This window comes from Leptodactylus fuscus, chromosome 7, assembly GCF_031893055.1.
Source record: "Leptodactylus fuscus isolate aLepFus1 chromosome 7, aLepFus1.hap2, whole genome shotgun sequence".
NCBI classification, from domain to species: domain Eukaryota; kingdom Metazoa; phylum Chordata; class Amphibia; order Anura; family Leptodactylidae; genus Leptodactylus; species Leptodactylus fuscus.
In genome coordinates, this window is record NC_134271.1 from 128778237 (window position 1) to 128922415 (window position 144179).

At 44.5% G+C, this 144179-nt stretch overlaps 2 protein-coding genes across 3 annotated transcripts; one reads left to right on the forward strand and one right to left on the reverse strand.

Annotated features, from left to right (window-relative positions):
• Window positions 1-12603: 12603 nt before the first annotated feature.
• On the reverse strand, window positions 12604-41840 carry TEDC1 (tubulin epsilon and delta complex 1). Its single transcript, XM_075281637.1, has 8 exons — window positions 41721-41840; window positions 39226-39322; window positions 36746-36948; window positions 26488-26643; window positions 22696-22794; window positions 19646-19732; window positions 19164-19364; window positions 12604-12942 (listed from the first exon to the last, which is right to left on the reverse strand). Exons 1-8 carry the CDS (start codon window positions 41838-41840, stop codon window positions 12604-12606), a joined length of 1302 nt encoding a protein of 433 aa, XP_075137738.1.
• Window positions 41841-69194: 27354 nt separating this feature from the next.
• Window positions 69195-84692, forward strand: CRIP1 (cysteine rich protein 1). Of its 2 annotated transcripts, none has more exons than XM_075283096.1 (5): window positions 69195-69321; window positions 82769-82863; window positions 84002-84059; window positions 84147-84204; window positions 84424-84692. In XM_075283096.1, the coding sequence occupies exons 1-4, from the start codon at window positions 69282-69284 to the stop codon at window positions 84185-84187; spliced, it is 234 nt and encodes a 77-aa protein (XP_075139197.1). In that variant the 5' UTR covers window positions 69195-69281; the 3' UTR covers window positions 84188-84204; window positions 84424-84692. The 2 variants fall into 2 exon arrangements, with proteins under 2 accessions (XP_075139197.1, XP_075139196.1); XM_075283095.1 differs by having other exon boundaries at window positions 84147-84191; window positions 84399-84692.
• The last annotated feature ends 59487 nt before the right edge of the window (window positions 84693-144179 follow it).

Below are 144179 nucleotides of genomic sequence, written 5' to 3' on the forward strand. Positions count from 1 at the left end.
AGGTGTTTAGGGTCAATAGAAGAGCCACTGGCCCCAGAAACATCTAATATATCTAGTGTATACCAAGTCCTAAATGGCATGGAGTTTCTTTCATGGATTGAGGTGGCTCAAGTCCAGTAGAGTGTAGTCTCGGCTCTAGGACATACTTGGCGCACAAGGCAATCCCATAGATTAGTACGAGCATTGTAGAACACGTCCAAGAGGCAAATGAGAGCTGAAGCAAGGTAATATGAGCGACAGCCAGGCAGATTGACCCCCACCAGCCTCTTTTGGCCATGTGAGAATCTCTATGGATCCTCAGTTGTGTGGTTCTTTTCTTTAATGGAGTCAGCAACTCTAGATAAACCAGGAAACATCAGCTCCGACTGAGGTGTGAAGTCTATGCACCGCTGTTACCAGCGTCTGATCAGCTCGTGTTGTTTCGCTTTGCTGTGCTGACTGCTACAGGATAACACTGAGACAGTCTGTGTGTACTCTCAGTCGCCCACTATGGCTGCTCTGGGAGAAGATGGCAGCTATCCATTTTTATATAAGGCTTGTGTTCTTTGGCTCGGCTCATCATGACTGTGCGTGAGACAAGTCAGGAAAGAGACAAAAAAAATAAGCTGTGAAGCAACAGCGTTCTGCATACTAAAATAGAGCTCATTACGGTATGCGCTGCGCTTGTAACAGAATAAAATCACCCACAGCTTGCCAAATCAAGCAAAATAGCATTTTCAGTAAAGTCTAAGTGGCGGCTTTTAAAGTGTCTATTGGTTGTAATTCTTCCGGATGATCTATATATTCTAATGGGCGCCAGAAAGTTCCTAGACCATGTGGAATTTTCTTAGAGTCTGTCAGCAGAATCCAGCCCCGCAGATACATAGGTTAGGGTCACCTGCATCAAATGGTGAATCGGTGCCCCATTTGCCAAGACTCCACCTTTATTGTCAACATGCAAATGAGCTATTCGGAGCAATGAGGGTGTTGCCATCACTCCAAAGAGTTAAGCGCCGACTCCCTCGTTACTCCAAAGAGCTCATATACATATTATATTAATAAAAATATTGATATTATGGAAACAGAAGCATTCTTTGTCCTTATTGTTGCACAATATCACCAGGGTTCGGAATCATTCCCATAGAGATTTTTTATTTTTTTTAACGTAGATTGTGAGCCCCATATAGGGATCACAATGTACTTAGTTTCTTTTCCCTATCAGTATGTCTTTGGAGTATGGGAGGAAAGCCACACAAACACGAGGAAAACATACAAACTCCTTGCAGATGTTGTCCTTTGCAGGATTTGAACCCAGGACTCCAGTGCTGCAGTGCTAACCACTGAGCCACCGTGTTCCCCCATGTAGAGATTCTTGACAATGTTGACTTGGTCTTTCCTGAAGAGCTTCTTGGGCTCATAGTTGAATGAAACGTGAATGTAACATTATGGAATAGACTCTTCTCTTCCCTCATCTCATCCTTCTGATCGCCCCAGCCATTTCTCTCATCCACAAGGACAGTATATCTGCAGCACAGACTCCAGTGTTTCCCAAGCACCACCGTTGTGATCCTTGTTCACACCTATCTGTTTTGGTGTATTTATCAATGTGCACTTGTTCACATCTAGTAGTATGTAATAGTCAAACTAAAGGCCCTATTATTGAGTCCGAGGTTCAGGGCAATTATTGGGAACAAGCATTACTAAGAATGCTCAAGGAACTAGGTAGATGCAAATGTACGCAGATTTAAAGGGATCCTATCACTGGATCCCCTTTTTTTCTGACAAACACGTAGAAATAGCCTCAAGAAAGGCTATTCTTCTCCTACCTTTAGATGTCTTCACCGCGCCACCGTTTGGTAAAAATCCGGGTTTATCTTCGGTATGCAAATCAGTTCTCTCGCAGAACTGAGGGCGGTCCTCAGCGCTCAAGCAGCACTGGGGGTGTCCCCAATGCTGCAAGAGAACTCTCCAGCAACGCCTCCATCTTCTTCTTCAAGGACACCCTCTCCCTGTGTCTTCTTCCATCCTGGGTTTCAATCTCCTAGGCCTTGGGCCTCACCGACTGCGCATGCCTGGACCACAAGAAAATGGCCGCTCACACCGCTTACTGAGTAAGCAGCCATTTTCTTGTGGTCCGGGCATGGGCAGTCGGCTCTGCCCAAGACCTAGAAGTTTGAAACCCAGGACGGAAGAAGACACAGCGAGAGGGGGTTCCAGAAGAAAATAGCGGCGTTGATGGAGATTTCTTTCACAGCATTGGAGACACCCAGTGCTGTTTGAGGGCTGGGGACGACCCCCAGTGCTGCGAGAGAACTAATTTGCATACTGAAGAAAACCTGGATTTCTACCGAACGGCGGTGCGGAGAAGACATCTAAAGGTAGGAGAAGAATAGACTTTCTTACGACTATTCCTACGTGTTAGTCAGAAAAAAAGGGTATCCAATGGTAGGATCCCTTTAAGACAACTTGTCTTTCTAGACCTTGGTCTTTCCTGTGCAGCTTATAAAGTCTATGTGGGTCACATGGCAATGCCACATTTCTGTCCCATTAAAATGAATAGGACTGAGCTGTAGCATAGCCATATGACCAATGAACATGACGTCACTTTCTGAAGTCTTACACAACCCTCGTAACCTCCAATCTGGACGCCTTTACTCTATGCTCCTACTAGACCTTTCCTTTGACACTGTATGCCACCTGGCTCTGTTACACATTCTGTCATCCTTTGGCATCCCATATTTGGCCCACTCATGGATCTCTCTATACCTCACCAACCATACTTTTAGAGTCTATCATTTCCATTTGTGCCTGCCTTGTGCCAGTCTTTATCGATTACATACAAGGCCATCCACACATGTTCCCTCCATACTAATCTCTCCCCACACAGAATCCTCGCTCCTCTCCACGTCCTGATTTTCCACTCATTCCAACACTGCTTGCTTTACATGGCAAGTTATCACTAGATTTACCTGCGCATAGAGATATTGCTAAAGACACTTATCTAGCTCTGATCAGTGCAGAGAAAGAGAAGAGACTATAGATGGCGAGGAGATATCAGCCCAACCTGTGATCAGGTCTGGAAGCTAGACAACCAGCTTTAAACAATGAAGACAGAAATTTGGCTGTATCTGGCACACGGAGCAGGATAGATAAAGCAACATATCGAGTAAAACATCAGAGAGCTGGAGCTAAAAGTGTGAATATGATCCTCGAGAAGGGAACAGCAGACACATGGACAGAGGTTTTTTCAGTTCTCTCATCTTTCAAGATTGCCCATTATGATCAAAGTCTCTGTGAAACCCACATCTGATATCTCATTTCGTTAAATAGGCATGGTCGTTTCAACAAACTGCATAAAACAGTAGTACAGGGAATTCACATTTTACAGCATTCACCGTGCGCTAAAAATTAAACTTTATTCTGCAGGTTTATAGGATTATAGCGATACCAAATTTACAATGTTAGGTTTTAATACTATTCTAAAAATAGAAAACTTCGATTTGCGATATTGGTCTCAAAAAATGACCAAATCCCAGCTGAGATCACAGATATTTAACCTCTTAGGCTTGGTTCACACCTGCGCTCGGGGGTTGTCAAATTTTAATCAACATAAAAAAACGGTTACCTTAAAGGGGTTGTCCCATCACAAGGATCCTATCTATACTGCTTGTTAATGTGGATGTAAGACTTTTCCTAAATGCACTGCTTCAGCAAAACAGCTTTGTTTGTCCACTATCTTACTTTATTCAATTTTTTGTGGCCACAGCCCTGACCTAGCTGCTCCTGAGTCAAATGATGCATCTGCTGCTCTCAGGGGGGAGGGAGGAGGGGCTAAGTGCAGGGAGCGAGCCTGTGTATCTAGCTATTCCTGTGTCTACACCATGTGACCTAGGTCCTGCACTCAGATAGAGGAGCTGCTTTCATTTATTCTGTTCTCCCAGTTATCAGGCTAGCTAATTCAGTTGTGTTCATTATGGCAGAGACAGGCAGTCTCTGTATGTAACACAGAATGGAGTTGCTGCTGCCTGTACTTCTTAGTCCAATGTGGGTGGGCGGAGCTACACGTGAATTTGGGGGCAGGGCTAAACGGCAGGTTGCCTGTGAAACCCCGCCCACCAAATGATGCAAGAAACCAGGAAGAAAGAAGATTTTACAAGAGTGAAGACTGCTGAGTATGTGAGGTGGGAATACCCCTTTAAGAAACACATGGACCCCATAGAGTATAATGGGGTCTGCTTGGTTTCTGTTCGGTTTAGGTCCAAAAAAGGCAGAAAATACAGAGAGAAAAGCAGTGTACGGAGACCGGGCGCAGATGTGAACCGAGCTTAAAGGGGTATTCCCACGTCGCATACTCACCAGTCTTCACTGCTGTAAAATCTTCTTTCTTCCTGGTTTCTTGCATCATTTGGTGGGAGGGGTTTCACATGCAACCTGCCATTTAGCTCCGCCCACCCATATTGGACTACGAAGTACAGGCAAGAGCAACTCCATTCTGTGTTACATACAGAGACTGCCTGTCTCTGCCATAATGAACACAATTGAATTAGCTAGCCTGATAACTGGGAGAACAGAAGAAATGAAAGCAGCTCCTCTCCTCTATCTGAGAGCAGGAAGGTCACGTGGTGTAGACACAGGAATAGCTAGATACACAGGCTCGCTCCAGTGCACTTAGCCCCTCCTCCCTCCCCCCTCAGAGCAGCAGATACATCACTTGACTTTTGAGCAGATAAGTCAAGGGCTGTGTCAACAATGAATTGAATAAAGTAAGATAGTGGACAAACAAAGCAGTTTAAGATAAGATAAGATAATCCTTTAATAGTCCCACAGTGGGGAAATTTCAGTATGTTTCAGCTGCATAGTAATACAGATACATGATAATACACAGTAAATATTACAGAAGTAGTAGACACACATATGCTGAGAAAGATATACTAGGAGTCCTAAGGAACAGAGCAGCTACGGAACAGAGAAGAAAGAAGGAGGACATTCATAATCATTAGTTCTCTGTGCGGAGTGTCTCCGCTTGGTCTGATGTAGATTATACAGCCTGGTCGCGGTTGGAAAGAAGGACTTGCGATAGCGCTCCTTCTCACACTTGGGGTGAAGCAGACGGTCACTTACAGTGCTACCAAGTGCCATCAAGGTCCCATACATGGGGTGGGATTTGTTCTCCCGCATGGAGGTCACCACAGACAGTAACCTTCTGTCACCCACCACCTGTACTGGGTCCAAGGGGCTCCCCAGGACAGAGCTGGCCCTCCTGATCAGCCTGTCAAGTCTATTTCTGTCCCTGGTTGATATACTGCTCCCCCAGCAGGCCACACCGAAAAAGATGGCTGAGGCAACCACAGAGTTGAAGAAGGCCCTAAGAAGTGTCCCCTGGACTCTGAAGGCCCTCAGCCTCCTGAGCAGGTAGAGTCTGCTGTGGCCCTTTCTGTGCAGCGCCTCCAGGTGGTCAGCCCAGTCTAGTTTATTGTTGAGGAGCACACCCAGATACTTATAGGTCCTGACTATCTCAATGCATGTTCCTTGGATCTCCACCGGGGTCAGAGCACTCCTCCGTTTCCCAAAGTCCACCACCATCTCCTTGGTCTTCCCAGCATTAATCCTGAGATGGTTCTGCTGGCACCATTCAACAAAATCCCGGTTTAAGTCTCTGTATTCCCTATCGTCGCCATCAGTGATAAGGCCTACTATAGCAGAGTCATCGGAGTACTTCTGTAAGTAACAGCTGGATGAGTTGTGTCTAAAGTCAGCAGTGTACAGTGTGAAGAGAAATGGGGCAAGAACTGTACCTTGTGGTGCCCCCGTACTACAGATCACAGTGTCAGACACACAGTCCTGGGCTCTCACATACTGAGGGCGGTTAGTCAGGTAGTCTAGTATCCAGTTGGACAGGTGATGGTCCACTCCACCAAGGTTCAGCTTCTCCCTCAGTAGCTCTGGCTGAATGGTGTTGAACGCACTGGAGAAATCAAAGAACATTATTCTCACAGTGTTCCTGGGTTTCTCCAGGTGAGAGAGAGCTCTATGAAGAAGGTGGATGATGGCGTCATCTACCCCAATGCCCGGCCGGTAGGCAAACTGGAGGGGGTCCAGAGTGGAGCTCACTAGGGGGCGTAGGTGTGTCAGGACCAGTCTCTCTAGGACCTTCATCAGGTGGGATGTCAGTGCTACAGGTCGGTAGTCATTGTAGTCCATCGGGTTGGGTTTCTTTGGGACTGGTACCACACAAGATGTTTTCCACAGTTGAGGTACCACTCCCAGCTTCAGGCTCATATTGTACATGTGCGTAATAATACCACACAGCTGGTCACTGCACATTTTAAGAACTCTTGCGCTTATCCCATCGGGTCCGCCGGCCTTGTCTGCCTTAATCCTCTTGATTTGCCGACACACCAGAGACTCCTTGAGGATCAGACATTCGGATTGCAATTTACTGCCAGTCGGTGGGGGTTGGGTCTTGATGTGTGAGGGGAGGGGGGTTGCTTGTGAGGGGGGAGTTGGTTTGGAGTCGAATCTATTGAAGAATAGATTAAGCTCATTAAGCCACTTCCTGTCTCCTCCTATCTGATGAGCTGCCTTTTGTTTGTGTCCTGATATCACCTTCAGGCTGTCCCAGACCTTTGAGACTCTACCCTCCCCCATCTGTAGCTCCATCTTCCGCCTGTAGTTGGCTTTCCCTTCTCTGATCAATTGTCTTAGCTGTTTCTGCACCGCCCCCAGGCCATTTTTGTCCCCAGACCTAAAAATTTGCTTTTTCTCCTTAAGAAGAGTTTTAATCTCAGAGTTGATCCATGGTTTGTTATTGGAGAAACACCTCACCTTCCTAGTTGGTACCGTACTGTCCACACAGAAATTAATGTAGTCTGTTATGCAGTGTGTGAGTCCCTCAATGTCCTCTGGAAATGAGTCTTGAAACACTTCCCATAGAGTTATATTAAAACAGTCCTTTAGAGACTCGACACTTCCCTCTGACCAAATCTTCACTGTACGGGTAACCGCCGGTTCTCTGCGCACCAGTGGAGTGTATGTGGGTCGCAGATGTACCAGGTTGTGATCTGATCTGCCTAGGGGTGGTAGGGCAGATGAGTTATATGCATCCCTTACATTGGCAAAGAGCAAGTCCAGCGCTTTGCTGTCTCTTGTATGGCAGGTTACATACTGTGTGAAGCCTGGTAGAGTGGATGCTGGGGAGACGTGGTTGAAGTCTCCAGACACTAGGAGCAGAGCATGGGGGTGAGATGATTGCAGCTCGCTCACAACCGCATGGAGGACTTCACAGGCAGCATCAGCTTTAGCAGAGGGGGGGACACATGCAGCTAGTACGATAACATGTGATAGTTCCCTTGGCAGGTAGAAAGGTCTCATGCTCACGGCTAGTAGTTCATTGCTGAAGCAATGTATTTAGGAAAAGTCTTACATCCACATTAACAAGCAGTATAGATAGGATCCTTGTGATGGGACAACCCCTTTAAGATGCTGTGGACAGTTACAACAACATCTGACCACCGAGACCCCTGGCGGATGTGTAAAAAAAGACATTAGAACCAGGTGCAAACTAGCACATCCAAATGGACAGAACACCTTTAGGCTGAGGCCCCACGGTGCAGAAACACAGCTTTTTTTTGTTGCAGATTTTGTTGCGGTTGCCAAAGCCAAAAATGGCTACAGAGGAAATGGAGAATATATAAGAAGTTTTTATACTTCTCCCTTCTGCTCAATCCACTCCTGGGTTCGACTCAAAAAACTGCAACAAAATCTATGTTTCCACACCATGGGGCCTCAGCCTTAAGGTATAAATAAGATCTTCTCTAAAGCGTATCTCCAATTATAAGACAGCAGGAGTCAGCTGCTGCAAAAAGGCACCCAAATAACTGCAACTCCATCAGATCTCTACGGACTCTGCTGTATTTTCAAGATAAGACTACCACTGTCCAGAAGGCGGCAAGAAAACAGGCTCCTCCTTTCTTCTCCATAGACTTCTGTGTGTGGGGTGAGAGACAGATTCCATACAAACAGACTGGGCGAAGAGAAGCAGAAGAACAGCTTAGTAAGTCGAGAAGGAAATGAAAATCCTTAGGATATATTACAAAGTTTCTTATATTCACTACATTTTTTTTTTTTAGGCGCCGCCCCCTGAGAGGCTGGCTGCCTTGATGCAGTGCTCCAAGCTGGGAGCAAACTTTTCTTTCCTTTTTCACTCTTTTTCTCTGTATCTTCAAGAATCCGGTAACCAAGCAATCTAGCACTATGAATTTAGCAACTATAAATCGAATGGAAGACTGGTTTCTTGAACATGACAATGAGTTCACTGTACTCCAATGGCCTCCACAGTCACCAGATCTCAATCCAATAGAGCATCTTTGGGATGTGGTGGAACGGGAGATTCGCATCATGGATGTGCAGCCGACAAATCTGCGGCAACTGTGTGATGCCATCATGTCAATATGGACCAAAATCTCTGAGGAATGCTTCCAGCACCTTGTTGAATCTATGCCACGAAGAATTGAGGCAGTTCTGAAGGCAAAAGGGGGTCCAACCCGTTACTAGCATGGTGTACCTAATAAAGTGGCCGGTGAGTGTAAATTAGATGGACAAGTTTGCTGGCCAATGTTTAATCTTGCCATACACAATGTCAGTAACAGGGCTGGAGTTTCTGCAGTGCTGTGCGGAGGCTGCCGGCCCTCTCCTGTCTGCGTTCTTAAATCCCCTGCTTCCAGGTCTCAGGAGGTACCCGGAACCTCTGCAGTGTTGGGTAGGGGTTGCTGGTCTCCTCCTGAGCCAGACGGGCGACTTCCAGTTTTTGGCCTAGCAACAGGACGGAGCCTATTTAAGCAGGGCTTTGGCTCCAGACCACTACTGACTATTCAGTTGTACCCCATGACCTGGTAGTAAGCTTTTCTCCTGTTACCTGATCACTTGTTTCTGACCCTTTGACCTGCCTCCTGATTTTGTACTGTGCCTGCTCCTGTTTATGATGCCGGCTTGCCTTTAGTCCTCTGCTTCCTGAACAATGCTTTGTACTGCTCTTCCGCTTCTGTTACCGACTGGGCCTGCCTGACATTTCCTTTGGATTTCCCACTGTACTGCATTGCCCTGCCCTCTTGTCGACGACCGTATGACTAGGCTTTTACTCTCTGCTGCCACCTGCCTCAACCTTCTGTATCTTTAAACCAACACTGCTACCCGAAACATCTGCTGGTAAGAGATCTCAGTGTCTGGTTTGCCATGATTGGTGATGCGCTGTGTGTTTGGCCTTTCCCGACCCATACCGCTCTGTCCAGCAGTGCCGCCAAGTCCATCCCCACCATGTGTGTCTCTGGTGAACACCATTGTGGAGTTGGTGCGGCCAGGGGATTGTTAGACACACAGCACCATGTTAACCAGTTTGATCACTGTAGCTAGTACTGGTTCTCACTTTTTGCTTAGATCTGCATCTTTTTCCCCTAACCCATAAGATGTGTATTGGCTGGACCCTCCAATTTTGACAAGTACGCCGAGCTCTTGTCCTGACGACTCAGGACAGGGCAGTTTATTTTGTTTTTGGGTCAATAAGCCATAGCCAGATGAGTCTCCCCTCTCCCAGTTGAGCATTGGCCAAGATGGTTGACCAGTCCAAAGTATATAGCTGGTTAAACATCCAGGTTTAGGAGACTTGAACACTGTGATGCCTCTGTCATCAGAAAATTATTGCTCATTTCCAAGCAGGAAATCTTGATGTGTTTGGCCAACTTAATTATACGCTGAATTTTAATATAAGAAAGCAGTGGCGCTGAGCGCAAGTACTCAATTCTACAGATAATTTTGCAATGTAATTGTTCTTTTGATAGAAAAAAAGAAAAGAAAAACAATCCGAAAAAGCAAATTACAAGATGGCAAAAACAAAAAAAAACAAACAACTGGCTATAAGGCAAGGCGCATTGTGCATAAAACAAATACACTGCATATATGTTGCAGATACTCATTCATTATTTATACATGCTAATTCCAGAGCTGAATATTTATGCAATGCGGGGACGCTGTACTCACTTGCCCAGTTTTTTTTTTTCCTATTTCTTTTGTAAGATCAAAGCCATCCATCAGAAAAGATGTACGACCAGCAGCCATTGATGAAGCTACCTATAAAATCCTATTCCCATCACATATTGTTATTGAAGATGAGGATATTGTCGGAACCCTTTGGTGCCGCAGACGGTTTTGGCCTTCATGACATGGCAAGTATTTTTGTTTTCACATCCCCGATTTCTTCTTCTATTCATGTAGCTGTATTAGGGCTTGTTTTTTGTGGAATTAGTTTTATTAGTACCATTTGGGATACCTATAATGTACGCAAAATAATCCCCATATAGGGATCACAATGTACATTTTTTCTCCTATCAGTTTGTCTTTATAGAATGGGAGGAAATCCGCACAAACACGACGAGAACATACAAACTCCTTTCAGATTTTGTCCCTGGCAGGATTCGAACCCAGGACTCCAGCGTTGCAAGGCTGCAGTGCTAACCACTGAGCCACTGCGTTGCCCCAAATTCTTCAATTTTTTGAGAGCGTTTGCTGTTTTTACTTTCTCTCGAGGGTCAATCAATTACCATGATAGTAAAGTTATTCTTTTTGCTTTACTAATTTTACAGAATACTAACTTTTTTTGAAATGACTTGTCTTTGGGTGACAGTTTTCATGTCCCCCAACCTTTGTGAATGTTGGCTGTTGTATGTTTCTTTCTTGCTATATACTACTGTACCTTCCATGATACTGTATCACTGAAATCCCCAATCCCCAATGTGGGACTATTAAAGAATTATCTTAATGCAACTCCATTAAAACTTCAGTAAAACTCAATTTCTTGCCCCTAACACGTAGGAATAGCCTTAAGAAAGTCAATTCTGCTGCTACCTTTAGATGTCTTCTCCACGCCACCTTTCGGTAGAAATCTGGGTTGTCTTCTGTATGCAAATGAGTTCTCTCACAGCACTGGGGGTGTCCCCAATGCTGCGAGAGAACTCTGCAGCGACACCTCTCCCTGCGTCTTCTTCCATCCTGGGTTTCAATGTTCTAACCAACTGCGCATGCCCGGGCCACAAGAAAATGTCCGCTTACAGCAGCTTAATTTGTAAGCGGCCGCAAAAAAGTGTCTGCTTACACCAGCTTACTGTGTAAGCGGCCATTCTCTTGTGGCCTGGGCATGCGCAGTCGGCTCTACCTGAGGCCTAGAAGATTGAAAACCAGGACGGAAGAAGACACAGGAAGAGGGCGTTCCAGAAGAAAATGGAGGCGGCGCTGGAGAGTTCCCTTGCAGCATTGGGGACACGCCCAGTGCTGCAAGAGAACTCATGCAAACCAAAGAAAAGACAGAGGTGCGGAGAAGACATCTAAAGGTAGGAGAAGAATAGCCTTTCTTAAAGGCGTTGTCCCATAAAAAGCATCCTATCTATACTTCTAGTTTAAGTGGATTTAAGACTTTTTCTAAATGCATTGCTTTATCAAAACTGCTTTGTTTGGCCGCTATCTTAATTTATTCACTTCATTGTTTACATACGTTTCTAGGACCACAGGCTTATCTGCTCAGTCCCTCAGTGATGTAGCTGCCTGCTCTCAGGGAGGGAGGGAGTGGCTGAGCGCTGGGAGCAGCTCTGAGCTGTGTATGTCTGACAAGTAACTGAGCTCCTCAGATAGGGGAGAGCTCCGAGATTTTTGAAATTTTTATCTCCTGCTCTTCCACTTATCAGTCGGTTTAATTGAATTTGACTGATAAGGGCTGAGATAGGGAGTCCGGTACCTCTGTATGTATTACAAACTGACTCAAATCCAGCTCTGCTACCTCAGCTTCATACTGTGGTAATGCATTTACAACCAATTCCTCATTACTGACTGCAAACATAGCAAATAGCAGAGCAAGTGAAACCCCGCCCACCAATGTGCTGAGAAAACCAGGAAGTGAAGAGAGCACACAGCCGGCAGGTTGGTGAACAAGGGTTATGGGAATACCCCTTTAAGACTATTCTTACATATTAGTCAGAAAAAAAGGTATCCAATGATAGGATTACTTTAACTTACACTTGTGAGATAACTCCTTCAACTTATTTTGGCGTTCCAAAAACTGTAAGTGTGCTTGGCTGTTTACAGAGCTCTCATGACAATCCATGGAGAGAGACGCACATGGGTGGCCAACTCTCCACTTATGGTTGCAGCAAAATAGGATGCAAGTCTATTAGACCGAAAACAACCCTAATCTACAACAGGGGTGAACCTGACCTTTTCACCGCCCGAGGCGAACGACAGAAAGCCGCGCCCCCCTTCCCCCGGGAGGAGGAGGCGGAGCAGAAGGGGCGTGGTGCCGCAAATGGGGCAGGGCTTAGCGGTGTTCGCAGGCAGGGAGAGGACCTGCTCTCTGCCTGAGCATGAGGGGAGGCCGCTGGAGCAGCGCTGCTCCAGCACCCATCCCCCCCCCCCCTTGTCCTGGACTGGCTTAGGTAAGCAAAAATGCCGCCCTCCCTGGGGCCCTGGCATAGCGCCGCTTGAAGCAGTCGCTTCGGGTCGCCTCATGGGAGGTGCGGCGCTGATCTACAAATCCAAAAATCCAGAGAATTAGTTTTTATAATATTTTATTGTAAAAAAAAAAAATCAATCCTTTGCTGGAGGAATACAGATAATTCCTTCGAGCTCTTCAATAATGTCATCCAACCTTTTCCTGCACTGATCTTGTAACTCTTGGTACACGGCTTCCATTTCCCGTATGGCGGACTGTAAACATTTTGTGACCTCGGTGACGTGAAGGTCACTGACAGAACAATCCTTATTCGCAGACCTTTGAAGCTTGCGTTCTTTAAGAAGGAGTCGATACGAGCCATGGATATCTTTGGCGTCTACACCTTGAGGTTTACGTTGCGCCACTTTCTTTTTTACCTCTTGCTTTATTTTTATCAGCTCCTTTTCACTAAATTGAGATTCCGTTTCTTTAATCTGTCGAGTGTAACGCAAAGACAATATAAAATAGCGAGTGAAAAGTAATTATAAAATAAAAGATGAAAACGGGAAAAAAAAGTGTTATTTTATTATGAGCTTTACAGGATGAAAGCGACACTTAGTATAATGGCAAACCTGCGAACACTACAATGGGAAAGGATTAGTCAGAAAGATTAGTCGCTTGATAAACAAAACATCCAGAATGTAAAGTCACTTCCCGGCAGACAGACAGGCGGCGCCTGAAATTTGGGTTCACGTAACCATTCCTACTGGAGTACCAAGAAATATCAAGTCTTTGTACCTGTATATGAATAGCTATTCTGCACTGACCTGCGGGATCTTCAGAATAACAAATTTATTTTTCCTATTTTTGTTCTTAAAGGGATCCTATCATTGGATACCCTTTTTTTCTGACTAACACGTAGGAATAGCTTTAAGAAAGTCTACTCTTCTCCTACCTTTAGATGTCTTCAAAGCGCCGCCGTTTGGTAGAAATCTGGGTTTTCTTCAGTAAGCAAATGAGTTCTCTCACAGCACTGGGGGCGGGCCCAATGCTGCGGGAGAAATCTCCAACGACGCCTCTATCTTCTTCTGGAACGGCCTCTCCCTGTGTCGTCTTCTGTCCTGGGTTTCAATTTTCCAGGCCTTGGGCCTCAGGCAGAGCCGACTGAGCATGCCGGCGGCCACAAGAAAATGGCCGCTTACACAACTTACTGAGGCCCAATGGCAGAGCCGACTGCGCATGCCTAGAAGATTGAAACCCAGGACGGAAGAAGACATAAGGAGAGGGTGTTCCAGAAGAAGAGTTCTCTCACAGCATTGGGGACGCCCTTGGTACTGTTTGAGTGCTGGGAACCGCCCCCAGTGCTGCGAGAGAACTGATTTGCATACCGAAGAAAGCCCGGATTTCTACCGAATAGCAGCGCAGAGAAGACATATAAAGGTAGGAGAAGAATAGCCCTTCTTAAAGAGGACCTTTCATCAGATTGGGCACAGGCAGTTTTATATACTGCTGGAAAGCCGACAGTGCGCTGAATTCAGCGTACTATCGGCTTTCCCGATCTGTGCCCCGGGTAAAACGCTATCGTCCCGGTACCGTAGCGCTTTAGTGTCAGAAGGGCATTTCTGACAGTTAGCCAGGAACGTCCTTCTGCCCAGCAGCGCCTATCGCGCTGTACAGTGTGAGCGGGGAGGAACGCCCCCTCCCCTCCTGATAATACTCGTCTATGGACGAGCTGTGTGAGCAGAGGGAGGGGGCTTTCCTCCTCGCTCACACTCTACAGCGCGATAGGCGCTGCTGGGCAGAAGGGCGTCCCTGGCTAACTGTCAGAAACGCCCTTCTGGCTGTAAAGCGTTACGGTACCGGGACCGATAGCGCTTTACACCGGGCACAGATCGGGAAAGCCGATAGTGCACTGAATTCAGCGCACTGTCAGATTTCCAGCAGTATATAAAACTGCATGTGCCCGATCTCATGAAAGGTCCTCTTTAAGGCTATTCCTACGGGTCAGTCAGAATAAAAGGGTATCCAATGATAGGTTTCCTATAAACACTTCAGTACCGGCCTATTTCCCCTGCTTCAGAACAGGATGCTTTTTTTTTTTTTTTTTTTTTTCAGTTTTTTTTTAGTACACGGTGTTTTGAGGGTTATAACGATTTTATTCCTTTGGGTTATTCAAATAGTTTATTTCCCACCATGATTTTTTTTTTCTTTATTTTAATATTCAAGAAAATGTAAGATAAGATAAGATAATGTAAGATGGCTGGAGGTGGAGGTTGCAGTAGACCTTGGGTAAGGTCTCGTTCACATCTGTGGTGGTATTCCATCCAGGGGAGTCCGCATGAGGACCCCCCCAAACGGAATACCGAACGCAACTGAAAGCGGTGTGCCAGTGAACGCACACAGACCCCTTATACTATAATGGGGTCCGTGTGCTTGCCACCAGATCTCCGTAGAGATCATGTGGACAGGAAAGTAGTTCACAATCTACTTTCCTCTCCACATGATTCGTGCGGGCAGCGCGCGGCAAGCACACGGACCCCATTATAGTCTATTGGGTCCATGTGCTTTTACTGAACAGCGCTAGCAATTGCGTTCGGTATTCCGTTCAGGGAGGGGGGGGGTCCCATACAGACTCCCACGGATGGAATACGAAAGCAGATGTGATCGAGGGGTAAGTGTCCATTTTGTGACCTCATGTACATTTAAAGGGGCTCTATCACTGAGAAAAGTCATTTTTAACTAATCACATCCTTGCATAGGCTTTAGAGAGTCTATTCCACACTTACCTTTAGTATGTAGATTGCCTCAGTGGTTTCTGAATAAGTCTGTTTTTATTCATATGTTAATTAGACTGGTGCCGATACATCGTGCACTCCTCTCCTATTGTTTCCTATGGGAGGCTGCTGATGACTCAGCTTCCTCTTTGCACACACACATAGGAGTGAATAGCAGAGACGAGTGCTGCTGGGAACTTCCTGTGCTGGCTGGAAGCTCATTAGCATATGAATAAAAACTGACTTATTCAGAAACCACTGAGACAATCTACATACTAAAGGTAGATGTGGAATAGCATTTGTAAAGCCTGTGCAAGCGTGTGTTTATTAGATAAAAATGACTTTTCCCAGTGATAGAGCCCCTTTAATGTGGAGATCTGCGGTGTATGATTTCAGGATGATATACAGGGTGTTTTTATGCCTGCAGTTCTTCTGATATCCATGGTGGTACCGTATAACACTCTGGTACTAGACTACTTTCCACATATCTAGTATCTTATTTCACCCCCTGTATTTATAGCCGTGTGGTGATCATTCTGACCATAATATCAGTGTTTTTATCGGCCCATTCTCACTTGATCATTGCCATTTGTCTACAATGTATGTATAGCAAGATATAAAAAAAATTGACATATTGCTCATATATTATATATGAAATATTGAATTGATTTTTAGTACCATCTTACATGAATTATATGAATGAATTGTGGTAAATTATCATGTGATTGTTATTCCTTGGTATTGATTACGTATCATACATTCTATATGAAGTTTTGCATTGATATTCAGTACTGTGTGTCCCCTGGTATGCTGTGACCTGTGCCCTATTGTTATGTTTTTAATGTAATTTATTTGCCAATAAATACACTTGTTCTATTGATATAGCTTTATTGCATTTTCCTTGTATCAAGATTATAGTGGGTTAGGCTTTTGTTGGAGTTACACAATAGAGAATTGTTAGCTAAGCCCTGACTATTTCAGTGGGACCGACTGACCATCTATATGTTTATGGGGGGGGGCACAAAGTGGCAGATTAAAAAGACAACAATGGATTTCAACTAACCGAACCTTGTGTTTGTGGGGAGATCGGTCGCTGCCAGAGTTGTCTTACTCCCAACTCAATAGGTGACGGTTATAATCATGTAATGCATGAAAAACATTGTTATCCTTAAAAGCTGAACGCTAGATATAGTTGCTTATGCTTGAAACTGGTATAATGTTATTTGATAAGATGGCGCCTGTTAAAAAAAACCAAATGCTTGGCTTGCTGCCAGAAGACAGCTCCCCAAGGTTACCACGCAGGACCGGGAGTAGTACTTTTTCTGTTTGATTGAGATGTCCCATACCAATCAGGGAGGAATATGAGACTTACGTTGTTGTTATCTCTGCTAATACTTAACCCCCGTGGTCTTAAATAAAAGTGCATCAGTATTTCCTCCTTGGTCGAGAGAGGAACGAATACCAACATTGTGTGTCTGGTGTCATTTCCTTACTGCTGGCGCTCAGCCTAATTAATTAGGACGACGACAGTTACCCAGGATTATTGGTCAATTAGTCATAAACACAGCTTTGACCTTATCAAATACATGTTACTCAAGCCAAGCATGAATGTGGGGAATCGGGAGAGATAACTTGTTTGGCCAACAGATGTATTCTGTGACTAACCAGCCTTACTATTATACAGTAATGTCATGAAAGATCTGGTTCATTCCATTCTACCCCAAATAGTTGTTCCTTTATCCTATTTCTCTACACACTTGTAACAACTAAGCTATGTATGGTTTAGAATGGCTTCTAGCTTACTTAGATATAGGAGATACAATGTAAAATGATACATACTGTCAGGGTCTGGGGTTGCTAGGTGGGGTGGCATAGACACACACGTCCAGTTTGTTTAGTCCAAAACAAAAGTAGAGTTTTATTTTCACTCACAAAAGGTAGTGCAGCAACAAAAGGAAACAATACAAAAAAAAAATACCTGCCCGGCTGGGCACTAACTAAACATAGAATAGGTTACCTCACCTAGATTAACATAAATCAAAAGCTAGTAGAATCATTCAGGACACAGCTCCAAAAATATGACCTCTCTCTTTGGCTCTCCAGCCCAGCTCTGCCCAAGTGTTGCTGCTGGAGCTGGCTTCTTAAGCCTCCTTGACAAGGAGATTCTCTGCAGCTGAGTCGCTGCCGGAACATCCCCAAAGTGTGGACTGGAGGGGGGTGGAATGACAGGTCCCACTACCAATCCTACCTGCCATTCCTAAAAATCCAGCCCAGTACTGAGCATTTACCAAAACATTCCTGGAGATTTCTCATCTCACCCACCTGAGTAGTCTGGGCGAGGTGTACACCCCCCTCCATTACCTGACCAATAGTCTATGAAATCCAATACAAATCTGACTTAATGGAATCTACCCAAGTTTGCCCCTTCATTCTTCTCTTTGCAACTCCAATTCATTCTACCTTTTCTTTATACGACCCCTAAAAGTTCATGCAGCATGTAGGGACTGTCTGCAGAACCTGAAAGGAAGTTTGTTAATTTTCCTATAAATGAGTCTGATTTCGGCAATGAATTACAGGGGTTATTTTTAGTAGGTCGGGTTATTTGTGAGCGCTGCAGGTGTAAATCTGATTCTAACTCCACAACCAATCAGACGTATTTATCACTGATGTGCCAAATGCTAATATTAACTATAATTGTCCCACAGGCGCAAAGTGCAGCACAAATAACTCTCGCACAAGTTCCATTTTACCAATACCAAAATGTTAACACATTAAGGGCCGGGTCAATTTTGTTGGTATTTATTTGCTTTCAGCTTTTCATCTAAAAACTATATATTTTTTGTGCCAAATGTAAAACTTATCATCGAACTACAAGATAGATTAGTCTTTTATCTGTGGTTCGGATTGTTGGGACGCTGTCGGATTATGTGAACAGGGATCCTTTGAGCATGGGCTGGTGCTTATGCATGCACTGAGGAGTCTTCATTCATCTCTGTAAGACTGCTAAAGAAATTGTGTAGCATTGGTCATTTCTGACACCAGGGGCCATAGGTGTACTTACACTGCCTGCATTTGGCGTTACCATACAGCCATCGCTGCATTCTGTACTCCTCTTCATAGGGTGCACACGTGTTCCTTGCTCAGCTCTTGAAATACCAGTAAGTGCACTCTGGAAACAGTCCCCAGCCTATCACTTGTGTTCCTACGTTATACAAGGTTCCTTCCCTTAGAGAAGTTGCCTGAACAATAAGGTTTCTAGTTCACTAGCAATATTGCTAAAGTCAGTTCCATTAACCTGTGTCCTACTTTCTACCTGTATACCCGACTCTGAACCTGATCAACCTGCCCTGACCCCTGCCTGAAAATTGTATTGACTCAACCCTGCCAGCCCTGATTTTTGCTCATACACCATGATGATCAAACTCTGCATGTCCTGACCTCAGTCAATGCACTACCTACCACCGTGCTTGTCCCTTTAATGCCATGTAGACGTATCATCTGACCGGTGTGTGTGAGGCATCATTATACTAAGGTGGTGGTGTGGGTCAGCCATGACTATAGTAAGGTGGTGGCCTGGGTACAGAGACCCCAGATAAAACAAAAGATAGAAGTGTTTAGCTGAGAGTTGTGCCTCTTTGGTTGTGTTTGGTTCTACGTGGAGACGCAACCAGATTGGTGTACAAACTCATACATGCTATGAGTCCTTACACCATTAAGCCGGCCTCTCCAAGGATCAGCCTATACAACCCCTTGGCACTTCTGACCCTTTGCCTTTCTCAGCAGCCAGATCCTCATCATCAGGGAGTCACTGCACCCATAACCCAATTACAACCATCTTCTTACATATCCCTACACCATGTTAAAAACAGATTTTTTATACTGTATAAAACCATAAATAAATTGTAAACTGGTTTCACACCATATGGAATATAATCTCCTACCTGTTCCTGTAATGAGGGGTTTCGGAGTACAACCAGCTTGTGGAGTTGATCTTGTGTATCACGTACGCACTTGCGTAACACGTTTATATCAGTAGGCATATACAGTGGTTGTGCGCTACTTGGGACAAATGTGCAGACTGAGCTCCAAGTTGCAGTAGGGCAGCTATGGTCATCTTCATATGCAGACTCCAAGACCGTGTCCTATGAAGTGTGAAAATGAAAAAAAAATAAAAAATCACTTATTAGGGGGGGTTCTTCCCTAGGTGTTAGAGCTGCAGGACCTGTGCCGCCCAAGGTGTCGATACAATGCCAATAGGACCAAAGGACTATGATCACCGCGCTTCACCTTATATTGATAAATGTGATCATAGTCCTTTGGTCCTATTGGCATTTAACACATTGATGTCCTACTTTATGCTACTGCACTCTCTTAAGGAAAGATCATCATGTGTAAGAAGCAGAATAAAGGTAAGACACCTCACCATCCATTGCCAGTATACAGATTCTAGATGTTTCCACTCCATGTAGGCTTCTAAGCAGGACATCTCAGACTCCATTGCTTGCAGGAACTGTAGAAAGAAGATCATGTATTTCCAGTATCATTTATAACATGTGGCTATAGTTCTCCTAAAAATATTACTGACAAAAAGATAATATACAGGGGTTATTTCACCATTACACAACATATCCACTGTATAGATCATAACAAGTGATACAAAAACATTCCAGGAAAGACTTCTGACGTTTAAAGGGATCCTAACATTGGATCCCCTTTTTTTATCTAACACGTAGGAATAGCCTTAAGAAAGGCGATTCTTCTCCTACCTTTAGATGTCTTCTGCGCGCCGCCGTTCAGTAGAAATCCGGGTTTTTCTTTGGTATGCAAATTAGTTCTCTCACAGCACTGGGGGCGGTCCTCAGTGTTCAAACAGCACTATGGTCATCCCCAATGCTGCGAGACAAATCTCCAGTGATGCCTCCATCTTCTTCTGGAACACCCTCTCCCTGTGTCTTCTTCCGTCTTGGGTTTCAATCTTCTAGGCCTCAGGCCGAGCTGACTGTGCATGCCTGGGCTACAAGAAAAAGGCCACTTACCCCAGCGTACTGTGTAAGTGGTCATGGGCATGTGCAGTCAGCTCTGCCCGAGGCCCGATGGCAGAGTCGATTGCGCATGCCTAGAAGATTGAAACCCATGACGGAAGAAGACGCAGGGAGAGGGCGTTCCAAAAGAAGATGGAGGCGATGCTGGAGAGTTCTTTCGCAGCATTGACAACACCCCCAGTGCTGCGAGAGAACTCATTTGCATACCGAAGAAAACCCGGATTTCTACCAAATGGCAGCATGGAGAAGACATCTAAAGGTAGGAGAAGAAAAGCCCCATCACAGATTTTACAGTGGGGCCAGGAGCTTCAAGTTACGCCTTTGCTCCATCTACAGAAGAAGTAAGAATGGACTGTCTTGACAGCTGCCAGAGGGTGAACCGGAACGATTTTGCTAGCAGTCCGTTCCAGCTATATACCAAGAGGGACAACAAGTAAGAAGAAAATGGTAAATAGGGTATTTTTCTTCCAGAATCATTGCAAAGTACTAAAAAAACAGCTACAAACAGCGTTTCAGGGCTTTCCGCATGAAGATGATTGATGGGATAAAATAGCAGCAAATAACTTGTCTTTCTTTGGAGGCCATTTCATCATTTTGTATCACTCAACACAATTACTCTTCTTTCTTGTACTTTCTCCGAGCGCTACTTATAGTGAAGAACACTTTGTGCTGAAGGTACGACCGCTCCATTATCCATCGAAAACGGTTTCCTCCAATTGTTCCCAATCTTCTTTCCCACCTTACTTAGAATCCCTCTAGGGCTCTCTTTTTTGTGATTTTACAGCATTTACCTTTGTCATTTTTGGATAAATCGGTCGGAAAACCCCTTTAAGTAGCCGCTAAATAGAGCCGGAGCCTCGCTGTGTCCGAAAGCTGCCCGTACGCATGAAATGATATGGGACAATTTTGGTTATATTTACCGACCATTGTTTGAAAACTTATCCAAGCAAATGTTCACCATGACCTCGGTGCGGGGAAGGATTGAAACCAGGATTAAAAGGGAATGTATCGTCATTTTATTTACTAAAACCAGATCGTAAAAGATCATTTTTTTTCTTATATGTTTTAATTTTCTGACTGTAGTTTTTTTTATTTTTTACTATATTTTCTGTATATTATTATGGGGCTGCCATTCTTTGCTCTATTACCAGTATTCAGGCCCCATGCACAGAATTGAGAGTGCTGTTCGATGTAGGGCCGAGTTTGCAGTAGGATACACTCAGATGACCCCCGAGTGCATTCAGGGATGTACTTCCCTCTATGGGGGCTTCCGATCCATTCTGTTCCAATGACACGGAATAGGATAGGACTTGCTTTACGTTCTGCGGAATAGACCCCTCGGAGAAGCCTCAGCCTGCATACTCGGTCACGTGCATTAGGCCTTATTGATATGCTTTACATCAGTCTCATGGCCATAGCAATACTCCAGAGCTGACTGATTGAAGCTGATTGCTACAAAGAAAACCCCTACAGAACTAGTAATTATCAGTCTATAATTAGGTTTAGTAGCCAGAGTGAAAATGGCCAGATTTAGTAAATGTAGATCATGACATAGAAAATTTAAAAAATATATATAATCAAAAACCAATACAAACAAAATTCATACAAAATATAAAAACTTGGTTTAAAATAAAACAAAAAAAATCCCTGCTGAACAGACATTTTCCCCTTGTGACAACCTCTTGAAACAGAAGATGTCTGGAGATTCATGGCGCCTTAACCAGGGGCAGTATAAATTCCCCAGAAGCTCCCCACCACTACTTGCAATCGATCCCAGTTGCCCAGGGATTTGTTTCGGGCCAAGCTAGTGTTTAAAATATTTTCTAAAAAAAAAACATAGTAGCTTTGGGATTTTTTTTTAATGTAGATTGTTAGCCCCATATAGGGATCACAATGTATATTTTTTTTCCTATCCGTATGTCTTTGTAGAATGGGAAGAAATCCACACAAACACAGGGAGAACATACAAACTCCTTGCAGATGTTGTTCCCGGTGGGATTCAAACTCAGGACTCAAGCGCTGCAAGGCTGCAGTACTAACCACTGAGCCACTGTGTTGCCCCCAGTTGCTTTGGGATTTCACGCTACCCATGGTCCTGGCCTGTCCTAACAGATTCATTTACTACTGGAAATTGTACGATTTGTGTAGAACATTTTGGATCCCATGCAGCTGCCGTGGGAGTCTGATCGCAGCATCGCACCGTATTGGCAGAGTCCTGGGGCAGCCATTAGGAACGAAGATTGTATTTTACTGTCCCATTAGCTTTTTAGAGAGGGACAATGCAGGGCGAGCCATTGTGCTCTTCCTTGCTCTTGGCAGCACTTATAAATCCATTACCTCCCCTCTCTTACATAATGCTTTGTGAATTGGCTTTGCTAGTCTTCACGTTGCGGCACGGCTTTGTTAGTACAGCTCCGTTTACCTTGCTTACCTTATCACAGCTTTTAGGTTGGTGAATGAGCTCTGTTTCCATGACAGACAAATGACCAGCAGCTTTGTCAATGTGGCAACCTTGGGTGTACGAATGGACCTAAAGGACAAAATTATATATATAAAAAAAAAAAGAATAGTTACGGTATATTCATCAAAGGAGTTTACCAGGGTAGTAAAAAGATTCCTACAATGGCTGAGTATGGATGGCCTACCACAACAAAACGTGGCCATGTCCCAGATATGGCAGGATCCCCGCGGCTCTCCACTTCCTGGCGTCCGACACACATACAGTCCCTGACAAAAGTTCTGTCGCTTTTCCATGTTGTGGAATCAGAAGCTTATAACCTGACTTTAAATTCATCTATTGGTTTAAGAAATGACTCCTATGAAAGCTGAAAACCTCCCAAATGTGATTTTTATTAAGAAAATAAATTGGATGGAGTGATGAAGGAAGGGGCAGAGTGAGGAAGGAAGGGGCAGAGTGAGGAAGGAAGGAAGGAAGGGAGGGACGGAGTGAGGAAGGAAGGGAGAGAGTGAGGAAGGAAGGGAGAGAGTGAGGAAGGAAGGGACGGAGTGAGGAAGGAAGGGACGGAGTGAGGAAGGGAGGGACGGAGTGAGGAAGGAAAGGAAGGCGTGAGGAAGGAAGGGAAGGAGTGAGGAAGGGAGGGACGGAGTGAGGAAGGAAGGGACGGAGTGAGGAAGGAAAGGAAGGCGTGAGGAAGGAAGGGAAGGAGTGAGGAAGGGAGGGAAGGAGTGAGGAAGGAAGGGAAGGCGTGAGGAAGGAAGGGACGGAGTGAGGAAGGAAGGGAAGGAGTGAGGAAGGGAGGGAAGGAGTGAGGAAGGGAGGGAAGGAGTGAGGAAGGGAGGGAAGGAGTGAGGAAGGAAGGGAGAGAGTGAGGAAGGAAGGGAGAGAGTGAGGAAGGAAGGGACGGAGTGAGGAAGGAAGGGACGGAGTGAGGAAGGGAGGGACGGAGTGAGGAAGGAAAGGAAGGCGTGAGGAAGGAAGGGAAGGAGTGAGGAAGGGAGGGACGGAGTGAGGAAGGAAGGGACGGAGTGAGGAAGGAAAGGAAGGCGTGAGGAAGGAAGGGAAGGAGTGAGGAAGGGAGGGAAGGAGTGAGGAAGGAAGGGACGGAGTGAGGAAGGAAGGGACGGAGTGAGGAAGGAAGGAAGGAAGGGACCGAGTGAGGAAGGAAGGGACGGAGCGAGGTGAGAGGGGTTAGTGTGGAAGTTTAATAGCAGGAAGCTGAACCAAGTAAACAAATGCAGGAGCTCCCAGAGACACCCAGAAAAGACTCAAAACACGGCTAAAGGTATATGGGTGCATTTATCAACCCATTAATAGCACTAATAGATTTTTTTATTTTTTTTTAAACATTTTTTTACGCTCATGCGATGGACTCCCCCACATAAGTATGCACCGCATTCATTCCTGCAGGCTACGGTTTGCATCTAAAGTTCCCTGACAAAGGCGAGTAATAATTCGGGATCTATACCTGGCAGAGTATTCTATACACACAGCATATTCTGTGACCAGGAGGTCGGAGGTTAGAGTACAGGTTTACAAGCCTCTTAGCTGATTTAATGTGACATGTAAAGTAACTTCCATACTTAAAATTCATCTGAACAATAGATACTCAAATTGCTTAAGTGCTCTAAGGGAATGAAGACGCTACAATCATTTGGAGTCCTATAGACAGAATAAGAAAGCCTTTTACACATGAGTTTGACTCTCCTTGGATGCCGCAAGCCAGCATTTATAGCTGCTCCAGTTCTCCCGCGGCTTATATGCCACTTCAAAGCACTTCTTCATTTATAAGCATGAACAGCTGTGTTCAGCTGATAGCCTGGAACTAAAATAGGTTAAAATCACCATAGTCGGAGGAACAAATTAGGGACCGACATTATTAGTGATTCCCTACTAAAGTTATTACTGGTAGCAGGAGCATTCCAGTAACCATGAGGTAATACAGGGGATTCTGCATCCTATGGGGTTCACCCACAACTCCATACATCCCAAGTCTGGCCGATTTGGAGGTTTAAAGGGAGATGGGTATCAACCCATCCCCACAGATAGATAGGTTAGGGTCTCCTGAATCAAACAGAGGTTTCCCTTTGTGAATCGCTCCCTCCATTGCCCAGATAACAACCTTTTTGTCAATGTGTGACATCTATGCTGAATGCAGTCTTGATCCAACCAAGACGGACTGCATCTTACAGGGCTATCATATTACAACCCTTCATCAAAGTTTATGTAAAGGGGAGGAGCCAAGTGAGAGTGATTTTGGCTTTTTAGTGTCAAAATGCAAATGAGCTCTCGGCAGCAATTATGTTGATGTCCAAAGAGGTAAGCGGCAGCACCAAAATTGATCCAAAGAGCCCATTTTCATATTAACCCCCCCCCCCCCCCCCCCCAAAAAAAAAAAAAAAAAAAAAAAAGAAGAAAAAAAAAATCTCGGTAATGCTTGCTTGCATTTTGACAAAAAAGGCAGGATCACTCTCATTTGGCTCCTCCTCTCAACATGAACTTCAATGAAGTGCTGTGATATAACTCTGTAAGATGCAGTCCGTCTTGGTTGGATCAAGACTGCATAAGGCATAAATTTTGCACATTTAAGGTGTTATCTGGGCAATGGAGGGAGCGATTCACAAGGAGAAAACACTGTTTGATCCAGGTAACCCTAACCTATTTATTTGTGGGGCTGGGTTCTTGTGACAGGAAGTCTTCAACTTATTTGCTGTTGTAGAAGCGATTCTGGTTTAAAAGAGATTTTGTTAAAGGGATCCTTTCATTGGATACCCTTTTTTTCTCCCTAAAACGTAGGAATAGCCTTAAAGGCTATTCCTCTCCTACCTTTAGATGTCTTGTCCGTGCCGTCATTCGGTAGAAATCCCGGTGTTCTTCAGTATGCAAATGAGTTCTCTCGCAGCACTGGGGGCGTCCCCAATGCTGCGAGAGAGCTCTCCAGCACCACCTCTAACTTTGCCTGGAATGCCCTCTCCCTGTGTCTTCTTCCGTCCTGGGTTTCAATCTTCTAGGCCTTGGGCCGAGCCAACTGCGCATGCCTGGGCCACAAGAAAATGGCCGATAACACCAGCTTACTGTGTAAGCAGCCACAAGAAAATGGCCGCTTACACCAGCTTACTGTGTAAGCAGCCATTTTCATGTGGCCTGGGCATGCGCAGTCGGCTCTGCCCGAGGCCTAGAAGATAGAAACCCAGGACGGAAGACGACGCGCAGAGAGGCCATTCCAGAAGACAAAGGCGGCGCTGGAGAGTTCTCTCTCAGCATTGGGGATGCCCCCAGTGCTATTTGAGTGCTGGGGAACGCCCCAAGTGCTGCAAGAGAACTCATTTGCATACTGAAGAAAGCCCAGATTCTACTAAACAGCAGAGCAGAGAAGACATCTGTCTATCTTTCTGTCTTATCTTCACTCTCACTTGGTTCCTGCTTCCCCTCCCCTATCCAAAAATTTCAATGAAGTGCTGTAATAAGATAGCTCTGTAAGCCAAGTCCGTCTTGGCAAGACCAAGACAGTATTTAGCAGAGCTTTCTGAATGTTACTTGAGTAGGAGAGTGACAGAGTAGCCAAATACGTGGAGAGTGAGGCATTTCTGTCTGATAACATTTTATAACATTTCTTAAATTGATGTTTACTAATGATTTATGCAAAGTTGGTTGAAATAGGAGTGACCATTTAAAGGAACACCTACAAATTATTTTTTTTTTGTAAAATAAGAAGTCTCCTAAGAAGTACCTTAAAAATATTGTAAGTGAATAATCCTTCAGTACCTTGTGCAAAATTGCGCATTCCTCTAGCCGAGCGGCGTACAGCGTCCTCCAGCAAAATTGTAGCTTTCCATTCATCCACTGGAGGAATCGAACGTCCACGTCTTTTTTAGTAGAAGAAACGTCTTTAGATTTTTGGATCAATGCATCATGAGGACACTAGAGGAAGGAAAAGTAAAAGAATAAAAACCTCTTTTTTCATTTCTTTCAGGCTTGAAGCATGTCACATATTTCCATCATCAGATTTACACTATTCATATTCACGATAACAAACCCATGTAATATAACGTAACACGCCACAAGACTGATCTTTTGTACAGCTCATAAAATAGAGCCTTGAAGCGTCTTCTCCCTATGGCCGCTCTTGGGAAAAAAAGAAAATAATTTCCCTTGCGGCCACTCTTATAGTTACTTCTGGCCATATAATGTGGATTTTCCTATACAGCAGATAATAGAAAGCATTCCTGGTGCTACAGTGAAAGCTACAATACTTAGGCATGTTGATGACCCCTCATCTGCCAAATCAGACAGCGGCTAGTCCTTGTAGTCTGTGTACCTGTATAAAGCTATCCTCAAGGGGATTGATTTTTCACAATCATGGAGGCCGCACATTGTTATATAGGGCCGGTCGCCTCTCCAGACCTGTAACCATTTGTATTCCTCATGAAATAAGCGAAGCATCTTTTCATGTAACGCTGCCTTAGGCTATTCCTCTGTTACTCCTCCTGGAAATGTAAGAATAAACTACAAAGTGTGTAACCAATGTTGTCTTAAAGGGATCCTATCACTGGATACCTTTATTTCTGACTAACACATAGGAATAGCCTTAAGAAAGTCTATTCTTCTCCTACCTTTAGATGTCTTCTCTGCGCCGCTATTCATTATAAATCCTGGTTTTCTTTGGTATGCAAATGAATTCTCTCGCAGCACTGAGGGCGTCCCCAATGCGGCAAGAGAACCCTCCAGCGACACCTCCATCTTCTTCTGGAATGCCCTCTCGCTGTGTCTTCTTCCGTCCTGGGTTTCAATCTTCTAGGCCTCAGTTAGAGCCGACTGCGCATGTTCTTGTGGCCCCTTACACAGCTTACTGAGTAAGCGGCCACTTTCTTGTGGCCCAGGCATGTGCAGTCGGCTCTGCCCGAGGCTTAGAAGATTGAAACCCAGGACGGAGGAAGACACAGGGAGAGGCCGTTCCAGAAGAAGATGGAGGCGGCGCTGGAGAGTTCTTTCGCAGCATTGGGGACGCCCCCAATGCTGTTTTGAGCGCTGAGGCCCTCCCCCAGTGCTGCAAGATAACTCATTTGCATACTGAAGAAAACCGTGATTTCTACCGAATGGTGGCGTGGAGAAGACATCTAAAGGTAGGAAAAGAATAGCCTTTCTTAAGGCTATTCCTACGTATTAGTCAGAAAAAAAGGGTATCCAATGATAGGATCCCCATAAATAGTTTGTTTCCCTACTAAATCTATTTGGACAGTATCAGACTGTGTAGGACAGGGGTATCAAACGAATTTTAATTGAACTCTACATTAGCCTTAAGCCCCACATTGTGGAAATGCAGCTTTTTTTTTGCAGATTTTGCTGCGTTTTATGAGCCACAGCCAAGAATGGCTACAGAAGGAATAGGAAGTTCTTATACTTATCCGGAAGAATATTAAAAGAGGTGCCCAGCCGGGCGCCATATCAGCGCTTTGCAGGGAAAAGAGGTAAATATTATATTCCCTATACCTTCAGAAAGTAGAGTGGTGAGGGGAACTATGAGGTTTAAGGGCCTGGTCACAAGGGTGACGAGTGTGACCCCTATAGCTGTTTGTTCTGTCTTTGGCCAGTACTGAGGACCTTCTGGCTGAAGACAGAACAAAGTAATGTCATGTAATGTGGCTTACAACACATAATATAGCCCCATTTTATTGGCCACAGTATATGACTACTCATCTATTCACGCTCCTGTCCAGGTCCGCCATCAGGGCAAGCTGTACCAAATATGAAGAACACCAGGACGTAACATTCCAGCGTTCTTCAGCGTTGTGACGCAACATCCAGTAGGATCTAGAGGCAGCAGAAACCAGTGTGGAAAGGAGTAGAGGTCTAAATTATTGACCACTACCTATTGCAATAATATACCGTATTTTTCGGACTATAAGACGCACCTAGGTTTTAGAGGAGGAAAATAGGGAAAAAAAATTTGAAGCAAAAAACTGGTAAAATATTTAATATATGGGAGTTGTAGTTTTGCAACAGCTGCAAGGCCACATTGACAGGTGACCCTGCAGCTGTACGGGGATGCATAGAGTGTTTTTTTTTGCGGGGCCAGATGTACTTTTTAGTTATACCATTTTGGGGAATGTCTATTTCTTAGATCACCTTGTATTGAAAAAAAACCCGGTGGTTTAGCACTTGTGATATTGACGTTCACCGTACAGGAAAACTATTAGTAGACCGGGCATTTTCGGACACAGGGATACCTAATGTGTATGTGTTTGACATATGATTTTCTACTTTTATATGTATTCTAGGGAAAGGAGGTGATTTAGAACTTTAGAACTTTTATTTATTTCATATTTTTATTATATATTTTTAAAGCTTTTTTTTTTTTTTTACTATTTTATTCCCCCCCGGGGGCTTGTACCTGCAGTCACTTGATTGCAAGTCCCATAGACGGCAATACAACTGTATTGCCGTCTATGGGACATTCTGTGTATTAGTATTACGGCTGGTCATAGAGACCAGCCGCAATACTAATATAGCCGTGACAGGCCGGGGAGCCTCATTAGGCTCCCGGCTGTCACCCGAACAGGTCGGCTCCTGCGTTATCGCCGCGCAGGAGCCGGCCTGCAACTTCACAGGTATGGGGCCGGTAGGGACCGGCCCCGGGGGAGAAGGGGCCGCCGATACTGACCCGGCATCCGCTGTACTAGAGAGGCGGATGCCGGCGAGGGATAGACGCCGGCACAGGTGCCGGGCCTGAGACATCGCTGCGCTCCTCTGCCCTGCATGAAGCCAGCGGCGGGGGGACGGAGGAGCGGAATAGCATCACTCCTCCCGCTGCTGGCTTCATGCAGGGCAGAGGAGCGCAGCGATGTCTCAGGCCCCGGCACCTGTAATGGCGTCTATCCCTCGCCGGCATCCGACATCTACACATTCGGACTATAAGACGTGCCCTTCTTTTCCCCAAAAATTTTTTTGCGTCTTATAGTCCGAAAAATACGTAGGAAGTGGCCTAAAAAGAACCCCCTACAGTCCCCAGTTCATCCTATGAGGCGCTGTCTGAGGCTATCGCCTCAGGTCGCCTCAAAGCAGATAGAGCTGTGACGTGGAAAACCGTGAGCTAGAAAACACAATGCCGTGGTCTGGATTTGAATATATTATATACAGGGTGTAGATACTGTAAGAGAAAAGAGCCGAGAGCAACGTTTTGGCTGTGAGAACCCATCCTCGGGCAATTCGAATCTATATAAGTCGTGCTGGAGGCCGCATATCTAGCACAAATCAGTTTCTTGTAGCGCCCAGGAGAAGTGATCCTGGTAAGGAACCCTAGGATGGGGGAGATGTAAGTCTTCCCTTAGGCTGAGATCACATGGAGTTTTTTGGTCAGGAATTTGGTCAGGAATCCGCCTCCAAAAAAAGCCTAAAAAGATTAAAAAAAAAATCTGTAATTACCCATATTCCTGGAGCGGTCATGTGACCAGCCCAGGGACACTTTCTGATAATCCGGTGACGTTCCGCTTCCGAAACGTCACGTCACCTCCTCCCCTATCCCCATCAATTCTTACCAAGCCTTCTTGTGACCAGGGAACGGCTCCACCCCCTCTTCCTGTCTTGTAGCAGTGGGCGGAACAGGTTAGCTAGGGAGACGGGGGAGGGGCTAGTTATGGGCCAGATTGCTACTCTTCGTGAAACAGGGAGGGTGGGAGGGGCTAGGCTTAGTGAGTCAGGATGGGTAGGAGGGGCTAGGCTTAGTGAGTTAGGATGGGTAGGAGGGGTGAGGCTACTGAGACAGTGAGGATGGGAGGGGCTAGGCTTAGTGAGAGAGGTTGGGTGGGAGGGGCTAGGCTAGTGAGGATGGGAGGGGCTAGGCTTAGTGAGACAGGGAGAGTGGGAGGGGCTAGGCTATTATTAATGTTTATTTATATATAGCACCATTAATTCCATGGTGCTTTACATTTGGGGGTTTACATACAATACACAAAATATACAGGTGGATATAATACTAACAGTGATCGGCTGGCACAGTGGGGTAGAGGGTTCTGCACGCGAGGGCTTACCATCTATGAGGAAAGGGGGGTAGAGACAGAAGGAGAGGGGGAGACTTCAGGCTATTGAGGCAGGGAGGGTTAGGCTCAGTGAGACAGGGAGGGTTTTTTTTGTAACAGTGAGAGAGGAAGGGGGCAGAGTTAGTGGTAGCAGCTACACAAGAAGCTAACACCTTGTAAACAAAAGCAGGGGGTGCAGCAGCAACCAGAGACACTCAGAAATCACTCCAAACACTGCTAAATATATGGGTGTACTAATTAACCCATTACTAGCACTAACACACCTTTCTTTATTAAAAAATAAATAAATAAATTCTGCCCGGAAAACCCCTTTAATGTCACTGATTCCTCACCACAGACTCAAGATCTATAAGTAATATTCCTACTTCTGAAATGCAAAACCATCAACGACAATACCTTTTTGGGTTGGAATGATGATAATAAGAATGTAAAGAATCAGTTATAAGACAGGTAAGCTCGGATATACAACGCAATACTAACTGCGAAGTGTGTTGCCAAGTAACAGGGACGTTACGGTTACTTTAGATTGCTAGAAAGGAAGAAAAAGCAATATCAATATGGTAAAATGGATACAGTTCAGACTCCAGTGGATATGTCAGAGTAGAAACATACAATCTGAAACCATTAATGGGGAGGCGCAGTTATGTGAATGGATATGATACACTGCAAGACGAGGCCAATAGAAAAGTATTAGATTACGCTCAGACTCCATGTACGTGCGCTGTCTAGGTAGTGTCTCCGCTTAGACAAGCATCCTCGCAACACCCATATATACACACACTAGGTGCTGGCTAGTTATTGGGGGTCCACAATGATACAAAGGCTGTATTATAGATGTAAAAACTGTTCCAGGATTGTAAAACTGTTTGGGTTTAAAGACACCGCAGTCTCTTCACCGAGTACCAAACACAACCCTATACACGTCGTAGAAGCTGTGCTTGGTAAGGCAGTTCAGTGCTATTTACTTGATTGGGACTGGGCTGCTGCTGTACCGAGTGACTAATGAACGTGAGGCAACTGGCACAGGGAAGAGGCCATAGTGCACCACGGTCTCTTCACGCAAGGGTCCCAGGTGTCATACCCCAACCTATATTATTTTGATGACCTATCCTAAGTGTAGGTCATCAATATACAATTTCCAGAAAAACCCTTTTAAAGCCATTTATATACAGCTTAAGGGCAGTGGTTCAAAACTGGGGTGCCGTAGAGACCCTACAGGGGTGTCGCAACAATCCAGAGGAGAAAGGACCTTGTGTATGTTTCTTTTCAACTACACTGCATCCATAGGATGTCAATATAGTTTAGTAGAACGATGGAGCAGGAAGCCTTTAGCTTCTTGCTTTACCACTCAGGCATCTGCTAGTGATGTCTGGTGCTGCACAAAAGAGCAGCAACTCTCCGGGGGAACACAGAAGTGTTACCTGCCTGAGACCATTGGGGAATATTATACTGAGTTTGGCCACTGGGGAGCAATATTAGATGTCTGAGGGCCATTGGGGAGCATTAGGCTGAGTTCAGATGGGGTTTTTTTGGTAGGATTTTGACGCGGAATTTGCATCAAAATCCTGACCAAAAAAAACGTCTCCCATTAAAATCAATGGGTACCGGTCATTTCCATTTTCCGCAAGCGGTTTGCTCCCGCTCATGGAAAAAAGAAGCAACATGCCCTTTCTTCAGGCGGTTTTGGCGGCCGGTTCAGCCGCGGATGTCCGCTTGCAGACACTCCCTCCCAACTAGGCCCATTCATTTGGGCCTAATCCGGAGCGGAGTGCCACGACTGGATGTTAGTGCACTGCACCAGCATCCAGTCGCGGCTACCGGTTTTTTGGTCCGGAACCTGAGGCAGCCTCCGTGTCAAATTCTGGACCAAAAATCCCCATTTGAACTCAGCCTTATACTGTGTTTAGCCACTAGGGAGCATTATTACCTGTCTGAGGGCCACTGTAGAGCATTATACTGTGTTTGGCCACTGGTGGCATTATTAGGTGCTTGGGGAAGCATTATAAAGTGGGGGCAACCGGACAGTATTAGACTGTGTTGGGCCACTGGGAATCATGATAGGAGCCACTAAGGGAGCCTAGTGATGGTAAAAGGTGAATCTTTATATGTGCTGGATGGAAAGATGCATTCACACGGCGCAGTTGTGTGATGCAGAAAAAAATACATGCAGTTTTTTAATTTTTTTTCCTTTTCCTATCAGTATGTCTTTGTATGTTCTCCTTGTGTTTACGTGGATTTCCTCCCAATCTACAAACTCCTTGCAGATATTGTTCCTGGCGGGATTGGAACCAAGGACTTCAGCGCTGCAAGGCTGCAGTGCTAACCACTGAGCCACCGTGTTGCCCCAAATACATGCAGTTTTGAGGTGATTTTTGGTGAACTTTTCGGTGAAACAAATTTATGTGCCAGTTGTAAATGCAAAAACTGCACTAAAAAAAACACAACAACAAAAAAAAAACCCATAAAATGTTGTTTTTGTTAAAAATGATTTGGTAAGGGGAAAAAAAAAAAATTTGAATCTGAAAAGGTTTGGTCTACGGTCTTCAAATACTCTAGAGAAGACAGATCTGCTTTCCCAAAATGGCCCTTCTAGTTACTTCCGGGTTCACTATAACACGGCTAAAATGGTAAGAGCTGAATTCTTGGCTTCTTGTACGACTACCTCAGAAAGCCGCGCAGATGACTTTTTCTTCCGGCATTGAAGCGTCTGATTAACATTTTCCAGCTCTACTTATTGGCACACATATGCACTTAAAGCCGCATGGAGTCATTTATATAAAGCGGGACTTTATACAATAATAATGTGAGCCGGTGGTGAAAAACAGCGAGTTGTAAAAATAGAATAGCGGCGGTATAATTATGTCAAATCGCTTATGTACAGCATGTACGTTCCGTAATACTGCCCCTGTACCAACGAAAATCTGGAGAAAACAACCTTTCACGCACCCACTCTCCTCGCACAGCGGGAACGTGCCTGAACCTTTAGTGGTTTCTATAGAAATGGTTTATAATGAAGATCAATAGGGAGTCCGTTTTGTCACAAAAAGAAAGGCTTTTCGCCTTAAATACTGCAGCGATGACATCTGACAAACCAAATTCCTTTTAATAAATTATAGACCAATTATCTGCATTACAGTCTAATGATCAACACGGCATTATTAAAAATCGTCTCGCGGGTTCAGCTATTCCCCCCCTCCCCTATACATGTACTAAACTGCTGGTGACACCCAGGGCTACTCCATGAACAAGGGATTGGGAGCTAAAATTCAGCACATCCAGTCCTTCTTACCCCTGACACCATCTGTCCCCATACATATAGTCAGTGACTGCCAATGAGATCGGCAGATTCCGTCCATGTCGTCCTAATATGTATGCGGCCCTTCAAATGCGGCATCTGCTATTACATCCATGGAGTCACATGATCTGGTCCGAATTTCTAGATTGTCTGAACAAATGTTCGGAGGTTTATATATTTATGACCCCTCCTTCCGACACCCTGGACTATTGCTGATCAGCTGGTGGAAGAGGTTACAGAATTTGGATGAGCACTGAAGCCTGAAGCACAGCGCTGTACATATTGTAGAGGCCGTGCATGGTATTGCAATCCAGCTCCATTCACTTGATGCTGTGTCATGTGACCGATGACGTCATCGGCACAAGAAAGAGGCTGCAGTGTTTGCAAGTTGTCCATTAGAGGTCCCAGGTGTCGGCCACCTACCACCATATGTGACCTATTCTAGGTTAGGTCATCAATATACAATCCCTAGTAAAGCCCTTTAAAGGGGTTGTCCCACAATGGACGTTTATCACCTACCTACAGAGCAGGCTCCATCAGTCCCATAGACCAGTGGTCCCCAACCAAGCCAGACCATTTTCAAGGCTCCGCCGTGTGGACTCTAGGGGGCAGGTGGCCATGACACGAGCATCTGAGCAGACACAGAGGCTGGATACTTCGTGCAAGGTCACATTGCTATGGTAATGTGTCAAATATTGGGTAGTGCTTAGCATCTACAGGACACCGCGCTACCCGATAGATTACACATTACCATAATAACGTGGCCTAGCACGAAGTATCCAGCTCAGACAGAGGCCAACCCTCTGCAAAAAAGCCCTCACTGACCCAGTCCTGGTCCACAGACTGCCATAGATGATGACCCCTAATAATTGATGGGCGTCCCACCTACCCAGGAGCTGAGGATACATTTTCATTCCTTTAAAGGAACGCTGTAGTTTTCCATAAATAGATAACAAATTAGTCCTATGCACATATATTGGGGGATGTGGCTGCAGGGGTAGGGGGCACAGTTTTCCTGAAATATGTAGTCTGCTCTATGGACATGAAACATCCATTAAGAGCTGTTTATTTATGTGCATATGGCAGTCTCCATGGACTAAGCTGAGCATCTTCGGTGGCGTTCCCCATAATCAGGTCACTGATTATAAGATCCGACAGGCGGCTGCAATCTGATTGGTCATTGTGGGCCGCACCACATCTATTTAAAAGCATCCGATTCTGAAGGGATTAGCAAATGCACTTGTGTGTAGTTGTCAGAATGACAGGCGGTAAAGAAGGAACATTAGGACTAATCTTATCAAACAGAGTTCATTAGAGATATCTGTCATAGAAAATCTCCCAATTCTGTATAATACGAGTTCTCTGAGAACTTCTGCAGGTGCTCGTAACATTCAAAAGCCACTCCGGCATTTTATTTATAGATATGCAAAGAAATCATTGAAGTCGATTCAGAATCTTTGTCGCCCACATCCATTTCCTGCATCTGCAAAGTACTGCATGGTTCATCCTAAAATACAGCAAAGGATGATGTCACCAAAGGTCCTGGAAGCAGCACCAACTGCTGTTGGTAGTGCTGGAGAAGGTAATGGGGTCACGGTGACCTGACTGTGAGACGAGCAGTATGTAAGAGATGAGGGGCTGCAGGGAGTAGATGGAGACCCCCCTGAAAGGAATACAACGCAATTGCAAGCTCTGTGCTGTAAAAGCACACGGACCCCATAGACTATGACGGGGTCCGTGTGCTTGCCATGCACTGCCCGCACAAATCATGTCCGCATATCAACAAGGATATCTGAAGAGGATTTGTCTTTGATGAAACAACCTGTTTAAAGGGATTCCTTAAAGGGGTTGTCCCATCACAAGGATCCTATCTATACTGCTAGTTTATGTGGATTTAAGACTTTTCCTAAATGCATTGCTTTATCAAAACTGCTTTGTTTGGCCGCTATCTTAATTTATTCACTTCATTGTTTACACTCCGTTTCTATGGCACTTGGAATTATCTACTCATTTGTCAAGTGATGTAGCTGCCTGCTCTCAGGGGGAGAGGGAGGGGCTGGGAGCAGCTCTGAGCTGTTTGTGTCTGATAAGTAGCGGAGCTTTTCAGATAGGGGAGGTGAGAGCTCCGGGATTTCTGAGCTCTTATCAGTCGGTTTAATTGAATTTGGCTGATAAGGGCTGAGATAGGGAGTCCGTTACCTCTGTATGTAATGCAAACTGACTCAAATCCAGCTCTGCTACATCAGCTTCACACTGTGGTGATTCATTTACAACCAATCCTGTGCAATTGAAACCCCGCCCACCAATGTGCCGAGAAAAGCAGGAAGTGAAGGCAGCACAACAGCCTGCAGGTTAGTGAACAAGCGTCATGGGAATACCCCTTTAAAGGGGTATTCCTACGAACTTAACCAATTCTATATTTGTAGATAATTAAACGTTGAACATTTTTGAACATATAAGTAACTAAACATCTGGGAATACCCCTTTAAGACTTGATATTGATGGTCCATCCTTAGTAAAAGTCATCAATATCAGATTGTTGGGGGTCCAACACCAGACAGTTGTTCTCAGCACATTGTGAAGAACCAGGAACAATACGTCTCACCTTTAAATCAAACCTATAAGGTTGGTGTCATCAAATAACCCAATTCGGGACAAGCACATTAGTACATATCTACTATGCACTACCTACCAAGCAAATTGTGACGTGGTCTCCTACTTTAACTCTTTTCTTTGCCAAAAGGATTTCAAGTATTTTCACCCTGTGCAAGAGCCAGGAAAAGGCTAAGAGGATTTCCCTGCTGCCCTCTCCACCGTCATCCGGGAGACTGTAAAATCCTGGCCTGCCGTAGCCCTGAATCTGAAGAACGCTCTTCACGTATCTTACTCGATCAGCTGTAAAACAAAGCAGAATGGCACGTGAGCGCCGATCACATCTACATACAGTAACAGATGACCCTCCCGTATACGGCACTCCGCAACATCGCCCGTATAAGGGAGACCCCTTGGCTTAACCTCTTAATGACCAGTGTTTCAGTCCCAAATGACCAAACACTTGCTTTTTTGCAAATGTTTAGTAGTTGAATAAACCCTACTGTGGGTTTTTTTTATGACAAGTAGAACTGATACACTTTAAGATAAAACTATATATCCCTCTTAATAAGCAATATAGATAATTTGCTGTACACCTACGATCGGGGCCTCCGGTGGGCAGTCATTAAAGGGATCCTATCATTGGATACCTTTTTTTTTCTGACTAACACATAGGAATAACCTTAACCACTTCAGTACCGGGCAAATTTGTGGTCCAGGACCAGACACATTTTCGGTTTATTTTGTATGTGCGGTTTTGAGGGCTGTAACATTTTTCTCGTACGTCTCATTCATCTTTTTTTCAGGGACACATAGGGCTTTTTTATGTTGTGTTTATTTTTGAATGTGTTTTAATTTTTTTTTTATATACCGGTATATCTGGGAAAATATAAACAAGATAGGAGGAAAATTGTGTCTGGTTTTCACTTTTTTTAAAAAAAATTTACAAACACAAAGTGCTGCTGAAAAACTTTATAAAATAGTTTTTACTCTCCGTTACGGTAATTTTTATTTTGTATGGTGTTGTCAAGGTGGGGCTATATAACCTTTAATAACAGCATTTTATTAGTGTATTATTTTACTTATTTTTTTAAATTATTATTTAATTTTTTTTAAAAAAACCTTTTTATTAATTTTTTTAAATATTTTTTTTCAGATGTTGTTTCAGAGGTTATAAGAGACCTTTGGGGACATCTGATCACTTTTTTTCTTTGTTAAGGAGGCTGATTTCTCCTATAACTGGGGCTGGTACATTTAACCTCAGTTGCAGAAGGAATCCAGCCTCCTGCACATTGTATACACAGTATACAGAGCTGATCTGGGTCCTGTAGGACCCAGCAGCTCTTGTAAGACACTGAGCCCGGCGGATTACGTGACCGCCAGGTCAGGGGACGGCCCCATCATGGCGGCACCCATAGCCGTGTATACAGCGCTCATTGAGCGCTGTATACACAGCGATCGAGAAGGCAGGGATGGGAATAAACCTTCCCTGCCTTCTCTCTGGGAGCTCCGGCTGAAGTTACAGCCGGCTCCCAGCTTCAGTAGCTGCACGATCTCCGTGCAGCTGCTGTGTTCTGACTGGACGTACTGGCACGTCCTGTCAGAACAAAGAAACCACTATCCGGACGTTTATAGTCTATGGGCGGTCCGGAAGTGGTTAAGAAAGACTATTTTTCTCCTACCTTTAGATGTCTTCTCAGTGCCGCCATTCGGTATATAATCCACTTTTCTTCGGTATGCAAATGAGTTTTCTCACAGCACTGGGGGCGGTCCTAAGTGCTCAAACAGCACTGGAGGCGTCCACAATGCTGAGAGAACTCATTTGCATAAAGACAGAAAACGGAAAATCTACAGCACAGCGGCGAGGAGAAGACATCTAAAGGTAGGATAAGAATAGCCTTTCTTAAGGCTATTCCTACGCATTAGAAAAAAAATGGATTGTAATCATAGTATCCCTTTAATGGGACAACCCCTTTAAGGGTATGTTCACACAGAGTTTTTTGCAGGCGGATTTTGACGCGGAATCAGCCTATAAAAAAGGCTCTCATTGACTTCAATGGGAGCCGCTCGCTTTCGTTTTTTTTCGCTAGCTAGTAGTGGAAAAAAGAAGCAATATGCCCTATCTGGACGCGAATTCCGCAGCTCAAGACACGCTCCTGTTTAGGCCCATTCATTTGGGCCTAATCAGGGGCAGGATGCCGGGATGGAATGGCTACCCCAGTGTGGGTAGCCGTGCCAAAAAACAACACAGCGGAAAACTTTGTGTACTAGCCCTAACATATTCAAAATAGTCTTGCAATCTACAAAAGTTGTATCTATAGTCTCATGGTGGGCCACAGTGCAACCAGGTGTCTCCAAAGCATCTCCTACAGAACGTATGTATATGCACTTGACAGGATTTGTAGGAATTGCAGAAACAACTGAGCACCGTATTAGTTAGTGTCCATCAAAACCAAGGCAAAGCGAGGAGCTGGCAGAAAGCTTCTAAGATTATTGAATAGTTGCTGAAGTATCGGTCTGGCCATTAAAGATACATTTCCTTCTATTCATAAATCACGAAGCGCTTCAGTTGTGACATACCCATGGTTATCTCTTCATGAGCTGAAGGTGATGAATCACGTCTGCCTGTAAAGATGTGCTTCAACAAGCAATACAGCAGCGTCCAAAACTCCGAAGCCTGAAAAGCAATAGAAATGAACAAAAAATATTAATCTGTATACAGAAACTCAATAGTTGTATTGTAATTGAGAATCTTAGATGACAGATATATAGTCACGGTGTACATAAAACACCAGTGAGAAATGCCACGGCTGATTTATGGGAATATTCATGTGTGTATGACTAGTAAGCGGCTATCCAGGACTGTTACTATCAGATTCACACTAGCCAGTTAGTTCTTCTGGCCCATCGAATGGCCAAAAAAACAGACAAATGGACCACTAAAAACACCCAAAACTGCACAATCTACAATGTGTGGCCTCAGCCTCAATTAGCACTGTTACCAATAGTTTCATGGGCTTAAAGGGGTTGTTCTATTAAAGGCACTTATCCCATATCCACAATTGTCACATAGGGGTCTGACCACTGCCCCATTCACAAAGAGGAGGCATGGGGAACTTTATGTCCTCCTTTCTTCTGATCACTGGCGGTCAGACACTTATTCCCTATTGCATCCCATTAGCACCAGGTGTCCGTTGTTTTGGTCCATTGAAGGGCCAGAAAACCACCCAAAGGATATCAACGGAGCACAAGAGGCCCCATAAACTAGAAGGGGGTCCTGGCACAATAATAATTCTATTAGGCAGGTATAACTATAATTCTGTGTTAATCTTACTGTACGAGCTCTATCCTTTGGTCTAGAGGTCCTCATGATGGTTCCATACTGTAGCTACAATGTGTGGACGTCCAGCTGGGAACACTACTAGTCACCAGCTCAGGACAACAAAACTGTCTTGAGGTTATAAGTAGGATTAAGGTTGAGTGGAGTGGTCATGGTAATAAGTATGGAGGACACTATGGCTACCCACTGCCTACTCCTTCCTCTTCCCCAGGGTCAAACCTGAAATGAGCTGGGAGCGGGGGATGGTATGAATGGTGTGCGACTGGAGGTTACTTTTGTTTTATGGTTGATGCTGCAGTCACTGTCCGTCAGCTCCTTATATATTATTGTATCCTTATATATCATGGCGGATTGCCCTATATTTACCCTGTTGTCTTCCCATATCTACTACTGCAGCTGTTATTGTATTAAGATTATTGAAAAATTGAAATAAAACCTTCAAACCTAGCAATGATCCCTAAGGAGGCATTCACACGATGTAACGAAGCGTTGATTCTGACACGTAAACTCTAGAGATGAGCGAGTACTGTTCGGATCAGCCGATCCGAACAGCACGCTCGCATAGAAATGAATGGACGTAGCCGGCATGTGGGGGGTTAAGCGGCCGGCCACCGTCAAAGCGGAAGTACCAGGTGCATCCATTCATTTCTATGGAGCGTGCTGTTCGGATCAGCTGATCCGAACAGTACTCGCTCATCTCTAGTAAACTTGTGTCAGAATCAGTGCTGCAAAACAGAATCCCATTGACCTCGATGGGTTCCGTTTAGCGTGCGTAACACATTGAAATCAATGGGATTCTGTTTTGTAGCACTGATTCTGACACGAGTTTACTAGAGATGAGCGAGTTTACGTGTCAGAATCAACGCCGCATTACATCGTGTGAATGCCCCCTAAGTCTGCTATATGAGGCTAGAGCTACACAGTGACTTTGGCTGCAACTCCCTTCTGTGACCAAAGATCGCTGGGTCCCCCCCTGTGACTTGTATACAAATGTTAGTGAATGGAGACACACTGTGACCAGTACGGTATCCTGGCCGCGACTACTAGTCACACAGGGATCGAACACTGCTCTATCTTTTTATGACTAGAGGTCACAGTCGTAGCGCCTTAGGGGGTCGCAATGGGACTCCATTCACTGACAGTACTGAAGGAGTGGCCGGGCAACCAGACAATATTTGTTCGCAGCCAAAGTTGAACAGACCCTATGACTGCAGGATCAAGTCCCTAGTACAATTAGAAAAAAAAAAAAAAAATAATAGTAAAATATTTTTAACATATATTATAGAAAGGAACAATGTGTAAAGTGTATAAAAAAAATTCCCATTAAAAGTATTTATTGATTCAACCCTGAAATGGTGTCATACGAAAATACAAAACGTCCCCCCCCCCCCCAAAAAAAAAAAAAAAAAAGTAAAAAAAAAAAATATGGCTAAAAAAAGGTGCAGAACAATAATAATAACTCCACAAAGACAAGATCCTGCTGGATGTAATGCCAAGAGGTTACATAGACTTAGCCTGTTCATTATTCCCAGAACATAACAAGCATGGCAGCAGATTCATGTGTGAATACGGCCCAATACATGACATACTGTACAGTCACCCAGTGCACATACAATCTGCAGCAGACACCTATCAGCCAATCAGATGACACCTCTCATTACACTGATACGCGCCGCAAAATGAAAGAAGTGATGAGATTGGCTGCCCTCATGGGCCCATACTACACGTCTCTCACCGCCTCTGGCCGGTTAAATTTAGACTTCCGGATAACTTCAGGACCCCAGTAAGAACCGGAGGCCGATAAGACGCGGCACAGGGCGCACAGAGCCTCCTTCAGGCTGTTCACCCGCTTCATCTTGTTCCTTCGTAGGGCATTGAATTGAATTACCGCCACTGTCACCGGTTGCCAGGCAACGCCGTACAAGGCGGAAGGACGCCGGAAGTGAACGCAAGGAGTGGGCAGCCGTGGCGGACATCTTTACTTCTGGCACGTCTTCCGTGTCACATATTGAATTGATGGATAAAAGCTAAATGCTATACTGGGTAAGGACCTTCTGACGTCATACGCTCACATGACGAAGACTTGTATCCCGTGCTCCATGTTCTCCTAACAACCTTAGACTTGTAGACTTGTGGGCTCCTGTCTCCAAAACTGTATTAAGCTGCACCGATGCTCTGGAATGCTTTACCCAGGACAGTCAGATTATTACCCAACTACATACCTAGCAACTTTTGAAAAACATAAAGAGGGACAAAATGTGTGGCAGATTTGGCTCCGCCCACTTTTATGTTGACTCCGCCCATTCTAATTCATTTTCCATGTGCCCCCACACAGTATAATCCTACAGTCACCCGTACACTATGTCCCCACATTATAATGTCCCGTTCCAACTGTCCCACAGTATTTAAGACCTTCTCCTGGTGCCCCAGTTTAAACTGGGGGAAACTAGAGGGGACACGAAACTGGAGCAGCTGGAGGGGGATATTAAACAGTGGGGGTAGTTGAAGGATAAATAAATTAATGGCAGCTGGAGCTGGACATGAAACTGGGGGTTCCACCGCGCCGTTCCTTAGAAATACCGGGTTTTACCAGTATGCAAATTAGTTCTCTCGCAGCGATGGGGGCGTCCCCACTGCTGTTCGAAAACAGGCTCCTGCGCCGCCTCTATCTTCTGCTGGATCCTCCCCTTCTTTCTTTGGCGTCACATCCGACACCTGCGCAGTTGGCTCTTCCAGTGAGACATTAGTAGAGCCGACTGCCCAATGCCGGCCAGCGGCTATAGTTCCGAGGCCGCAATTGCGTGCATGCGCATGCGTAAAAACCAGTATTGCTAAGGAACGTCGTGGCAGAGATCACATCTAAAGGTTAACAGATGAATAGCCTTTCTAAAGGCTATTCTGACGTCTTATCTACAAAAAAAAGGGTTTTAATGGTAGAATCCCTTTAATGGTAGAATCCCTTTAATGGTAGAATTCCTTTAATTGATGTGGTTTATTAGGTTAGAAGTCTGTGTAGTGCGTGGCTCTGTGCTTTCATTCACTATTAGAGATGAGCGAACACTGTTCGGATCAGCCGATCCGAACAGCACGCTCCCATAGAAATGAATGGAAGCACCTGTGACGCTGACTTTGCCGACGGCCGGCATCACAGGTGCTTCCATTCATTTCTATGGGAGCGTGCTGTTCGGATCGGCTGATCCGAAGAGTGTTCGCTCATCTCTATTCACTATGTAATGTAATGGCAGTAGTCACAGTGTGGAGGTCGTGTACTATCTGGGCCTTGTATAGAGGTTCTCCCCAGTATAGCGGTACACACACAGCAGTTTCACAACTATTTATAGTGTTACAATTTTTTTTGTATTCCTGATCTTTTGAGACTATATTATCTATGCTGCTGGAAGTGCCGCACTGACTTCTGAAATGACAGTATGTTGGTGTTCAATGCTGGAACGGCTTCCCAAAAATGGGCGCCGGCCGGCATTCGCACGCGGCTTTGTTGGTATCTCACTGTGTGAGCCAACTGCGCAGGCGTCAGAGGTGACACAGGAGGAAGACGACAGAGAAGGGGAGGATCTAGCCAGATAGAGGCATCACAGGATCATGTTCTCGAGCAGCAGTGAGGACGCCCCCATCGCATTTTCAGCGCTAGGGCCCGCCCCCATTGCTGCCAGAGAACTAATTTACATACCGGTAAAAAAAAAAAACGGTATTTCTAAGGAACGGCGCAGCGGAGATCACATCTAAAGGTAAGAGACGAATAGCCTTTCTAAAGGTTATTCCGACGTCTTATCCACAAAAAAAGAGGTTTTAATGGTAGAATCCCTTTAAATAAACTCACTTTTCTTCTTTATCTTCAGCCTTCTCATGGAGCACAGACGGCGTATACTTTCACCACAGAGCACAGCCAGGTCATCCTGGTCCCACCTATGTACCATTATGCGCTATCCTCTTCTTTTTTCTAAACCTTCCCCCAAACTTCATGCTAGTGTTGTCACTAGCATTCCAGCGCCGCTCTGACCGCCTCTTTGCTCCAAATCCCGCGTGTGTACAGTACGCATGACCACTTCGGGTCCGACCCATGTGAACGGCACATAGGGATCTTCCTTCCAATAGGTTGCACTAAGAGCAAATCCCAGAGAAGTTTTATTCTACATCCCTTTTTTTTCTACAGCATCAGAAGTTTACATTTTCTTTTACCACAAGAGGGCGACAGAGGTTTATAAGAAATATTGGCATATTTTGCAAAAATATTCTAAACGACTGTATTTAGAGTGTACCGCACAGAATGTTACTAGTATACAGACAAGGATTCTGAGAATGTCATCTTGTAAAACTGAGATCTATAGCAAAACGGAGTATATAAATTAAAGGGAATGTGTTAGAGTGATTTGGGCCCTTATGGGATGGGGGTTTAGTGTCCCAGATCTCCCTGTAATAAAGCCATTTGTCCCCACAATAAAAAAAAAAAAAAAGATTTATCCTCCCCGCGCCGCACAGTAAACTGTTGTAAGCGGCCATTTTCTTGTGGCCCGGGCATGTGCAGTCGGCCCTGCCCGAGGCCTAGAAGATTGAAACCCAGGACAGAAGAAGACACAGGGAGAGTCCATTCCAGAACAAGATGGAGGCGGCGCTGGAGAGTTCTCTCACAGCATTGGGGACGCCTCCTGTGCTGTTTGAGCGCTGTGGCCCGCCCCTAGTGCTGCAAGAGAACTAATTTACATACCGAAGAACACCCGATTTTCTACCGAAGGGCAGCACGGAGAAGAATTCTAAAGGTAGGAGAAGAATAGCCTTTCTTAAGGCTATTCCTACGTGTTAGTCAGAAAAAAGGGTAACAATGATAGGATCCCTTTAAGGTGGCAATGTGTGTGTGTGAATTTACAAAAGTTTTCACCATTGTTAGGATGTAAATGTACAGTAAGTTGATTTTATAAATTCAATATTTTATATTTAAGGCTAGAATCACATGGCTATAAGACATGGATTCTAGAAAATACATACTTACAGAGGATGTACCATAAAGAATATTTATCCTCTATCCCAGTGGCGTAACTACCACCATCGCAGCGGTAGCAGCTGCCACAGGGCCCGGGACATTAGGGGCCCGGTGACAGCTGCTACCGCTGCTATCATTATGCTCGGAGGTCTTTTCGGACCCCTGAGTATAATGATCGGGGCCCCCTGTTGGTGGAATACTTTCCACCAACAGGGGGCCCCGAAGCTGCAGCAGCGGCTGAGACACAGGAGCTGCATGAAGGTCTGGCTCCTGTCAGCGCTGCAGGACGCTCTCCCTGTCTCCCCCCTCCCTTTCTCTGCTGTCCTCTGCCCACCAATGAGAGGAGGAGGCGGGGCTTAGAGAAGAGGAAGAAGCTGCTCCAGGAAAATGAAACTGAAGCTACACAGGTACGTACTGGGGTTACTTATTACTATCAGGCATTTGGGGGGATTACTTGTGTTTTAGTAACTCCATGTGCCTCATATTAATAGCAGTTAACCCCATCATCTCCCTCACATTAACCCCTGTTTGCCTCACCATAAGAGTTACTGATATGTGAGACATTTGGGGGTAATAGTAATGAAGATACTTTATTATTACCTCCATGTCTCTCACATATCAGTAACTCTTATGGTGAGGCAGACAGGGGTTAATGTGAGGGAGATGATAGGGTTAACTGCTATTAATATGAGGCACATGGAGTTACTAAATTGTAATGCACATGACCAGATTTTTTTTTATCCACAATTTGTCCTGGTATAGCGGTCAGCGGTGACAGTATTTAGTCCTGTAGGGGCCACTAAGGGACATAATACTGTGTGCAGGGGCCACTAAGGGACATAATACTGTGTGCAGGGGCCACTATTGGGTATAATACTGTGTGCAGGGGCCACTATTGGGTATAATACTGTGTGCAGGGGCCACTATTGGGTATAATACTGTGTGCAGGGGCCACTATGGGACATAATAGAGCGCGCAGGAATGCGTAGGAGGGACTCGGTCAAGATCTTCGGTGTCGGGGGGGCCCCATGTCAAAAGTTCGCCACGGGGCCCCGCCATTCCTAGTTACGCCACTGCTCTATCCTATAGCTGACATAGGGGTCTAGCCACTGAGCCCCACACTGAATACATTATAATAGTAAAGCAAGCCTCCCATTAAAAATATCTTTGGGGGTATATATTCCTATTAACATAGCTGAACCTATGAGTATTTGCTGGTTTTTGTGCCTACACGTTCCAAAAATGAGTAGATTTTCATTATAATTTTCCAATAGACTTTTATATACCGTGTATACTCGAGTATAAGCCGACCCGAATATAAGCCGAGGCCCCTAATTTTACCACAAAAAACTGGGAAAACGTATTGACTCGAGTATAAGTCGAGGGGGGGAAATGCAGCAGCTACTGGAAAATTTCAAAAATTAAAAAGGGGGGTGTTTTGGTTGTCTATCTGCCCCTTTCCTGAGCTTGAGGACTGTTTTTTTTTTTTCCCCCCACTTGGAATTCAGTCTGGCTGAATATAGGGGATCTGTAGTGCTCCTATTAACCCCTCCCTGACGGAACAGGAGCACTGCAGATCCCCTGTATTCAATAGACCAGGCGCTGTCAGACACAGGGAGACCTGTATAATGTGTTTCGCAGTAATTTTCTACTTTTGTATGTATTCTAGGGAAAGGAGTGATATAGAACTTTTATTTTATGGGAGATTCTATACATTGACATTGTGGCTGGTCATAGACACCTCCCCTCCTAAAAAAAAAAAAAAAATATATATTTTTTTTTTTTGCTGACTCGAGTATAAGCCGAGGGGGGCTTTTTCAGCACAAAAACTGGGTTGAAAAATTCGGCTTATATTCGAGTATATACGGTAATACAATACTTAGTAACTGAAGACCATTCACTCCTCCTTATTGTCCTATCTGCCTGTTCTCAAAGCTAACATCTGGTCAGTTTAGTGTCTTTTAATAGCTGATCATTATGTGGCTTGTGTTAATGGAGCTTTAGTGCATACACTGCATTGTAGAATAAGTAGGCACCTCCATTAGTGACATCACTTCAGACAAAGAAAACCCTTCAAGAACAGAGTATTGTGGGCAGAACAGAATTTACTTACGTTAATCCAACACAGGTATTGAGGTCTACTCATATGACCAGCGCCCTTATCAGCACACTCCAGACAAAGCTGATGTATTATACGCGGGCTAAGAGGGGTGAGCGCTGCAACAATAACAGGGCCCCCTATAGTGGAAACACCACAATTTTGCCATGACGTTTTACAGTACCTGCAAAATGAATTGTATTCTGGCTAATCCCATCCATACATTGCAGAAAAATATCTGCTGCGATTTCAAAAAAAGTTGCATTTTTGGAAATCGCAACATGTCAGTTATGCCTATGGAAATGCTAGTGTTTTCTGTATAGGTATAATAGAGATGAAAATTCCTTAGAGGAAAACTCTGTGGAGTTTCTGAGAAAATCGCTGTGGGGAAAATTGCAATGTGATTCCGCCACGTTTTTCCTGCATCACTTATTCACTGCAGCACTTTATGTGGGGCCCTATCTTAAAGGGGCTCTATCAGCAAAATCATACTGATAGAGCCCCACATATGCGTGAATAGCCTTTAAAAAGGCTATTCAGGCACCGTAAAAGTTATATTAAACTACCCCCCCACCCGTTTTAAAATAAAACCCTAAAACAGAATGTGATAAACTTACCGAACGTGCACCGTGGGCGGGCATTCGGGGTGCGCCGTCTTCTTCATCCACGCCTCCTCTTCCTCCGATGTCCTCGGGTCCCGTCCTCCTCCGGCGCTCGCGAACTTGCATTGCTTAAAAAAATGGCCTGGGCGCATACGCAGTAGCATGCTGCTTCTACTACGGCTACTGCGCATGCGCCCAGGCCATTTTTTTAAAGCAACATCAGTTTGCAAACGTCGGAGGAGTACGGAACCCGAGGAGGAAGAGGAGGCGTGGATGAGGAAGATGGCGCACCCTGAATGCCCGCCCACGGTGCACGTTCTGTAAGTTTATCACATTCTGTTTTAGGGTTTTATTTTAAAACGGGGGGTAGTTTAATATAACATTTACGGTGCCTGAATAGCCTTTTTAAAGGCTATTCACGCATATGTGGGGCTCTATCAGCATGATTTTGCTGATAGAGCCCCTTTAAGTGTGCCTGGATTTGCAGCTTGAAGCCACAGCAAGTATGGGACCACATTAGCCATAATCCAAGTATAGTTATCTTAGGTGGGTTGTATTATGTTATAGCACCCTAATACTGTTAATAGAGCCACAAGGTGCAGATTTTACACTCTACAGCGGTGCACAATCTTGCAGTGCTGGAGTCCTGGGTTTGAATCCTGCCAAGGACAACATCTGTAAGGAATTTGCACGTTCTCTCTGTGTTTGTGTGGGTTTCCTCCGGGTACTCTGGTTTCCTCCCACACTCCAAGGACATACTGATAGGGAATTTGCATTATGAGCCCTATATGGGACAGTGACTGACAGTGTCTGTAAAGCGCTGCGGGATATGTTGGCATCATATATGTAAACAAATTAAAAATTAATAATAATATCTCCATCCTGATTGAACAAGTGTTTGTCGAACATGTTCATTCTTGGCTTTTGGTCGGGTGGAGCTAAATGTATGGGAAAATCATAGTTAATAGAGGTCACCCCAGGTCATCTTCATTCCCACAAAAACAAAGCTTACTACTAGCAATCCCATGCACCCTGATACAACTGCACAGTCCAGTCCAGCCCCAGTAACTGAGCTGCAGTACCTCATGCAGCCAGATCCTTATGTATGACACTGCCAATGGACCAAGGTTCTGCAGCCAACTCTGCTTTTGTCTTGCTCAGTCCCATACACTTGAATGGGATTGATATGCATTTTTATGCAGTGACTGGATGAGTGCAGTATTGTGCAGAGAAAATGGTGAAAGGGGCTTGTGATTGATGGACCCCCACATAAAACCATAGGTCGGTTGGTAAACTACATTATCTGTTATTGATATCTCCCAAGATATACCTTATACACTTTCCAGTCCCATTAATGTGACCACCTGTATAATCCAGAATAACCACCTTTGGCAGAGCGGACGCTGTGAGACGTGCAGGAAGAGAGGGGATGTTGTGATGATGTCACTCGGATGTTGAGCCATGCCGACTCCAGTGCCGTGGCCATCTGCGCTAAGTTACGTGGTTGAGCATCCGTGGCACCAACAACCCGATCGAGGTGGTCCCACAGATTCTCGATTGGGTTCAAGTCTGGGGAATTTGCATCATGTGCAGTTGCCTTTCCTTGGATTGGGCACCAAGTATGGGATTAGACAGGCACGCTCTGGGTACCAAGACCATGGAGACCAACAGTGCCCTCTTACCAGTCATAAATCCACATGGATGGTCCTGATGTCCATAGTTGGATTGCCCTTAGCAGCACATTTGGGTCTTACATATGGCTCACAACTTCTCATCTCCATCACAGTTTCAGTTCCATATTTTTTTTGATGTGACTGATGGTATACAATGTACTAAAAGAATGACAGGCGTATGTGACATCACCACCAATGGAAGAAAGAAGTGCCCCGTGACCACGAGACTGCATACTGAAGCAGCTGAACACGGGCAAAACAGTAACGTGACTATGTTTCATAGTGTGTGATAAGATTTCATTAAAGGGGTTGTCCCATCACAAGGATCCTATCTATACTGCTTGTTAATGTGAATGTAAGACTTTTCCTAAATACACTGCTTCAGCAAAACTGCTTTGTTTGTCCACTATCTTACTTTATTCAATTCTTTGTGGCCACAGCCCTGACCTAGCTGCTCATGAGTCAAGTGATGTATCTGCTGCTCTCAGGGGGGAGGGAGGAGGGGCTAAGTGCACGGGAGCGAGCCTGTGTATCTAGCTATTCCTGTGTCTACACCATGTGACCTAGATCCTGCACTCAGATAGGGGAGAGGAGCTGCTTTCTTCTGTTCTCCCAGTTATCAGGCTAGCTAATTCAATTGTGTTCATTATGGCAGAGACAGGCAGTGTCTGTATGTAACACAGAATGGAGTTGCTGCTGCCTGTACTTCATAGTCCAATATGGGTGGGCGGAGCTAAACGGCAGGTTGCATGTGAAACTCCACCCACCAAATGATGCAAGAAACCAGGAAGAAAGAAGATTTTACAGCAGTGAAGACTGGTGAGTATGTGAGGTATGAATACCCCTTTAAATCTCACCCACTTTGCTGCAGCTGGAATTATCTCACCCACAAATCCAGAAGAAATGTTTCATTTAAGTGGTCACTAAACTTTTCAGACAACTTACCCTTGGTTCACATCTGCGTTTCGTAATCCATTCAGGGAGTCCACATGGGGACCCCCCGAACGCGCTGGCAAGCGGTGTGCAGTGAAAGCACACGGACCCCATAGACTGTAATCCCATCATGTATGAAGGCTTATACAGTCATAGAACAGACTGCCAAGCAAGAGCCTGGACATATTTCAACTTTTTAAGAAAACTCAGATATCCTTTAACCTTTTGAATGCCGGCATCCATACGGATCACCCTATTTAAAGGATTAGACAGAGGGGGAGAAGTTGTGTTACAAGAAATCAGTGTTACGTGATGGAGGCCCCAGCCCAGGGTCTATTGACAGACCCCTGGGCTCACTGGACGTACTCCAAACTCTAGCAGAATTTTTGTCTAAAATAAAAGCTATGGTATATGTACCAAAATGTCATATACATAAACTAAAACTCATCCTGCAAAAAACAAAAGCCTAACACAGCTGCATAAAAAAAAAGTGATGACTGTGCAAAAATTAAATGCGAAAATTAGTAAATTGGCCCAGTCCTCAAGGGGCCTACTGTTACTATTGAACCCTACATTGCGTCATCCAGGTCTGCAGCCATTCCGTCATCTAGTAGTAATTGCCGATCACCACCTATGTGATTTGGGGTAATTGTCAGATTGCGTTATAACACGGGACAATGTGTTTAATCCTTTAGCATTGCACGCTCCTTAACCTGATAGAACTGTCATAAATACAGCATTACCCCAGTAAACCTGACAAGACCTGTCAGACAATGCTGCACACATGCGTCTCCCTTGTATGTTTTATATCTCTGGCCGGAGATTTCTTGGACGTGTTGGGTGAGCATCTGGTATGAAAATTGGAACAATCTTTCTCTCTTTCAACTAATAGCGTCCATATTGGGGTCTGATCTAAAGGTCTGGAAACATTTGGCTTCGGTACCATGTATTAGCCTCCCTAGGTATTTACACGTGCATGGTCTTTTATTACATGTTTTGATGACCATTTTGTGTTAATTTATAGTTGAGGGGAGTCCAGCGAGTACATCAATAGGTATATTTCCAGACACAGACGTGTAGATAAATCAACAGTATAATGGTACATCTGTTCCAATGCAATGCAGGTTTACAGCGTACGGATCCTAAGTCGGGATATTTATTGGATTTTTTTGTTAGTAAGTAGATTTTTTAAGCCACAAATAGTCATTATGATATATTACACCTTGAATATTATATGATTTATTATTTGGACCAGCTCATGGTTGCTTTTCTAATGTGATGAATGCTGCCCATACATCCTATTAATATTATAAATGTGAAAGTTTGTGAGTTTGGATGTTTGTGGGTTTGTGTGTTTGGATGTTTGTTCCTCAATCACGCAAAACCCGCTCGACCGATTTGGCTGAAAGTTTCCACAAACATAGTTAATACACTCGATTGCGCAATAGGCTACTTTTCGTCACAACAGCGCACATACGTTTGTGCCAGGACCCCCACAATATCCAAACTCACACCACCATCTCTGCAATATCACACACTTTAGACCATAGCAAGCCACAAAATTCATATTGCCCTCTACAGCCTAGCCCCTAACCCCACACAATCACATTCACATATACTTTACCACTTTGCCCCTCCCCTTAACGATACTCCAGGAGGTTCTCTTTAACGCTCAGGAGCAGCCATGTTTGCCGACCCCCACCGCTCTGACAATCCGCGACACCGCCCACCCATGTCAATACCCCTAGGAAGTCTCATAAATGCAAAAAAAAAGTTTAAAAAAAAGTAAAAAAAATATAAAAACAAATAAAAAGGATTAAAAATTCAAATCACCCCCCTTTCCCTAGAACACATATAAAAGTAGTTAAAAACTGTGAAACACATACATGTTAGGTATCCCCGCGTCCGAAATCGCCCGCTCTACAAATCTATACAAATATTTTTCCTGTTCGGTAAACGCCGTAGCGGGAAAAATGGTCAAAAGTGCCAAACCGCCGTTTTTTCACTCTTTTGATTCTGATAAAAATTTGAATAAAAAGTGATCAAAGCAATAACATTTCCCGAAAATGTTAGAATTAAAAAGTACACCCAACCCCGCAAAAAAAGACGCCCTATACATCCCCGTACACGCACGTATAAAAAAGTTACGGCTGTCAGAATATGAAAACCAAAATCAAAAAATGCCATCGACGGGAAGGGGTTAACTTCAAATACCTCTGTCCCAAAGTCACTATGTAAAGTTTCTCACAACACCGTATATATAGCAGCTCAAATACAAAGTAACTTCGACACAAAAGTCTCACGTATTCTCTGAATTACAGCAAAAACAAGATACAAAGTTACATTTCATATCCCATACCTTATACACAGTACGAAAACCTTACCCACACCTGTATATACCCACTTCTACAATCACCGCAGACGAAGTCGCGGGTACCAGCTAGTATTAGATATTGGTTGATCATTGACAGCTACCCCCCTCCACAACCTAGCTCATATGCATGCACATTAGACTAAACTGAGACTGCATGTGTTCTCAGATGGCCACCTTTAGTAAAGTGGTATTTGATTCAGTCTGCCTTCAAGTAGACCTAAAGGTGGCAATGAGTTGGGCTATTGGGAAGGATTCATGATGGGTGCTTTAAAGAGGCACTGTGACCAGGGGGCCCTAGAAGACGAGACCCACTTTCTGCTACACTGCACCAAATACTCAGCTGTGAGGGCCATCTACTACCAAAGACTCTCTGCCCACATCGCAGACTTCATATCTGCAGACGAGAAGAGGAAACTCTACATCCTACTGGGAGAAGAAGAGGCCACTGTGGAGATCGCTGCCCAATACATGTCCAGCTGTCACCAAACAAGAGGAAGATGAGACTCCACGGACTGTTATACCCCAAACCACCCACCCCACCTCCCCATATAGCGGTCACCAACTAAGAGGAAGATGAGACTCCACGGACTATTATACCCCAAATCACCCCCCCACCTCCGCATATAGCGGTCACCAACTAAGAGGAAGATGAGACTCCACGGACTGTTATACCCCAAACCACCCCCCCCCCACCACCCCACCTCCCCATATAGCGGTCGCCAACTAAGAGGAAGACGAGACTCCACGGACTGTTATACCCCAAACCACCCACCCCACCCCACCCATACTCTCCCCCTCGACTCCAATTCCCCCCCCCCACACACACACACACACACTTTACTAGCTTTGGCAATGCCAAATATCTATTCGGACGTGCCAATAAAGCCGATTTGATTTGAAGAGGAGCTTTCACCTCCTTTGCCTTGTCCAGGTTTTGCATCATTTAATAAGTGATGCTCTACTGATTCTGGCACAGTTGGAATTTTTTCTCTAGCCCCCACCACTCCCGAGCAACAAGTGCTGTTAGTTTTGGTGCTTTCAATACTATTCTACTTTCAGGAAGGCGGTGTCAGGCAGGAGCAGACAAGGGGTGTGATTCTGAGCTTTGACACTGGCCGCCTCTGATTGGAGATCTAAACCACGCCCCCCCCTTCCTGACACCACCCTCCTGACAGTACAAGACCATAAGCAGCATATCAGACACCAAAACTAACTGCATTAACTGCTCAGGAATGGTGGAGGCTAAAGAGAAAATCTCAACTGCACTAGAATTAGTGGAGTGGTGCCTAATAACAGATTCAAAGAACTAGAGGTGGTGAAAGATACCATATCATGTTGCTCATCTCTTTATTGTATTGAAAAGTGGATATAAAGCTTATATCAAGGTTGATATATCAATGGTCAACTTTTCACTTTGCCTTGATTGAACTGGCATGTCTACCACACCTCATCAACATTCCTGTAACATTCCTGTATTTGCCCAGGAGGAATGTCAGTCAAGAAATACTGGTGTGGGCAGGAGCTAGAGGATTAAATAATAACCTCCTATGCCTCCCCTGCTACCTTGTATATAACCCCTCCAGTGGTGTAACTAGGAATGGCGGGGCCCCGTGGCGAACTTTTGACATGCCCCCCCCCCCCCAACTGACACCGACGACCTCGACCGATCCCCTCCTACGCATTTCTACGCGTTCTATTATGCCCCATAGTGGCTCCTGCACACAGTATTATGTCCCTTAGTGGCCCCTACACACAGTATTATCCCCAATAGTGGCCCCTCCATACAGTATTATCCCCCATAGTGGCCCCTGCACACAGTATTCTCCCCCATAGTGGCCCCTGCACACAGTATTATCCCCCATAGTGGCCCCTACACACAGTATTATCCCCCATAGTGGCCCCTGCACACAGTATTATCCCCCATAGTGACCCCTGCACACAGCATTATGTCCCTTAGTGGCCCCTACACACAGTATTATCCCTAATAGTGGCCCCTCCATACAGTATTATCCCCCATAGTGGCCCCTGCACACAGTATTATCCCCCATAGTGGCCCCTGCACACAGTATTATCCCCCATAGTGGCCCCTGCACACAGTATTATCCCCCATAGTGGCTCCTGCACACAGTATTATCCCCCATAGTGGCCTCTGCACACAGTATTATCCCCCATAGTGGCCCCTACACACAGTATTATCCCTAATAGTGGCCCCTCCATACAGTATTATCCCCCATAGTGGCCCCTGCACACAGTATTATCCCCCATAGTGGCCCCTGCACACAGTATTATCCCCCATAGTGGCCCCTGCACACAGTATTATCCCCCATAGTGGCCCCTGCACACAGCATTATGTCCCTTAGTGGCCCCTGCACACAGTATTATCCCCCATAGTGGCCCCTGCACACAGCATTATGTCCCTTAGTGGCCCCTACACACAGTATTATCCCCCATAGTGGCCCCTGCACACAGTATTATGTCCCTCAGTGGCCCCTGCACACAGTATTATTCCAATAATGGCCCCTGCACACAGTATTATCCCCCATAGTGGCCCCTGCACACAGTATTATCCCCCATAGTGGCCCCTGCACACAGTATTATCCCCCATAGTGGCCCCTGCACACAGTATTATGCCCCATAGTGGCCCCTGCACACAGTATTATCCCCCATAGTGACCCCTGCACACAGTATTATCCCCCATAGTGACCCCTGCACACAGTATTATCCACAATAGTGGCCCCTGCACACAGTATTATCCCCCATAGTGACCCCTGCACACAGTATTATCCCCCATAGTGGCCCCTGCACACAGTATTATGTCCCACTGTGGACACCCATAAACAATTATTATACTCTGGGATCTTTTCAGACCCCAGAGTATAATAACCGGAGACCCGGGGGAATAAAAACATAAAAAACTACTGTTACTTACCTGTCCCCGGCTCCTACGTGATCTTCTCCGCTGCCTTCTCCGCTGCTGTCCTTGTTCAATGACGTCGGACGTCACATGACCCGAGACGGAGGCCGGGTTCATGTGACGTCAGAGACGTCAGGAAGGTGGCCTGGCAGGATCGTGGAGAGGTAAGTAACATGTTTTTTATGTCTCTTACCTCTCCCGGTCCGCCAATCATTATACTCAGGGGTGAGAAAAGACCCCCGAGTATAATGATAGCAGCGGTGGCGGCTGTCACCAATGTCCCGGGCCCTGTGGCAGCTGCCTCCGCTGCTATGGCGGTAGTTACGCCACTGAACCCCTCTATTTCATAGATTGTAAGCTCTTGTGATCCATTGTATGAATTGACTATTACTCTATAAGGTCTCTTTTAGTCTGTACTTGAACCCTACAATTTGTAAAGTGCTGCAGAATATGTTAGCGCTTCATAAAAATTTTTTAATATATGTGATATATATGTATATGAGAGAGAGAGAGAGTATATACTTGTAAGTTTATATAGTAACATGCTGTCAGGGTCCATTCACATGGAGGAAAATAGTGAGGAATTTGGTGTGGAATTTCATCACTGACTTCAATGGGAGGCTTTTTTTCCAGAGCTGAATCTGAGCGGATTCCACACCAAATTCAGCACCATTTTCCTCCGTTTGAATGGACCCTAAGAAGGTAAGTAGTTGCTAGGTTATGCTACTCAAATACCCTTTATTAGTTGATCCTGATCATTTCTGACCACCCCCAAAAAAGCGACATTTTGGAAGTTTTAGTGCATAAAGTTGTCGGTTAACACAATGCCAAGGAGGAAAGACATCAGCAATGATCTAAGAGAAACAATTTTTGCTGTCTATCAGTTTGGGAAAGGTTGTAAATCCAGTTTTGCTACAATCATTCAGCCTGTGGTCCCAGGCCTAAGGGTAAGTTCACGTTGGGTTTTTTGGTCAGGGTTTTGAGGCCATAATCGCCTCAAAACCCTGACCTACAAGACAGTTCCCATTGAAATCAATGGGAGCCACTCATGAAAAAAGAAGCGACATGCTCATTCTTCAGGGCAAGTCACCTCACGATTCGGCCTCAAGACACTTCCTCCTCTGGACTAGGCCCATTCATTGGGCCTAAACCGGAGCGGAGTGCGCGGCTGGATGCCGATGCCATGCACCGACTTTCAGTCACAGCTACCCAGTTTTTGGATCGGAACCTGAGGCAGCCTCCGTCTCAAGTTCCAATCCAAAAAACCCTGTGTTAACTTACCCTAATAAATAATACCTGCAGAATTTCTTAATTTTTGTTTTCCATGCATTGGAGGAATTTACAACCCTTTATACTGGACTAAGACGCTGTCTGTGACCAGTGAGTATGTTTTGTGAGTAAGGAGACTGATTTTTTTTTCTTTTTACATCGTGCACAGTAGAAGTTGATGATCTGTTATACAATGTGATCCAGGTCATGTTTTTTCTATAAATATATATAGCTTTTTCTATCACTTGCCAAACCCAGCGCAGCCTGTATGATTTCTATGAGCTGCAGCTGGTGACGCTGAGGTGTAAAGGCAGCGGTTTTGTTGCTGGAAGCCATTTTATTGCTAATGATAATGTCATTGCATTTATATGAGTTTATAAGTCATTTCAGTTCCCAAGGCCATGTTGTCCATGTTATGTCCCTGTCATTTCACGCCTCGGTATTCCAGTCTTTGTTTACTAGCCGCATTTCCTTGGTAGGGGCCTGACATTTCCAGTCACTGCTTTGTTATAAGGGTTTGTTCACCTGGAGGAATCTGATGAGCAGTGGCGGATCCAGGCTTTGCGGGGCCTTGGGCAATTGACTTTGGCGGGGCCCTATTTACCGGGGGGGGGGGGGGGTCTGGTGGTCCCCCCCCCCCCCCCAGGATTGTTTGAAAAAATTAGCTCTAAAAATGCATTTTAAGGCGTTTTTTTTTAACTAGTGACGCTAGATTCACACCTGCGTTCATGTCTCCGTTCTATGGTTTCCGTCTTCTGCATGGCAGAAGACGGAAACCATAGACCGGGTCCGGCCGTGAGCGGCGGTGAGCGTTTTAGGCTCTCCGCCGTGAAACCGGATTTTTTAATCCGGACACAGAGTAGTGCATGTCCGACTCTGTGTCCGGATTATAAAACCCGGTTTCGCGGCGGAGAGCGCAAAACGCTCACTGCCGCTCACAGCCGGACAGCTTTCTCACCCATTCAAATGAATGGGTGAGAAAGTCTCCTGCAGGTTTCCATCTCCTGCATCTGTTTTATGCAGGAAACGGAAACCTGCAATAAGGACAGATGAACGCTGATGTGAACGAGCCCTTAGCTGTGTTTGACCAACTTATAAAACTGACCTTATTTGTGTACTATTAGCTGCATTGGGAGCGTGCACGCAAGGCCAGCGGCATAGAAGCGACGTCGTCTCGCTGCTGGCTTTGCATATGAAACCACGCCCACCAATTGACGCAAGAAAACCAGAAAGAAAGAAGAGTTTACAACAGTGAAGACTGGTGAGTAAGGGGCATGGGAATACCCCTTTAAGAGCCTCGCGCTTCTAACCCATACCTCCCAACTTTTGAAGATTAGAAAGAGGGACAAAATGTCCTCCTACAATCACCCGTAAATTATATGTCCCCCCTCCATCTCTCCCCCAGTTTCATATACACCCTTCATCTGCCCCTAGTTTCATGTCCCCCCCTCCATCTCTGTTCCCACTTTCATGTCCCCCCAGTTTCATATCCCCCCTTTTCTGCCCAGTTTCATGCCATTCTCCCCCCATTCATCTGCCCCAGTGTCATGCCGTTCTCCCCCCCTTCATCTGCCCCAGTGTCATGCCGTTCTCCCCTTCATCTGCCCCAGTGTCATGCCGTTCTCCCCCCCTTCATCTGCCCAGTTTCATGTCCCCCCTTTCTCTGCCCCAATGTCATGCCGTTCTCCCCCCCCTTCATTTTCCCCAGTGTCATGCCATTCCCCCCCTTCATCTGCCCCAGTGTCATGCCGTTCTCCCCCTCTTCATCTGCCCCAGTGTCATGCCGTTCTCCCCCCCTTATTCTGCCCCAGTGTCATGCCGTTCTCCCCCTCTTCATCTGCCCCAGTGTCATGCCGTTCTCCCCCCCTTCATCTGCCCAGTGTCATGACGTTCTCCCCCCCTTTATCTGCCCAAGTGTCATGCCGTTCTTCCGCCTTCATCTGCCCCAGTGTCATGCCATTCTCCCCCCTTTCATCTGCCCCAGTGTCATGCCATTCTCCCCCCCCCCCTTCATCTGCCCCAGTGTCATGTCATTCTCTCCCCCACTTCATCTGCCCCCAGTTTCATGGGCCCCCTTCATTATGTTCCACCTTAATGTTTAACACAAAAAAAAACACACTCACCTTCCATCTCTCCCCCACCGCTCTCTCGCGGTCTCACTCGCTCACATAGTTGACGCCAATGAGCTGAAATCGGGACATGCTGACCGGGACCGTTTTGTTAGGTCCGGGACACGCTGCGGGGCCCCGCTGAGCCCTGGATCCGCCCCTGCTGATGAGATGAGAAAATTTTGAGGAAGAGTTCTCCTTGAGGCTAAGGCCCCATAGGGCGTCCCATAACAAAAATGTGCTGCGGGAAAAACCATGCATCAGGGTTTTTTCTCCAGTGCTTTAGACTGAAAGTTCACAGAGGTTTCCTCTGCGGACTTTCCATATATTATACCCATTGGGGAACTGGCAGCATTTCCATAGGGATAATTGACATGCTACGATTTCCAAAAACGTGCCAGGTTTGCAAATCGTGGCGTGTCCTCAGACTGCAGCTTTTACCACAAAGTGGGCATGGGATTCGCTATAATCCCATTCAATTTGCCTTGACATATAAAACGATGTGATTTTTCCGCCGCGGGCAGGTCACGGCATTTACCTCCTGTGAGACCCTGGCCTCAGGGTGGGGGCCCCACATGGCGTAAAAAGCGCCATGTGACAAAACGCATTGCAATGCTGCCATGGTTTTCCCGCAGCACTTTTTTGTTGTTGTCTGCAGGTACATTGCAGAAAAATATCCGCAGCAGAAATCATGCAATTTCAAAAACTGTTGGTTTTTTTATAGATATAATAGAGGCAAAAAGGCCAATGAGGAAAACTTTTTGCAGACTTTTTGCAAAAAACAAATGTAATGCATTTCTGCCACAGTCTTTTCTGCAGTGCTTTTTGGTAGGGATTCGCTGGGTGGGGTCATAGCCTAAGATAAGCTTCTAAAATATGCTTCAAATTACTGAAGAAGACTTGTTGTACCTGGGGGTTAGTTCACACAGGGTAATTTGGAGCTAATTTTGAGGTGGATTCTGCGGCGGAAAGCTGGAAAACTGGAAAGTGGAGAAGAATCTGAGACAGACGTCTGACTCAAATACCTCTTCTCTTTCCACCGTGCGAATGACCCCTGACCAAATTCAGTACAAACATACCCTAAGGGTAATAGATCACCGTAGGCCGATATTTATCTTTATTGAAGAGGATCACGGCCTAGTAAAACAGAACTTTTACTTCACAATATTAAAAAACAAAATACAAAAAAATAACCAATGGAGTCCCATAGTGGCCACTGATAACCAAACTGAAAAGACCCCAGAGTATAATGATAGCAGTGGTTGTGGGGTTCGCCGGGTCCGCAGCTTCATTTTGCAATCCCGGCTCCTGCTCACAGCCACCTCTGCAGAAGGGTTAGTGTCGGCGGCCATGAGCAGGAGTGAGGATCGGTAAGTAAATGGGGCCTGTTACCTGCTGAGAGCAAACCAGAGATATCAGTGGTGTAACTAGGAATGGCGGGGCCCCAAGGCGAACTTTTGACATGGGCCCACCCCCCCAACTGACACCGAAGACCTCGACCGACTCCCTCCTACGCATTCCTGCGCGCTCTATTATGCCCCATAGTGGCCCCTGCACACAGTATTATCCCCCATAGTGGCCCCTGCACACAGTATTATCCCCAATAGTGGCCCCTGCACACAGTATTATGCCCCATAGTGGCCCCTGCACACAGTATTATGCCCCATAGTGGCCCCTGCACACAGTATTATCCCCCATAGTGGCCCCTGCACACAGTATTATCCCCAATAGTGGCCCCTGCACACAGTATTATGCCCTATAGTGGCCCCTGCACACAGTATTATGTCCCACTGTGGACACCCATAAACAATTATTATACTCTGGGGTCTTTTCAGACCCCAGAGTATAATATTCGGAGACCCAGGGGGAGAAAAACATAAAAAAACCTCTGTTACTCACCTATCTCCCGTCTCTTACGCTGTCGGCCTCCGAAGTAATCCATCTTCAATGACGTGAGACGTCACATGACCCGGGACGCAGGCCGGGGTCATGAGACAACAGACGACTAGGCCGAAGTCTGCACGGATCGTGGAGAGGTAAGTAACAGTGTTTTTTATGTTTCTTACCTCTCCCGGTCCGCCAATCATTATACTCAGGGGTCCGAAAAGACCCCTAAGTATAATGATAGCAGTGGTAGCAGTTGTCACCGGGCCCCTAATGTCCCGGGCCCTGTGGCAGCTGCCTCTGCTGCTATGGCGGTAGTTACTAGAGATGAGCGAACAGTGTTCTATCGAACACATGTTCGATCAGATATCAGGGTGTTCGCCATGTTCGAATCGAATCGAACACCGCGTGGTAAAGTGCGCCAAAATTTGATTCCCCTCCCACCTTCCCTGGCGCCTTTTTTGCACCAATAACAGCGCAGGGGAGGTGGGACAGGAACTACGACACCGGGGGCATTGAAAAAAATTGGAAAAAGTCATTGGCTGCCGAAATCAGGTGACCTCCATTTTAGACGAATAGTGGATTTCAAATCCGGGTCATATGAGAATGTGAACTTTGTGACTATGAGACAGGGATAGCTGTACAGGCAGGGATAGCTAGGGATAACCTTTATTTAGGGGGGAATGTTATTAAAAATAACTTTTTGGGGCTCTATCGGGTGTGTAATTGTGATTTTTGTGAGATAAACTTTTTCCCATAGGGATGCATTGGCCAGCGCTGATTGGCCGAATTCCGTACTCTGGCCAATCAGCGCTGGCCAATGCATTCTATTAGCTTGATGAAGCAGAGTGTGCACAAGGGTTCAAGCGCACCCTCGGCTCTGATGTAGCAGAGCCGAGGCTGCACAAGGGTTCAAGCGCACCCTCGGCTCTGATGTAGGCGAGCCGAGGGTGCACTTGAACCCTTGTGCACACACTGCTTCATCAAGCTAATAGAATGCATTGGCCAGCGCTGATTGGCCAATGCATTCTATTAGCCCGATGAAGTAGAGCTGAATGTGTGTGCTAAGCACACACATTCAGCTCTACTTCATCGGGCTAATAGAATGCATTGGCCAGCGCTGATTGGCCAGAGTACGGAATTCGGCCAATCAGCGCTGGCTCTGCTGGAGGAGGCGGAGTCTAAGATCGCTCCACACCAGTCTCCATTCAGGTCCGACCTTAGACTCCGCCTCCTCCAGCAGAGCCAGCGCTGATTGGCCGAATTCCGTACTCTGGCCAATCAGCACTGGCTAATGCATTGTATTGGCGTGATGAAGCAGTGCTGAATGAGTGTGCTTAGCACACACATTCAGCTCTACTTCATCGGGCTAATAGAATGCATTGGCCAGCTCTGATTGGCCAGAGTACGGAATTCGGCCAATCAGCGCTGGCTCTGCTGGAGGAGGCGGAGTCTAAGATCGCTCCACACCAGTCTCCATTCAGGTCCGACCTTAGACTCCGCCTCCTCCAGCAGAGCCAGCGCTGATTGGCCGAATTCCGTACTCTGGCCAATCAGCACTGGCTAATGCATTGTATTGGCGTGATGAAGCAGTGCTGAATGAGTGTGCTTAGCACACACATTCAGCTCTACTTCATCGGGCTAATAGAATGCATTGGCCAATCAGCGCTGGCCAATGCATTCTATTAGCGTGAACTGAGTTTGCACAGGGGTTCTAGTGCACCCTCGGCTCTGCTACATCAGATTGCTACATCTGATGTAGCAGTGCCGAGTGTGCATCAGATGTGTAGTTGAGCAAAACTGACTCAGCACTGCTAAGTCTCTGCATTCGCATAGGAATGCATTGGCCAGCCTTTGGCCAATCAGCGCTGGCTCTGCCGGAGGAGGCGGAGTCTAAGGTCGGACCTGAATGGAGACTGGTGTGGAGCGATCTTAGACTCCGCCTCCTCCAGCAGAGCCAGCGCTGATTGGTCGAGTTCCGTACTCTGGCCAATCAGCACTGGCCAATGCATTTCTATGGGGAAAAGTTAGCTTGCAAAAATCGCAAACTGACAGGGATTTCCATGAAATAAAGTGACTTTTATGCCCCCAGACATGCTTCCCCTGCTGTCCCAGTGTCATTCCAGGGTGTTGGTATCATTTCCTGGGGTGTCATAGTGGACTTGGTGACCCTCCAGACACGAATTTGGGTTTCCCCCTTAACGAGTTTATGTTCCCCATAGACTATAATGGGGTTCGAAACCCATTCGAACACTCGAACAGTGAGCGGCTGTTCGAATCGAATTTCGAACCTCGAACATTTTAGTGTTCGCTCATCTCTAGTAGTTACGCCACTGAAAGACATCATCTATAGACGACTGCTTTGTTGTTCTTGCTCCTCATCTGAACAGAGTAGGATAGTTGTTGGCTAGGTGACATGCCATTTCTAGCCTTATATATTAGTCAGAGAGAAAATTATACCCTGCGGTGACGCTTTATGGCAAGAGACTCTGTGATCAACAACAGGAGATTCTTCTGAGATGACAGAACTTTGACCAAAGGAATTTTCCAACCTTTGAAATGTATGGCATATTGACAGGACCCGGGACATGCATGTGTATTGAGAGCAGGGCTTGGAGATCTGTGCCCATGGAAGGGTGACTACTAACATGCTATCTTCATTCACTTGTATGGGAGTTAAAAAAAGGGCTGCCCAAATGTTTTTGGAACTCCCATAGAAGTCAATGGAGAGAGCAGTTCATGCCCCACAACCTCTCACATCACAGTGATCACCAGGCAGTGACCAACGTGCTCCTGATAGGCGCGTGTCCCTGTTCCCATGAATATGCCATAAATGTCTGAGATGAGAAACCTCCTTAATTATTTAGTGTTCTACATGACTGGCGGAGTATGAGGATGGTGAAATAGGGCCATAAATCCGACCAGTATATAGCCCTGCCTTACCCAAGGTAGTCTACTGACGACAGTCACCGGTTTATCTGCTAATATATCGGGGATGTTCTCGAGTAATAAAAGATAAGACGTCTTCTCCACACAGAGTGAAGTGACTATCCATGTGCAGGTAACATTGCCGCCTGTGATTTTATAGTATAAGTGATCACATTGGCTTGCGTTGTTGACATTGGAATTTTTTAGTACATTTTCTTTTTCACCATTTTTAAGTAAATTCCAACATTTTACAAACCTATTTTCTGATCCTGATCTCCAAATCCCCTGCAAAAACATAGAGATAAGGCCGGGTTCATACAGGTTTTTTGGGGTCGGATTTTGACGCGGAATCCGCGTCAGAATCCGGCTCAAAAAACTGCCTCCCATTGATATCAGTGGGAGCCAGTCATTCGCCTTTTCCACGAGCAGTTTGTTCCCGCTCGCCGAAAAAAGAAGCAACACGACCTTTCTTCAGGCGGATTCCACGGCCACTTCAGTCGCAGACGTCCGCCTCATAACACTCCCTCCCAACTAGGCCCATTCATTTGGGCGTAATCCGGAGCGGAATGCCGCGACTGGAGGCCGGTGTACTGTATGCACTGCATTGGTATCCAGTCGCGACTAGCCATTTTTTGAACCGGAAACTGAGGCAGCCTCCGCGTCAAATTCCGGTCCAAAAAACCCTGTATGAACTCTGCCTCAAAGATAACATACTTCCTGGTAATTAGGAATGTACTAAGTAATATGCTAAACCCCTACTTAACCCCTTAGGGTAAGTTCACATGGGGAGCCGTACGGCAGATTTTGGCGCCGAGAGTGACGTGGGGAGCCGCGTCACTCTCGGGTCAAAACCCACCTGCCACGACAGTTGCGGCTTCCCCCTCCGGAGCAGGCTCAAATGAATGGGCCGACTCTAGAGGTTGCTGCCTCCAGGCGGACACCGCGTCTCAACGAGCCGCAGAATCCGCCTGAAGAAAGGGCAGCCCGCTTCTTTTTTCCGTTAGTGGCATGTAGCCTGGCGGTTTCCATAGACCACCATTGTGAGGGGGCAGATTATGACGTGGATTACGTGCCATAATCCGCCCCCTTAGTGCCCGTGTGAACGAGCCCTTAGTGACCACCAAGTTAACATTTTTGACTTTTCCTTTTTTACAACATGTATTCCGAAAACTATAACTTTTTATCTTTTCTATAGCGTTGAAGAGGACTTTGTTTTTGCGGGACAAATTTTACTTGTAAAACCCACCCGAAAAATTTCAGAACTGGTAAATAAAAACCCCGTATTATGTGATTTTATTGTGGGTTTCGTTTTTACAGTAGTGATAGTGGGATGATAATAACATGTTACATATAGAGATGAGCGAGTACTGTTCGGATCAGCCGATCCGAACAGCACGCTCCATAGAAATGAATGGATACCTGGTACTTATATTTTCAATACCATTAAAAAAAAAATTATATTCTTGTTTTGCCATGTTGTAACCCCTGTAACTTTTTTTTATATTCTCATGTATGGGGATTTGTTTTGTGTAGCAGATCAATATCATTTTGGGGAATGTGTGATTTTTTTTTATTTTTTTTTATGGGAGATGAAACAGCAAAAAACATGTTTATTCAGCCATTATGGGGTTTTTTCTTCCTGCTATGGCGTTCACTATATGGGATAAATATTTTTATATTTATGGGTATTTTCAGACATGGCGATGTCTATTGAGTTTATGTTTATTTTTGTTATTTGTAGTTGAATGATTTTATTCCTTTTTCTTTTTTAAAGGGTTAAAAAAAAGTTTTAACTTTTTTTTTTAGCTACCCTAGGGAGCTTCAACCTGTAATCATTAGATCACTTGTACCATAGACTGCAATACTATGGTACCGCAGTGTATGGTAGAACTCCTGTGCTACTATTGAGCCCTGCCAGAGGCAAGCCTCAATAGTTATATTGCTATGGTAGGTGCTTGGCTGCCATAGCTCCTGCCATCTTGCAGCACGGGAAGATAAAAGTGAACAGAACCTGTCCGATGCTATGCTCGCATTTGACCACAGTATCAGGGGGGATATAGGTCTTCCTTAATAAAGGAAGGAAACCTTGGGGCAGTACGGTGGCTCAGTGGTTAGCACTACAGCCTTGCAGCACTGGAGTCCTGGGTTCAATTCCCGCCAGGAACAACATCTGCAAGGAGTTTGTATGTTCTCCCCATGTTTGCGTGGATTTCCTCCCGTTCTCCAAAGACATACTGATAGGAGAAAAAAGTACATTGTGATCCCTATATGGGGCTTACAATCTACATAAAAAAGGAAGAAAAACGCAAAATGCTTTGTAGTGTTTTTTCTTTAAAAGGATTCTCCTGTCAGAAAAGGGTATTTTTGTAAAATCAGTATTGATGGAAAGTTTGGTTTTTTTTCCAGAATTTTTGGCGGCCACTCACAGGAGCTGTCAGCAGAAACCACTTCTCCTGGGCAGACCGGAGACTATACAGTGTGAGCTGTGACCGTTGTCATGGGGCCTCTTGTTTGGGGACTAAACAGTTTTATTGGGCACTATGATGGGACGTATAAGAGCACTGCAATGTATTATTACAATGGGTGCTCAGCAACGTTCAGCAGTAATGTAGTCTAACCACTTCCCCCCCCCGGCCGCACATAAAGGGTAATGTCCCTGTGTCAGAATCCTGTAAATTCCCTTGTATTTGGCTGCACCATCTGCCTCTGCACATACAATACGAACTGAAATAATCCGTTCCCTGTTAGTAAAAGCCTCCGAACACAGTGAACATATTGAACACCATCCAATTATACCTATAAAGAAAATGCCGGCGTTTCCGTAGGTATAATTGACATGCTGCGATTTACCAAATTTTTTGAAATCGCAGCATTTCTGTTTCAGATATTTTTCGGCAATGTGAGGATGGGATTAGCCAGACTGGCATTTATATATTGATGACCTATCTATAAAATATGGGATGGTGAGTGTCCGACATCTGGAACTAATGCTGATCAGCTGTTTGACACTCATATTAACTGTGGCTTCTTTCCTGTGTCGTGTTCATTGGTCACATGGTGCAGTAGAAGCTCAGTCCCATTTAAGTGAATGGGGCTGAGCTGCAATGCTAAGCGTAGCCTATGTGCTTGGCATTTAAAGAGTACTGTGTGTAGCGCTATATTGTGAGGAGGTGTTCCTTATCGCCCAGAGATGACGCTGAGCAGTGAGGAACACTCGCCCACTCCTAACTGTACTTGTCTATAGACTAGTACTGGGGGGGGGGGGGTTCCTTACTGCTCAGAGTTGGGTGGTAAGGAACACCCCTCTGACAATATAGCGCTACACACAGTACTGTCAGGAGGGGTGTCCCCAGCTAGACTGTCAGGAACGCCCTTCTAACAATGAAGAGCTATCGGTAAATGCACCGATATCTCTTCCCCCAGTTCACATAATGCGAAAGCCGACAGTGCGCTTAATTGAGCACACTGTTGACTTTCTAGCGGAATATAAAACCGCATGTGCCTGAGGACATGAAAGCTCCTCTTTAATGAAGAGACCGCAGAACTCACCTAAAACACTGCAGCTTTTTCAACCATCTGATCTGTGGGGGTCCTGGGTGTTGGATAGATCTTCAATATGCAGTGGTGTAACTTGAAATGGCGGGGCTCTGTGGCGAACTTTTGACCGACCCCTCTCCCCCTCCCACATTCTTGCGCATACTATTATGCCTCATAGTGGCCCTTGCACACAGCATTGTGCCCCATAGTGACCCCTGCACATAGTATTATGCCCCATAGTGGCCCCTGCACACAGTATTATGCCCCATAGTGGCCCCTGCACACGGTATTATGCCCCATAGTGGCCCCTGCACACAGTATTATCCCCCATAGTGGCCCCTGCACACAGTATTATGCCCCATAGTGGCCCCTGCACACAGTATTATGCCCCATAGTGGCCCCTGCACACAGTATTATGCCCCATAGTGGCCCCTGCACACGGTATTATGCCCCATAGTGGCCCCTGCACACAGTATTATGCCTCATAGTTGCCCTTGCACACAGTATTATGCCCCACTATGGACACCCATGAACAATTACTCAGGGGTCTTTTCAGACCCCAGAGTATAATAGTCAGAGGCCAAGGGGGATACAAGCATAAAAACCACTGTTACTTACCTCTCCCTAGCTCGGCTGCACTCCTTGGTGGCCCTGGTCATGTGATGTCAGGGACGTCACACAAGTAGGCCCGAAGCCTGTCTGGAACCCAGAGAGGTAAGTAACACTACTGTCTTTTATGTTCCCTCACCTCTCCTGTGCCTCCAATCATTATACCCGGGGGTCACTTACTGATGCCGACGCCTGCCAGGATTGGTAAATAAATAGGGCCTGTTACTGTCTGGAGTAACTCCAGCCGATAACGGCCTATTAAAAAAAACCAAAACAGCGGTAGTGGCTATCGCCGGGACCCTAATGTCCCGGGCCTTGTGACAGCCGCTACCCTGGTAGTTACGCCCCTGTCAATATGTATGTCTTGAAAATCCATTTAGTTACTGTTATCAGTGATCTGTATAAGAGGACAAGAAACACGAACTGTAACTGTAGATAATGGGGGCAATTTATCAAGACTGGCCTTTCATATGTCAGCCTTAGTACATGCCTGCCCCAACTGGTACTAGCCATGTAGGAATAGTTAAGATGCTTCGGCCTTCAAACTGCCTTGAGCTAAAATTGAGATCCATGGACAGTCGGAACTCATGTAGATTTCTGTTATATTAAGTGGGGCTGAGGCATCCCGGCATGGCGTGCTTTTGTGTCTGTCCCATTCCTCCCACTTTGGTAAATAAAAAGGATCATAAAAAAATAGCTTTCGGCTGCATTCACACAACAGTGATATGTAGCCGTGTGATGCCCGTTTTTGTAACGTTACGGTAACGTTAAATTCAACATGAATGGGGGCCATTCACATAACATGTAACAGACTAGCAAAATATAGATCATGTCCAACTTTTGTCTGTTGTCATAGACCCTCCATACACTCAAATGTATGGGAATCCGTGATACCGGTGGGTGGAAGATGTCCGTGAAAAATGGACGTTTTTCATGTCCGTTTTGTACCTCGGTCGTGTGACTCTAGCCTTAGGTTCCACGCCTTACAATAACTGATACAAATTACTGTCTACAATGTGCAAATCTGAATAAGGCCGTGGTCAGGCTTTATATATCATCTGATGATAAAATAAATTTTATTGAATACATATATTATGTACGACTGGTGAATAGTCCTTGACGTGTACTGTACAGATAAGTCTGTGTGCACTTATAATAACACCTTCTTAAACTTCAGGTCCCAAGTACGTTCCAGCTACATCCGTGATGCCTCTGATCTTATCTTACAACCTTTAAGAGTTAACCTCACTGCTAAAAGCCGTGTGCAAAGTAGCTAACACTCCCATCGGAGTCCCTCCCAATGCTGAGTTATAACATGGGCTGAGCTGCTGTGCTAGTCATTCTACATTTGGTCACAGCATCAGCATCACCATGCCTAAGTGTCCTAAGTGTCAGAAAGAAGTCTACTTTGGTAAGTATGGCGCGACCACGCCTGACTATTAGTCTTCACTACAAGTAGAGCTCAAAAGTAAACTTTTTACTAACCTATAACTTGTGGCACTACTAGGACATAGATAACTAGTGCATATACTACTAGTACATAGACTACTAGTGCACAGTCTACTGGTACATGGACTATTAGTACGCAGACTACTAGTGCATAGATAACTAGTGCATAGACTTCTAGTACATATACATAGAGTACTAGTGCACAGACTACTGGTACATGGACTATTAGTTCACAGACTACAAGTGCATAGACTACTAGTACACAGACTACTGGTGCATAGACTACTAGTACACAGACTACTGGTACATGGACTATTAGTACACAGACTACTGCTACATGGACTACTAGTACACAGACTACTGCTACATGGACTACTAGTACACAGACTACTGGTACATGGACTACTAGTACACAGACTACTGGTACATGGACTACTAGTACACAGACTATTGGTACATGGACTACTAGTACACAGACTACTGCTACATGGACTACTAGTACACAGACTACTGGTACATGGACTACTAGTACACAGACTATTGGTACATGGACTACTAGTACACAGACTACTGGTACATGGACTACTAGTACCCAGACTACTGGTACATGGACTACTAGTGCATAGAATACTGGTACATGGACTACTAGTGCACAGACTACTAGTACATGGACTACTAGTGCATAGACTACTAGTACATGGACTACTAGTACACAGACTACTAGTGCACAGACTACTAGTGCATAGACTACTAGTACACAACCTACTGGTACATGGACTACTAGTGCATAGAATACTGGTACATGGACTACTAGTGCACAGACTACTAGTACATGGACTACTAGTGCATAGACTACTAGTACATAGACTACTAGTACATATACATAGACTACTAGTGAATAGACTACTAGTGCACAGACTACTGGAACATGGACTATTAGTACAGAGACTACTGGAACATGGACTATTAGTACAGAGACTACTAGTACACAGACTACTAGTACACAGACTACTGGTACATGGACTGCTAGTGCATAGACTGTCTAGTTCTGCAATACAGTCATTGTACGGTGTACTGTCTCTGTTTTACATCTTACTATTACCTCCAGGTTTCTTATATTACGCTCCTTCCTTATAACGTCCATGACACCTTACTATGTCTTCTGTAAAGGTGGCGAGACTTGGGGTTTACGTGTAGATCAGATGTCATGCAGAGGCGGTTGTTGAAAAGGAAATGAAGACTGACTCCTTGCAGTCTACTGTATTTTTCTCGCTGTGAAAGGATGTCTTGAAGACATCTTAAGACTCCAATAATGGTCCATTATATCACTTATATAATGAATATATAACTTTATTGCTCTGTGCTGTATGTATTTTATGTATCCCGACCCCAATAAAATAACATCCGTGTTACTGAGAGAGGTCGCTAGAAATAGTCTTTTTTTCTCTAGTAACACTGCCACATTTGTCCAATGGCACTGTCTGGTATTGCAACTGAACTCCAATCAAGTAATTGAAGCTGAGCTGCAATGCCAGACACAGCCCATAGACCATAGGGGCGCTGTTTCTGAGAACAAAAGATCTTTTACTGTTTTATAATCCTTTGCACTAGAAAACATGCTAATAGTCAATTAGATGTTTCTTAGGCTTTGTTCATATCTGCGTTGCAGACTAGACGCTGTGGTAGATTTAATGAAACATACTGGATAACATAGCACGCTCTGACAGAACCTTGGCTGACCTATTATAGTCAATGGGTTCTGTGGGGCGTTGTCAGTGTTTGACATGAAACAGATCTGGGGTTTCCATTGTTTTTGTTGTGCTGCCGATATAATGGATCAGAACAATGGGAATACTAGGGCAGATGTGAATGGAGCTTAAGGTTATAAGTATACAGTCACGATTACATGCAGAAAATCCACACTGTAATTCCAATTTTATTTCTCATGCACATGATGAAGATTTTTTTAGTGCGGATTTTGACCTATGGAGCGGATTTAAAATTTTAATTTATTTCTTTATTCTGGTTTGGATTTCAAAAAATGTCTTCAAAATTTGCACCAAAATCCACATACACTTGTGTGAAAATCTGCACCAAAATCCGCAGGCACTTGTGTGAAAAGCTGCACCAAAATCCGCAGGCACTTGTGTGAAAATCTGCACCAAAATCCGCATGCACTTGTGTGAAAATATGCACCAAAATCTGCATGTACTTGTGTGAAAATCTGCACCAAAATCCACACGCACTTGTGTGAAAATCTGCACCAAAATCTGCATGCACTTGTGTGAAAATCCGCACCAAAATCCACATGCACTTGTGTGAAAATCCGCACCAAAATCGGCATGCACTTGTGTGAAAATCCGCACCAAAATCCACATGCACTTGTGTGAAAATCCGCACCAAAATCGGCATGCGCTTGTGTGAAAATCCGCACCAAAATCCACATGCACTTGTGTGAAAATCTGCACCAAAATCCGCATGCACTTGTGTGAAAATCTGCACCAAAATCCGCATGCACTTGTGTGAAAATATGCACCAAAATCTGCATGCACTTGTGTGAAAATCCGCACCAAAATCCGCATGCACTTGTGTGAAAATCTGCATCAAAATCCGCATGCACTTGTTTGAAAATCTGCACTAAAATTCACACCAGTCGGTACAGATTTTCTATGTGGATTACTGATCAGATTTGGTGCAAATTATCTATCTGTAAATCCTGATCGTGTGCTTGTACCCTAAATCCAGGGCTCCATTTTGCGGAAACTCAGCTTCTTTTGTTGCAGATTTTGTTGCGTTTTTCTGAGCCAAAGCCAAAAGAAATGGGGAATATAGGAAGGTCTTATACTTCTAACTTTTGCTCAATCCACCCCTGGCATTGGCTTAAAAAACGGCAACAAAATCTGCAACAAAAAAAACCTGCGTTTCCGTAACATGGGGCTTTAGTCTAAGATCATTGCCAGATCTAACTTATTATAGTTGGATCTGCTGTGTGTATGGTCGGCATAGACATCAGATTCTTGGCAGATTTCACCAGATTTAGCTGGACCTGCCATAGGTCTGTAAGTAAATATCTTACGTATAAGGTCACTGTACACATAGCAGACCATATAATGTGCAGTATACTGTGCGCAACATTTGCAGGAACAAGGGGAACACAATTTTAAACCATGCCGCCATTCTTTGAAGCTACTGTATAGGTGAATGAGTCTTGCTGAGGTTTCTGTTTGTGAACTTGCGATATCTCTCGTCCACGTCTGTCCATTGTCCTTGTACAAAAGTGCAGAGATTACCTAAGTGTCTGCAAGCAGTGCCTGCGGGAGGTTACTGCTGCCTGCCCAGCAATATTTACACTGTAAGCATGTCTTATTATAAGTCCATATATGTCTCTATGACTTCTATAGTATATACGGGGAGGGGGGATTTTTATGATATCAATACAGAAATGTAGCAGAGCTAAATTTGTCATTTCGAGGCAGTGGCACCATACAAGTCTAAACAGTAGGGCTCCAACCATGCAAATCCTAATCCTACATTTTTGGCGGAGGTCATGTAGTTATACCAGTCATTAAGCTATTATTTTAGTGTTTTTTTTACGGTTTCCTCCGATTGTTTTTGCTGTGCCTTCTGGGCATTACATTCGTGCAGGGAAGGTTGCTGGTTAAGTAATCTTTTCATTGAAGTGTTTCACAAGTTCAAAGGACGTTACTAAACCGCACCCTGTCAGAGCTGTTTGCATACTTGTATGACACTCAGAAAATGAGCAGAGAACGGAGGAAGGATCGGACTTAGATTGACCGGGACGGTGGAAAATTCCACCTACTTAATGCAATGGTGATCAATGTTAGGGAAAAATATTACACCGTATTTTTCCTGTAATTTTTTTGCTGGCTTGTGCATGCGCGCCCAGTATTTTACACATGACTAAGTGGTTGTTCACATGAGCAGAAAGGTAGGGTATCCCATCCCATCTATGAACAGTATATTTGCTGCATTTGCTCTGATTGTTGCAACGTCTGGGCCACATGATCTAGGAATCTCCATTGTCAATGTCCCTGATTGAAGACATTAACCAAAGGAACCATTATTCTGAGTCCTTGTTGACTTAAAGGGATTGTCCAAGCATACTTGCCCATCTAATCTCACATTGGGCATGTCGCGATGCAGTTGGTTTCTGTGCGACACAGATGCTGGGTGACTATCTTAGAATAGGACCCTGCACGAGACTTGTCGCCCTTCATACAGTTGCCTCGGCAGTGGTGCATCATTCCACACCCAACGATGGGTGGGTATTCATGGACAACCCCTCTAAGGAGCCTAGGTGTAACATTTTATCCAGTGACACCATATCAATGTTGCAATATGATAAAATGAGCCTTGACACCACACCCATCGCCCAACCACACCCTATTGTGATCTCCCTTGATCAGGGATCAGTCAGATTTTTGGAATAACTCACTCTAGTTTTGTAGGGTGAGTTATCGTAAAATTGTAAGGCCGGGGCATCCCGACCCCGACCCTCCTTGGTCTGTACATTGTCAAGTTAAGTGCAGAATGATGCAAAAAAGCCAAAGTTGCTCCACAACTACTTCCACCTACTGCAATTTTCTGAGGGGTTAGGGAATTCCTCCCGATATTGTCCTTCAGCCTATCCTCTTGGCTCAAGAAACTCCAAGATGAGTGATATGAAAAAAACAGCTACGAGAGAAAAAGACTCTTTTGGGTAATGCAATTTTCTTTTTCCAAGCTGGTCATCTTGTCTTCGTCATCCAAGTCTATTTTGAGGCAAGGGAAGGAATCTCTCTTCCAAACCGTACAATGGATTGTTCTTATGTAGACCCAAAGGATTTTATTCATGTGGTTTTTGGGTTTTTGCAAACCTTCACCCGTTATTGGCCCAGTCGTATGGATAAACAACACAAGCTTTGCTTCTTCTTATTCATTGTAAGTCGAAATATCCAAACCATCTTTTGATCTTCTAGGGCTGATCCTTGGCAGTTCTTGTTATAGCATCAGCCAAGGTTACTTGGAACATGTGGAAGATGTTAGATGGACCTGTAGTTTAATCAAGACTTTACTAAATCATATTAAATCCAGGCAATTAAGGTTATGAGCCTGTCGGATCACTCTGGAGACGAGAACAATTGGTGTATATTAACCTCATCAGACGTCTCCCAGAAATGTCAGGTCCTGGTAGGGTTTTGTAGGACCCTTGGCAACCTAAACCATAGGATTTGTTGACTTGCTTGTGAATTCTGTGTCTGCTCTGTTCATGTAATTGTCGGTGCCTGCAGACCGACTTGAGGTTTCTCTATAATTTTTTTTTTCCAAGACTTATTTGGCCTCAGAGGTTTGAAGACTCTGTCGCAGAATTCCCTTTATACTACAGTGGAAACCTCATCCTTGTCATTCAGATTAGTGAACAAAACAAAGTAATGCTATAAGAGCCTTGTATCATGGCCACCAATTTCCATTTGCAGAGATAATTATAATGGAGACGTCCCAAGGGGACCTTGGCTACCACCCACTATAGCCTTTCTAACCTTGAGTAAATAGAGATAGGCCCAACATATAATTTTGTCTTTTGGAACCATGAAAACCAACCAGCTCTGTACGGACAAGGGGCAAGTACCCCGGACCAGTCAGCTGTCCCTAGTCATGTTGTGAGGCCAGTTTAAAGGTTGGCATTGACTTTTAGGGTGGCTATGTCCAATGGGTGGAACTAGCGAGAGACAGAGAGTTAATGAATGGGTTGGCCAGGGATATTTTTATGGACTTTCCTCAGGATAGGAGGGGGGCTGACAACCAGTCCCTGCACAGATCAGCTGTTTGGGGTCACTTCAAACACCCCTACTATGCAGAAATATCTATGATTGTCCTATGTAGTGTGATAAAGCCCCAATCTCACCTAACTATTATTATTATTATTATTTTATTTGCCATTTTGGCTAATATAACTTCTGCACAGTGTATTGAGAATGAATGACTATTAGTAATAGCTTTAGATGCTGATACTATCATAGGACTTAATAGTCAATAATACAAAATTCTCTCCCGGTTAGCTCAGGTTAAACTCTTGGCAGGGTTTACGTAACCCTATATATAGGCTAAATTATAAGTCCTACCATAAATTATACAGCGCTCCTTTACCCAAGGGTAAAACGTCGCTGATCTCCCTTGATCTTCGTGTTTTTCAAGACTAGAATGTTATGTCGCCATACAGACTAGTACAAGTGACAGCTGTTCTTATTATGGATCCTTATAGCAAAAACCAGATGAGACAGATTCATTGTTCATGCTGTGTTTTTATTGATCTGTCTTGACAAATACAGATCTGTTGTATATCATATACATATAGTATATATTACTAAAATACAGCCAGGGCCGGCCTTATAGTAAGTGGTGCTCTGTGTTCTGTCTTCTGTTCCCCGTATACAGCATACTGCCATACACATATTACATACTGCCTAATTGTATGCTTAATATAAAGGGTCCGTAAAAGGGATTCAGTTGCCCACATGGCCACTACACGGTGCTGGTATCATCTAATTGGTTTGGGGCTGGATGTCAGACCCCAGCAATCTGGTATTAATGACCTATCTTAAAGACAGCACTGATCCTGGACTACCCCTTTAAGTAGCAGTGCTTCACAATGTCTAAAAAAGTATCACCATGTAGTGCCAATAGCCAGAATAGCCATTGGAACAGCACAGCGCCATACACCGGTAGTGGCCATGAACGGTACTGCAGCTGTTCCCATTCACCACTACTACAGTATCATTCAGAGCAGCCCATTTGATCAGTGGGGGTCTTGGAAGTCAGACCCCTACGAATCTATATTAATTTCCCGACCTAAGGACAGGTCATCAGTAATAATTTCTCTGATGGACAACCCCTTAGCGACATGTTAAATGTGGATGATGCCTTTTAGGATCATGGAGTCAGGTCAAGCTAAATTCCAAAATGACTAGTTCTTCTTTCTATAGCTTTCGAAACTGGAAGTCGCCGTGAAGGGTCATAAATCATAGTAGCAGTGTAGTCCCCTGTATTAGGCAATATGGAATGACAGCCAATTTTCAGGACAAGTCCGGCACGTGAAGTGCTTCTTCTATTGACTTCTTAACACTTCACTTACGAAATCGCTCAGCTAAGAGGAGACAATGGCTGGTAATAAAATCATCACAATTTTAGGTTTCTATAGAAATTTTAGTCACCTTGTTGAAATCTCATCGCAACGTGTTAGTGAACAGAGGTTTGTGGCAGCGACCGCCACAAAAAAATTGAGCAATGTTCCAGTTTTTGCGAATAGAGGTTGTGGCACCCTCGAGGTCACAGTGTGACTCCATTCACTAACATGAATGAAGGAGGGAGTCATGGACAGAGTCACCACGTGGACCTAGTCCTAGTCATTTAACTATATGGGAGCCCAGAATCCACCAGTCTGACTACATTGGCTCATAGAAGAGGTCCCCTTGAGGGAAGACCCTGTCTATGATGTCCATGTCTCAACCGGACCTCCATAGCTATGCCCAGCTAGTTGTAGATGTAATAAAATAATTACAGAAAGACATTGACATGATATCAAAATCCATTGTCCAAGGTTCAAAACTCACTTCAGCATCTCTTGACTTGCTTAAAGTGGTTTTCCAGGCTTATCAGTTGATGAAGGTCCAACAGCCAGGACCCCTGAAGATCAGCTGTTTAAAGAGAGGTTCAGGTGAGTACTGTTTCCTCTTCACAGAAAACCAAGCAGAGCTTGGTATAGCAGCTGAGCCCCATTCCCTTGAATGGGACTGAGCTGTGAAAAGGAGATGTGACTGATGAACATGAGACCTGGCCTGTGAAAGGGAAATGGTGCGCTGGGATTTCCACTACTGCTATAGGCAGCTGATCTGTGGAGGTCCTGGGTGCTGGACCCCTGCTGATCATCAATTGATGAGTTATGCTAAGGATTGGTCATCAATTGATAAGCTTTCAAAATCCCTTTAAGCAAGTCAGCATACGCTGAGGTGAGTTCTGAACCTTGAGAAATCCCGGAAAACCCCTTTACCCTCTTTAAGGGCTTTTTCAAGATTGCAACTTATCATCTATTCAGGGGTGCCTGATCAATGGGGCCCCTTCCAATCAATAAATGGTGTCACATATGCCCCACATCCCAGCTCTGTGTATGCACACTGCTGCAATTGACGGGTCAATATATATGTTTACTACCACATTTAATCCAAAGTAAGGGGCTGTTAACATGGAGGAATTTGGAGCTGATTTTGAGGCAGATTCTTCCAGTGGGAGGCAGCGACGGGCGCTTCTGTTTTTTTCCGCACACTGACAAAAGAAGCGTCTTATTGATCTTGTCGCAAATTCTGCAGCTTATTGAACGGCAGAACCCACTTTGAGTAGCCACCTTGTATCTGATGCCACCCAGGATGCAGACCCTGCTCCGCTTCGGCTCGCCCCCCAATGGCTCCACAATCTTGGAGCTGGAAGACTGCATCAGATTCCTCTATGTCTACCTATATACCTGCTCATATACATTCAATAGCTGTAGGATTAATGCTTATTCAACCGCCAGCTATTCCTCTTGACCAACCCATACACATTCATGCTCAGCAGGTCCAAGTATGCATGTGTTCTCTATGGTGACAAGGGCTACTACCTGACCCTTCTATTAGCGGACTGAGAATAATAGAATCAGCCATTGATATTCCCCTCGCCCTGACGTGACTTGTTGTGCGGCCCCCGGACACATAAGATAGGCCGCCAGTCTGGAAGGCCTCAGGCAGACAACCCTTCTTTCCATTATCATGGAGGGATACAGTTGATATTGTTGGCTTATTTTTAGTACAATATCGCGGCTCAGTATAATCCGTAAGTCGTGGCCTGTACAGCTGGCAAACACCATGCAGTAAACATCAGCGGCCTAACAATAGCCTCAGATACCGTCCTGTCTTATGTGACTCCAATGCCTTCGAAAACAAGACTTCCTGCCTATTGAGCGCCGAACCCATGAAGTGCATAACCCCTTATTCCCTACAGGACTCTTATGTTATCACGTAATGAGGTATTTGCCCCGCAACGTCTTGTATTTGCGTTTCTTCATAGTATTTACATGAAATTGTTGTGTTGATCTAAGGAGGATCGGCCAACACCTCGATAAAAGTAGTCTTGGCCAAAGTAAATAAGACGCCGAACACAAGGGTTCAACGTCACACTATTGAGATGCCCAACTTCATCCAGATGTGACTCAGAATAATAGTGGGGCACTTGACCATCAGTCCCTCCGTCTTAGGATCCTTATTTATCTCTTCTGCAATGACGTTCATTCAGAGATTTGTCCAGTACAAGATGTTCTTACATTTCAGATCTGGCGACTAGTAGGCCATAGAGACGCCATTTAAGGTGACAGGACTGTAAATCTGCCATCAGCCCTGACATGTCAGTTTAGGAAATACTTGTATTCTCCAAGTGTCTTTATCTATAACTCGAGGTTGTTTCTCTTCCAATGGAGGGCTATACGCGCCTTGGCCGCAGTGCATATGTACAAAAACAGTTTGGAGGTTTGCTTGCCTAAATGGGGGGAGATTAAGTAGGTAAAACCCTGCAAACACTATTATTATACTTGGGGGGTCTTTTCAGCCCCTGAGTTTAATGATCGGAGGCCCAGGAGAGTTTGTTAAACATAAAAAAAACAGTGTTACTTACCTTTCCGGGATCCAGACATGCTTCGGACCTACTTGTCTGACGTCCCTGATGTCACATGATCGTGGCCTCTATGGAGCATAATACTGTGTGCAGGTGCCACTATGGAGCATAATACTGTGTGCAGGGGCCACTATGGGGCATAAAATTGTGTACAGGGGCCACTATGAGGGATAATACTGTGTGCAGGTGCCACTATGGGGCATAAAATTGTGTACAGGGGCCACTATGGGGCATAATACTGTGTGCAGGGGCCACTATGGGGCATAATACTGTGTGCAGGGGCTACTATGGGGGATAATACTGTGTGCAGGGGCTACTATGGGGTATAATACTGTGTGCAGGGGCCACTATGGGGGATAATACTGTGTGCAGGGGCTACTATGTGGTATAATACTGTGTGCAGGGGCCACTATGGGGTATAATACTGTGTGCAGGGGCCACTATGGGGTATAATACTGTGTGCAGGGACCACTATGGGGCATAATTCTGTGTGCAGGGGCCACTATGGGGTATAATACTGTGTGCAGGGACCACTATGGGGCATAATTCTGTGTGCAGGGGCCACTATGGGGAGTAATACTGTGTGCAGGGGCCACTATGGGGCATAATACTGTGTGCAGGGGCCACTATGGGGTATAATACTGTGTGCAGGGGCCACTATGGGGGATACTACTGTGTGCAGGGACCACTATGGGGCATAATACTGTGTGGTGGGGCAACTATGGGGGATAATACTGTGTGCAGGGGCCACTATGGGGCATAATACTGTGTGCAGGGACCACTATGGGACATAATACTGTGTGCAGGGGACACTATGGGGCATAATACTGTGTGCAGGGGCCACTATGGGGTATAATACTGTGTGCAGGGGCCACTATGGGGTATAATACTGTGTGCAGGGGCCACTATGGGGAATAACACTGTGTGCAGGGGCCACTATGGGGTATAATACTGTGTGCAGGGGCTACTATGGGGGATAATACTGTGTGCAGGGGCCACTATGGGGGATAATACTGTGTGCAGGGACCACTATGGGGTATAATACTGTGTGAAGGGCCACTATGGGGTATAATACTGTGTGCAGGGGCCACTATGGGGCATAATCTGCGTTGGAGTCCATCTAAAATTCCAGATGAAAAAGTTCACAGGTACAGCTTTTCGCCCAAGGATGTCAAGGAGAACACAACGTATACCAGACAGACACATTATAGTCAATGGGTTGTTGGCCATGACAGAACGGATCCATCTTTATTGTTTAATCTGTCCATCTGTTCCTATGACAGAGCATAAGAATGAATGGAACAATGCAGAAGTGAAAGCATCATAATACATAGAGGGGCCAGGTCCATTTTAAGAGTGCCGGACCCCATGCTGTGACATACATGGACATAGGGGTAATAGGGAATCCAGTAAGGGGTTATCATTGTGAGACAATCCCTTCGATACGTGTTTTATATGCAAAGTCACTGCAGGAAAAACAAGGTGTAAAAAGTCACCTGCTGAGACCAATGTTATTAAATGGTTTATAACAGAGGGTCAGTAACCTTCGTCCCTCCAGCTGCTGTGAAACTACAACTCCCATCATGCTCCATTCACTTCCATGGGAGTTCCAAGAACAGTAGAGCAAGTGTGCATGCTGGGAGTTGTAGTTTTTTACCAGCTGCAGTGCTGAAGGTTGCCTACCCCTGGTTTATAATATAGAACGAATTAGGAAGACCCATAATAGTCCATAAATATCATATTGTTGGAGATCCTATTCTTGGGATCAGCTGTATATTGGAGACATGGTGCTGCAGTTTTGTCACTTGATGTAATACGCAACTGGCATACATTCAGCTTTTTCTGCTGAAACCAGAAATCCCCATTTGAGTTGCAGTTTCACTTCTGACTCATGTGAAATACGTTACAAGGAGCTGATGTTTTCCCACCACATTGCAATGTGTTCTTAGCAACCAAATTGATAATGACTAGTTGTTGGTTATATATATACATTAGCCTATGGTTAATGCAAGATATTCTTCACTTGCCCCCCATGTCAGAGGATAATGTGATGGAAATGAGATGGATCTGTGTCAGTCATTGCGCCATATCCCCCTGAGCCCTGTTATCTTCTCGTGTCGGCCCCTTATGTTACCGGCAGTAATACAGACGCTCAGCACAAATTTCCTGGAATGTGAAGATCACTTCTGAACTATTCTCAGAATACGTCTGACAGATCGCAGGTTAGCATATAATGAACCGCAAAGGCGTCCAAAATTCTTTAGATAACTCGATTATAGAAGTGACCTGAGACAGCTGCCAAGGATGGAGACTATAATGAAGCTGACCATACATGTCTGATGAACAGAACCTGATCATTTCTGCTAGATCTAATGTGTACAAGTATCAGCGACTACATGCACACTCGGCCGAGTCCAGAGTGATGTGTATAGATGGGGAGGAATCGCTGTTGACCATATGCTTGTTTTTTTGTGTATGTAGATTGTGAACCCCCTATAGGACTCACAATCTACATTTTCCCCCCTATCAGTATGTCTTTGAAGTATGGGAGGAAATCCACACAAACGCAGGGAGAACATACAAACTTCTTGCAGAAGTTGTTTTTGGCAGGATTCGAACTCAGTGCTCCAGCACTGCAGCCTTGCCACCATGTTGCCCCAGGCCAACTTTCTCAGTAATTCAGGAATCCCTGTAGATCTCCTCATTAATGGACACTTTGGAGTTATCGTCTACGTGATCATTGAGTCTACCAATCCCCGGGTGCAGGGACATACACAAGGGTTGGTTTTACAATGTGCTACCCCCTTGCGGATCCTGGCCGGCCATTGCTCTCTTAGAAATGGGGGGACTATAGTGTGTGTGTCTGTGGATTTGGGACACAATCCCCCATGATACCTGTTGCAATAGGACCCCCCCTAATCCCCGATCTGGTGTACACCCCTGCCCTGGTATGTCAATATAATCCTGACTATGCATTGTAGAATAGCACAGGGCAGCAAGAGGGAAGTCAAAGGCCACAATCTGAGCACTCAGGGGCTAATGCACCCCGTGGATGCTGAATTTCTACAAGCAGTATAATGCTTTATTTTCTTTTCATTCCCTTTCCACTAAAATATCCCTTCGAGTAAATGCAAAGGTGACGCCCCAATTCAAATAATTCAGACAGGCACCTGATGGGGGAGTGAAGCCAAGCATGTAACCCTGACCAGACTGACAAGTGATCTATTAGCTGGAAATAATCCACCATGATATACCATGTCTATGCAAGAAGTAGTATACAGAAAGCAAAGCCCCTTCTGTGCCGGTACATGTAGAGACTAGTAATGGACAAGCATGATGGATTCTCTGTAACAGGAAGCTACTAAACCACACGACACCTTCCTCTGAACTTGTCTGTTACACTAAAGTGTCCGCATACAAACAAGTGTGGCGTTCCAGTCATGTCACTTTTAGCGGTAGCGTCTGTACGGATGACTGATATTGTTTTATTGTGCTTAAAATGGAGCCCTATGTCAACAATACATTCCTACCGAAAGTTTACCCCTATTGATAGTGTATTTTCCAGGCTTTGTGTATGTGCATGTTATAACAGGAGGACGTCAGTCTTCTCAATGGCTATGTAGTCCAAACACACGTGTGGTTTATTCTGCAGTCATGCAAAGTGCAAAATGGATGTAAGCAAATTCCTAAAATGCGCGTTTGCTTTGTTACAGCTGAAAGGGTGACATCACTTGGCAAGGACTGGCACAAGCCATGTCTACGATGCGAGAAGTGCAACAAGACGCTGACTCCTGGGAGCCATGCTGAGGTATCGTCCATTGGAAATGTATTATATGATAGTTACAATGTCAGCTCATGGCTTTCTCCCAACCCTCGTCCACATGCGCGCTGGGCTCGGCCTAGTGTGCATGTGCTCTCAATACGGAACATCAACCCAGCCCCGCAGATAGATAGGTTAGGGTAAGTTCACACGGGGTATTTTGGTCACGGATACGGCCTCAAAATCCTGACCAAAAAGACGGCTCCCATTGAAATCAATGGGAGCTGGTCAGTTCTTTTTTCTGGGAGACGTTTGTTCCGGCTCCCGGAAAAAAGAAGCGACATGCTCATTCTTTCAGGTGGATTCACCTCACGACATCCGCCTGAAGACACTCCCTCCTCCCGCCTAGGCCAAATCCGGAGCGGAGTGCGCGACTGCACTGCACCGGCATCCAGTCGCAGCTACCTGTATTTTGGTCCAGAACTTTAGATGGCCTCCGCCTCAGGTTCCGGACCAAAAAAACCCCTGTGAACTTACCCTAAGGGTAACATATGTCATACACTGTTTTCCCCTTGTGATTCGCTCCCTCCATTTCCAAGCTATTACTGTTTTTGTCAGTATGCATATGAGCTCTTTGGCCCACTGAGGGCGCTGTCAATGCTCCAAAGAGATAAGCAGGGACACCCTCATTGCTCCAAAGAGCCCTTTTGCATCTCAACAGGGGCAGTAACTCACACGGGGAACATACTATTTAATTAAGGTGACCCTTCATCGGTTTCTGACCACGAAGTGCTTCTAGTATAGGCCCCTACATGGCACACTTTTTGGTTTGGTGTGGATTTTGGACCTAACTGACTCCCTTTAAGATCCAAATTACATAATCATACCCAATTAATAGGGTTATTGAGATCCCATATAAACACACATTCCGTGGGTCATGTCTAGCCTAATTCACCTGACTATGGTTGAGTTGCAATACCAGACACCACCTGTGAAGAAAGGTGGTGCTGTTTCTCAAAGAAAGCAACCATGTATATTTTTTTAAACCCCATTAAATAGTGATATCAAACACTACTCGGATGGGTCAGAGCTCTCAGTAAAACCTAAAGAATGCTGAAAAAGTTGTACTTAATAAAATACGATGCATATATCCGCTGTACTTATTTGCTCATTTTTTTTCTTACAGCATGAGGGGAAACCTTACTGCAACCAGCCATGTTATAGCGCCTTGTTTGGACCAAAAGGTGAGAATTTCAGTCTAGAGAGTGGCATAGCTGTCGCGATGTACCTGCGGGTTTAGATGTGGTCCTAAATGTATGTTTGTTCTTCAGGATTTGGACGTGGGGGAACAGAAAGTCACACCTTTAAATGAAGATGTAAGTACATTTAGTATATTATACTTCTGTATCGATGTATATACGCACAATAAGCTGTCTTGTCTAAACTGGATACACTGTAACAAACTATCAGCTGTGAGAGGGAGATATTTATGGTTTCTAACCTATAATCCTATACAATGAATGTTCCCGCTCACAGCAGATATACAGAAAATCTCATTTATACTGTAATTTTTTTCCCCTTAGGTCGGATCCTGCACAATATCAAGAGAGATTGTCCACCTACTTGCAATGAATTGTACGTTCCTGCCTCTTATGGATGCGCCAGTCCTCATATATAATGTACCCGTCAGTAGTAACCATCTGTCTGATCTACCTGTACCAAGCGTCAGCAATGCGTCGCCCGCTTGTTATCGCTAATACCACTAAACCTATAGATAATGACTATTGTAATCGGACATTTTGATATAGAAGTAAAATATTATGCAAGTGGATGTGATTATTCATGAATAAACAGAAATACTTCTAAAAGACAATGGACAGATGTGTCGTGTGTGTTACTATATATGTACTATAGACGTATCCAGCGTGCGCTGACTACACAAGCGTTCCCAAGAATATGGTGGTGCACTATAGAAGACAAGGGTCCAATTGTAAAAGCTAAAATAGGTCTCATCCTTCAGAGGGCTTCTTGTTCCTACCCAATCCATAATATGCCTTCTAGGAAAGGAACTTGGTATGTACTAAGTTGTGAGGTGGAGGAATGGAAGCATGCATGGAAGTGATATAATACAGTATATACTGTAGGCCCTCATACCGTCTGTCCTTTATGTACACAAGCAATATAATACCGCACATACTTAGGCCCCCATACTGGATGGTTTTTGTGCATAGAATCAATATACGGTAATATTATACATATTGTAGGCCCTTCATACTACATCTTTTTCCACACATAGAAGCAATGTAGTGTAGTACATACTGTAGGAGCTTCCATGTCAAAAGTTCGCCATGGGGCCCCATCATTCCTAGTTACGCCACTGACCTTCATGCTGTATGTCTTTCATCCATAGCAGCAATACAATACAATACATACTGTTGGCCCTTCATCAGACATGTTTTCACACACAGAAGCAATATAGTACATACTGTAGGCCCTTCATACTGCTTGTCTTTCATCTATAGAAGCAATATAATATAGTACATACTGTAGGACCTTCATACTTTACGCATTGTATGCACAGAAACATTATAATATAGTGCATATTGTACAGGACATACTGTAGTATGTATAGTTACATATACCTATGTATAGTCAGCTTGAGGTGGCGGCTCTGACACAAGATCAGCTAGCACTTTGACTTCTAGTATCATACAGTTGAAGTCACTGATATCACTCAATATGTTTGACTCTCGGGACAGAATATTTTCTGAATGTATCAGAAAAAATATCAAAAGACACAGATGTAAAAGTCCTGCATGCAAGATGACAGATGCTATAGGACCAGGCGGAATGTGGTACAACAACAAAAGGGAAACCTCCTCCCACGGCTGTTAACCCCAACATACCATAAAAACTCTGACACGCTCTTGGATGGTAAAATAGTGGGGGTCGGCCACAGCTTTATTAAACTATAAACATATCGGCAGGCCCTGCTATCCCCCTCCCCTTTACTCTTGGACCAAGCGCGTCACCGGAATGCCCCGCCACCGCCTGCGGTGTGCATGTGTATGATGTTCAACGGGTGACGCGCTCCATCTTCTACCACCGATGACCAGAAGGGGAAGGGAGGGGAAAGGCGCAAGGTCCCGCCAACATGCAAGCTGTGACACCTGAAAAAAATAAACCAGAATAAATAACAAGGCAAAGAAACAACGAAACCAATAAATAATAAACAACCGTAATAATACACAGAGAACCAACAACAGTGGGGAGGGCGGGAGGGAAACACGTCCTGCTCCGACGCTGGCGGGGATCCGAAAGGAAGTCCCCGCCCAGCGCCGGAAGTTACATTGGACGCGTAACCCCGCCTCCTCCGAAAACCCCGCCCCGGACAGCAACAGCCGCCGGGAGGGGAAAAGAGAGGAGGGAGGGGGAGCCACACGCCCGGTCAAGACCCGGACAGCTTAGGCAGCCGTCCGGGTCACAGGTCCATCATATGATAGATCTGTCCCTGACCCAATGGAACATGGCCTGAGCCGAGCTATGCTAGGTGGTAGATCCACTTGATCTGGGACCAGTATACTGCACAACTCTTCTTGGAGCTTATTGTAGATCAGACAGTGTGTTGTCAATGTATAGAGAACCTGCCACATTGAATTTACTGTCTATTCTGCCAGTTATTGAGCAGAAAGCTGACCATTTGTTGTATTAAATATCCGATTATTCTGGGGCTAGCAGTCCAGTGGGCGGGTCTGTGTGCATGTAGAGATAACTGAGTAGAACCACCCACTGGACTCCTAAGCCCAGGAAGAACATATTTAGATATTTACATTATTAGTCATAGACTCCAGTAGAACAACATAGTTAACAAGTAAAGGACACAAGTACAAGAAAAAGTCTCTGCGGCCTCTCACTGGGAAGGAGTGTTCAGATTAAGCAAACCACAGCAGGCCTGTCAACCACACACTGTGACCCGCTAGGAAGCCGCAGTTTATGCAAGTTTATGTCTCATTGTACCTAATGAAGAGATGTAACCTAGAAACATGTCAGTTTCTATTTTTTATTGTACCTGATGAAGAGGTCGGCACCTCGAAACGTTGTCATTATTGAGACAAATAAAGATGATGCTTCATGAATAACCTGAACTTGGTTTGCTATAACTACTTAAGAGGGTTGGGTGGAATATCATTACCCTGGGCAAGGAAGCTCCATCCTTTATGGCGGCAATCTACTGCAGACACGTGGATCCAGGAAGGTTCTCAGGCAGCCCCATCTTATATAGACGCTATCTTCAGGAGACACACCTGGACCTAAGAAGGTCCTTGGACAGCCCTGTCCTATATAGCTGTTTCCTTCTAAAGACGCCTGTGGACCCAAGAAGGTCATCAGGCAGCTTCATCCTATATGGCTGCTTTCTTCTGTAGACACATGTAGTCCCAAGAAGGTCCTTGGGCAGCTCTTATATGGCTGCAATGTTCTGAAGACACATGTGAACCCTGGAAGGTCCTTGAGCAGCCCTATCCTATATGACTGCTTTCTTCTGTAGACACATGTGGACCTAAGAAGGTTCTTGGGTAGCCCCATCTTATATGACTGCAATCTCCTGAAGACACATGTGGACCCAGGAAGGTCCTTGAGCAGCCCCATCTTATATGGTTGCAATCTTCTGAAGACACATGTGGACCCAAGAATGTCATCAGGCAGCCCCATCCTATATGCAATCTTCTGTAGACACATGTGGACCCAAGAAGGTCTTCGGGCAGCTACATCTTATATGGCTGCTTTCTTCTGTACACACATGTGTACCCAGGAAGGTCCTCGGGCTACTCCATCCGATATAACTGCTTTCTTCTGTAGATACATATGGACCCAGGAAGGTCCTCGGGCTACTCCATCTTATATGACCCCTTTCTTCTGTAGATACATGTGGACCCAGGAAGGTCCTCGGGCTACTCCATCTTATATGACTGCTTTCTTCTGTAGATACATGTGGACCCAGGAAGGTCCTCGGGCTACTCCATCTTATATGACTGCTTTCTTCCTTGAACACCAGTGATGTAGTAAATGTAAATCTTAGACTGTAGTAGCTGTTTGGGATTTACATGTTTAGTTCCATTTTCCAGTTTAGCTTCTGTCACAACATAATCCTGATAATGGAAGTACAAAGGGAATGTTATTTTAGGTATAAAAATGTTTCAGTCCTTTCACTTGAGAACATCTGTAAATGATCTGTCCCAAGAAGTCCCTTAATGTGGTGAGAGAGGAAACAAAAAACAATTAGCAGGGTTTTCGTGTAAATGATCCATCATCTTATTGTGCCTTTCAGTAACATCTGGTTTGTAAGGATACAAGTTGGAACCAGTGACATAGTAGCTATCGGAGTCAAAGATATAGTAGTATAGAGCAAAATTGCCAGTGCAGTCTTCTAATCTCTGGTATGGTCTTCAGTAAAAGTAAGTAAGATGTCCATGTCCTAAAGCAGGAAAGTGGCCACAAGTCAAGATGCTCCTTCCACCATATTGAGGAGGGATACGGTTTTGTTACGGTTGTGTAATGTTCTATAGGAGGGATACGGTTTTGGTGTGGTTGTGTAATGTTCCATAGAAGGGACACGGTTTTGGTGTGGTTGTGTAATGTTCCATTGGAGGGATACGGTTTTGGTGTGGTTGTGTAATGTTCCATAGAAGGGATACGGTTTTGGTGTGGTTGTGTAATGTTCCATAGGAGGGATATGGTTTTGGTACTGGAGTGTAATGTTCCATAGGAGGGATACGGTTTTGGTGGGGTTGTGTAATGTTCCATAGGAGGGATACGGATTTAGTGCGGTTGTGTAACGTTCCATAGGAGGGATACGGTTTTGGTACTGGTGTGTAATGTTCCATAGGAGGGATACGGTTTTGGTGTGGTTGTGTAATGTTCCATTGGAGGGATACGGTTTTGGTGTGGTTGTGTAATGTTCCATAGAAGGGATACGGTTTTGGTGTGGTTGTGTAATGTTCCATAGGAGGGATATGGTTTTGGTACTGGAGTGTAATGTTCCATAGGAGGGATACGGTTTTGGTGTGGTTGTGTAATGTTCCATAGGAGGGATACGGTTTCGGTGGGGTTGTGTAATGTTCCATAGGAGGGATACGGATTTAGTGCGGTTGTGTAACGTTCCATAGGAGGGATACGGTTTTGGTACTGGTGTGTAATGTTCCATAGGAGGGATACGGTTTTGGTGTGGTTGTGTAATGTTCCATAGGAGGGATATGGTTTTGGTACTGGTGTGTAATGTTCCATAGGAGGGATACGGATTTGGTGTGGTTGTGTAACGTTCCATAGGAGGGATACGGTTTTGGTACTGGTGTGTAATTTTCCATAGGAGGGATACGGTTTTGGTGTGGTTGTGTAATGTTCCATAGGAGGGATATGGTTTTGGTACTGGTGTGTAATGTTCCATAGGAGGGATACGGTTTTGGTGTGGTTGTGTAATGTTCCATAGAAGGGATACGGTTTTGGTGTTGTTGTGTAATGTTCCATAGGAGGGATACGGTTTTGGTGTGGTTGTGTAATGTTCCATAGGAGGGATACGGTTTTGGTGTGGTTGTGTAATGTTCCATAGGAGGGATACGGTTTTGGTGTGGTTGTGTAATGTTCCATAGGAGGGATACGGTTTTGGTACGGTTGTGTAATGTTCCATAGGAGGGATACGGTTTTGGTACGGTTGTGTAATGTTCCATAGGAGGGACACGGTTTTGGTAAGGTTGTGTAATGTTCCATAGGAGGGACACGGTTTTGGTACGGTTGTGTAATGTTCCATAGGAGGGATACGGTTTTGGTACGGTTGTGTAATGTTCCACAGGAAGGATACGGTTTTGGTGCAGTTGTGTAAAGTTCCATAGGAAGGATATGGTTTTGGTGCAGTTGTGTAATGTGCCATAGGAGGGATACGGTTTTGGTGCAGTTATTTAATGTTCCATAGGAGGGACACGGTTTTGGTACGGTTGTGTAATGTTCCATAGGAGGGATACGGTTTTGGTACGGTTGTGTAATGTTCCATAGAAGGGATACGGTTTTGGTGTGGTTGTGTAATGTTGCATAGGAGGGATACGGTTTTGGTGGGGTTGTGTAATGTTCCATAGGAGGGATACGGATTTAGTGCGGTTGTGTAATGTTCCATAGGAGGGATACGGTTTTGGTGTGGTTGTGTAATGTTCCATAGGAGGGATATGGTTTTGGTACTGGTGTGTAATGTTCCATAGGAGGGATACGGTTTTGGTGTGGTTGTGTAATGTTCCATAGAAGGGATACGGTTTTGGTGTGGTTGTGTAATGTTCCATAGAAGGGATACGGTTTTGGTGTGGTTGTGTAATGTTCCATAGGAGGGATACGGTTTTGGTGTGGTTGTGTAATGTTCCATAGGAGGGATATGGTTTTGGTACTGGTGTGTAATGTTCCATTGGAGGGATACGGTTTTGGTGTGGTTGTGTAATGTTCCATAGAAGGGATACGGTTTTGGTGTGGTTGTGTAATGTTCCATAGGAGGGATATGGTTTTGGTACTGGAGTGTAATGTTCCATAGGAGGGATACGGTTTTGGTGTGGTTGTGTAATGTTCCATAGGAGGGATACGGTTTTGGTGGGGTTGTGTAATGTTCCATAGGAGGGATACGGATTTAGTGCGGTTGTGTAACGTTCCATAGGAGGGATACGGTTTTGGTACTGGTGTGTAATGTTCCATAGGAGGGATATGGTTTTGGTGTGGTTGTGTAATGTTCCATAGGAGGGATATGGTTTTGGTACTGGTGTGTAATGTTCCATAGGAGGGATACGGATTTGGTGTGGTTGTGTAACGTTCCATAGGAGGGATACGGTTTTGGTACTGGTGTGTAATGTTCCATAGGAGGGATACGGTTTTGGTGTGGTTGTGTAATGTTCCATAGGAGGGATATGGTTTTGGTACTGGTGTGTAATGTTCCATAGGAAGGATACGGTTTTGGTGCAGTTGTGTAAAGTTCCATAGGAAGGATATGGTTTTGGTGCAGTTGTGTAATGTGCCATAGGAGGGATACGGTTTTGGTGCAGTTATTTAATGTTCCATAGGAGGGACACGGTTTTGGTACGGTTGTGTAATGTTCCATAGGAGGGATACGGTTTTGGTGTGGTTGTGTAATGTTGCATAGGAGGGATACGGTTTTGGTGGGGTTGTGTAATGTTCCATAGGAGGGATACGGATTTAGTGCGGTTGTGTAATGTTCCATAGGAGGGATACGGTTTTGGTACTGGTGTGTAATGTTCCATAGGAGGAATACGGTTTTGGTGTGGTTGTGTAATGTTCCATAGGAGGGATATGGTTTTGGTACTGGTGTGTAATGTTCCATAGGAGGGATACGGTTTTGGTGTGGTTGTGTAATGTTCCATAGAAGGGATACGGTTTTGGTACGGTTGTGTAATGTTCCATAGGAAGGATATGGTTTTGGTGCAGTTGTGTAATGTGCCATAGGAGGGATACGGTTTTGGTGCAGTTATTTAATGTTCCATAGGAGGGACACGGTTTTGGTACGGTTGTGTAATGTTCCATAGGAGGGATACGGTTTTGGTGTGGTTGTGTAATGTTCCATAGGAGGGATACGGTTTTGGTGTGGTTGTGTAATGTTCCATAGAAGGGATACGGTTTTGGTGTGGTTGTGTAATGTTCCATAGGAGGGATACGGTTTTGGTGTGGTTGTGTAATGTTCCATAGGAGGGATACGGTTTTGGTGTGGTTGTGTAATGTTCCATAGGAGGGATACGGATTTAGTGCGGTTGTGTAATGTTCCATAGGAGGGACACGGTTTTGGTACTGGTGTGTAATGTTCCATAGGAGGGATACGGTTTTGGTACTGGTGTGTAATGTTCCATAGGAGGGATACGGTTTTGGTGCGGTTGTGTAATGTTCCATAGGAGGGACACGGTTTTGGTACTGGTGTGTAATGTTCCATAGGAGGGATACGGTTTTGGTACTGGTGTGTAATGTTCCATAGGAGGGATACGGTTTTGGTACTGGTGTGTAATGTTCCATAGGAGGGATACGGTTTTGGTGTGGTTGTGTAATGTTCCATAGGAGGGATACGGTTTTGGTACGGTTGTGTAATGTTCCATAGGAGGGATACGGTTTTGGTACGGTTGTGTAATGTTCCATAGGAGGGATACGGTTTTGGTAAGGTTGTGTAATGTTCCATAGGAGGGACACGGTTTTGGTACGGTTGTGTAATGTTCCATAGGAGGGATACGGTTTTGGTACGGTTGTGTAATGTTCCATAGGAAGGATACGGTTTTGGTGCAGTTGTGTAAAGTTCCATAGGAGGGATACGGTTTTGGTACGGTTGTGTAATGTTCCATAGGAGGGATACGGTTTTGGTGCAGTTGTGTAAAGTTCCATAGGAGGGATACGGTTTTGGTACGGTTGTGTAATGTTCCATAGGAGGGATACGGTTTTGGTGCAGTTGTGTAAAGTTCCATAGGAGGGATACGGTTTTGGTACGGTTGTGTAATGTTCCATAGGAGGGATACGGTTTTGGTAAGGTTGTGTAATGTTCCATAGGAGGGACACGGTTTTGGTACGATTGTGTAATGTTCCATAGGAGGGATACGGTTTTGGTACGGTTGTGTAATGTTCCATAGGAAGGATACGGTTTTGGTGCAGTTGTGTAAAGTTCCATAGGAGGGATACGGTTTTGGTGCAGTTGTGTAATGTTCCATAGGAGGGATACGGTTTTGGTGCAGTTATTTAATGTTCCATAGGAGGGACACGGTTTTGGTACGGTTGTGTAATGTTCCATAGGAAGGATACGGTTTTGGTGTGGTTGTGTAATCTTCTTTTCCATTATATATAGCATAGTTCATGAAGGAAATCACTGCCATCCAAAAATAAATTCTATCCTGTGTCAAGTTTGCCAAAGACTACCCAGATGTTCCACAATACCTCAATATACAGATGAGACAACAATGAAACTTTTCAAAAATTGAACACATTCACAATACTATATATGTAGGAAAAATATAACTGCACGCCATTACCTAAACCTAATCCCAACTGTGAAGGGTGGTGGAGGTAGCGTCATAGTTTAGGACCGCTTTACTGCCTTAGGGTCTGGATGCCTTTGAATCATTAGGGGAACAATGGATTCTAAGGAGAATCCTGTACATGTTAAAGGAGAAGGGCAGCAGTCCATGACTTGGAACCAGACAAGAGACATTGGGCGATGCAATGAGCCAAACCACACAAGACAATGACCCAAAACACACAAGTAAATCAGTTAAAGACTGTTTGAAAAAGAAGACTCTTGTTTGGAATGACCAAGTCAAAACCCTGAGCTTAACCATATTGAGATGCCTTAAAGGGGTTTTCTGGACAGAAAATCTTTTTTGTTTTAGAAAGGTTTGATAGTGCTAGTAATGGGTTAACTGGTACACCCATATACCTTTAGCAGTGTTTGGAGTGATTTTTGGGTGTCTCTAGTTGCTGCTGGTATCCTCTGTATTTGTTTACATGGTGTAGCTTCCTGCTGTGCAACTTCCTATGTAGCTGCTACACTAGTTCCCTCTTACTCAGCCCCCCTCCTCTCTCACTCCTACACTCCCCCTCCCTGTCTCACTAGCCTAGCGATCCCACCTATTACTAGCCCCTCCCATCCTTCCCCGTCTCCCAAAGCCTATCAATCCCGCCCATTACTAGCCCCTCCCACCCTTCCCCATCTCCCAAAGCCTATCAATCCCACCCATTACTAGCCCTTCCCACCCTTCCCCGTCTCCCAAAGCCTATCCTTCCCGCCCATTACTAGCCCCTACCACCCTTCCCCATCTCCCAAAGCTTATTGATCCCGCCCATTACTAGCCCTTCCCACCCTTCCCCATCTCCCAAAGCTTATCGATCCCACCCATTACTAGCTCCTCCCATCCTTCCCCTTCTCCCAAAGCCTATCAATCCCGCCCATTACTAGCCCTTCCCACCCTTTCCTGTCTCCTAAAGCCTATCAATCCCGCCCATTACCAGCCCCTCCCACCCTTCCCCATCTCCCAAAGCCTATCAATCCCGCCCATTACTAGCCCCTTCCACCCTTCCCCATCTCCCACAGCTTATCGATCCCACCCATTACTAGCTCCTCCCACTTTCCCCATATCTCCTTAGCTAACCTCTTCCACCAACTACTAGCAGACAGGAAGAGAGGGATAAGGGAGGAGGAAAAAAGTAATGGTGACATCACATCACTGGATTATCAGAAAGTGTCCCTGGGGCGGTCACATGACCACTCCAGGGATATGGGTAATTATATATTTTTTTAATTGAAGTAAATTAGAAGTTTGGTGGGGGGGGGGGAGGGGGTTTAGTTTAGGGGTTAATTTGTATTCATCCTGAACAACCCCTTTAAGGTTGTGCACATAAGGCATCCCAGAAATATTAATGAGCTGGAACACATTTGAAGTGGGGAGGGCCCAAAATTCCTCTTCTACATTTGCTACTACAGGAAATATCTGGTAGGTTATCGTCCACCTACTGTTCCTCCTTGCACGGTGGATGGTTCCTCAACAGGACTGATGAAGGACATGGACGGGACACATGTTTATGATGATGTGAGTGAATTTTGCAGTCCACAGTGTATTCACCGCACTGGTGATAGTAACACAGTGCACCTCTAGCAATGTTTGCTGCACACAGCTTGGGACCCTGAGTCCAATACAGACATATTTGTAGCTATTTCTAGATTTTTTCCTCCTTTCATCGCAGAGTATTTTCTAGGCCTTATAAGTTATTCGGCGTGCGGAGCGTGAACAATGAGCAGACACAAGAAGAATGTCAGATGGAGCAGCACCCGGCGTGTTAGCAGCTCATCTATAATCCTGCGGGGTAATAAAACCCAATTCTTATTCTGTCTGCAGACCGCCTGAAAAATATTTCCTGTATTTCATAATTTCATTTTCCATTAAAAAACGGAATTTGTTTTTAGGTGACACATCAGCCAGAAAGGAAGTGATCTGAAGGGAAAGCAGTAAATAAATCTGCTATTCCGAGATTTTATTCTTCATCTCGGCCTTGTTTTCAGCGTCGCTGTGTTTCGCGCTTCCTCCGTGTCTGCACTCATTCGATTGTTTGTTAGTTTACTCTCCATGACGCGTGTTAAGCTCGGGCTCTGATTCCAGACTTATAATATTGCATCTGCCTCCAGGGTAGGAAAACTGCTCAGTTATTCAGTAATGTAGGAAAGCAGCTGTCATAAAGCTATCCTTTATCACGAATAGTCCTGACACAATGCTCCGTGATGTCTGCACGACTTACACTAAGTCCGTCTCGTTCCCTTCTCTTTATACAACTATTTGCTTGCGTGCTTCATTGCTGTCCCCAAACGGCGGTATCAAGTTCCCTATAGGAAATATTACTAGGCCATGGCTTGGTATCTGCAGGTGATAAAACAACTCTAGCAATCCATGCCAGGAATTTAGCTAGGCCAGGGCTGGCAAGGCATGAGCCCAAAGTACTGAGTCCTCACAAGCCACTGGTCCTTCATTGGAGTGTCAAACTATTGGTGCATGGAAGAGTTTTCTACACATGGAGGGGAGTGATGCACTGACTGTGATATAAATCAGGTGACTGCAGTAAAAAAAAAAAATCTCTACAGATTTGGTGTCAGTCTATTATTAGGCTTTATGGCCACAGTGAAAATTGCAGAAAATTAAAAAAGAAAATTCTTTAAAATATTAGTAAAATTCTTTGGAAACTGGGGCAGAGATGGAGGGGGAACATGAAACTGGGGGCAGAGATGGAGGAGGGGACATGAAACTGTGGGCAGATGGAACGGTGACATGAAACTGTGGGCAGAGATGGAGGGGGGACATGAAACTGGGGGCAGATGGAACGGTGACATGAAACTGGGGGCAGAGATAGAGGGGGGACATGAAACTGTCGGCAGATGCAACGGTGACATGAAACTGGGGGCAGAGATGGAGGGGGGACATGAAACTGGGGGCAGAGATGGAGGGGGGCATGAAACTGGGAGCAGAGATGGGGGGACATGAAACTGTGGGCAGAGATGGGGGGACATGAAACTGGGGGCAGAGATGGAGGGGGGACATGAAACGGGGGCAGAGATGGAGGGGGGGAATGAAACTGTCTGCAGATGCAACGGTGACATGAAACTGGGGGCAGAGATGGAGGAGGGACATGAAACTGGGGGCAGAGATGGAGGAGGGACATGAAACTGGGGGCAGAGATGGGGGGACATGAAACTGAGGACAGAGATGGAGGGGGGACATGAAACTGAGGGCAGAGATGGAGGGGGGACATGAAACTGGGGGCAGAGATTGAGGGGGGGGCATGAAACTGGGGCAGAGATGGAAGGGGGACATGAAACTGGAGCAGATGGAGGGGGTATATGAAACTGGGGGCAGAAGAAGGGGGTATATGAAACTGGGGGAGAGATGGAGGGGGGACATATAATGTACGGGTGACTGTTTGAGGATTATACTGTGTAGGGGCACATGAAAAATGAATGAGAATGGGCGGAGTCAACATAAAAGTGAGCCGAGCTAAATTTGCCACAGCACGCTGTGCCCACCGCAAATTTTGTCCCTCTTTCTGGTTTTCAAATTTTGGGAGGTATGTGTATATGGCAATGAAGTTGTCCATTTACCTTCACTACCTGTTAACTAACATTCAGCCAATAGCTGTTCATCCCAATTAGCCCATATACGTGCACACTTAATTCAGCTGAGCTGATGTTTTATCAATGGGGAGAAGGTCCTGTCTTATTTTGCTTGATAACAAAGTGTCAATAGTTTGGGAATCAGCACACCGAGTGGCATAACTAGGAATGGCAAGGCCCCGTGGTGAACAATCTGCAGCGGTAGCGGTTGCTGCTGGGCACCCTAATGTCCCGGGCCCTATGGCAGCCGCTACCACTGCTACCACGGTAGTTACGCCCCTGAGTTTAGATTTCTCTTTTCTTCATTCACTTCATTAACTATTAACCCTTCGATTTTTAAAAGCAATTTTAGATTTTTCAACCCCGGCCTAAAATTTTTGCACACCACCATATTTATAACTGAATCTGAACACATTAGTAGCATCCACTGCGAACACTAGAACAAAGTGGATGTCTGGCAGCCCTGCCCTTGGATGCTGCAGGCTATTAGCGCTATATCAATCCTGCTCCGTTTCAATCACATTTATAAGAACTACAAGCCTCAGCTGACAGCCGCGACCTTCTTAAGGTGACAGCCATAATGTGCTGGCAGTCACGACCATAAATCTCACATGAGAAGCTATTCTTACCAAATGCAATGAGGTTACACGGCTTAGAGCGACTCTCTAGTGTAAGTGGTTCAGTTTTAGGATAAAAGTATACAGACACCTATAGGAGATTTCATTAATATGGAGTTGCAGCTTCTACCCTTCTGGGATGGATTTCTTCAAGATTCTTGCAGTATTATTAAAGAAAAACTTTTCTTCTCCAATTTTCAGGCACATTTAATTTCTACTTATTAGTCTATGAAGAAGTGAGGGGGATAGAAAAGACTCTCCTCCACACTTCTAAACTCTTTTCACACTGCTAGGTTGTAGCTAAGAGGCTATAAGTGCACAGAATGAAGCAATAAATCAATTAAATAGCCAGCATGAGAATGTCACTAGCCCTCCAAACAGCTTAGTAAGTGGTAAAGGAAACAGATATCCTTAGTATGATATATTACAAAGATTCTTATATTCATCTATACTATTCACTTATGAAAAGTGGTTTATAACAGGAGGTACGCTTTAAAGATTTTTACATTAGGGTCTCTTGGCTTCATGTTATACTCCAGGTACTTCATTGTGTATGTCTGTGCTATACAATTAGGGGCCGCAATGGGACATAATACTGCGTGCAGGGGCCACTATTGGGAATAATACTGTGTTCAGGGGCCACTATGGGGCATAATACTGTGTGCAGGGGCCACTATGGGGCATAATACTGCGTGCAGGGGCCACTATGGGGGATAATACTGTGTGCAGGGGCCACTATGGGGCATAATACTGTGTGTAGGGGCCACTATGGGGCATAATACTGTGTGCAGGGGTCACTATGGGGAATAATACTGTGTGCTGGGGCCACTATGAGGCATAATACTGTGTGCTGGGGCCACTATGGGACATAATACTGTGTGCAGGGGCCACTATTGGGAATAATACTGTGTTCAGGGGCCACTATAGGGCATAATACTGTGTGCAGGGGCCACTATTGGGGATAATACTGTGTGCTGGGGCCACTATGGGGCATAATACTGTGTGCAGGGGCCACTATGGGGCATAATACTGTGTGCAGGGGCCACTATGGGGCATAATACTGTGTGCAGGTGCCACTATGGGGCATAATAGTATGTGCAGAGGCCACTATTGCGCATAATACTGTGTGCAGGGGCCACTATGGGGGATAATACTGTGTGCAGGGGCCACTATGGGGGATAATACTGTGTGCAGGGGCCACTATGGGGAATAATACTGTGTATAGGGGCCACTATGGGGGATAATACTGTGTGCAGGGGCCACTATGGGGGATAATAGTGTGTGCAGGAATTTGGTTTGTGCAGGGGAGGGGGGCTGGAGGCCCCTATGCCCCTATTAGAGCCCCTCCATTCCTAGTTACGCCACTGTATACAATACTATAGGCTGATAACATTTCTTTGGGTATATACGCAGTCAGGCGGCTCCTATGTTGCGTTCACATCCACTTCATGATTCACCAGCCACAATGATTTACTATCTAGAACAATTCTTGATATTGTTCTCCAGGCTGTAATCTCGCCAGCTCTTGTCTTTTGCTGCCAGATCCACAGAAGTAATGACTTTGCCTCTACCACACCCAACTCCTCTCTATCACTGTGCAGACTTTGACTTATTTCCGAGTATGTCTCATTTCTTTTATTACCTATTTTTGTAGGATTGTTCTGTACTGGGTGGCAGCCGCTATATTTTTAGGATTTCCTGAGGCTCCTGGAAGTATTTCATATTAATATATATTTTAATATTCAAACGTATTATCCCATCTATACCAGTTTTCCAATGTAGGTGGGTGATAATGTGGTGGAAGGTCCTTTCTTGCACCAAATGTGCGACACATTGCCTTTGTCATATCTAACACTCATTCCTATCTGTGGCTACAATAGAGCTGAACAGATTGATAGAAAGTCTTGGGGGGGGGGGGAATGAACGAAATCACTATAACTTGTAAGGTGTTATTTAACTTCCTACTAATTTTGGGCTTAAGGGTCCAGTGGGTGGTCCTATCCATGACTGACAGCCTTCCTCGTATAATTGTGCTTACAGATAATTGAACAGCACCGCCCACTGGACTCCTAAACCCCTAAACTAAAGTGATACAAATGCTATAGAACCTATATATACATCTGCTCAGCTCCTCTTGCTCTGTAACATGCTGTATGTTCGGTGTGATGGGTTTCCTTTACTTTCTTAGTTCACATTCTATCTAGGTTTTAGCAATTGAGATGTCAGACATGTAATGAGCAATAAACATGACTATATACAGCAGCAGTATAAAGGTAGAGTACAGAGGTTATCTTTATGGCAGGCCCTTATACTTAAGATACAGTTACAGGGAGCTCAGCTGTAAAAGCATGGCCGCTAGGCATTATATGGAGCAGCTCCGAACACTATGCAGATCCCGCAGCCACAACAGCTGAATGGTGAGGGTACCAGGTGTTGGACTAAGAATAGGCCATCGATATCAAGTCTTTGACAACTCCTTTAGTCTGTCTGCAGTGAGCTCCCTCTAGTGGTGACAGCAGGAAGCCGCTGTGACAGTGGTATGGCAAGCAGTGACTCTTTCTGCAGGCTCCATAGCAGCTGCATGCCCAGCAGGATTCTTCCAACAGGATAAACTTCTGTATTCCAGATTGTCACATTGATCATAGCCAAGGGCAAAATACTAAAAAGAAATGTATACCATGAAAACGTGAAGTGTAATGTAAGTAAATAAGTAATGTAAATATAAATCAAAACAACATAGGTCATAGTTCAGGGACTGATAAGAAGCTCTCATGGCCATATTTTAGGGTATATTACATTTTACATGGACTTTCATCTTTGTACTATAATTGTTAATGATTCTTTCTAATATATCTCATGCTTACATTACTGTATAATGCTCCTTGGAGGAGCTTTAGCCCATTCCTCCATACTAAACAGTTTCAACCCTGTTATGTGGTAGGGTTTCCTCCCATGATCTTCTCACTTCAGGCCCTTCCACAACATTTCTATTGGATTAAACTCAAGACTTGGCCGTTCCAAGCTTTAACTTTATTCCTCTTTAACCATTCTTTGGTAGAATGACTTGTGTGCTTAGGGTCGTTGTCTTGTTGCATGACCCACATTCTCTTGAGATTCAGCTCACAGATGTCATGACATTTTCATATTGGAATTTGCAGATACAATACAGAATTCATTCAACAGTCCTGGTCCAGATTTAGAAAGACAGGCCTGAAGCATGATACTGCCACCTCTATGTGTCACAGATGGTATGAGGTTTTTATGCTGCAGTGCAGGCTTTTCTTTTCTACAAACATAAAGCTTCTAATTTAAACCTAAAAAGTTCTATTGTGGTCTCATCTGTCAAAAAAGACATTGTTCCTATAGACTTTCTGGAGAGCAGTAGCTTTCTGCTTACAATCCTGCCATGCACCATATAGTTGTTCAATGCCCTCTTTTATTGAGGACTTGTGAACATTAACAGTTAATATGAGAAAGACCTTTAGTTGGTTAGAGGTTACTAGATTATTATACGCCTTGTTCTTGGTGTGATCTTTGTTGGTCAACCACTCCAGATATGTCTGAATGTAGATTGTTGGATTCCAAACTCTTTAGAGATGGTTTTATCACCTTTTCCAGCCTGATCAACATCAACAACTCTTCTTCTAAGGTCCTCAGAAATCTCCTTTGTTCATGCCATGATGATTCCCCAGCACAAACATGTTTAGTGAAGATCAGACTTTGCTAGATCCCTGTTCGTTACATAAACGAGGTCCTCACACCTAATGGAAGGTGCTGTGCCGCTATACAACAGACAGAGCTTTCTGCTTCTGGCTGGATGGGCACTTGAAGCAGCTCCATACAGAGGATTACTAAAGGGGTCAGGTGTCGGCGCCCTACCAATCATTTATTTATGGCCTATGCCAAAGATAAGTGAGTCCTGGTGCAATCTTCTGTCCGGGGCCCCCTACCTCATCCCTACAGAGAATTCTTGATAGTCATGGTGGCGGGTACTAAGTAGCTTAGTCACCCTTAATGTGGTTCGGGTAATCTGTGGGTCTCCTTGGTTTGTGGGCCAGATGGAAGCTGCAATCTCAATACTGATTCCAGTGCTATGGGCCCCCAAAGGCTCCTGGGCCCTGGTGAGACTGCACCCTCTGCACCCCCTCAAGTTTCCCCCCAGCTGCCAGATTTGGAGCCATGAACTGTATGGACATATATACATTTTCAAAATTATATCCTACGTTACTATGTTACACCGAGTGCTCAGTATAGATCCCAAAAGTTCCAGCTCCAAGAAACATATTCAGGTCCTGCCAATAGTAACTCAGAATACAAGGTGGGCTAAGTTTTAATTCCCTTCCCATCTGCCAGGTTCCCTTCACCCGTCTCCATAGGTGCGGATTCTGTTATTTCTTGTTTTCACTCGGAGCCTTGACCAACACTTCTTCTAAGGAACACTTGGTTTATCAATTACCGTAGACTACTTGGAAGCCACTCCAAAAGGGAAGGAAGTCCCAAGAACATCTGGAATTTTATTTGCCACAAGAACTTTAAATAGAACATCCGTAAAGACTTTGCTTTTTTATTATTCTTTGGCTTATTGTTCTCTCAAAAATAAGAACCTATTAGGACGAAGGAAGATCTCAAAAAAAGTTGAAGGTTCAATGGAAAGATGAAGATGTTTCTCGACAGACCGCGTAGTGTTGATTCGGGTTTCCATGGCAGTTCCGAGGACGTCAGACATTCTCCTCTTTTCAATGCTAAGACATAACGTTTACTTTGAAGTCCAATGGGCCTCACCCTGTGGGTGTTGGTCTGGCATTCATCACATTGTTCAATGCTCCAGATGACTTAATGTTTACACAAGTAGGAATGTCACCGGAGTAATGACATGTCTACTAAGAACAAAAGTGCCCACTGAAAGTACTAATCTTAACTCATGTTTTTGCAGCCGACGTTGGATGTCAGGCCAGAAATTTTGGCGTGGAGCTTTATTTTCACAGTAGATCTTGTATTTCCAACTAGAAAGAGCTTTTGTTTCGGCCGGTGGGGGGATCGTTGACTTGCAGAACGCTTCAGGAAATGACTACTTTTATCAGCTTCTCACTCATAGTCATCACATTGTATGAAGCCACATGTTACATTTCTGTAAGGTTTATCAGTCCGGTACAATTCTTTTACACTTGCTTTGTAAACTTGGCATTCTAGTACATAGGCTATAAAGGGAACAGATGATCTCCCCCCAGTGCAACTGAAGAAACTGGGAGCGCTAGCGAAAACTTTATCTCCGCCAAATCAGAATTTTTTGCTTGTTAAAAAAAAAATATGGCAGTAAAAAAGGAAATCATATAAAAGTTATGAAAATAGATCTCCCGGACTAGTCTTAGAGTGACATATCGCATAATAAAGATATATTGGAATGTCAGTATTCTGCCGGGTCTATTTTAGTACATTCATTATATAGAAACCTTTTCTCTTAAAGGGGATGGCTCATCAAGACAGCCCTTATCTGTACAATACCTCTGCTACCTGCACAGTAGCGCATATATACTTGTGTAGGCTTATGCCTATGTAAGCACCAGGGATAAAGCGTTTTCTTGCTGCCACTACTGAGCCAACTACCGTGTCAAGTTATCAGTAGCCACACACATCTGCCTGTCCCTGACTGCTGTTATAAATGGAGTACTGGTTGGAGTTTGGTTACAGGTTTCTTCAGTATCGAAGTGGGCCAGTGGTTGGAGGTTCCTTCAGTACTTCAGTGGACCAGTGGTTAGAGATTCCTTGAGTACCTCGATGGGCCAGTGGTTAGAAGATCCTTCAGTACTTCAGTGGGCCAGTTGATAGAGGTTCCTTCAGTACCTCGGTGGGCCAGTGGTTAGAGGTTCCTTCAGTACCTCAGTGGGCCAGTGATTAGAGGTTCCTTCAGTACCTCAGTGGGCCAGTGATTAGAGGTTCCTTCAGTACCTTGGTGGACCAGTGGTTAGAGGTTCCTTCAGTACCCCGGTGGGCCAGTGGCTAGAGGCTCCTTCAGTACCCCAGTGGGTCAGTGGTTAGAGATTTCTTCAGTACTTCGGTGGGCCAGTGGTTAGAGGATCCTTCAGTACTTCAGTGGACCAGTGGTTAGAGGTTCCTTCAGTACCTCGGTGGGCCAGTGGTTAGAGGTTCCTTCAGTACCCCGGTGGGTCAATGGTTAGAGGATCTTTCAGTACTTCAGTGGGCCAGTGGTTAGAGGATCCTTCAGTACTTCAGTGGGCCAGTGGTTAGAGGTTCCTTCAGTACTTCAGTGGGCCAGTGGTTAGAGGTTCCTTCAGTACCCCGGTGGGTCAATGGTTAGAGGATCTTTCAGTACTTCAGTGGGCCAGTGGTTAGAGATTCCTTCAGTACTTCGGTGGGCCAGTGGTTAGAGGATCCTTCAGTACTTCAGTGGGCCAGTGGTTAGAGGTTCCTTCAGTACCTTGGTGGGCCAGTGGTTAGAGGTTCCTTCAGTACCTCAGTGGGCTAGTGGTTAGAGGTTCCTTCAATACCCTGGTGGACCAGTGATTAGAGGTTCCTTCAGTACCTTGGTGGACCAGTGGTTAGAGGTTCCTTCAGTACCCCGGTGGGCCAGTGGTTAGAGGTTCCTTCAGTACCCCGGTGGGCCAGTGGCTAGAGGCTCCTTCAGTACCCCAGTGTGTCAGTGGTTATAGATTCCTTCAGTACTTCGGTGGGCCAGTGGTTAGAGGATCCTTCAGTACTTCAGTGGGCCAGTGGTTAGAGGTTCCTTCAGTACTTCAGTGGGCCAGTGGTTAGAGGTTCCTTCAGTACCCCGGTGGGTCAATGGTTAGAGGATCTTTCAGTACTTCAGTGGGCCAGTGGTTAGAGGTTCCTTCAGTACCTCGGTGGGCCAGTGGTTAGAGGTTCCTTCAGTATGCCGGGGGGCAGTGGTTAGAGGTTCCTTAAGTACCTTGGTGGCCAGCGGTTAGAGGTTCCTTCAGTACCTCGGTGGGCTATTGGTTAGAGATTCCTTCAGTACCCCGGTGGTCCAGTTTTTAGAGGTTCCTTCAGTACCATGGTGGGCCAGGCACCTGATAGGTGCAGAATTTTAGTATGAGTGATTGTTCCACCTTTCACTCTAACTCCACTGTTATGTCCATATATCCTATGGTCATAGAGGGCTCCTCTCATTTTGAACTTCCCTCTATGAGCTAGAATGAATATCAAATGTGAATTGGCTCCCATTCTAGAAGGCTCGAGTTATCCCTGTATTACAATGGCGGCCATTCATCCAAATAACCATCTTGTACTAATAATTTTCCCTGGCAGCCAAGATAGTGGAGCCAAGAACAGGACTCAAGGTGATCATCAGACCCCTTCAAGGGGCCAGGGTGAACCTAGACTCTCTGCTGTCTAAGGTGAACTGAAGAAAGGTACCCTCCCCCCAAAAATGATATCCAACCTGAGGAATGGTAACATACTGATATCAATTCACACATTTCCAGGAAGAATAACAGAGCAATTGCACAAGGCAGAGTTCTCAGAAAAGATGCTCTTGGATTGTTATTTTACCCAAGTGTTCAGTAAATCGTAGGTCCTCTAATCCCGAATGTCAGGTTATATGTAAGACTGTGGTGTTTATTTTTCTCACCGACTGACAAATTGCTCAGTTCACACCTGTCTGTGGCAGACATTCAAGTTATACACCTGTATACCCAAAGACTACAGGTGCCAAAGACTGGCCTTTTGGCACATGGTATACATGTAAATACTGCAGCCTGAACTGTACTAAAAATATAAATACCATTGACGTAGGTTTGTACTACGACTATATACAAGGACATACACATGGCAGATGAGGGCGGCTATACTGACTTATAACTGCATATGTTTAACTACACTATGGAAATTTAAGGTAGGCTCCTAACCAGGCTGCTGCTCTTTTATCTAACCATCATGCTTTGGATCTCCAAGTCAGTTCGGCTATTCCAATGATATAAGCCCTTTTAGTGTTGATATAAATTAGGGTGTACTAGCCAAGTGGGTGGTAACACTGTGGTTTCTCTGTATGCTGTATGTCATGTAATATACCGCCCACTTGGCTAGTAGTAATTTATATCCACACTAAAAGGGCTTATATCTTTGGAATTGCTGAACGGATTTGAATAAACTAAATATCAAAATGCTCTTGGTGACTGTGCCGGACATTGTGTTTTTCAGACCTGGTAGAACACCCCTTTGCTATTGCTGCAGTACATCTCCCATTTGACATCTAGGGTTAATAGGACTAGGAGGAGCTGGTGACTATCCCCTAATACATGGAATAAGTAGGCCACCATTACCTCGCTCTGGTGGAGCTCTATGAAATCTGATGACTTCCCTTCTCTAACACGTCATATGGGTGTAACTATTAATACTGGTATGTTTAATTTGTTGCAAATGTATGATATTTCTATTTGAGAAGGAATAAAAAGTCACCTATAAAATACTAATAATATCTATAATATAAGAAATCCAACTGACTGATGCTGGATACACCGAAACAGTAGAAGACCCTGTAATTGAATAGTAGATAGGTCCCTCGGTCCCCAATTACTGTGAATATAATAAAAATGAAGGAAAAACCTCCTTATTATCTAGGAAATATCTCAATGGAGCCAATTAGTTGGGAACTATGAGAACCAGAGGCCCCAATGAAAGATCTGTAACAGGACCCCCACTCATCTTGTGCTAAGAATATTATGTATTCTTATATGAGAGTGAGGGCTCTGGGAGAATATACTACCTCTACAGCATTAAAATCTACACATCTGATAGGAACCAACTTATGGATGGGTTATGAGTGTATATCCCTTTAAAGGATCTCACACACCTATTCAACTGCCGGCTATCTTATACGACATACCCATATACTTGCATGGTTGGCCCAGCGTCTCCCCAAAAACAATAGTATTGGGCAGTTGAAATTCCCCGATATATATTAGATAGTCATTTGATCTTGTTTGAATAGAATCATTCTATCACAACCAAAGTACTTTACTCAGTACAGGTCAGTATTTCTCTATATATGTCCTGCATGATTCTAGTACTCTCCACCCATCAGCTCAGAGAGAACGGCAAACTATAGCTATAGCATGCAAACAGGAAAACTACTAAAACTGTAGAATTTAAGGAATATAATAACCAGGTATAGTGTTACAACAGAGGTACAAACATATAACAACTTATCCTGAGAGTCACCCGAAATGACAGGTATGGTTTAAGCCAACACAACCAAGTGACCATCCTTATACTTGTACTAGGTTGACACTGGAAAAAAGGGAGGGGGGCCTGGTGGGGGGGAGGTGGGGGGGAATGGGACCACAGGGCCGAAGGTGAGTAGAGGGGAGGCCCGGATTGCACATTTGGAAGGGAGGGGGGTTAGGGTCACCGGGGTCACGGGTGGCTGGTGCTGGGGGGAAGTAGGAGATGTAGGAGGTCACTGTAATCTCTAAATGAGGGCAGGGGGCCAAGGGAGCGGGTGGTGGGTAAGGGCAGGGCTGGGGGCGCGGGTAGCGGGAAAGGGGGGGCCGAGGCGCAGCAGCGAGGCAGTGGCCTCCCAACCCACCATCCTGTAGGAGGGGCCTGCGGCGGCCGCAAGGAAAGGAACGTGGGGGGCCATGGCCTGCGCTGCAGGTGGTTCACGCCAGGATCAAGGGGGCTGCGGACGAAGTCACTGGTACAGCTAGTTGATATATATTCTTAGCTTTTTTTTAAAATCTATTTAGATATATTCTTATATTTTCTGTATATTTTTTTGGCTTTTCCAGCCATTCATTTCACTGAATTTTCTGAAGGTTTTACTCTTACATTCTTCATTTCCCTTTGTTAGTACTGCAATATTTTTCATATAACTGTGTAAGACAGATGGTCACCTAAAATCGTAATAAGACACGTTTTAGAAAGACGGTCTTGGAACAAGACGTTGGTTTTTATATACTTGTAATATCCAGAGTTCATCTCACTCTTGAGGTCATACAGTATTTATGAAAATGGGGAACTAATGTGACTATAGAATAATGTAACATCTACATTACGGAAACAAGGTGAAACATTGTAACGGTTCAAGATAGAATGTATCAAGACACAAACAATGTAACCATGGCTCTGTAAGACATGAAGAAGTACAGAGATAGCTTCATGATATTTTAGATTTTTTTTTATATTTTTCTTAACCACATATGGATCATGTACTTATTGCTATTTGCGAATATATATATATATATATATATATATATATATATATATATATGATATATTTATGATTATTCATTGGGTATAGCATTGTGTGTTTATTGCTCCAGGTTCAATGACCCGCTGTGTGTAAGGGGCAATAGGCAGAGGTCAGCCCAGAGGGGACATAAAATGAGTAGGAAACAATTTCACAAGGAAGCTAGGGATCTTATTGCTCAGGAACCATCCAATGGGAAAAGATGCATTAAACAAGACCTATCACTGATTCTGAATTTTTTTTTCTCTAGCCCCTACCTTTCTTGACCAATTGGTGCTGTCAGTTTCAGCACCCAACGTGCTAATGGTCACCTACAGTCAAGTGGGCAGTCCTGGACTGGAGCAGACAGCCCAGGACCACCCAAATCTCAGTAAAAAAAGGTAATTAGCATATTGTGTGCTGGAAATAAGAGCAGCGATTTCTCAGGAACAGTAAGAGCTGGAGAAAATGTTCCAACTGTGCTGGAATCAGTGAAGTGACAGTGTATTGAAGGGTGCAAAGAGCTGGAGTTGATGGAGGATCTTCTTTAAATAACTGTAAGGTGCAGGGGATTGGCCAAGAACAGTATATTGGGGGCCCATTAAGAGGCAGCCAAAGGTTGCATGCCCTAGAGCAGTGGTCCCCAACCTTTCTTGCACCAGGGATCGGCTTCAAGCAAGACCATTTTTCCATGGCCTGGCAGGGTGGGGAGGGGCAGGGGTGGGGCTTTGATCATATGGGGGAAGGGTTATGGAGGGGGTTGGATTTTAGTAGACCGGGTGGTGCGGGCGGAACATTGGTGTACAGCGCTATAGACCAGGTCCATCCCTGCCAGGAGCTATGCCAGGAGCCGCGTCTATTGAGGCCAGCTCGTGCCCCACCCCCAGACTGGCAAAAATACCTCAAGAGCTCAAACCTGTTCTTCAGACCAGTGGTTGCCCAGTAGTGCCCTAGAGGAAAAATCAGAGGATGGATGCGGAATATGGGGCCTGATACAGGAGAGAACAGAGATACTATAGTCTGGCAGGGAGTGGTGAGTAGCAAAGCTGGTGTATGTTGACCACCAATGTTATACTCGCTCTGACACACCATGACAATGATCCTCTAGTAGTGGCCTATTGTCTAACACAGAGATTCCCAACAGGGGCGCTGCAGTACCCAGTGGTTCCTTGGAAACCTGCCAGGGGCCGCAACACTCTGGTTGGGAGGATGACTACATACCTTCATGCAATGTTATGGGCGTCCTTGGGATGGTCTTTGTCTTTTAGTATAAATTCTTTGGGAGGGGTACCCTGAGAAAATATTTTTTTCTCCTCAGGGGTACCCTGAGACTGTAAAAGTTGGGAAACCTGGGTCGAACACCTTGCAGGACCTGTTTTTGAATTGCAGTAAGTGGATTTAGGAACGTGTATACCTGAAAGAATTCATAAAAAAATTGGTAATTTGTGGTAAAATGTGAATATCTTCCTAGTCGTCCTTGTGAATATTCCCTGACATGGAACAATGTCCTTACAGCCGCCTGTAGCAGCTTTCACTAGAACTTCATGGAAACATTGACATAACATCAGTGAATTTTGAGTATTAAATATATTCCTCTATGTATTTACATTGTTTATACTTTACCAAAAGCAGATGGAAATCAGATTCTCTGTAAATTTACTGAGATTTCATCGAGGAGCCTTCTAAAGTGTTGGACGTCAAACATAACATGTACGAGGGAGTCTACGTCTGCAGCCATGTCGTTGCCATTGGATTCGGTAATAATACAGACCGTCAGACCACCCACTCAATAGACATAATGAGGTGTCTATTACCACTACTGACCCCCTTTTATCTCGCTTATGACTTTTCATGTCCCATATTTCTTATTCTTGATGATGTGACTAAAACACGAAGAAGAAGTGACTACTTAAGGTTCACAACTTTCTTATAGGGGACACAAACTTTTCCAGACGTCCGGAATAGAATACAGGTTTAGCATATGTAAATGTTCAGCCTTTATTTGAAGGGGTTGTCTGGACTTTTTTAGAAAATTGAAAAAGGCATTACAATATTTGTTCAGTCCCCCAATGCTTCAGTGCCATGGCTGAGATGGTCGTACTGGGTCTCCGTTGACTTGCCTTGCAATGATGACGTGGCCTACATGTGAACAAGTCCGATGAAACCTCAGAAGTGACACCTACATGTTCAGCACTTAGACCACTAAGGTCAATGACTGGTTGCAACAGTCACGTACAGCCATGGCAGGTCATCACTGCAATAAAGACTGGCCGGGATCACCAAAGCAATGGTGCCGAAATGGTGGGGTATTTACCAGATAACTTTTTGGCCAGACTTACATGGCAACAGGTAGTTGTTAAACATGTAAGACTTCAATGTTGTGATACTAAAAAATTCCAAACAATTGGGAGCGTGACCCAAAACTGTCCTACGATCCCACAGTCTCAGATATTGAACCCTCTTGGATTGACTACCAGCGCTAGACTAATACGCTTTGGGCGCATCAGAGGACCCTACAACTAGGTAGAACATGGAAATATCCACTTTTAATAAAATCTTTATTATCATTGCGCACACAAAACATCATCAATAAGGGCAAAAAATTATTAGTGATTTAACCCTTGGGGGCCAGTGTGACCCTGTTGACTATAATCCGCTCAATGATTATCCCTGCAGATCTCCATTCTGACTCATAGTTGGCATCTGCATTGGGAATTATGGTCATGGCTTTGGTGTCCGAATCATGTTAAACATATTTATGATTTAGAAATTGTTGTCAAAAGTTGCAAATATTCTTGTAATTTTACACCAGTACCTAAGTGAAGTAGAACATGGAGGAAACCCATTGATAAATCCACTGGTTGTAACACTATGGAGTTCACAAGCAAACAGCACCACAAAGCGAACCTTTACAAGCCCTGGCTCAAGGAGTCCTGAGATAGAAGGAACAAGGAAGACATCTTTGGGTGAGTATACAAAACTGATTGTAACCCTGATATTAACCCTTTGTTTATGTATTTTTCTCTCTGCAGGTTTCGAGTATCCTGGACTCCGTCAGATTCGGTTAACTATATTGGACTACCATTTTTTTTTTATTTAAGAAAAATGATTAGCGACAGTTGTTTGGGGGAGAGTTTATTTTCATAAAGTTTTGTGGTTTTTTTAACTATTTAATTGCCTTAGTAATGCAGTTCTTTGATTGACAGCTTTGATATTGACAAGATTCATATTACCCCATCAGGGGTACCTGGAAGAGCTGGGTACCATCAGAATAGAACCATACAAATTGATGATCTAGTTCTGTGGCTGATGTGGCCTGTTATTTTTTGGTTGGTAAGGCCTAATAACCAGTCAAGTTAAAAACCAGCAGCTGTATTATCAGAGTGAGAACATCCATGGTTATTGGCCAAACTTGAAAACCACTTTTGAAACTCATCCAAGATCTGATGTCATGTGGTTAACAGAGATGTATAGCTTTGATATTTCAGTGTGAAGCTATACAAGGCAAGAGTAACATGAAGTGATAACATCTATACGTTTTATTATAGGTTTATGAATACTGATTATCAGGAAAATATTTGCTTTGTTCCTTTGCTTCCTTCGAATTGTTATATATAGTATGGCGTAGAGGAAGTGAGAACATTACACACCACGGTAACAATGGAGAGGCTAATGAAGTTAGACGTTCCTTCAGATAAGGAAACATTAGCACAAATGTTGCTGTCAGACTGGGATCTGTCACTCTCGGTGTTGGCCTGGGACATGGTGGAAGCAGCCGGCTAACTGGTTATTTTGCTTCCCTGACAAACACAATAATAGCCCTGAAGACAAACAGTATACAGGATAGCTATTCTGCAGATTCTCATGGAGTGATACAGCATTGTGAATGGCAGGAAAAACAACAAACGTTACATACTCAGCCAACCAAATACCATTGTATAGCACCCTCCTTACCCCCCCAAAATATAGACATTTCAAGATTTATACCACCCGTGACATAAGCAGATCACACTGACAATAAAGTAGCATAACGTTTTATATTCTGTCTGTGATGATGATGTCAGGGATCTAGATTCATGTTCATTTACTTTACTTTACTTTTCCTATTACATAAGGTGCAAACAAACAAATAAAATCAGTATATGTCATGTTGTCCAGTCACTGATATACAGATGTACCGTTACTCTTGCCTGGACATGTAATAAGATATCAAGCTTTTCAAGACAACATGATTTCACAATATTGAGTTCAGCAATATCCTGGTCATATATCTTCAATAGCTATCAGTTCCATGCAGTGGCGTAAATTTTGGGGTCACAGTAGTCACAGCTCTGACTGGGCTCAGAAGTCAAGGGGGCTTAGGGGGTCACCCTCAAAACACAAGGGTAGGATCATTTTTTTCCTTTCTGATATCCTCTGAAGGCTGTGCAACATAAATGTATGTCCCCTGTCTTCTGGTGCACTGAAATATGATTTATTCTACACAACCAGAAAGAAGAAAATTTACTTGGAAGTTGATCATCAATATGTAGTGAAGAAGAGATCCTGTAGGGGAGGCTATAGGACAAAAGGTGGTATGATTAATATGTGGAGGGCACTGATAGGGGATGTGAATGATAAGAAGCTTCTTTGCAAGTTGTGAACAAGTCTTCATAGTCGTCTGGGTCCAGATAGAGAAGGAAAGGGTATATGTATATGCTGCAAAAAATTACAGATGGGACGCAGCTGATGGTTGCGAGGTGACGTTGCATTAAGGTACCCAAGTTGAACTTTTGGGTCCCAAAGCCTTTATTGGACAAATAATCGTTCAGCCAACAGCCATTCCTCCTGAGTCTCCTTATACAGTCAGGACCATTTAGCCAAGTGTGCATGTGTTGGGAATGGAGAGCGGTGAGTAAGCAGGTGTCAGGGACCATATCTATCCTTAGAACATTTGTTTCCCTCAATATCATCTTGTGTAGGGGGTCAGGACATATATTTTGCGAATTTTGACAAAATTGTCAGGTTCAGAAAGTGTTAATCTAAGGCTTAAAAGACGACAGTGTCGGAACTAAGAAATTTCGGTAAACAACATTGAGAATTATCTGTAAATTCTAGTTGTCATCCAGAGATTGATGCTTACTGGTTCACTTAGCTTGAATCACGTTACATTGTTGTAGATCGTTTCGGCTTCCAGATTTACAGCACTGAATAATTTGTTGAGCAGAAAGCAAACATATCCCTGTCACCAGCCATTGCTCAGCATAAGCCTGCCGCTAGGCCTCGCCTATTGTACAGCTGACAGATCGACCAAGTATCTGAAAAAACTGCAAACAATAAATTACTAAGACTTTTCTGAGAATAAAAGCTTTTTACTTTCCCATGAGGAGAAAGAGACATTTTGAAACTGAAATTTGTAAATTCTAATATTGTGAAGTTTGTCTGATTTGGATAGAGAAGTCTTGACTAGATCTCATGATAGTTCCATATAGGGAAAAGAGGTGTTGCCAGCACCTCTCATGAGGCGACCTGAAGCAACAGCTTCAGGCGGCACTATGCCGGGGCCCGGGGGGGGTGGGGGGTGGCATTTTTACTGACCTAAGCCAGTCCAGGACAAGCTGTCCCGGACTGGCTTAGTGTCACTGTCTCGGCAGCCCAGCACGGGAAGCGAGCGGTGGATTGGGGGAGGCGGCTTTCTGTTTGCCTCAGGCGGCAAAAAGCTAGGTACACCCCTGGGTGTTGCCTTTGTCTTTATAAATCCTTCATAAAACCATAGCTTAAAGATGGGAGTGGGATAAAGCGTGGAGGACACCTGAAAAAAGCTAATAAAATACGATACTTACTGTGCAAAAGTTTTAGGCAAAACTAGAAATGTTAATCGTTGATTTCTGTCAATTCAATAAATCAAGTGAATGAACAAAAGAGAAATCTAAATCCCATCAATATTTGGTGTGATCTTTGCCCTTTGGAGGAGGAGTCCTGGAAGTGATAATATGGCCCCCATTGGGCCCTGATCTCAACATCATCCAGTCTGTCTGGGATTACGTGAAGAGACAGAAGGATTGGAGCAAGCTTACATCCACAGAAGATTTGGACTTAGTTCTCCAAGATGGCGGTGGGAACAACGTCTCTGCCAAGTTCTTTTGAAAACTGTCTGCAAGTACTGAGAAGAATTGGGGCTGTTTTGAAGGCAAAGAGCAAAGGTCACATTAAATGTTGATGATTTAGATTTCACTTAATTTTGTTAATTGACAAAAATAAACCCCTGAACCCCACTACTGTCAAACCAGGGGCAGACTGTCTGTAGTGCACCCCGACCGCAACACCAAGGCGGGAGGGCTCATGTTACTGGATTTTGGGCCAGGGAAAGAGCTTGCCAGGGGTCCATGGCAATGTCAGTCACCCACCCAACTCATCGCCCAACATGGACTAAGTAGTCTAATGCATACAGGAGTCTAAGGGCTCGAGTGAAATCCTTTGGTTCACTGAACATGAGGGCTGTGATACTCTGGCTGAGGAGGGAACCTCTGCCCATTTATATGGTCCACAGCGGGCACACCACTGGCCCTTCTTGTCCACAACATTGGGAAAGTGGAGCATGGACATGCATGATAAGACTCAAAAGATGGAGATACTACTTTGTAGTATTCTCTATTGGCTGTGAGTATGGGTGTACTCGGCCGACAGTCGTCTCTCCCGACCCCCCTACACACATGGGTCACATGTTCTGAAAAAGAACGGGATAGGGGTTAAAGTTGCTTTCAGATACCTCAGGTGGCCTATATTCAATTTCCACATGCCCAAACTTCTCAACCCCAATATCTTCCACAGGGGACAAGACAATAGGCTCCCATATGTATTAGGAGGTCAGCTGAGTTTGCTAAAATTGAGTTTGGCTGATACATAATGTGTACGGCTTTGACCCTCGACCTGTAAGTCTTCACTTACAAGTCGAGGGTAACATTAGAATCCCTCATTGGGGTGGGGAGATGAGAGGAGACCAAACAAAATGGGGCTGCTGACAAGGTCTAATTTCCTACACATTAGCACAAGCGTCCACCTGCACAGAAATCTGTCTTGTGTAGAGTCGTCTCATTTGTACTTAGTACGTAGAATATAATTCAGTCCGTCTTCATGTTCGGTCATGGAAGGAGCACAGGTGGGGTCTATGTGTCTGGCCGCCATGAGAACGTGCCTCAACACTTCTATTATTTAATCTTCTTGTCATGTAGGTGTTGGGTTTATATACTGCGCTGATCTAGTCTGACAATAGTGTTATGGATGTAGAGCAGAAGGCTCCTCTACTATATTACAGACAGGAATGTGACGGCGACTGTGTTAGACTAAGGTTGCGTGGGAGGGGATGATGGGAGTTGGCCGCAGAATAATGTGTAGACAACAGTCGGAGTAATAGACAATGTGAGGCTCACAGGACGGGGATCAGAGCGAGCGTTCTGCCACATTTTAGGATTTACATCTGCTGCCATTTCATCCAATGTGTACATCGCCAGTGGTATAATATGAGCAAGCTGAACGGTTTGTTTGTTTGTCATCTTGGCTGCATTATAGTGGGATTTTTACATTAGGAATTCAGGGTTTCTTGCCCATAAATCTCCCCGCTGTAATAAATTACTGTTGTATCATGGGAAGATTATGTAGAAATATTCACAGCGCTCTGTTACCTTGTGTTAGATGGAGGTAGGGCAACCGTCCTCCAAAATCATTACCCAGGCTAGATTCACAGGACCAAGTCTGCGTGTTGGCTGGATTTACTGGCCGAACCTTTATACCATGCGTGGGGCTCCTGGCAGTATAGTTATCTATTAGAGATGAGCGAACAGTAAAATGTTCGAGGTTTGATATTCGTTTCGAGTAGCCCCTCAATATTCGACTACTCGAATCGAATATTGAACCCTATTATAGTCTATGGAGGGGAAAATGCTCGTTTCAGGGGTAGGCAACATTCGATCAAATTATACTTACCAAGTCCACGAGTGAGGGTCGGGCTGGATCCTCCGAGAAGTCTTCTCCGTGCTGCGTCCCCGCGGCATCTTCCAGCTCTGAATTCACTCTTCCAGGCATCGGGCCTGGGCAGAGCCAACTGCGCATGCCCGCACTACAAGCGGACATGCGCAGTCGGCTCTGCCCAGGCCCGATGCCTGGCAGAGTGAATGAAGAGCCGGAAGATGCCGCAGGGAAGCTGCACGGAGAAGACTTCTAAAGGTAGGAGAAGAAGCAGCGTTGATTGGCCGACTGTATAGCATTCAGCCAATCAATGCTGGTTCTGCATCGAATTTTTCCATTCGAATAGTGAGTGGTACTCGATCGAGTACGAGTATTTCGAATACCATAGTATTCGATCGAATACCTACTCGATCGAATACTACTCGCTCATCTCTATTATCTATAATAGTCGGAGTTCCTGCCTCCCAGCGACATACTGTCCCATACCGATTATAGTAGAGGGTTCATGGTGCTGTGATACCCTGCGTAGGTTGGTGGTGCGCAGTAGTCATGTCAGAAACTTGTATACAGGAACCAACTTTACTTGAATTGGTTGCAGAATAAAGGACAAATTTTTCACATAAAATGCAGAACACCACAAAACCATGACTAAAAGGTAGCGGAGTTTACACAAGATGAGGGCTAAGGGTATGTTCACATGGAGTTTTTTGCAAAATCCGCCTGCAAAAGTGGCTCCAATTGACTTCAATGGGAGTCACTCGTTTTTTTTCCGCTAGCTAGTAGCGGAAAAAAAGAAGCAACATGTCCTATGTTGCCGCAGATTCCGCGGCTGAGTCAGTTGCGGCATCCCTGGCTCGAGACACACTATTATTTAGGCCCATTCATTCTGGCCTAGTCAGAAGCAGGATTCCCCGATGGGATGCTGATGCCCTGCATCGACATCCCGTCGTGGCTAGCATGTGAACGAGCCCTAACAGCTATGTCTCCATAGGTGACTCTTCCGCTCACATTCCCAGCCTTCAGTATTTTGTGATTCACCAGGATGTTTCTTGGAAAAATACGGATTGGAAAGGAAATCTGCCCCAATGAGTTTTTGCTGTTTTCCCAGTGATTCCAAGGGTCATGTGTATATAAGAGACTGAATATAGACATTAACGGACAGATGGGATTGTTGTCTGGCTCCAATCTGAGGCCGGCTGTCAGGGCATCCTGGTTGTTGTAGTTGAGCCACAGGTTGGGACGTCCTGCTTTATAACACAGCTTCTTATGAACATATACTTGGTTATGTATGTACAGTATTATCTGATTCGTTCAGTTAACTAAAAACAGTTGTATACCAATATCTTCTGATCTGCAATGGGACTGCGCCATGGAATTCATGTTGGCAACTCATGAATAGCTGTATAAGCAAATACCTAATGACTATGTCTTACAGGATGCAAAACAGATGCGGCTTGTCTACACGTTTCATTAGTTTGTTCTATGATGTATTACAATAACTCTATTCTTAGGCTTTTTATGGCTGACTACGATAATTAGAGCAAAACGTGAAGCTCCTGTAAATCTGTAACAGGTCCCACACCTATCCTGTGCCGCTTACTATACTGGTGTGTCTGGGCCCTCTGAGGATCCAGGGCCCTGGTGCAGCTGCTCCCTCTATATCTTTTTTTCTAGAATTTCTAGAGTTAAGTAGAGGGGATATCATCACTCCATAGGGAGAGCCACCATTTAGGTGTGTGGAGTCTTATTAAGCCATGAGCGCTCCACTGTGCAAAGGAACATGGGAAGAATATGCAAATCTGACTTCCATGATGTAATTAGGAAGCCAGTGCCTCAAGTATGCACACCAATAGAGGGCGCTGACTGAAAATGTGCAAGTCTATCTTCCATGATGTAATTAGGAAGACAGAGTCTCAGTCAAGCAAAACCAATAGAGGGCGCTCCCTTTAACATCATGCCGACCTTCTCAGAGGCCTTTGTTTTCAATGATGTTGGAATTTAACCAGATACAGTCTCTCAGCCAAGGACAGCTGTTTTGATGTTCTTGCATCTCATCAGCTTGGCGTAGAGAGGACTGACCTGGCAGAGGTGAGAGGCTTAGACAGGGTTGACGGGATATCGTCACTCCATAAGGAGAGAACCACCATTAAGGTGTGTGGAGTCTTATTAAGCCATGAACGCTCCACTGTGCAAAGGAACATGGGAAGAATATACAAATCTAACTAGAGTTAAGTAGTAATAGGTAGCAATGAATGAACACTTTTCATACTTTCAAGATCTAGGAAGAAAGGTTTGGGAATTGGTAAGCAATAAGCGAGGACAGCATGCTGACTTAAGGTGTTTTCCTGTAAATTTTTTGATAGGTCATCAATATCCGATCGTGTGAGGCTAATATTAAGCCCCCACACTGATCAGAAGTTCGAGACCGCAACTAGGCCAAATCCAGACAATGCGCACATCCATGCAGAGGGCTCTGTACATTGTAAAGCAGACATGCAACATTACTGTAGCTTTGTTTTTGGCTCCTTACACTGTATAGTACTGGGCCTTGCAGTGGTACTGAGCAGCTGATCTGCGCAGGGGCCATGTGTTGCCTCCCCGCCAATCGGAAGTTGATCCTATCCCAAGGTTCCCCATCTGGCGGACCACTGTCCAGACCCCTGCCTCCTGGCTCTTTCATTATAACAGCGGGCAAGAGAAGCCTTTATCTGGCTTCTGAAAAACTCAAGCAAACCCCATTAGGGTATATCACCACAATCGACATTTACATGAGGCCCAGTTCACATTTGTGTTCGAGTCACTCAGTTTCCCTATCCGTATGAAAAATGCAGTGAGAAAAGTCAAGCGTCAAGCATTTTTCTTGTGAAAACCACACGGACCCCATTATAATCTATGGGGTCCATGTGGGGTTTTCTGGGGTGACCGTTTTTTATGCAGATTAGGTTACCATTCGGGGGTCCCTGCACGGAAACCCATGCACAGATGTGAACCGGGCCTAAGGTGCAGATTTTCACGTATGTTTTTGAATATGTTTTGGATTTTAAATCCACACCACAGCTCAAATTCTACAGCTAAAAAAACCCTTCCAAATCGTGCATTGACATTAAAGCCAATGGATTACAATACATATTTTCCACATTGCAGTTCACACTGAAAATCTGCACGTAATCCGGATTGTGTGTATGGACCCTTAGGAATTCAATGCAGCATTTGACATCATGTCTGCTGTTTGATCTGTTGGATTGCACACAACTTTACCATCGTAGGCTGCCATGTAAGTTGTGTACATCCGTAATTTATTTGCAACTCGTGACATTTGGTTGCTTTCTTGTGCGTGTGTGACCACCACTCCATTCATACTTCTCCTCACTGTGGGTCTGAGCCCCCCATGCTAGTGATGGGTTGGGGTCCACTAGTGATCACCTATTAAACGTGTTCCTCCCGGTCTTTTCCTAAGAATTCTGTAAGATCCTGTTGCCTTACACAACGTCCTGTGCAGTATATAGTGCCCCTATAAGCAGCGTATTATGCATCTGATGAGATATCACGAGGGTTACATTATAAAGTCGCTTTTCTACAAATCGCCCATTCTTCTAGTACGATCACAGACTCTTCACAGCAAATTCTCCCGTCCCCCTCGAGAACGTCTCAGGATCATGACATAACAGGATAAGTTGTAAGTACTAGGAATAAACAGGAACTAGTGTTGGCAGAACTACAGAAGAGGGTTTCCAGACTTACTTACATGAGATTAGATAAGGGGGTTGCTTATTTCAGAATTGGCGCCACTCATATATACGTACTACCAAAATCTGCAACTGAATTTGCAAACAACATGGATTTCATTGCAGATTTTTGTGCAGATTCCCCAGTGTCATTTTTATACTACATGCCATTTTGTTCTGCCTCAATTTATGTAACTTTCTAATATACTTTGTGTTTCAGTTCCTTTCCAATTGAAGATCTCTGCTTGCAGTCAAGGGATGGAAACCTATGCAGACGTGTCCTATTTGTTGCAATGCATCAGTCTAGAGGACACAAGTCCTTCAAGCCCAACCATTGTGATCCAGAAGAAGCCAACAAAACCCAACGAGGTAGATGCCAGTTCTCAAATATTAAGGGAAAACTTTCCCATTCCAAACATGGTGATCACAATAAGGCCTCATGCACATGACTGAGCGTAGAGGTCAAAGGGATTCCAATTATAACTTAGCACTTGGTTGGCGTTCGAGTGCCCTCCATTTTACATTGATTTCTATGAAGGTTCCATTCCGTTCTGAGAGGTTTTCATGGTGCTGGATAGTACTTGGTCCATGTTCCTCAGAATAAAGGAGCATCGGAACCCCCTCCCAGACTGCTCACTCATCCTGTGGAAAAATGGCTTCTGGGAAACGTTGGAGAAATGGCCATACCACAGGTTCCAACAACTAAATCAATGGTACACCAAGCATTAGTGTACCTGAAATGAAGACGAGAGGAGTTTGGTGTTACCCACATGGTCTCCACACAAATCTCTGGCTATCATTGCATCCAAGACAAAAGCAGGACTCATAGTTTAAGAGGATAGACCTCCTCTTCAGCCTCCATCGCAGTCTTGTATGAGATCAATGTAAAATCTGTAGCTGGAGTCTGACTAGTAGCCAATGTCGTGCAAATGCCTTCTGGTTGATAGTTTGTGCTGACCTAGGCTTGGAACGCAACATCCAATTTCAGTTGCAGTACAGAATGGATCACTTTTGTCTATGAGTGGAAACCACACAGACCCCATTATAGTCTATGGTGTCCACAGGTTTCCTTAGGTAACCACTTTTTTATGCGTATAGGTTTCCATTTGTGGGTCTTCCTGAACAGAAACCTGAACGCAGATCTGAACAAGGCTTAGATATAACTTTTAGCCTCTGAACGTAAACAAAAATTCATGTAGAGACCCTGGTAAGTGAGGCCCATGGCCATGATCTAGCTGCAGATGTCCCACATTTTATTTATTTGAGTGTACCGTGCTTGTTCTCCGCAGCGGGCGCTCAATCACATACACATCCTTCTTCATGTGCACATACAGATGGATTCTCTGGCTTTAAGTTCAGTACATGTTCTAGCCAATAGACATGAGTGATGTTTCCTAAAGGGATGAGAAGCTACTCGAGGGAGGTAAATTATAACCTGCAGAAATGCAAGACACGCCAAGACCTCTCATCGCCAAAACCTAGCTTGTCTATACGTGGGAATGAGAGATGAGTCAATAGGCAAATCATAGACATGAAGGAGCAACACTGGGACCATGGACAATAACCCGATACCTAATGCTATTCACAGCAGCCGCCATGTCCTATAAGATGTGTCTCACAAGGGACGTTAGTATATTGGAAATCCAGTTCATACCAGAGCAAATGACATTAACAGAAGGACTGGGAGATGACTTTGTTGAAGGGGAAGACATATGGAAGGAACAGAAGGAAGTCTCTTTTCAGGACCCCTATTAATAGGGAACTGCTAGAGAAACTCTCATATGTTGCATTGAGCTCCATTGGTCCGACCATGAGAATATATAGTAATATATGTTTAATTGTAACTCAAAATGCATAGATAAATGCCCTCAAAAGGGTTCCTCCACTTTCGAGACATTCCCTACTTGTCAGAAAGGTCCATTGAAAATAAGCTTACTGCCAGATTGGAGTCGGAAGGAATTTTTTCCCTGAAATTGGCAATTGACATGAGCCTCATGGGGTTTTTTGCCTTCCCCTGGATCCCTGTAGGGATTGTAGGGTTAGAGGTTGGACTTGACGGACTGATGTCTCTATCCAACCTCATCTACTATGTAACTATGTAAGAACCCCTTGACCACTAGTAATCTGGAAAGAAATCTGGAAATGAAGTGTTTAATTTCATCACAGCAAACCCGCAGGACAAACTGAGTATTACACTACATTCAATTCACTGCTCACTCTAGAAACACTCTAAACTAGGCAAAAAAATGAAGCATTACTGGGCCATACTGCGGCATAGTTGTTGTGACATCTGCACATGTAGATCACTGCTACAAGACCAGAGGAGAGGCCACCATCTTGGGCTCCCCCTTACCTCTCCTCTCTGTTGGACACTGTGCAATTCTTTGGTTGAATCTAAACTGGAAATGATAGATCTAACATAAAATAAGCAAGAGGTAAAGTTATAAAAAATGTTTTTATATATATGGTCACCATGGGTCTCTGTAGACCCTCAAGGTGGTATCTAGTTTGACCATAACTGAGGAACGTATCTGTACAACAGCTCCAGACAGAGAAGGATTGCCTGACCCGGCTTAGCGAGTCTGTAATTATAGAAACATCATTTACTAAAGCATTAGGCAGAAAATTTCCTTATATATACAATTCTTTCAATGTTGAGGAACTTGGCCAGCAGCCAGTATATATAACATTCAGAATATACAACATGTCTGAGGACGTATTGTAGAAGACTTCTAACATCCACAGTGTGTGTAGTACATACACAATCCAGCTGGCACCAGTCACCAATATACTTCTAGGGGATTACCTTTATGTGATTATTATATGATGCTTATAGATAAGAGTAAATGTAACCTGTTCCTTGCTGGTGATCGGGAGGAATATGGACATTATATCAGTGAGTCCATTCCATTAGAATCAGTATCTTAAAGGGGTTTTCTGGGGCTGAAGTATTGGTGGACTCTGCTTAGGGTAGGTGATCAATATCAGATCTGTGGGAATCTGACACCTGGGACCCCCACCGATCAGCTGTTTAAAGATCAGTATATCTTTGTAGAATGGGAGGAAATCCACACAAACACAGGGAGAACATACAAACTCCTTGCAGATGTTGTTCCCGGCGGGATTTGAACCCAGAACTCCAGCGCTGCAAGGCTAACCACTGAGCCATTGTGTTGCACCATAAAAGAAGGTACAGTTTTAGAGCGTGCTGTGACCTCTTCCCTCTGTTGATGACATCACATTCATCAGTCACATGCAGTGGTGTAACTAGGAATGGCGGGGCCTCGTGGTGAACTCTTGACATGGCCCCCCCAACCGACACTGACGCCGAAGACCTCCCCCTCCTTCGCATTCCTGTGCGCTCTATTATGTTCCTTAGTGGCCCCTGCATACAGTACTATGCCCCCCAATAGTGGCCCCTGCGCACAGTATTAACCCCAATAGTTGCCCCTGCACCCAGTATTATGTCCCACTGTGGACACCCATAAACAATTATTATACTCTGTTTTTTTTTCAGACCCCAGAGTATAATAATCGTAGACCCAGGGGGAGAAAAACATAAAAAATTACTGTTTCTTACCTGTCCCCCGGCTCCTACGCTGTCGGCCTCTGCTGCCGTCCTTCTTCAATGACGTCGGACATCACATGACACCAGACGCAGGCCGGGTTCATGTGACGTGAGAGACGTCAGACAACTAGGAAGGAGGCCTGGCAGGATCGTGGAGAGGTAAGTAACAGTGTTTTTTATGTTTCTTACCTCTCCCGGGCCTCCGATCATTTTACTCGGGGGTCTGAAAAGACTCCCGAGTATAGTAATAGTGTTTGTGGGGCCCGCGGCGTCACTTACCGATCTCGGCCCAGTCACAATGGGTGAGTAAATAGTAAGTGAGTGAATAAATAACGGCCTATTAAAAAAAAAAAAAAAAAAAACGCAGCGGTAGCAGCTGTCACCGGGCCCCCTAATGTTCCGGGTCCTGTGGCAGCCGCTACCACAGTAGTTACGCCCCTGGTCACATGGTACAGCTCAATTACATTCAAGTCAATGGGGCTGAGATGCAATACAAAGCACAGCCCTTGCAATATGTATGATATGTACGGTATCACTCATATGGAACGCCATCAGAGTACATGTGAACATACCCTAAGTAATCATAGTAATGGTAATTATACAGACAGGATACATTTAAACGGGTTTTCTCCTAAAAGACTAGGCACGGCCGAATCGGTTCTTATTGAGCCAGATTTGTCCCGAATATTCCAAATTGTTCTTATTTTTATAAAACAGAACAAATGGAGATTCGTCTTGCGCCAACTAAAATGGCCACCGTATTATATTCTGGGGTCTCTTCAGGGAGGTAAAAAAAAACAAAACATTTCTACTAACCTTTTGTTATCTATCTTTGGCCTCTTTGTGGCGTCTAGTTCAGGGCTAATATCTCAGAAGAGTTTGCTATTGGATAGATGCAAATGTATTCTGTGGGAACCCCTTTAATTCACAGCAGCTCCATCTAAATTGACCCATCTGAATGTTGCATTGTATTCCCAGCTGGGGATGGCCTATTAAAGGAGTTGTCCAGTCCAGATGTTGGCAAGGAGGCTGAGGAAGGTGGAAAAAATACCGTACTCACCTGTCCCCGGATTTCTGGCATCTCCAATCACGATCCGGTTCTGCTGCTCCCAAGGTCTTGTTCATGTGGTCGCTTGGGCCAAACAGCAGTCTAAGGAAAAGTGACGTCCAGGTTCCTTGTATATTGAGGACGAGCCCTTTAAGTGTGTGTCACATGAGTTAGTATTATTTCTCTTACCTGTATAGTAGCCAGAAATTCAGTAGCTTGTTCCATCACATCCATAGGCTGGTAATCCTCGCTTCCAGCGGTGCCGCTCTTGCTATTGTTCCCAGCTAGCAATGTAATAATTCTGTAAACCCTCGGGATGGATATAATATGGGCTTACAGAAGCCAACAGACTTAGCCATAAATCCTGCAATTCAACTACTGTGATACCTTCTGTCAAAACCTTTCATCTCAATTGCAGAGGCTTTTGAGAGTGTTCGGATTAAGCCGTTTCGCGTTCTAGCGGTGCTCAGCAGTATAGAAAACCCATTCCAATGTTATCAATGATATCCAGTATGAAACCAGTTATGGCCAATTGTATTTAGTGTCCATTACCTGATAGTCCAGTGAGACATAGTGCAATTGCCAGCACAGATTTGTCAGTAACCAGGCTTTGTGTGCTGTTATTTAATGGAGAAAGCACTTATGACACATACATTTTCAATATTATTATTATTGTTACTAGTTTAGTTACATTGTACTTGTCTATAGGTACAACGCAGATAACAACTGGACCACATTTATAAGCAATCTCATGAGGAACATCCAGGTACATAGCTATAGGGCGCCGAGGTACCCATGGACATGAAGGCCTCTCTGATACATTATAATCGAGACCAGTGTCATTGTCAACATCAAGATATCTAATCCCGTACCCCCATTTCAATCAGATATGCATGATTGGAGGACAGATATAAGCTTCCTCCAAAACCCCCATAAACATGCATCCTGAGCTTCAATGGCCATATGTCTATAGAAATCTACAGCTATCTACAACTCAATGTCTCGGGTTTGGGTGATCAAGACTCATCAATGGGTTGGACGTTGACTTAAAATGACTTATAGGTGGTAGCAGAAAGACATTTCTCTTCCCCCTGGTTAATCTACATATGTCTTCCCAGAGAACATTGCTTAAGAGACTCCATACATCAGATGCATCTCCATATGGAGTACCAATACTCCTTGAGATGTGGCCCCAACATTTGGACATATTGGAATTTTACATTTGATCATCGGCCGTTGTATACAATCATCTCACCTTCTATAGGATATCTATAGGATATTTTCCCATGTATTTTGCCCTATGCCATGGCTGAACTGACTAGCAGCATGAAAAATGTGTATTAGTTATTTTTACAGTAGAAAAACGATGATGTGTCCAACATTTCCTGGAACTATTTCGGATCTGATGTCGCTCTGTTTTACATGGTCTGAGCGAAAGAATTTAGGGCCAAGAATAATGGTTCTAATTTCTATGAGGTTACAAATATTTTACGGTGTTGCCTGGTAACATACATTTTAATCTGCTTCTAATAAATATCTCATAAAGGCTTCTATAAATTCAACCAATGAGGTTTATTGGAGAGAGCGCATTATGGACTCACACTTGGTAATGTATGATCTGGACCACCAAGTCTTCTCCGAGAGAGAGAGAGATGTTTCATGGACTCCAGTTCTAGTCTAAGATAGTATATCTCTCTACAGGAACTTCTTATAGATGTCGCCCTCTTCCTAATTTCACCAGCAGGACAATGAGACAAATTCCCCCATTATAATGACCATTGGAGAGGACTAGAGATGAGCGAACACTGTTTGGATCAGCCGATCCGAACAGCACGCACCCATAGAAATGAATGGAAGCACCTGGCACGGCGACCGGCCGCCGGCAAAGCGTACGTGCCAGGTGCTTCCATTCATTTCTATGGGTGCGTGCTGTTCGGATCGGCTGATCCGAACAGTGTTCGGTCATCTCTAATGATGGGCCATGGTGTCCTGGCATCTACCCAGGTTTGTATGGTATTGATGCCAACCAGGAAGCGGAGAAGTGGCCTCCGAGGGTACCGAAGAGAAGGAAGGCACAAATTAGGCCAATTTTCCCGTTTCAGAACCAGACAATTTTTGGGAGTTTTTGGGGTTTTTTTGCGATTTCGAAGCTATAACATTTGTTTGTTCAGGTTATTCAAATAATTTTGCATCTGTTTTTGGTGACACATAGGGCTTTATGTTAATTTTATTTTTATTTATTTTATTAATAATTATTATTTATCTGCATTTTTTTTATATATCTGGGACAATATAAACAAAAAAAAGGGGAAATGTGTTTTTTGGGTTTTTTTTTATAGCACAAAGTGTTACTCCAAAAAAGGTTTTTAAAATAGCTTTCCCCTCTGTTACAGTCATTTCTATGCAGCTGACACAATAATGTCAAAAAAGCCGTTTGTTTGTTGTTTTTTTTTGCAGATTTTACATCAAAGACAGTAGTGGATTGAGCAGACAGTAGAAGTATAACAACGTCTTATATATCTCTTATTCCTATTTTAGCTATTCTTGGCTACAGCTCAAAAACCACAGCAAAATCACGGCCGCAAAATAACGCGGCGTTTACGATCCTGCAAAATCTCACACGCTGTATACGTGCTACATCACGCGGCACGTTACTCCATGTGAACTCCCCTTTTATATGTTTTTCCAGATGGAAGTTGTGTCCAGGCTGCTAATAATGTTGTCAGTGCCGGGATACGAGGAGTGGGAGGATTGTGTCTAATGCTGAATGTTAGTGATCAAGGGCAGTGGGGCACAATCTAATGACTCGGTTCAGGCACCAAAAGACATTGTCCGGTTAAATGCCTACTCATTTTGGAGTCCAGTGGGCGGTCCTACTCAATGATTGACATATGGGCGTGCTGTCGAGATAGCTGTCAGTAAGTAGGACCGTCCACCAGAGTAATTCCTGCTCAGATCCTCCTGCTCTACAACATGCTGCTGCAGATAGGAGGACTGAATATATGTACAAAGTGATAAGAGTCCTTGAAATTACCATGACTGAGCGACTCAAGATGTTATCTGCTATTATCGGTGCAAAATATTCATACATATCTGTACATTTCCTCCAGACCTCCATATATATCTGTACATGTCCATACAGACCAGACTGATAGGTGCACTGGGATTAGGACTTATGTATAGTCGCATTATATATGGAAAGAAAATACCTTTGGCTAATGTATTTTTCAGGAAGCTACGAATGGCTCACCCGCAGAGATGTAACAGCGAGTGAATTGTATAATGTCCATCTGTGAAACCATTCATCACAATACGAAAATAAAATCATATTTTAGATTATATTATAAGTTAAGTTTATTTGGCATCCATACCTTACTCCATTTTTTCAGAATTTTTTTCATTATTTTTATTCATTTTACTTACATATATTTTTTCCTCCCATGTCTGTGGGAAACAGCGACTTATTAAGGCCAGTCAAGGACTTGGCGTTCCCATAACACTCAGGTGTTAATAGGGTTTAGTCGCTTTCATCAAGAATTGGCTTTAATGCTTTTTCTGCTTTGAAGGAACGTGTTGGAACATATTAGGACATTGGCGTAGTGCAGGGGTACGGCAACAAGACCCAATTGTAAACTTTGGAATGGATTTCCCCATTGAATGCATAATAGTATATACAAATAAACATAGAAAGTTGATGTTTGTAGGACAGACGTGTGTTTTATTCCACCTACATCTGCTGGAAGCCTCAACTAATCTTTTAGCATTGAAATATTTTCAGACTTTGCTTCTGATCTCCACCAGACTAATTTCGGATTGTGTCCCCTTGTTACGGTTACGGCCCAAAATGAACTTGGGGGAAGTAAGAATTTAACCATTCCCTAGAAAACCCATTTAGCTATGTCTTTTATTAGATGTGGTCTCAAAACTGGATAAAGTAGTTCAGATCTGGTCTCACCAATGATCTATACAGCAGGATCATAATTTCTCTATTCCTACTGGTTACACCTCTAGCTATACAGCTGAGCGTCCTCCTGGTCACACCTCTAGCTATACAGCTGAGCATCCTCCTGGTTACACCTCTAGCTATACAGCTGAGCATCCTCCTGGTCACACCTCTAGCTATACAGCTGAGCATCCTCCTGGTCACACCTCTAGCTATACAGCTGAGCATCCTCCTGGTCACACCTCTAGCTATACAGCTGAGCATCCTCCTGGTCACACCTCTAGCTATACAGCTGAGCATCCTCCTGGTCACACCTCTAGCTATACAGCTGAGCATGCTCCTGGTTACACCTCTAGCTATACAGCTGAGTATCCTCCTGGTTACACCTCTAGCTAATCAGCTGAGCATCCTCCTGGTTACACCTCTAGCTATTCATCTGGACATCCTCCTGGTTACACCTCTAGCTATACAGCTGAGCATCTCCTGGTTACACTTTTAGCTATACAGCTGAGCGTCCTCCTGGTCACACCTCTAGCTATACAGCTGAGCATCCTACTGGTTACACCTCTAGCTATACAGCTGAGCATTGTACTGGTTACACCTCTATCTATACAGTTGAGCATCCTACTGGTCACACCTATAGCTATACAGCTGAGCGTCCTTCTGGTCACACCTCTAGCTATACAGCTGAGCGTCCTTCTGGTCACACCTCTAGCTATACAGCTGAGCGTCCTCCTGGTCACACCTCTAGCTATACAGCTGAGCATCCTCCTGGTTACACCTCTAGCTATACAGCTGAGCATCCTCCTGGTTACACCTCTAGCTATACAGCCGAGCGTCCTACTGGTTACACCTCTATCTATACAGCTGCGCGTCCTACTGGTTACACCTCTAGCTATACAGCTGAGCGTCCTACTGGTTACACCTCTAGCTATACAGCTGAGTGTCCTACTGGTTACACCACTAGCTGTACAGCTGAGCGTCCTACTGGTTACACCTCTAGCTATACAGCTGAGTGTCCTACTGGTTACACCACTAGCTGTACAGCTGAGCGTCCTACTGGTTATACCTCTAGCTGTACAGCTGAGCGTCCTACTGGTTATACCTCTAGCTGTACAGCTGAGCGTTCTACTGGTTATACCACTAGCTGTACAGCTGAGCATCCTACTGGTTATACCTCTAGCTTTAGCTAGCTTGTCACTCCAAAGAGCTCCTCTGCATATTGACAAATATGGTGATATCTGGGCAATGGAGACATTGATTCAGAAGGGGAAAACACTGTTTGATTCAGGTGACTATAACCTATTGGCAGGACTGGATTGATATGCTGGGTTCTGGAGACAGATATCTGACTGATTTAGGAAACAATATACTTATTTCACAATGCGTTTCCAGTCCGGACCAGGACTCCTTGCTGTATTCTTCCAATGCTTCTATGTATATTTATGCATTTCACCAAATCTAAGCTGTACATTTCATGAGAGTGAAGCTTATACCGTCACATTTGTTCACAAATTCCTGTTTCTAACCCCAGACTCCCAATGCCTTTCAGTCCAAGGATGTTATTCTCCAGCTGGAACGTTCCCATTGATGCAGAGCGATGTATAAATCACATACAATCGATCCTGTAACATTCTGCTTCTAATTATAACATCGTAAAAATAATTATTAAAAGATTTGTGTTCCTTGAGAGTATAAGGATATGGCTATAGATATGTCAGAGCTGTATGTATGGTGCTGTAGACAAGGACAGCTTCAAGTCTTGGGTCACCTGGGGTAAACGTCTCAACCGTATCGGACTACTCAAGTCGTGTTTTATCATTATTATTATTACGGTATTTCTATTTTATTTATTACATTTAATATCTAAATCACTATCGTATGTATAAAATCACATAGTCCAACAATGAGCTGTAAATCCATCAATAGGGAATATATTGTTGTTAAGGGTCTCTTTGGTCTGTAGGTAAGATGGTGGATTGTTGTTGTGTCCTCACAATAGGTTGTGTGTGCTTTGTGTGCTGTTTATGTGCATATGTTCTGTTTATACATTGCAAGTCTGTGGTATTTGACTGTGTATAGTGAGTATTTGCATGCCTTGCTTCATTGTGATGACTCTTTGCTACCTTGGGTGTTTTGTTCTTTTGTACCTTTAAGTATTTGGTTGCCAAATGTGCCCCACCTGGTGATACGACTACATAGCCCCTGCCGGAAGGAGAGACAGGGCTGAATGGTGAAGTAGGGAGCAGATGGTTCCCTTCTTCACTACTGTACTCAACTCAATCTGCGCCCAGATGAGTTGAAATCAGGACATCAATCCCACCAATGATTTTCTGATCATTGTGGCCACCCATCAATGCAGTGTGTTCATGTCAGTCCAGGAATGGTGCCCATTTTTGTGTTGATGTTAATGCCAGAGGAGGTTTGGACCCTGCAGTTCCTAATTCAGCAGAGCATTGACAGTTTTTTGGCTATGCTCCTCAGCGCTGAGCTCCCCAGCATTGTAACTTTACATGGTCTGCATGTTGTGGCTGAGTGCTGTGGTTCCTAAACACTTAGACCCCATACACACGACTGTGTGTGCCATCTAAAGGGGGACGATTTTAGAGAGTAATGCAGTGTTATGTACTCACCTCTATGCGGGCCTCTGATCCGTTCCATCCTGATGATTTGGAGCAAGACAAGACATGCTCTATATTCATCAGAGTGGAACGGACCATTGGATGCCCACTTGGAAGAGCATTGGTGTACACACTTGTTTCTGTGCGTTAGGCTTTACACTTTACCACTAGGGATGGATGAATCAGTTTGAAACAAACCAGATTCTAAGTGAATATTCCATATTGTTCACAAAACCAAACAATTTGGGATTAGTCTTGGACGAACTAAAATGGCCACCGCCACATGTATTGTGGTAAATTATAACCTAGGGTCCAGGGTCGGACTGGCCCACTGGGGAACCGGTGAATCCCTCGGTAGGCCCCGAGCCCCGACTGTTAAGTCCTCATTGTACTACCACTTTAAGGGCTCGTTCACACGGGGAAGTTGGCAGTGGATTTTGAGGCAAAATCCGCCTCAAAATCCACTGCCAAAAATTGCTCCCAATGACTTCAATGGGAGCCACTCGCTTCTTTTTTCCGCTAGATTTTCTGCGGATTCTGAGGTTCGCCCATCTATAAATATCTCTTCTAGATGCTGGTGGAACATCTAAGAGGGAAGAAATTTTGTGAATTGACTATAGTGGCATTGTATTACAGTACCGCGCTGGGATTCAGTGAATTCCAGAGAACCAGTCACACATATGTCCCATATGTTTATAAACGCCGGGCCAGATTTTATACACCAGGTTCAATGGGACGAATGAAACTCCTAAATACATTGATTAAAGAGCTGGGACTAATACATATCTCCTTCTGTTGCATTCTGTAATGTGTAACCAATGTTTCTCTCTCCACCATTGTAGCCAATACCTGCACCAACAGCAATGGCTGAGGAGTCCCGCTCCGCTATTTGTATGTAGTGCATTATCGCTTGTATGACATGGGATGTTATATGGACATTAACTTCAGTCACTCCTGGATATTCAGCTTATGAGTTCCAATGTCAGATTACATGAGGTCTAAATGTTTGGAGAGAGAACATTTTGTAAGTAGCGCAGACATGTATTTATATGGGTGTGGTAGGAAAAGAATTATGGAAAGTTCGGCAAATGTCCAGCCTGTAAAATAGCAGTACAAAGTGTACACTGAGAACATAAAAAAGCCAAGGCCTAGGTTTGATGCTGACGTTATTGTGGTTTACACATATATACTGTGAGGCCATACTCATATATATGAGCAAGGTGCAGATGGCGGGATCCACCAGTCACCACATATACCATTGGCTACCTTCCTGGTACCATATGTAGATCTGTTCACTATAACTTCATTACCTCTTAGGGCTATAGAAAGTTTGTGCTGCCAATGTGGGAACAAGTTCACCTGTGACCTTATTTGTGAAACACTATCTGTAGTATGGCACTCTTATATTTTGGTGCCATGTATATCCATAATTTGTGGGTGGATAAGGTACATGGCAGAAGAGTTAATAGTTTATTTTTAATTAATAAAAAAGGAGGGAATGAAGAAAAGGGAAATCTAAATCCCATCAATATTTGGTGTGACCGCCCCTTGGTGGAGGAGTCCTGGAAGTGATGATCCGGCCCCCACAGAGCCCTGATCTGATCATCATCCAGTCTGCCTGGGATTACATGAAGAGACAGAAGGATTGGAGCAAGCCGACATCCACAGAAGATCTGGGTTTAGTTCTCCAAGATGTCGGGAACAACCTCCCTACCGAGTATCTTCAAAAACTGTCTGTAAGTACCGAGAAGAATTAATGGAGGGCAAAAGGCAAAGGTCACACCAAATATTGATGGGATTTAGACTCCTCTTTTCTTCATTCACTTCATTTTGTTAATTGTCAAAAACAAACTATTAACCCTACGATTTCTGAAAGCATTCCTACTTTATAGTATATTTTTCCGCGGCTGCCTAAAACTTTGGCACAGGAATTTATATCAGGAGGAACAACGGATCCTCTTCAATAACTAGGCAGCCACAATAGAAATAGATGCACTCATAATATGATGTACTACGGGTTACAGGAATCTTCTTCCCGAGCTCTTGGCCACCAGATACAATCAATAACTCTAACTAAGACGTTACAAGCCATGAGAGCGCCGCCAACTCCTCATCTGTACACACTTCATATCTGTAATAACAAACAATTACAGAACGGAATTTCCTTAATTCGTTGATAACGTAATTTTATACACAAAACAGATCAGGCGTGTACAAGTTTCACCAACAGAGACAGATCAGCAAAAGGTCAAAAAGAAGACAAAAAGATGGATTTTGGTAAGGGTCCATTATCCCATTGATAATGAACTGGACTCTTTATATCCCTGTATCATGCATTATATGTATTAAACATGACATGTTTATATTCACATTCCAGCCACTGATTCTTTTTCTTCCCATTTGGGTTTAATTTTCAGGATTTTTCCAGAATATGGAGTCAATCACGTTCTAAGCCGCTCTTGCCATGATATCTCTGAATAGTCAGTAGAAGCTGTTGACTTAGAACACTACCGTTTCTTGAGATTCTTGTCGCTTGGCTCCTTTCTCTTGCTGTAAGGCATCTCCTTTCCCAGCTTTCCTCAATTACGGTATATTCTATAAACATGGACTGACAAAGGTCTCTGCTTCTCATTATCGTCTTACATGTAAGATCTGAGGATTTGTCTGGGGTTTTCTGTGGCCTCTACAAACAAGTCCTTGACCATAAATGGACTCCTGTACTCCTTTCTGTATAGATGGTGGGTGTTTGTGTGTTTTTGAATCAATGTGGGAAGTTGGGCCCATTTATATGTATCTATGGATATTCTTGATTTTTTTTGCCCCAACACATCTAAATTTAGAAAATGGGTCTGATTGAAATCATATAAGGAATATCTGGGATCTTTGTAAGAATCTATATTGTTATCATTTTTAATTTTTGAATGAGATGTGAAAAATAATTTTAAAAAAAGTTTACGTTACCCAACTGGCCCTGATCGAACTCTGTGTTGTTCCTCCTGACTGCAATGGTCACGTTCTGTCCAAAATCCCATATTAAAAAAGTGCTGCATGCTGAGCTTTTCTGTCCAGAAAAATGGCAGACACCATAATGGAAATCTGATATAGTTAGTTAAATCTGTCATTCCCCATTGGTATCTTTCATATATGTCCAACTATGGCGAAACAGAAAAACTGAATGTTTGAGTACAGTGCAAGATGTGAACCTAGTCTTACAAAACAACAGGTTTCTGTACTTGGGAGGCAATGGTTTTTCTCTGCCTATTGACCTGTCCATGTGCTAGAAACCATTGGTGCGGAGTGACCAGTAATGCGCCAATGGCAATGGAAGCAGCTGGTACTTGAGTCCTACCACAGCTGACATTTTGATTCACCGTCTAGCCCTAACACTAGGGTGCTTATGGGCTCCCACTCTCCGATTTTAGACTTTAAGGTATGTCAGTTCACCGACCCAACTGATGTCCAGGTGGTTGTGTCCCTCAAACACTCCACATGGATTTCCTGGTTCACCTGGCTCACTTGATGTCTTCTCCAACAAGCAGTGATCTGACCACCTTCTTTGCCTTCCAAAGCCATTTCCTCCCCTGAAGTACAGAAATGGGCTATTAAGGCCCTGTTCACACGGGGCAAGAGGGGGCAGATTATGGCGCTGAATCCATGTCATAATCCGCCCCCTCACAATGGAGGTCTATGTAGACCACCAGGCTAAAAGAAACGAGCTGTCCTTTCTTGAAGTGGACTCTGACTGATTCAGCCCCGGCATCCGCCTTGCGTCAGCACCCCATTCATTTGAGCCTACTCCGGCAGGCTTCCTGCGTCACTCTACAGCCCAAAATCCGCTAATTTGCCCCCCTTGTGAACGGGGCCTAAATAGGATAGCTTGGTCAATGCCTGACATCAGTAGGTCAAACTCCTTACGTGGAGAAGCTGATGGGTGCAATTTATTCTGCCTCTATGGAATGACTTCACGATATGGCTTCCACCAGTTTTGCACCAGTTAAAGCAACATGAACTTGTATATAACATATCATATAACAGGATACAACATGTTTCTTTATATTCCATGGCCCATCTAGTTCAACCTTGCTTCCCATATCTCAAAATCCACTAAGGCTGGACGAAACCCTCAAGAGAACAATCAGGGAATTTCAATGCAACATAATCCAAACCCTAATGAAGAGGTCAAAGGTGAAGAACATGGAATCCCCGAACCTGGTCAGAAATGTGAGCTGAACCCGACAATATTAGAATATTGGCCGAGCATCTTTTATGTATAGGGAACAGCTAACCAGCGTTATATGAATAGATACTCCACAATTTCATAGGGAATACAAGGATTCGCTAAAACAGACATGTCAGGAGATCCCCTTTAAGTGCTGACGTCACAGCTGCCTAATATATATGGTGCTGGACACTTGAGAAGTTTTCTTCTTCCTGTGGAGAGTTTCCAATTTATTTAAACTGAAAATTAAAAAAAATTTGGCGTAATTTCCGGCCCTTCCCACAGCCCATATACCCAGCCAAAACTGGGATCAGATCCTACAGCGAGGCCGGCAAAGTTTCAAAACCCGAGTCGAATTTTTGGCTGTGGAATTCCTGAACCTTGGCTTTAGTATCAATGAAATGTCCCAGTCCCAGCTCTCCGCCACTAACAATGTCCTATTATGGACTATGAGGAAATAAGCAATTATCCCAATTTTTTTTCTCGCCCCCGCTAAAAAACAAGGATCACAGATAATCAGAAATGACAAGTCTCCCCCGGGATCCATCACAAGCCACATATTCCAATGATTCCCAGGATTTTAGTAGTTTATAGGCAGGTCTGTTTCCCAGGGATCCTTCTATTCTCTAAGTAGTGGACTTTTCCCTAATCTTCTGGTTATGACCACAGTGTACCCTGTACGAAGTACACGGATGATCTGATGATGAAATAATAGAGTTATTACAGTATATCCGTCAGTGCTGACAGGTAATACAAATAAAATGAAGATAAGTTCTACATTAAAGTTCTGCAATACCGGATGCAACCCATGGACAGGAGAGGCGCTGTTCTTGGAAAAAAAAATCTGCTGACCTTATTTTCTAATCCCGTATAAATACTCTTTAAGGTTAAGATCAAATGTAGCGAAATACAGCTAAAAAACATTGCAAAAACACAATGGGGAAAAAATTGCTGTGTCAAACGCATTATCTGTATCATCCCCAATAAATATTCATGTCCATATTGAAGCCATTTTTGGGTTTGGCTAAAAAAATGCAGCAAAATCTGCAACAAAGATAGCTGCGTCTCCGCAACATGAGGCCTAAGGCTAAGGCGCCAAGTAGACGGCCGCAGCAAAAAAGCACTGTGGGAAAATCTGCAGTGGCAACCCACAGTGGTTTTTCCTGCAGCGTTTTTCAAAAAAAGTTCAAGAGGTTTCTCCTGTGGACAGGGGTGAACCTAGCTTTTTTGCCGCCTGAGGCGGAGGACAGAAAGCCGCCCCCGCCCCCCCCCCCCCCCCCGGGAGGAGGGGGCGGGGCGGAGCGGGAGGGGCGAACGGGGCAGCGTTAGCAGGCAGGCAGAGGACCTGCTCTCTGCTAAGTGTGAGTGGAGGCCGCTGGAGCAGCGCTGCGTCCACAGGGCCTCCCCAATCCACCGCTCACTTTTCATGCCGGGCTGCCGAGACAGTGACGCTAAGCCAGTCCAGGACCAGTCCTTAGGTCAGCAAAAATGCCGCCGCCCGCCCCAAACTCGGGGCCCTGGCATAGCGCCGCCCGAAGTGGTCGTTTCAGGTCACCTCATGGGAGGGGCGGCGCTGCCTACAGAGTCTCGGCTTCCATAGAGCTCCTATAGAGAAACTACTGGTGTTTCCAAAATCGTGGCGGCAATACATCACCGTTTTTGCCGCTGTGCATATTTTCCCACAACATATGGATGGGATTTGCTACTTTCCACTTTGCAGGGACTGTAAAACGTTGCGTTCCCCATTCATACTTTGCAGGAAAATACACACAGCGGGTACACTGTGATTCCAAAGCAATTGCGGTTTTGGAAATCGCACGATGTTAATTATATCTACGGAAACGCCGGCGGTTTCCCTACAGGAAACCATGGCGGCATCGCATTGCCGTTCTTCCCGAACAGAAAGTTCGCAGAGGACTTTCCATTTCGATTATATCTACAGGGAAGCCGCCGGCGTTTCCGTAGATATAATTGATATGCTGTGATTTCCAAAACGGCACCGGTTTTGGAAATCGCAGCGAGTCCGCGCCGCCGTTTTTACCGCAAAGTGGGCATGGGATTCGCATGAATCCCATCCACTTTGCAGTTATTGTACAACAGTGCGACTTGTCCCGAAACGTTTCCACCACAGGCAAATTGCAGCATTTCCAGCCTGTGAGGTCTCAACCTTAAGTAGCATTTTTTCCTGCTGTGTTTTTGCATTGGCAAAAATCGGCAAAAATCAGGAAAAAATTACAGTCTTATTAAGATAAATGTCCATATTGTGCTGCCTTTTTGTAACCTGAGTAGCCTCTTGTCTTTGTGCCATAGCCACGTATGAATGAAAGGAGACCCTCAGTAAAGCACAAAGCCCCCTCCCCACACCTCCAGCCGTCCATTGCCCGCCAGTCTAGTACAGAAGCAGTAACGGGATCAGAATCACATACTACCGTGCAGGCTGTGACTCAATCCGTCTGACCATAATGTCGCATTTCCTGCTTATCTGCACTTCACTTCACGCCAGTCCATCCTCTAAAACCACAACTGATAAAATAACATAGCAACTAGCTGTATATTTGCTTATTTTCCAGTATCCACAGCAACCAAACATAATCCGGGCGTGGTCGTAAAGCCGTGGTTAATAGATGAATGAGTGATGACATAAATGCCCATCAGCCCTGGAACATGTGCAGGATAATACTAGAATCAGCCCTAAAAGCAAACTTTCTATGCATTATTATCATTAGATCCCCAAAATGTGCAATATATGACATTGCACCAAAGAATTGGACACGACCTATAAGAATGGTTACTTATTTCCAATTACAGCACCACACCTGTCCACAGGTTGTGTGTGGTATTGCAGCTCAGCCTCATTCACTCTAATGGAACTGACCTGCAATACCAAACCTAATCCAAGGACAGAAGTGGCGCTGCTTTTGGAAGTAAGCAGCCATGTTTTCGAATCCTGAGCAATCCTTTAAAATGACTTTATTACTTTGCTAACTGTTTGTCCGTGTTTCTTGAATTTCTAGATTCTGACACAGATAGTTACCGTATTTTTCGCTCCATAAGACGCACCTGCTGATAAGACGCACCTAGATTTTAGAGGAGGAAAATAGAAAAAAAATGTTTTGAGCCAAAAAGTGGGCTAAAATATTTATTACAATAACAGAATAACTTAACATGAACAATAGCCAACAGCAGCATTAAGAACCATCATTACTGTAAAAGATAAGGTCTCTAGTCATTGGGAAATCCCAAAAATTCCTCACAACTGTCCGAACTTGTCACGCTCAGTGGCTCACTATCACTGGTGTCAGGGTCTTCATAAAGGGCATCATCCTCTGAACCATCCAAGGCATTACTGATGCCACATTTCTTGAAGGAACTTACAACCGTTTCATCCTTCACGGCTTGCCATGACGTTTTCACCCACTCACAAACTTGAGTGATGGTGGGCCTTTTCATTCTTCCAGTGGGTGTCAGGTCATGATTCCCAGCAGCCATCCACTTGTTCCACTCCTCTCGCATGAACACTTTAAATGGCTTGTTAAGTGAAACATCCAGAGGTTGCAACTGGCTAGTAAGCCCCCCAGGAATGACAGCTAGATGGGTCTTTGCTAATTTAAAGATTTTTTTTGTGTTGTCACTGATATGTGCCCTAAACTGGTCAAGTACTAGTAGGGCAGGTTTCTTCAGAAGCCCTCCAGGGCGTTTGGACCACACTTTTTCTATCCATATTTTCATTCCACCTTCATCCATCCATCCTTTCTCATGAACATGGACAATAACTCCACGTGGGATCACCTCTTTCGGCATGGTTTTTCTTTTGAAAATTATCATTGGAGGCAACTTGGTGCCATCCGCGCAGCAGGACAACACAACAGTATAATGGGTTTTCTCATGTCCTGAGGTCTTCACAGTTACGGTTTTTGCACCTTTCACATCAACAGTCCTGTTTGATGGAACATCAAAAGTTAATGGGACTTCATCCATATTTCCAATCTGCCCTATTTCAAAGCCATTTTTCTTTCTTGCATTAATAACAAATTTATGGAAAGACAGAATCTTGGATTCATACTCTTTAGGCATTTTTTGCGCAATTCTAGTTTTGGTGCGCATAGCAAGGCCAGATCTTCTCATGAACCTGTAGCACCATGATGCTGATCCAGTAAAGTCGTCAATGCCTTTCTCTGCAGCAAGACGCTTGGCTTCATATCTTATCATTTTCGTGGAGACTGATAATCCATTGTTCCTGTGATGTATGATCCACTCTTTCATTTCCACATCTATCTGTGGCCATTTTGCAGTATGCTCACGAAAAGTGTGTTTGCTTTTATCTGCTTTTTGCAGTGCTTCCTCCTGTTTCCTCCATTCCCGTATCATTTTTTCAGTTGGAGGTGGCCCAAACTGTCTTTCAGCTGCCCTGTTTCCATGTTCTTTGGCGTATTTTACTACCTCCAGTTTAAATGGGATTTTATAGCTTAGCCTTTTCTGCTTTGACATCTTTGTAAAATTGGATGCAGCAGGAGACTACGGTAGTGTTCTACAACAAAAATGTAATGAAAGAACTGTCATCAAGAGCTGCCATCTGCCCAAGGCACTATTGTGGGGGCTGGTTGCTGTATAGGACACTATTGTGGGGGGCTGGCTACTGTATGGGACACGAATATGGGGGGGGCTGGTTGCTGTATGGGACACTACATGTACATGTATGTGGGGTTGCCCTAAAGTTGCACAGCACCACATACATGTACATGAATGTGTTAAACTGTCACTGAGTTATTCTGTGTAGTGACAGTTCAGACAATTCATGTTGTGTTTTACCTTTTTTTTCTTTTTCACACTTTACTGTTCACTCTCTTCTCTCTTCATCCACATGTACCGGTATACAAGGTACAAAACTACAATTCCCGTCATGCCTGCACAGAAAAAAGCTGGTCAGGCATGATGGGAAGCGTAGTTGGACTACAAGCGCCGTACTGCGCATGCGTGCCATACGTGACACGGCGCTTGCGTCACATCCCCCCGTCCTTTCCATCCAGTCCGCCCTCCGCTGCCGCAACAGACCAGAGAAGAGGAGAGGCGGCGACAGAGGCGGCGGTCTCCAGATGAAGACCTCCCCTGGACGGCGAAGCGAGACAGAGGCTGTCCGGGACACTTTTTGTGAGTTTATCGCTGCGCTGCGCCGCGCCCCCCCCCCCCCTCCCTGCCTGCATCTTCGCTCCATAAGACGCGGCTGATTTTTCATCCTACTTTGGGAGGAAAAAAACTGCGTCTTATGGAGCGAAAAATACGGTATATCTTGTACTCTAGTCTTAACCCTAACCTTTGGACACAACGTTGGCAACTACTGTCAGGAACTAGAGATGAGCGAACATTGTTCGGATCAGCCGATCCGAACAGCACGCTCCCATAGAAATGAATGGAAGCACCTGGCACGCAGACTTTGCCGGCGGCCAGCCGCTTAACCCCCCGCATGCCGGCCGCTTCCATTCATTTCTATGGGACCGTGCTGTGAGCGTGCTGTTCGGAACGGCTGTTCTGAACAGTGTTCGTTCATCTCTATCAGGAACCCGATTACGGTTCACCTGTTGATTTGTATATCTTGCAGCTACCAAATTTCATTATTGACCTCTCCACTAGAGACATGATTTGAGGTCTTCTCTCATCTATAGTTCTGCAATTTTTTCTAAGGCCATCAAAGTACCAGTTATGTGATCTAAAGTCTATGGAAAATTGGGACCTTTGGGTGAAATGTGAGACTCTGGGAGCTTTTTTCTGAGTACGTATAGGAAAAGAAGTGTCGCATACACCACTTAGAAAGGTTGTGTGATATGAGACAAACATGGCTGCTTTGTGTCATACATAGCACCACTTGCACCACAGGCAATGCCTGGTATTGTAGCCTATTTCCTTTCATATGAGCTGGGCGAAGTTTCAATTCTCAACGCACAAAAATTTATAGAAGTAAACCTCCACTTGAAAATGAGCATGTGAAATTTAATGTTGACAGTGTGCTCACTTCTGGAGCGCTGAACTCCATTTTGCTCCTCTGATGCAGTTTTCCTTTATGAATAGGAGGTCAAACTATCAACGTAACTATCAATACATGCTAGATTTGCTAATACTGTCTAAGGCTGAGACCCCACATTGCGGAAACCTAGCTTTTTCTTGTTGTAGATTTTGCTGCGGTTTTTTGAGCCATAGCCAGGAATGGATTGAGCAGAAGGTAGAAGTATAAGAACTTCCTATATATTTCCTATTCTTTTTGTAGCCAGTCTTGGCTTTGGCTTACAAAACCACAGCAAAATCTGCAACAAAAAAAGCTGTGTTTCTGCAACGTGGGGCCTTGGCCTAAATGTTAAGCAGTACAAACTTGGACAGTCCGTGCGAGATATGTAAAAGTGTCTAATACAGGGGTGCTCACACTTCTTCAGCATGTGAGCTACTTTATAACTGACCATGGGATAAGATCTACTACCCACTACTTGTGGGCGGGGTGGGGGCGGTCCTGTGAGCGGGACGGGTGTGTCTATGGGCGGGACTTTAACTGGCCCCAATAGAAAAAGATGTAGACCGCGACTTACCGCTGACTAGTAAATCAATGAGGTGCCAAACCTTGCCTCTGGACTGTGGAGGACAATCAGCCATGCGAAGAGTAGAAAGAAGGGGTAATGGTTTGCAACACTCCAATCTTTAAAAACTCATTTCTTTAATTCATCTTGTTAAAAAACAGGTTACATGACACGAACAAAGTGGCAGGAAGAAAACATTTAAAGTGAAATAAAACCACTCGTGTCATGTAACCTGTTTTTTAACAAGATGAATTAAAGAAACGAGTTTTTAAAGATTGGAGTGTTGCAAACCATTACCCCTTCTTTCTACTCTTCGTTTAACTGGCCCCGCCTGCCAGTGTCCGGAGATGACTCTCAGCCTGCGCTGTGAACAAGCAGCACCCCGGCTCCCTTCATCCCTAAGAGCGGGGCGCGTCATCCCCCGGAGCTGCTGCTGCCCGGCCTGCAAGTGTCCGGAGTACTTGTTCACAGCACAGGCTGAGAGCATCTACGGACACTTGCAGGCGGCAAGATCCCCTGCAGACACCGGGGATCCCTGGTTGCATCCCGCGATCGACCCATTCGTCCTTCGCGATATACCGGTAGATCACGATCGACGTATAGGGCACCCCTGGTCTAATACTATCTGTTGCGTTATTAAACTGTCTAGTAGAACATTACACCTCCTATTAGTTGGCTTAGCTTACACCAGAAAACTGCCAATATTTGGTGCTTTTTTTGGCACACAGTATTGCAACTTAGACCACCCCGTTGGTCATACACAAAGGCATCTAAAAAAATAACTAAATCACTTGATAAATGTTACATAACACATGTTAGATAATTTTTGGTGCGACTTACGCCAGAACTCTGGTGCATTTTGCTTTCTAAACACTGTTTCAGAGGAGGGTAGTGCTCCAGCGGGAAACACATAACTTCACAACCAAAGCTGTCAGTGCTTTATTCAACATAACACTACACATAGGTTATTTACTAAATATTTTTAACTGAAGTGCAACTTTAATTGTAAATATTTAACCTGAAGTTTTGCATAACTTTGAACTAACATTGAACAGTTCAGACACACAGACACACAGTATATGCCTTCCCATGAAGACATGGTATACACATTTACTATATTAACTTTAACTGTTATGACCCTTTAACACTTATTAACAGAGCAATCTATTCCTTGATACCATTGCTAGATCAGATAAAGTGACAGCATATACAACGCTGACAGCAGGACTCACAATAGCAATAGTCCTTATAGGAGTCAAAGAACTCAGAAAAATAAATCAATATCTAAAAATCTCTAAATGAAAAAGATATATATAAAAAAGTAAATAATGGCATAAGCGTAATATATAAATACCCTGACTCGCCAATGAAGTTGGGTCCAAACTTCTTGTCAAGGACCTACTATCAGGCCCAGTGTCTTCACATAAGGGGTCCTTGCCAGGAAGTCTGGACCTGACTCATGTACATGATGTAGGTATGCAGAGGCTCCTGAGCCCCTATGCAAAATCTGCACCAGGACTCCACTATTATGTATAGCTTATAGTACTTCCTTATGGGGAAGAGACACCTTATGGGCCCCCCTAGGGCACCTTCTGCACCCCCTCAAGTTATGGCCTTGTACCTACACAATATAAAACAACGTTATTTCCGTTTTAACTACTGTATATACTCAAGTATAAGCCGACCCAAATATAAGCCGAGGCCCCTAATTTTACCACAAAAAACTGGGAAAACTTATTGACTCGAGTATAAGCCGAGGGGGGGAAATGCAGCAGCTACTGGAAAATTTCAAAAATTAAAATGGTCGGAGTTTTTGGGTGCAGTAGTTGCTGGGAAAGGGGAGGGGGTGTTTTGGTTGTCTGTCTGCCCCTTCCCTGAGCTTGAGGACTGTTTTTTTTCCCCCACTTGGAATTCAGCCTGGCTGAATATAGGGGATCTGCAGTGCTCCTATTAACCCCTTCCTGATGGAACAGGAGCACTGCAGATCCCCTATATTCAGTAGACTGGGCACTGTCAGATACAGGGATACCTAATGTGTATGTGTGTCACAGTCATTTTCTACTTTTATATATACTCTAGGGAAAGGAGGGATTTACAACTTTTATTTTTTTTATTTTTTTTTATTTTTTCCCCCACTATTTTATGGGAGATTCTATACATTACTATTGCGGCTGGTCATAGACCCCCCCCCCCCTTAAAAAAAAATAAATATATATATATATTTTTTTTTTTTTGCTGACTCGAGTATAAGCCGAGGGGGCTTTTTCAGCACAAAAGCTGTGCTGAAAAATTTGGCTTATACTCGAGTATACTCGGTTTATACTTTGTATTTTTAAAAAATTATATTTAGATAATTATTTATTTTTGGGTTCTAATTTTTTGGCGGTGGAGTATACTGTAGACGGACTGATAACTTTATCACTACTACTACATAGGTCTTCCTTTTCTCATTGAGAATGAACAATATTTTATAGGGCCGCGTCTGTGGCCACCCTCTTTATTCTCTCTCACCAGTGACACCCTGACTTGTAGTCAGATATCGTCCATGCAGATCAATTTAACCAGTGCCTTGCCCATAACATTATCCTTCATTATTTTATAGAGCTGTTTTACGTCTATACATACGTAGTTACCAGGACAATTCTTAGTTATCCTATCCTATTGTGTAATTTCCACCGCGTGTGAATTCCATTATGTCATACAATATAAACTGTCTGCCTTGTCTATGGGGAAGCTGGTAGTCACTGACAGCCAGCTCTCCTCTCCCATAGCTCCACAACATCTGTACAGCTGTAGAGTTTGCAATGGCATTTGCCGTCCTGCCATATCTTTAAAGTCTTTTGGTGGTCGGCAAGTGGTTATCAATGAGCATCTTAGTGGCACCAAGTGGAGGGGGAGTGCAGTTACTCAAGGGGGTACAGTCCCTTGAGGCCCAAGGCATGCAAGTTACCCAAGAGGCAGCGCTTACCTAATTTTGTTGCCAGTTATGGCTGCCGTTTATCTTTGATCATTGGCTTCAGTTGTACTACATTGTCTACTGGGGGGCCTAAGTCCATATCTCATTGTACCAGAGCCTATGACACTGCGCTGCCCCCATGCTTTACCCTTTAGCTCTGCTTTGCATATTGGCTGCCTTGTATGAGCAAAAGTCCAACATAAACACAAGTATACAGTGTAGGATTTGGCGCTGATTCTGACACATAAACTCGTGTCAGAGTTTCAAAACAGAATCCCATTGACTTCAATGGGTTCCAT

Bases quoted from the DNA above. Each gene is read 5' to 3' on its own strand.
- CRIP1 (XM_075283096.1), top strand. From the start codon at position 69,282: ATGCCTAAGTGTCCTAAGTGTCAGAAAGAAGTCTACTTTG. The intron at 69,322-82,768 runs GTAAGTATGGCG...GCTTTGTTACAG, and splicing joins TCAGAAAGAAGTCTACTTTG to CTGAAAGGGTGACATCACTT. The intron at 82,864-84,001 runs GTATCGTCCATT...TTTTTCTTACAG, and splicing joins CTCCTGGGAGCCATGCTGAG to CATGAGGGGAAACCTTACTG.
- TEDC1 (XM_075281637.1), bottom strand. From the start codon at position 41,840: ATGAAGCGGGTGAACAGCCTGAAGGAGGCTCTGTGCGCCCTGTGCCGC. The intron at 36,949-39,225 runs GTATGTCACAAC...TTTGTTTTACAG, and splicing joins TCATGAAGAGATAACCATGG to CTGATCGAGTAAGATACGTG. The intron at 19,733-22,695 runs GTAAGCAAGGTA...TTCTTTCTACAG, and splicing joins AACCTAAAAGCTGTGATAAG to TTCCTGCAAGCAATGGAGTC.